At 46.6% G+C, this 144,179-nt stretch overlaps 1 protein-coding gene across 2 annotated transcripts; it reads right to left on the reverse strand.

Moving 5' to 3' along the window:
- Window positions 1-41,385: 41,385 nt before the first annotated feature.
- On the reverse strand, window positions 41,386-119,534 carry LOC142249405 (uncharacterized). Of its 2 annotated transcripts, XM_075321057.1 has the most exons (12): window positions 119,373-119,534; window positions 119,214-119,269; window positions 118,890-118,946; window positions 115,584-115,640; window positions 108,147-108,194; window positions 80,277-80,388; window positions 80,122-80,177; window positions 79,798-79,854; window positions 74,059-74,115; window positions 65,462-65,509; window positions 44,749-44,810; window positions 41,386-41,506 (listed from the first exon to the last, which is right to left on the reverse strand). In XM_075321057.1, exons 1-11 carry the CDS (start codon window positions 119,422-119,424, stop codon window positions 44,784-44,786), a joined length of 627 nt encoding a protein of 208 aa, XP_075177172.1. In that variant the 5' UTR covers window positions 119,425-119,534; the 3' UTR covers window positions 41,386-41,506; window positions 44,749-44,783. The 2 variants fall into 2 exon arrangements, with proteins under 2 accessions (XP_075177172.1, XP_075177173.1); XM_075321058.1 differs by lacking the exon at window positions 79,798-79,854.
- Window positions 119,535-144,179: the final 24,645 nt, after the last annotated feature.

Consider the following 144,179-nt stretch of genomic DNA (forward strand, 5'->3'; position numbering starts at 1 on the left):
CTCAAAGTGAGGGGCTGTGTAGGCCATCATACCAAGTGAGGGGCTGTGGAAGCCATCATACAGAGTAGCTGTGGAGACTATCAAAACAAGTGAGAGGCTGTAAGGGCTATCATGCTGTGTGAGGGTCTCTGAGGGCTATCATATTGAGTAAGGGCTTTGGGAGCATTATTTTGTAGGGAGCACTATACTGTATAGAAGCCATCATACTTTTTTAGGGACTGTTGAGTCATCATACTGTGTGAGGATCATCATGCCATGTGGGGGCCATCATACTGTTTGCTAAATGGTCAGCCCCTGCTTATCTGAATCTTAATGAGCTGTGTGCTCTAACTTCTTGGTTGTAAAGTCCTAAAATTATCGCTGCTTTCCATGTCCTCATCAATTATAGCTAGTCCCTCCTGATTGGCTGCAGTGTTATGTGAGAAGCTTTGATGTCTTGAGCCACTCTGTGTCTAATTTAATCTTTAGCAACATGTGTAATGGCAATGGACATGGGTTTTTTTTCAATCTGGGTGAATTTCATTGCAAATTGTTTGATTTTGCTGGCAGTGGCATACGGTCACTATAAAGCCCCTGAGTCCTGGGGGCCTGCTGCCAGCATCATCACCAGCACCACCCTACCTGGCATTGCACTTTGAACTTTATCAGCATCACGAATACCGATACAGCTTACAGCAATGATGAATGAGGTGCATTCCACTCTCTTCTTCATCATTCTCCCTCGGCCTATGAAATCTGATGTCTCTGCATAGCGGGTGCCATGATGTTACTTCAGTGCATTTGCTGCACCGAGATGTGCAGAACTTCAGATCACAACCCTGCAGAGACCGGAGAAGCGGGGGAAAGAGGAGAGGTGAGTATTTATTTTATATTCAGTGAGTACACTGGTGGCCAATGGCCATAATTCTATATAGATGACTATGGAGTATGCCTTAGGCTGCATGCCCACGATCAAGTGTGCACAGTGTTTTTGGATGCAACTAGAGATGAGCGATGTTCGATTCGAACCGTTCGCCAATTTCAAATTCGAGTGATTGTGGGCGGTGTTCGAGTCGTTCGACGAACTCGAATGATTTGCTTCAAGTTCGGCAGTTCGAGTTACCGTTCGATAACGGTTCGATCACCAAAAGCATGGCTTTTCACAGTAAGGCTATTTGCACATGTGGCGCCCTGGACAAGCCAGGTCGTCACAGGTACTGCAACAACACACCCCACACCCCGGTTAGGCACATCAGCCGCACACACAAATCCTTGTTGCCTCCCTCCAGGGGCTGATGTCCACACCAGGTGGGGTGGAGCCAGGCAGTTGGCCCCACCCACTGAGGAGTTCACAGTCCTGGAGGCGGGAAAAGGAAGGAGTTCAGTTAGGGAGAGTGAAGTGAGAGGAGTGTGAAGTAGCAAAGGAGCAACTGACTGACGGTGTCCGGGTACGTGGCCCGGGCACATACAGCAAGGTTGGCAGACGGTGGTGACCGTCTGAAGGCGAGGCTGATCGTCGCGGAACCGTAGGACCGGGGTCGGGTGGTGGCCCGCCGGTACCGAACCGGGGAGCGAAGAGAAGCCAGCACCATTCGGCAGGGCCTACGGACCCCGACCAGGCTTGGAGTCGCCGTTAAACCGGTCAAATCCGTCAGCGACGGGAACCTCCGGGGTTTCCCAGCAGTAAAGACCTGACTGAAGGCAACAGTCCAAACCGTGAGGGAGATAAAGCTACCGCCAGAGCTAGAGTTCCCAGGGCCAGAGCATGCGGGCAAAGGAAGGGCTCCCTTAGCCCGCTCCCCAGCGGTATGTTGGCTATCAGTGGGAAGCCATTGGGGCCGAGAACAGAACACCGGTGCAGGGAGAGACGGTTACCGCCAACCTACCGGGAGTGACCGCCGCAGCCGTCTGTGGGACTCGTCCATCGAGCCGTTTGTTTTACCGGAGACTCCGTGTGTGTTACTGGCTGAGTGAGTACTACCGTGCCGTCTGGCACTGCGCTGCCCCCGCGACCCTGCACCCGGCCAAGCCCCGCAATCCACCTTCCAACCTCTATCACCGGGCCCCGGGACCACCAAACCCCCCTACCGACGGAGGGGAGAAAACATCTCAGCTGCTCCCTGTCATCGCTCCCGGGATCCCCATACATAGCATCAACCCCTTTCACTCACGGGCGAGGAGCGCCGCTCGAGTCCCCGGGATCCGGCCCACCGCTCGAGCCACCGACCGAGCGAGCAGCAGCAGCCGGACCCGAGCAGTGGGTGAGCGCAGCGCCCTCCCCGCCCGCGACACACACGTTGTGTATTTGCATGTGTTCTGCGTCCCCAGCACAATCCCTCTCTCTTTCCTACTCACCAATCACTGGCGTGGCGCTGCACGGCTGTCACAAAGCTACGTCGGCTTTTCCTCTTTTAAAAATGGCTGCCGCTCATTATTCAATCTGGTATTACCTGATTTCACTGCCCACGGCACCTATGATTGGTTTCAGTCAGACACGCCCCCACGCTGAGTGACAGCTGTCTCACTGCAACCAATCGCAGCCGCCGGCGGGCGGGTCTATATCGTGCAGTAAAATAAATAAATAATTAAAAAAAACCTGCGGTCCCCACCAATTTTGATACCAGCCAAGGTAAAGCCACACGGCTGGAGGCTGGGATGGGGAGCGCCACGTTATAGGGAGCCCACCACCCTAACAATATCAGCCAGCAGCCGCCCAGAATTGCCGCATCCATTAGATGCGACAGTCCCGGGACTCTATCCGGCTCATCCCGAATTGCTCTGGTGCGGTGGCAATCGGGGTAATAAGGTTAGGTTAATCATGACAGGCGTCTCCCCGAGATACCTTCCATGATTAACCTGTAAGTGAAAGTAAATAAACACACACAACGAAAAATCCTTTATTTGGAATAAAGACAAAAACCCCCTCATTTACCTCTTTATTAATCCCCAAACAACAATCCAGGTCCGAAGTAATCCACACGACGCTTTCAGCTCTGCTACATGAAGCTGACAGGAAGCGCCGTAGAACACGAGTGCTCTGTGTGAGCTCCACGTAGCAACTGAAGTCAGCCACGCTGTCACTGGAGACTTCACCCAGGTAGTGCCTGCGTGTCTCTCTCTTTCTGCAATACAGAGGTCAAAATTACCAAATCTTCCTATGCTTTTTGTTAGAGGCAGTGGCTCAATGGGTAGAGTTACTGCTTAAGGAAAATTAGTTCACGAGTTTGAGTCCCGGCCGTCCCGGTAAAGCATTTAATTTATATTTAATTTTAAATTATAATTATTATTTATTTATAATTTAATTTAATTATGCACTGAGGAGAGGAGCCGGACATCAGCTGTGAGCCGCAGAACACACCTCTAAAATCAGAGAAGTTCACGGAATGAAGCTGCATTGCTCTCCTCTCTCTCTCTTCTCTCTCTTCTCTCTCCTCTCTTCTCTCTCTCTCTTCTCTCTCTCTCTCTCTCCTTTCTTTCTCTCTCTCCTCTCTCTCTTTTTCTCTCTTTCTCCCTTTCTCTCCCTCTCTCTTTCTCCCTCTCTCTCTCTCTTTTTCCCTCTCTCTTTTTATCTCTCTCTCTCTTTCTCTCTTTTTCTCTCTCTCTTTTTCTCTCTCTCTTTTTGTCTCTTTTTCCCTCTCTCTCTCCCCTCTTTGTGGCTGCATAATCCACTCCTGGATTCTCTACTGCAATACAGAGGTCAAGAATCAGATTACCAAATCTGAGGAGCCGGACATCAGCTGTGAGCCGCGGGACACACCTCTAACATCGTGCAGTTCACGGAATGAGGCTGCATTGCTATCTCCTCTCTCTCTTCTCTCTCCTCTCTCTTCTCTCTCTTCCCTTTCTCTCTCTCCTTTCTCTCTTCTCTCCTCTTCTCTCTCTCTTCTCTCTCCCTTCTCTCTCCCTTCTCTCTCTTCTCTCTCTCTTTCCCTCTCTTTTTTCTCTCCTCTCTCTTTTCTCTCTCTTCTCTCTCTCTCCCTCTCTCTCCTCTCTTTTCTCTATCTATTTTCTCTCTCTTTTCTCACTCTATTTTCACTCTCTTTTCTCTCTCTCAGACCTGGCGATGATCAGCTAATGCGGTCACCTGACGAAATCAGCTGACACTATAAGTCGAGCGGTGAGGCCGGCTTTTTACCGCACGGCCAGCTAAACAATCAGCTGCTGCTGTCGGACAGGAGTCTGCACAGACGTGTGTAGTTTGTTGATTGTATAAAAGCCGTTTATACAATCAGCTGCTGTGTCATGTGATTCAGGCCCTTGAACATGACACATCATCTGATCGCTTTGCCTTCCAGCAAACCGATCAGATGATATTGGATCCGGATTGGACAGAGCGGGATCCTTGACCTAGGATTACTGCGGAGGGGGGTTCTTTATTTCAATAAAGATGGAGTCACTAATTGTGTTGTGTTTTATTTCTAATAAGAATATTTTTCTGTGTGTTGTGTTTTTTTTATCTGTACTAGAAATTCATGGTGGCCATGTCTAATATTGGCGTGACACTATGAATTTCGGGCTTAAGCCCAGTTGTTAATATACAGCTAGCCCTAACCCCATTATTACCCAGCGAGTCACCCGTCACCAGGGCAGCTGGAAGAGTTGGATAGAGCGCCAGAAGATGGTGCTTCTATGAAAGCGCCATTTTCTGGGGCAGCTGCGGACTGCAATTTGCAGCAGGGGGTGCCCAGAAAGCTTGGGCACCCTGTGCTGCGGATTCCAATCCCCAGCTGCCTAGTTGTACCTGGCTGGACACAAAAATTGGGCGAAGCCCACGTCATTTTTTTTTTTTTTAAATTATTTCATGAAATTCATGAAATAATTAAAAAAAAAAGGGCTTCCCTATGTTTTTGGTTCCCAGCCGGGTACAAATAGGCAGCTGGGGTTTGGGGACAGCCCGTAGCTGCCTGCTGTACCTGGCTAGCATACAAAAACATGGCGAAGCCCATGTAATTTTTTAGGGGGGGCAAAAAACTCCTGCATACAGTCCTGTATGGAGTATGCTGAGCCTTGTAGTTCTGCAGATGTTGTCTGCTGTCTGTCTGTATGGAGGAGAGCAGATAGCAGCTGCAGATCTAAAATGCTCAGCATCCTCCATCCAGGACTGTATGCTGGAGGGAGAGGCAGGGGGAACTACAAGGCTCAGCATGCTCCATTTACTAGTGTATGCAGGAGAGCAGACAGCAGCTGCAGAACTACAAGGCTCAGCATACTCCATCCAGGACTGTATGCAGGAGTTTTTTGCCCATCAAAAAATTGACGTGGGCTTCACCATATTTATGTCTGCTAGCCAGGTACAGCAGGCAGGTATGACTGCCCCAAACTCCCAGCTGCCTATTTGTACCCGGCTGGGAACTACAAATATATGGAAGCCCTTATTTTAATTATTTCATGAATTTCATGAATAATTAAAAAAAAAACGACGTGAGCTTCGCCCCATTTTTGTGTCCAGCCGGGTACAACTAGGCAGCTGGGGATTGGAATCCGCAGCACAGGTTAGCCTGAGCTTTCTGGGCACCCCTGCTGCGAATTGCAGTCCGCAGCCGCCCCAGAAAATGGCGCTTTCATAGAAGTGCCCTTATTTGGCACTGTATCCAACTCTTCAAGCTGCCCTGGTGACAGGTGGCTTGCTGAGTAATAAAAGGGTTAATGCTAGCTTTGTTTTACTAGCTAGTATTAAGCCAGAGATTCTTAATGTCAGGCAAGTTTGACCCGGCCATTAAGAATCTCCAATAAAGGGTTAAAAAAAAGACACCACACAGAGAAAAAATACTTTAGTAGAAATAAATACACAGACACACTTAGAGACTCCATTTTTATTACTCCCTCTCAGCCCACCACGATCCTGGTCTTCTGTCTTCTTTGTCCTTCAACCCATGCAGCTCTGCTACATTAAACAGCACTGCATGGGAGGAAGATTGCTGATGCTCCCGTGCAGTCTAATCACTCTGTGCGTGAGCAGAGGCTGAGGGGTGTAAGCGGTGACGTCACCGCTGCCACCGTTGAAATAGTAATCTGACAGGCGGGTTACTATAGCAACGGTGATCTCCGATCACCTGATTCCCGATGCCACTATTCACCGGCTGTGGCATCCAGTTCTTACATGTGGGCTGACTCTGTAAAGAGCTCCGACATGCAGGAACGGGGAACCGACCATGTGCCAGAGCATCTCGCCGGTACACGGAGATGCTCAAATGAGCACCGCGTACCGGAGAGATGCATTGACAGAACCTAGTATGACGTCTAGCCATGTGACCAGTCTGTAGCCAATGAGATAATAGACACGTAACTGGTCACATGCTATGACTGCATCACGGAAGGTCCTTCCATCAGTGCTGGTTACCGGGAGGGCGCAGCGATGATTGGAAAGGAAAAGCGGCGGGAGACAGAGTGCAGGACGCGTCGCGGGGACCTGTAAGTATAATGGCAATGTTTATTACCTGTATGTGTACATGTATAATGTGTTTGTATGTGTTTGTGTTTACCTGACATTGTTTTCAATGGGGTTCGAAGGTGTTCGTCGAACATTCGCCAAACACACCCGCCGTTCAACAAACCGAACCGAACTCGAACACTAGGGGGGTGGCTCAACACTAGACGCAACATGTCTTTGTTGCGTCTAAAACGCTGTGTTGTATAGTACAAGCACACTGGATGGGATTTCTAAAAATTCCATGCCCATTCTGCTTGTTTTTTTCTGCAGCGAAAACTGACCTGTGGTGCGGCTTCCCGAGCAACAGCATTTTAATTCTTTGCTACGAAGTTGCAAGCGTTCTCCACAGAAAAAACGCAGCGAGAGACCGCAGCTGCCCAAGCCCGGATCATGGGCACGAGCAGCTATGGTCTCCTACAGAGGTCAGCTGCTCCTAATCGTGTGTGTGGCGCCCCAGGACCTGGTCGCCACAACAGCATTGCCCTCCCAAAGGGTTAATGCTGAGCCTGGAGGTAATTGGGAGGTCCATTGGCCAGCAAGTTTAACATCCAACGCAGTTCTCCCTCCGGCCAGCAGGGGGAGCTCTGAACCTGGGATTCCAGGGAGGATCCCCTTAAGTCTGATCTGAGGGAGGAAGTAGTGGTCAGTCTGTAGAGAGCAGTAGAAGTGAACAGACGCAGAGTGAGCTGTCCTGTGAATCTGGGGCCTAGAGCTAGAGTAGCTTGGCCCAGAGAAGCAGGAGTAGCTGAGAGGCAGCGGAGAGACTCGGACATCGGAGTCTGTGGCCACCAGGGCTTAAACATACTCCCTGGTAGCCGAATCCGAAGGGCAGGAGAGCTGCAAGCACATGGCCCAAAAACATCCCAAAAGCATAGCTGCAGCATCAAGGCCCGGTGTGGACTCCAGCAGAGAAGCACCAGAGAGAGGGCCTGCGCAGCCTGCTACAGAGGGAAAGGGACGTACCAACAGTCCCAGCAGCAAGAGGGCCATTGCTGGATTCAGAGAAGCAGGGTCCTATCATAACAAAGAAAAGCACAGGAGTAGGCCTCATACTCAGCTGGCCAGAAAGATTCCCCCAAGTACTTCCAGGCCGACCGGATCCTCATCACCACCTGTAACGGTCTCCCAGGACTGGACTGTTCCCAAAGTAAAAGAGGAAAAGGTAAAGAGACTGTTGTTTGTGCCTGGTTCTTTCATTGCCTGTCGGCCCTGCACCGTGTTAGGCACACAACACCATAGACTTTCACGAGCACTAACAGTGTCCCCGGGGCTCCGCTCAACCTGTGGGGAGCAGTACCACCATTGCTGCCATAACATCACCCCGGAGGCCTCACACAGCAGCGGCGGCTTAATAGCCGCAGACCACAGGTGGCATCACGAACACAAACTTTATTCATCAAGCCACATATTCTACTGACACCCACCAGGGCCACGGAGCCGGGCCCAGCCACCACTGACTACCACCAGACTAGTCCGGCCCGGCACCGGGTGTCCCATAGCCCTGGGGTGGGCGAGTCAACTTTGGCGTCACGAACAGGATTTCGTGCCCGGTTCCACCGGGTACTGTGCGCCTGAAGAATTGCGCTTAAAAGACTGTGTTACTGCGTGTTTCACTGTTTGAAAACTGCCGCCGCCATTAGCCCCGCTGAGCGCAGGAAGAAGGGGGGCGTGCCTGACAAAGAGCGCGAAGGGAGCGCGCCATCAGAGCAGAGCGCTGTTAACCCCGCGCGACCCAGAAGGGAATTTGAAAAGTGAACGGAGCCTGGTAAGGTTCACTAAGGAGGAGGAAGATGTCCGACTCGGAGGGAGGGCAGGTGGCTGCCATAGCCCGAGACGCCGCAGCACCAGCCGAAGCAATCCCAGTCACCGTCGCCCCAGCCCCCGCTGTAGCGCCGGTAATGCCGATCACGATGCCGTACATCCCGGGAGCGGAGTGGCTGCCGCAGTACTCCGGGGAGTCCCATACCTTGAGCGACTTCAGAGAAAGTCTGCACAGCTTGTTCCGGGTATATCCTCTGACTGAGAGCCAGAAGGTGGGCATATTAATGGGGCAGCTAGCCGGCGCGGCCCAGCGTGAAGTGAAGTCCTGGCCTGATACAGATAAAGGGACAGCAACCCAGATACTGGCCAAGCTAAAGAGTACTTTTGACACCCGCACCGCAGCAGAAATAAAGATGAGATTCTTTGGGTGCAAACAACGGGCCACAGACAGCATAAGGGACTATGCCTTAAACTTGCAGGAGGCCCTGAAAGCAGTTAAACAGGTGGACCCAGAGAGAGTACGTGAAGAACACAAACTCCTAACTGAGCAGTTCATAGAGGGGCTCCTGTCAGATGCCCACAGGACCCAGCTGCGTATCATGGTCCTGCAGAACCCTGCTCTGGACTTTGCAAAGTTTAAGGATCAGGCCATCCGGGTACTGAGAGAATCTACACCGAATGACCCAGTATCCCTCCGGCCTCTTGCTATCACGTACCCTGGGGTGGTGCCTGCAACACCAGCTGCTGCAGGGGCCGAGGCGCAGTCCCTGGAAAAGGATCCCACTGCAGAGCTCAGACAGCAGGTCCGGGAGCTGACCAAAACTGTAGCTGCCCTTGCCAAGACCGTGCAGTCTCTACAAGTGACCCCATCACCTGCAAGAATCGAGTTGGCCTCCAGCCCAGATGACGTCCCATGGATGCGACAGAGGAGGATTCCGCCGACCCGAGGCAGAGACACAGACCGGTATGATTCAACGGGACAACCGATCTGCCGCCGCTGCAGCCAGGCGGGCCACATTGCACGACACTGTCCTTTAAATGGGCCGAGCCTGGGGCCAGGAGCCGACCCCCAGGTGTAAGGAAGCCCGGCTCAACCCCCAGCCGCAGCAAGTATGTGGGAGGACGACCGGTCCTTCCTATTGTGCTGGATGGGATCCCTTTGAATGCTCTCCTGGATACGGGGTCCCAGGTAACAACCATCCCCTATAAACTGTACAAAAGATATTGGGCTGATTCAGACATTGACCATGGCCCAGATGATGATTTAACAATTGTGGCCAGTAATGGTCAGCCCTTGCCTCAAATTGGGTACAAAGAAGTAACCATTAAAGTGGGGCGGGTAGAATTGCCATGTCAGGGGATGATAATTGTAGATATTGATCGCAAAGAATCTGACCCACTGCTAACCATTGGTACAAATGTGATAGAAAATTGTATTGCCGAAGTGATAATTTTGTAGCAACAGGCGTCTGAAACTGCCAGCTCCGGGCAGCAGCGTGCCCTACAGAGGGAGATCCGAGCCCTGATGAGGAGGCAGCAGGTAGAGCTGGCCGGAGGAGAAATTGGCAGTGTGAGGGTAAGTGACCCCCTCCCCATTGCAATACCCCCAAGAAGTGAAATGTTGATATGGTGTTGGGCAGCAATAGGCCTCAAGGGTTAGGACTACCATGCCTTGGTAGAACCGGTGTATTCAGACAGTAGGTCTGGAGTCCTGATAGCCAGAGGGGTAGCAGACGTCCGCAAGGGGAGAGTGCCCGTCGGTGTCCTGAATTGTGGGGAGGAGGAAGCCAAATTGCCCCAGTACGCCACTGTAGCAAAACTGTACACTGTCAGAAACAATACCATCAAAGCAGTGGAACCCTTGATCCCGTCCGACCAGGCGGAAGACAATGGCTCCAAGGGGCAGCTGGAAGACTGGTGCCAAAAATTACATGTGGGCACCGACTCCACCCCCTCACACCAAAAGCATGGGGTTTACCGGGTGGTACAAGAGTACGAGCGGGTCTTCAGCAAACACCCCCTAGATTTTGGGCAGGTGAAAGGGGTTAAACATCAAATCCCCACGGGTGATCATCATCCCATTAAAGAGAGATACCGCCCTGTACCCCCCGCACAGTATCAGCGTGCCAAAGAAATGTTACGGGAAATGAAGGAGGCTGGGGTTATCAGAGATAGTTGTAGCCCCTGGGCAGCTCCACTAGTGCTCGTAAAGAAAAAAGATGGTACAATGAGAATGTGTGTAGATTACAGGCAAATTAACCGCATTACACATAAAGATGCTTATCCACTGCCCAGAATAGAGGAGTCACTAACAGCCTTAAAGTCAGCTAACTATTTCTCCACCTTGGATCTCACCAGTGGGTATTGGCAGGTTCCCGTGGCAGAGGCGGACAAGGAGAAGACTGCATTCACGACACCAATGGGCCTCTGTGAGTTCAACTGTATGCCATTCGGGCTCTGCAACGCCCCAGGGACATTCCAAAGGTTGATGGAGTGCTGCTTGGGCCACCACAACTTTGAAACCGTGCTGTTGTACCTGGATGACGTCATAGTCTACTCCAAGACTTATGAAGACCACCTGAGGCACTTAGCAGAAGTGTTTGAGTCCTTGTCGAAATATGGCCTGAAGATAAAGCCGTCCAAATGTCACCTCTTGAAGCCAAAGGTACAGTACCTGGGTCATGTGGTCAGCGCAGAAGGTGTGGCACCTGATCCAGAGAAAGTCACCGTAATCAAGGACTGGCCAAGACCCACCACGGTAAAGGAGGTGCGGCAGTTCCTTGGGCTGTTGGGCTACTACCGAAGGTTCATTGATGGTTTCACCAAGATAGCAGCGCCCCTTCAAGATCTCCTGGTGGGCCAGCCAAAGCAGGCTAAGAAGCAGAGCCCTCCATTTGAATGGAGCAGCCAACTAGAAACATCCTTTGTCCGGCTGAAAGGGGCTCTCACGGGAGAAGAAATTCTGGCCTACCCTGACTACAGCCAGCCGTTTGTACTGTATACAGACGCCAGCAACGTGGGACTGGGAGCAGTTCTGTCCCAGGTGCAGGGAGGCAGAGAGAGGGTGATAGCGTACGCCAGTAGGAAGCTTCGGCCCACAGAAAGGAATCCAGAAAACTACAGTTCCTTCAAGCTGGAGTTCCTCGCTATTGTTTGGGCAGTGACTGAATGCTTCAAGCACTATCTGGCATCGGCCAAGTTCACCATCTTCACGGACAACAATCCGTTGACACACCTGGCAACAGCCAAGTTAGGTGCGTTGGAACAGCGATGGATGGCCCGGCTGTCTAACTTTGACTTTACCATCAAGTATCGGGCTGGCAAGAAGAATAACAATGCTGATGCGCTGTCCAGAATGCCTCACTTACCCGAGTCTGGAGAAGACCTGGATGAACTCGAAGAGATAGAGTTACCGGCTTTCCATCACCAAGGTGTTTCCCAGTGTGAGCATGCTGTAGGAGTGAAGCGCTCGAGCCAGCACGAGGCCTCGGTCAACCCATTACTCCACCATAATTGGGAAGAGACACAGAACGGTGACCCGGCCGTGCGATTGGTCAAAGAAAAGCTAGCACAAGCTGAGACTCATCTTGGCCCAGATGCTCCAGAAGAAGCCCAGCAGTTGTGGAAGGAGAGGGGACGACTGTTCACCTATCAAGGCAAGCTCTGTAAGAGATATGTCAACTGGCGAACGAATGAACTCGTCTGGCAGATAGTGGTTCCGCAGAGGGATGCTCCAATGGTCCTAGCAGCTTATCATGATAATGCAGGACACTTCGGGTGGAAGAAGTTGGAGGCCCTACTCCGTGATCGGTTCTACTGGGGGCACATGAAAAAGACAGTCGAGAAGTGGTGCCGAGACTGTGGTCCGTGTAACCTGAGGCGGAAAGATGATGCCAGCCAGAGGTCTCCCCTACAGCCAATTGTCACGAAGCAGCCCCTGGAGTTGGTGGCCCTGGACCACGTGAAGTTAACACCAAGCCGGTCAGGCTATGTGTACGCCCTCACCATTGTGGACCATTACTCTCGTTTCCTGGTAGTAGTGCCCGTGAAGGACCAGACAGCCAGAACAGCAGCGAGAGCATTTCAGGCCTACTTTTGTCGACCTCACGGTTACCCTGAAAGGGTACTGACTGATCAGGGTCCTGCATTCGAGGCAGAAGTGTTCCAAGAGTTCTGTAACATGTACGGTTGTAAGAAAATCAGAACCACACCGTACCACCCCCAAACCAATGGATTGTGCGAGAAGATGAACCATGTGGTTATTGACATGCTCAAGACTCTACCTTTGGAAGAAAGAAACCAATGGCCAGAAAAGTTACCAGATCTGGTAGACTTGTACAACCATATCCCGGTAAATTCGACCAACTGCAGCCCTGCTTACCTGAAGCGAGCCAGACCTGGCAAGTTACCTGTAGACTTTGAGATGGGGACTGTGTCACCTGAGGCGGTTCAGGAAATAGAGGATTGGGATACAGAGCGGCAGCAGCGGTACCGTAAGGTCCAGGAATGGGTAGAGAGGAGCATGTCTCAAGCAAGAACGAGACAAGAGCAGCATTACAATCAAACAGCCCCAGCAACTCCCTTAGCACCTGGAGAACAAGTCCTCAAGAAGAAGCGGAGGACGCATAAATTGGATGATCAGTGGGAAAACGAGCCCTACACCATTATCCCCTCCAACTTTGACAATAGTAAGGTATGCCTCATAAGCAAGGATGAAGGCAAGACCTATCAAGCAGTTTCTCGGGACCGCCTGAAAGCGTGCCCTGAACGGTGCAGAACCCAAAAAGAAGTAGAAGAAGTACAAGAAAGTCCCCAAAGTCAAGAAAAAGAGGAAGATATGATCCAAACAATCCTTGGAAAATTCCCCAAAACTTGGACCCGAATAAACAATGCCATAGTGGTACCAGTCTTGACGTTCCCGCAGTTGGTCGAGCCAGAAACAGAAGAGGTTCCAGATCCACCTAAAGAACCGGCCGCTCCAACGCGAGGTGACACGCCAGCAGTGGAACAGGAGGTTCAACCCCCTGCCAGTGGTGAACCTGCCGTACCCTTGGCGAATCTGAGATCCCGTAGGCAACCGACATGTATCCCTGTCAGGGTTAGGCCTACCAATCACACGGGGGGGGGCAGACACTCTAAGTAGTCAGGGACAAACCCCAGAGCTACGCCGGTCCCAACGTAGCACTCGGGGACAGCCCCCTCCAAGGTATAGAACATAGAAAGTAAAATACCTAACAGAATGTAAATAGTTATGTGAAATGTCTGTAATGTTGTGTATAAAATGCTTTTTTGTCTTAGGCGATTAAGTAAATGGACAATTGGGCCACTGGACTATGGGTGGCCAACACCCAAATTGTTCATAGTTAGCACCCGTGTGCTCAACACCCCTGAAGAAAAACCCATCCGGCGTGCATAGAGTGGGGTCATCAATGCTCTGACGCACGCCCAGAGCCTACGTTGGGGGTTTGATCGCGGCGGGTCCCCCATGGAGCAGTGTAATGGACACCCAGCAGGGAGCCACACTGGACTCTTATAGTAGTGTTTAAGTTTGTAACGTTTAAGTAATGCGCCTCCCATAATGGGATGAAATGTTGTAACATGTTGTGTTTGTTTCCACAGTCCGGGAGTACTGAATTTAACTAAGGGGGAGTGTGGCGCCCCAGGACCTGGTCACCACAACAGCATTGCCCTCCCAAAGGGTTAATGCTGAGCCTGGAGGTAATTGGGAGGTCCATTGGCCAGCAAGTTTAACATCCAACGCAGTTCTCCCTCCGGCCAGCAGGGGGAGCTCTGAACCTGGGATTCCAGGGAGGATCCCCTTAAGTCTGATCTGAGGGAGGAAGTAGTGGTCAGTCTGTAGAGAGCAGTAGAAGTGAACAGACGCAGAGTGAGCTGTCCTGTGAATCTGGGGCCTAGAGCCAGAGTAGCTTGGCCCAGAGAAGCAGGAGTAGCTGAGAGGCAGCGGAGAGACTCGGACATCGGAGTCTGTGGCCACCAGGGCTTAAACATACTCCCTGGTAGCCGAATCCGAAGGGCAGGAGAGCTGCAAGCACCTGGCCCAAAAACATCCCAAAAGCACAGCTGCAGCATCAAGGCCCGGTGTGGACTCCAGCAGAGAAGCACCAGAGAGAGGGCCTGCGCAGCCTGCTACAGAGGGAAAGGGACGTACCAACAGTCCCAGCAGCAAGAGGGCCATTGCTGGATTCAGAGAAGCAGGGTCCTATCATAACAAAGAAAAGCACAGGAGTAGGCCTCATACTCAGCTGGCCAGAAAGATTCCCCCAAGTACTTCCAGGCCGACCGGATCCTCATCACCACCTGTAACGGTCTCCCAGGACTGGACTGTTCCCAAAGTAAAAGAGGAAAAGGTAAAGAGACTGTTGTTTGTGCCTGGTTCTTTCATTGCCTGTCGGCCCTGCACCGTGTTAGCCACACAACACCATAGACTTTCACGAGCACTAACAGTGTCCCCGGGGCTCCGCTCCACCTGTGGGGAGCAGTACCACCATTGCTGCTATAACATCACCCTGGAGGCCTCACACAGCAGCGGCGGCTTAATAGCCGCAGACCACAGGTGGCGTCACGAACACAAACTTTATTCATCAAGCCACATATTCTACTGACACCCACCAGGGCCACAGAGCCGGGCCCAGCCACCACTGACTACCACCGGACTAGTCCGGCCCGGCATCGGGTGTCCCATAGCCCTGGGGTGGGCGAGTCATGTGCACATACCCTTATACTATTTGAAGGACTATAGGGGTGCATGATAATATATGCAAAATACTTGCAGCTTTTATGTTGTTGGTTATGTTTTCTATCGTAAAATTTTCAGTTATACCCTGAAGTTAACATCTTCAGGGTTTAAAAAAAATTCAACACTTCTTTTTTGTTAGTTTTGCGTTAACAGTTGTTTATTTTGACAACTTTATTGTAACACAGAGATGAACAAAAACAGTCCTTAGTATTAATCACTAGTGATGAGCGAGTATGCTTGTTACTACTCGGTACTCGCACGAGTATCAATGTACTCGGGCTACTCGGCGGGGACCGAGTAATCTCGCAATACTCGTGCTGTACTCGTGGTCTTCATGTTGGCGCTCTTTTTACAGCCATCCCTTATGCAGGGATTGGCTGGCAGACCACTGCAATGCCACAGCCCTGTTGTGGAATTGCAGTGATTGGCCAGCCCGCACAGCGTGACCGTGTCTTTAGCCCGACATTTCCCCGCTCGGCTACGGCCCCTCCCGCACTCCACTCCGCGTGTATATATATATATGCACGCTTACACACACACGCACGTTTTTTTTTTTAATTTACAGTTTTCTGGTTTCTACATGCTGCCGGGGGTGATTTCACAAAAATACTCGGGTCTCCCATAGGATAACATTGGGCTCGGTGCTCGGGCCGAGTACACGAGTATCTTGGGATGCTCGGCCCGAGCCTCGAGCACCCGAGCTTTTTGGTACTCGCTCATCACTATTAATCACCTCACACTGATCATAATCTATTAGGTAACTCTAGATATAGAGCAGAAAATGTCTGTCCTGAAGGATCTCAAATCTCAGTTCTGAAACCTGCCTCCAGTCAGACTGGTCTAGCTCTCCAAAGCAGCCAATCAGAGCTCAGTTTTTCCGATCCCTCAGCAGCTTCAATGCTGAAAACTGCACTCTGGTTGCTATAAGCCACCAGAAGATTTTACAGTGAGGCAATTCTCCGAAATCTACCTCAGTGGATCGATCTTCTCATCTCTAAAAGAGATCCAAGTCCCCTGAGTCCCTTCACTTATTCATATAATAACAGCATACCATTCTGTAACTATTAGTGGGAGGCTCCCTACGTAGTGATTTTTTTTCTTAAAGGTTTTCATGAAAGTAATAATAAATACTACCTAGTGGTGGCAAAGATAATTACCATTTTTATCTGCATTTTTTTCCTCTAAAAAATACCTTCAAGTGGGTGTCATGCTCTGTTTCGGGTTGCTCCTTGGCAGGTCTTGGGTCGGGGCTTAAATATCACTACACTACATTGCCAACAAAAATATTGGTAATCATGATATTTTGCCTAAAATTGCATCATGACAGTTTTCTCCTGTATGTTTTACAACTTTAAATTGAATGAAAAAAGTAAAATGCTCATAGGGCCACTAATTAGTAATACCCTTGACACAGTTTACACTAATCCAATCACAATCTAGTACCATGTAGATCTTAAGACCCTTCAAAGTTACAACAGTAGATCTCAGGATGTCCGAGGCTTGGTGAATACTGCGTCTGTGTGCCTAGCCTTCAGTGTAGGTGTAAGAAGTTTTTCCAGATGCCATAAGTAACCATTCATCAGATCTCAGGCTGAGAGTATGGTTCCACTTGCGTTTTGCATGAACAAGTGCAATCCAATAAAACATCGAATTGCTCTCACTCTAGTGCAAAACTATGGAGTTGTGTCCATCTGTGATTGAGTTCTCATGCCATATCGGCCTGAGAAATGAATCGCAGCATACTGCATTTGTCAGCGACTTTCCGCTCATGCACCCCCATACAAGTCTATGGATGCGTGTGAAATATTGCACTGCACTCACATGTCATCCGACTGCAGTGTGATGTACACAGAGACAGACAGCGGAGGAGATGGGGAGAAAGTGCTCCCTCCCCTCTTCTCCACAGCTGTGTCATAATCGCAAGATCGCATCACAGTCACATGACCCTCGGTTGACGCTCACAGAAGTGGGTCATTAGCATATTTTGATGCTTGCAGCAGAGGGTTATTAGCATATCGCTTCTGATGCACTCACATCGGAGGCTATGTGTGGCGCCCTGGACAAGCCAGGGGCCACAAATAACAACACACACCCCCACCCCCAGCAGTTCACAGCAGACATCCCCAAAGTGACCTGCTTTCTGTCTTGGGCTTAGACAGGCACACCAGGTGGGCGGAGTCAGGAGATGGAGACGCCCACCCAGGAGTTTGGCTGGCCGAGGCAGGAAACAAGCCCAGTCAAGTTCAGGCAGAGGAAGAGAGAGGAGGTCTGCAGAGAGGCAGACATAGCCAGGGGCCCAGGTTGGAGCCTAGGGCCCTCGTACAGAAAGTCAGGCAGACGGTAGTGGCCGTCTGCAGGGAGCCGGGGAGACAGTTGGTGGAACCGTAGGTAGCCGGGGCTGGGCGGTGGCCCACCGGTACTGAACCGGGGAGCCAGCTGGAAACCAGAACGCAGGAGGAGTGTGCACGGAGGTGAAAGAAAGGACTTACACCACCAAACTGGGTCAGGGGAGAAACAACAACTGCAGCCGTCTGTGGGACCCGTCCATCCAGCCGTGTGTTTTACTGAGAGCTGTGTCATCATCATTACCGGCTGAGTGAGTACCACCGTGCCATGCGGCACCGCGCTGCCCCCGCGACCCTGCATCTCACCAGGCCCCGTAACCGCCTGCTACCCATCCACCTACCTCAACGGGCCCCGGGACAACCAACCCCCTATCCACGGAGGGGAGAACTAACATCTAGCTGCTCCATACTATCACTCCCGGGATCCCCGTCCAGAGCAGCGGTGGTGTTCCAATCTCACCACAACCGTGGGTGGCGTCACGGACAATCTCCCTTACCAAATCCCCTTTTACTGTGGACCCTGGGATCACAGACCGGGTCACGCCACCGTGATACCCACAGAAGTGACCCCGTGGCCCGGATCTGAGTATCCCTTATCCACGGGCAACACATATGCACAAGTGAAACCGTACCCTGACAATAATTACGGTTGTTAGAAAACACGCAGATACTTAGATTTCCAAATGATTTATTGATTGAATGAAACATAAGATTTATAGAAAGTTTTCATCAATAATTAAATGATATAATTCTTTTTTTTCTTTTTTATTGCATGCTTTCTTCTATTCTACGGTTTGTGTCAAATTACTCTAAAAAAAAAAAATTGATATGCCCGCATTAATTTAAGAAATACTGACATCATTGTAGTACAAATTATTTAGAAAGACAAGTTATAAAACTAATTAGCTTAGGGTGCTTTCACACATTAGTTTTTGCCGCCAGGCACAATTCGGCGAATTGCGGATAAAACTGATCCGGCGTCGGATTCGTTTTATTTCCCATAGACTTGTATTAGCGCCGGATTGTTCCTGATGACCGTGCGTTACATCGGGCGTCCACCGGATCTGGCGAAATTTCTTCATCTGGCTGCCGGAAAAGACGCAGCAGGCAACATTTTTTGACAACGGCAAAAAAATGGACCATGCCGGATCTGGCCCGGCATGTTGTATAATAAAAACCTATGGGCGCTGTATCCGGGGTCATCCGTCATATGTCGGAAACCAACGACGGATTGCGTTTTTTAATACTGAGCATGCTCAGTAGTACAACGGATCCGTCCAAAAACTGAAGGAAGTGATGGAAAAAACTGATGCAACTGATCCGTTTTTTCGTCTGATCTGTTGCATCAGTTTTTACACCAGATTGTGCCTGATGCCAAAAAACTGATGTGCAAAGTGAAAGCAGCCTAAGGCCCCCTTCAGGCGCACGTGCCTCTGGTACGTGCTAGGTCCATTCCCGCATGTAAAGGAGACAAGGGGACACATATACCCATTAAAATCAATGGTTTATGTGCACGCACGTGTTCAGCCATTGGCCTGTGCCTCTGTGTGGAGCAGACGTGAGCCCATGTGCTCCATACGGAGGCATGTCCATTGTTCTCCGGCACCACGGGTGTCACACCTGTACCACACGGATGTAGTGTGGATGCGGTCCCACGTGACACGCGCCGGAGAAACACATGTGTCATTGTAAAAATCAAAAAAACCACATACTCACCTCCACCAGCCCTGCAGTCTCTGCCGCGGCTGTCACCTGCATCCGACCCCCAGAGAATTTGAACAATGCATCTTCTTCAGTGGGGGCTGGAAGCAGCGTCAGCGGGGCGGGGCCTGTGCCAAACACTGTCATTCAGCACCACAGACAGCTTCGCAAGAATCAGGTAAGGCGGAACTTCTTTATTACGTAATAACACACGGAGAACAAGCATGTGCCACAAACGCGGTACACGGGGAGCAAACAACCCCTTTAATACGTCCGTGAAAAAATGGTTCGTTTTTTTCACGTTCGTGTGAAGGGGGCCTTAGGGGGCTCATAATATGGCAATTGTCTGTTAACCCTGGTCTTTTGTTTATTATGAAGTTGGAGGGGAGCAAGAATAATGAAACCTGAACTAAATTGTGTGGATATAACAGCAATTTCAGCTGCAGAAATACGGATACACGTCTGACATCAATCTTTCATTGCAAATTGTGAAATCTGTTTTCAATATTGGCAACATAAATTCACAGACTTTTGATGAGAAATCCACAGTGTCAATCAATTTACCCTGCAAGTTTTCTCCACAGTATACATGATAAAATAGATAAAATACTGTGATTTGCACCATATTTTCTGTCTGACTTGTGTTGACATTCCTTAAGTAAACTTTTCAAGGAGATGCAGAATCCATAGCAAGTGTTGAAAATTAGAAGAACTGGTGACATGTAGTGATGAGCGAGAGTGTGATCACACTGCTCGTTACTCGATTCAGCATCGGCGTGTACTGAGTATAATGGAAGTCAATGGGAAAATTTTAGTATTTTCAGAATCAGATGCTCGAGTCATGTTTTGTGTCTTGAACTGGTGTTTTTAATAATATCATTTTTGTGTAGATATACTGTTTTGATCGCCTGTTATAGCATTGTAATTAAATATGGTGGCGATCAAAAAACGTAATTTTTGTATTTGGAATTTTTTCTTGTCACACCGTGTACCGATCAGATCGATTTAATATTTTGATAGATCAGGCATTTCTGAACACGGCGATATCAAATATGTGTATTTTCTTTTCTTTTTTTAATTGTTCTTTTTTTCAATCTGGCAAAAGGAGGGGGATTTGAACTTTTAGGGATTTTTTAATTTTTAAAACTATTTTTTTCACTTTTTTTTACTCATTTTACTACTCCTCCTATGGCACTCTATGACTCCACAATCCAAGCGCTTGTGCTGATCAGAGCGATGCTGCAGCACCGCTTTGATCAGCGAAAACACACTGTTTCTGTGAGTGCTGTCACTCTGTTGGCACTCGCAGGAAGTGAGTCATGGTAGCATCAGGGGTCCTCAGCTGACCCCGCGCTACCATGGCAACACCATGGTGCCCCGTGATCGCGTCATAGGGAAGCCAATGGCGGCGGGGACCGGTATGATTCCCGCCACGTCCCTTTAACCTCTTCACGACACATCACGTACTGGGTACATCATGAATCGTGTCAGGTTAATGCCTACCTGGTACCGCCGGCAGCAGGCAGTGATTGCTACACATGTCAGCTGATTTGAACAGCTGACATGTGCAGCTATCAAGCACGAGTGGATTCGCTACCCACTCGTGCCTGTTAACCCCTTACAGTGTGCTGTGAAAATGTCACAGCACGCTGTACATGCCGGCCATGGTAAACATTCACTTACCCGGCGCCATTGGAAGTCACGTGATGTGATCACGTGGATCCGATGGTTGTCATGGTAGCACAGGGTCATGTGATGAACCCTGTAGCTATCATGAGTCACTTCCTCTTACACCCAGCAGACTGCTGTTTGAAATAGGAAAGTTCCTTTTCTGCAGATCTCAGCGGTGTAGCTGTGATCTGGAGAAATGGGACAGCGATCAGACTGCTGTTCATTATAGTCCCCTACGGGACCTAGTAAAATAAAAAAAAAAAAGTTTAGAAAAGTTATAAAAAATAAAAAAAACCCTAAAAGTTCAAATCATTAATCAGATCAGTAAACGGCGTAGTGGCAAAAAAAATTCCAAACGCCAAAATTATGTTTCTTGGTTGTTGCAAATTTTGTACAAAATGCGATAACAGGCGATCAAAACGGCGCTTCTGGGCAAATATCGTACCGTTAAAACCGTCAGTTCAAGATGCAAAAAATAAGCCATCACTGAGCCATAGATCCCGAAAAATTAGAACACTACGGAACACAGAAAATGGCGCAAAAAGTGCGTTTTTTTTGGACAAAATTCTGTTTTTCTTTTTAGCTCCTTGGGTAAAAGTAAACCTATACATGTTTGGTATTTGCAAACTTGTACCACCCTGAGGCATCACACTGAGTCATCAGTTTTACCATATAGTGAACACTGTGAATAAACTATCCAAAAACAATCATGCAATCGCACTTTTTTTGCTATTTTTTTTGCACTTGGAGTTTTTTTGCCATTTTCCAGTACACTTTATGGTAAAAATTATGGTTTCATTTAAAAGTAGAACTCATCCTGCAAAAAATAAGCCCTTATATAGCAAGATTGACAGAAAAATAAAAAAGTTACAGCTCTGGGAAGAAGGGGAGCGAAAAAAAACCTCCCAGGGATGAAGTGGTTAAATCACGCTGTCAGAGCTTGACAGTTTGATCTAAGAGGCATGGGTGGATCTCAGATCCATCTATGCCTGTTAGCCGCACATCTCTGCTGATCAGATCAGGAGACATATGAAGGGAATACCGCAAGCTCTCCACCAAAGCCGCAGTAACTGGAGGGAGGCGACGAAGGACATACCAGTTCATACTTGATCATTAAGGGGTTAATAACCTCATTGATCGCAGCAGATGTAGTAATTGCAAGGATTTCAACAGGCGCTCATATTCAATACTGAATGAATTGAGATGTTATGATTTTCCTTCCATTTTTTCATAGTATATAATTAACATGTATATAAATCCTGTGATTTTTATAATTCCACTACTTTTCCTTCTAGCCGCTGCAGTTTCAATGAAGGGAATGTATACACTACGGTTCAATCAAAAGTTTAGGTTCACTTAGATATTTTCTTATTTTTGAAAGAAAAGCACATTTTTTTTTCAATGAAGCTAACATTAAATTAAACAGAAATGCAGTCTATACATTGTTAATGTGGTAAATGTCTATTCTACCTGCAAACATCTGGTTTTTAATGCAATATCTACATAGGTGCATAGAGGCCCATTTCCAACAACTACTTTAGTGTTCTAATGGGACATTATGTTTGTTAACTGTGTTAGAAGGCGAATGGATGTTTAGAAATCCCTTGAAATCCCTTGTGCAAGTATGTTAGCACAGCTGAAAACAGTTTTGCTGATTAGAGAAGCTATAAAACTAACCTTCCTTTGAGCTAGTTGAGAACCTGGAGCATTACATTTGTTGGTTCAATTAAAAACTCTCAAAATGGCCAAAAAAATAACTTTCATGTGAAACTCGACAGCCTATGCTTGTTCTTAGAAATGAAGGATATTCCAAGAAACTGAAGATTTCCTACAATGGTGTGTACTACTCCCTTCAGAGTAGAGCACAAACAGGCTCTAACCAGAGTAGAAAGAGAAATGGGAGGCCCCGCTGCACAACTGAGCAACAAGACAAGTACAGTCATGGCCAAAAGTTTTGAGAATGACACCAAAATTATTTTTTCACATGATCTGTTGCCCTCTGGTTTTTAATTGTGTTTGTCTGATGTTTACATCACATACAGAAATTTAATTGCAATCATATTATGAGACCAAAAGGTTATATTGACAGTTAGAATGATTTAATGCAGCAAGTCAATATTTGCAGTGTTGACCCTTCTTCTTTAGGACCTCTGCAATTCTCCCTGGCATGCTCTCAATCAACTTCTGGATCAAATTCTGACTGATAGCTGTCCATTCATGCATAAGCAATGCTTGCATTTTGCCAGAATTTGTTGGTTTTTGTTTGTCCACCCGTCTCTTGATGATTGCCCACAAGTTCTCAATGGGATTAAGATCTGGGGAGTTTCCAGGCCATGGACCCAAAATCTCTATGTTTTGTTCCATGAGCCATTTAGTGATCACCTTTCCTTTATGGCAAGGTGCTCCATCATGCTGGAAAAGGTATTGTTGGGCGCCAAACTGCTCTTTGACAGTTGGGAGAAGTTACTCTTGGAGTGCATTCTGGTACCATTCTTTATTCATTGCTGTGTTTTTAGGCAAGACTGTGAGTGAGCCGATTCCCTTGGCTGAGAAGCAACCCCACACATGAATCGTTTCAGGATGCTTAACAGTTGGCATGAGACAAGACTGGTGGTAGCGCTCACCTCTTCTTCTCCTAATAAGCTGTTTTCCAGATGTCCCAAACAATCGAAAAGGGGATTCATCTGAGAAAATGACTTTACCCCAGTCCTCAGCAGTCCACTCCCTGTACCTTTTGCAGAATATCAGTCGGTCCCTGATGTTTTTTCTGGAGAGAAGTGGCTTCTTTGCTGCCCTCCTTGAAACCAGGCCTTGCTCAAGCAGTCTCCGCCTCACAGTGCGTGCAGAAGCACTCACACCAGCCTGCTGCCATTGCTGAGCTAGCTCGGCACTGCTGGTAGTCCGATCCCGCAGCTGAAACAGTTTTAAGATACGGTCCTGGCGTTTGCTGGTCCTTCTTGGGCGCCCTGGAGCCTTTTTGGCAACAATGGAAGCTCTCTCCTTAAAGTTCTTGATGATGTGATAGATTGTTGACTGAGGTGCAATCTTTGTAGCTGCGATACTCTTCCCTGTTAGGCCATTTTTGTGCAGAGCAATGATGGCTGCACGTGTTTCTTTAGAGATAACCATGGTTAACTGAAGAGAAACAATGATACCAAGCACCCGCCTCCTTTTAAAGTGTCCAGTGGTGTCATTCTTACTTAATCATGACTGATTGTTCGCTAGCCCTGTCCTCATCAACACCCACACCTGTGTTAATGGAACAATCACTAAAACAATGTTAGCTGCTCCTTTTAAGGTAGGAATGCAATGATGTTGAAATGTGTTTTGGGGGTTGAAGTTCATTTTCTTAGCCAATATTGACTTTGCAAGTAATTGCTGTTAAGCTGATCACTCTCTATGACATTCTGGAGTATATGCAAATTGCCATTAGAAAAACTTAAGCAGTAGACTTTGTAAAAATTAATATTTGTAGCATTCTCAAAACTTTTGGCCATGACTGTATATACATTCTTGGTGGCTATGGTATTTTTATATGGGCCATGATTTAGACCATACTTTTTGTGGCTGTCGTCAGTGTACCAGTACTTTTGTCCTATTGATCCAAGGAATATACCTTACTTCAGTTAATGTGAATACTTATATGTGCTTTTCTTGGGTCTGGGAACATCCCCTTTTGTATGCCTGGGGTAGCCTGTCTCCCTTCATGGGACCCTTTTTCCTCCTCTTGTCTCATTTAGACTTGGTTTTAATATTGTATGTCTAATTCTAATGGTTTACCACATGTGACTAAAATTTATGTATTTTTGTAATAAAATGTATACACTTTTTCACAATTGTGGTACCAGAGTCTTGTCTCAAACATGTTAATACCCCCTTTCTTCCACAAGTTATTATATTCATACCATGGGGTTCATGTATACTACTAGTAATATGAGGTCCGCTATACTTGGTTTTTGCTTGTTTAACATAATCCCATCGGGGTAGCAAACGCAGCCTTCTCACAGTCTTCTTCAGCAACAGCCACTTGCCAGTATCCGCTAGGGAGATCAAGAGTTGAGAAATAAGTAGCAGATTTTAGGGCAGCCAACGATTCCTCAATGCGGGGTAAAGGGTAGGCATCTTTATGTGCGATCTCATTGATTTGTCTATAATCCACACACATCCTCATAGTGCCATCCTTCTTCTTCACCAGTACCAGAGGGGCTGCCCAGGGACTGCAACTGTCATGTATTACCTCAGCCTCCTTCATGCTTCTGAGCATATCCTTAGCACACTGATAATGGGCAGGTGGTATGGGCCTATGCCTCTCCTTGATAGGTGGGTGAGCGCCTGTGGGTATATGATGTTGTACGCCCTTTATCCGCCCAAAATCCAGTGGGTGATTACTAAAGACCTGCTCATACTCCTGGACAACCCTGTAGACCCCTTGTTTGTGATGTGTAGGTGTAGAGTCGGTGCCCACGTGTAACTCCTGGCACCACTTCTCTAACAGTCCCTGAGGGCTGTCACTGGGGGACTGGTCTGATGGGTTTGGGGAGCTCACTGTCTGGAGGGAATCTGTGTTCACCGTAAACAGCTTAGCATTGGTGGCATATCTGGGCAATGTAACCTCCTCTTCCCCACAATTTAACACTCGCACAGGCACCCTCCCCTTCCGGACATCGACTACCCCCTGGCCGTTAACTATGAGAGGGGCCACATCTATAATCCGTATGCCACCTATTTCACCTCCAGAGAAATTTACCTGTTGCCGCTGCAGGAGAGCTCAGATTTCATGCTGCAGCACTCTCGGCCGCCCTGCTCCTACAATCTCAGATAGCTGTTGAAGCAAGAACAACACTTCCCCCATACAGTTCTCAATAACATTTGTGCCTAAAATTATCTTAGGGTTCCGATCACTAGGGTCATTCTGCACGACTATGAGACCTTGTCTTGGGAATTCTACCTGGCCCACCTTAATGGTCACCTCCTTGAACCCAATTTGAGTCACTGGTAACCCGTTGACAGCGTAGATGGTGATGGTTTCGTCTGGCGGGGCGAGTTCATCATCCAGCCAAAACTTCTTATACAATACATAGGGAATAGTCGTTACCTGGAAGCCGGTATCAAGGAGTGCAGAAGTCGGGATCCCATCGAAGGTGATGAAAAAGATGGGCCGTCCACCTACATACCGGTCTCGCCAGTCTGCTGGGCCTTGGGAGTTTATTCCTGGGGATTGGCCCTTGGCCCCAGGGGTTGCCCGTTTAAAGGACAGCTCCATGCGTAATGGCCGGTCTTATTGCACTTATAACAAACAGGCTGTCCATACCAATCGCCGGTCCGTCCTCTATATGTCGGGGTCCTCTTCCTTATCCAGGGGACGTCCTCCGGGCAGTCGGCCAATTGGATCACTCTCGATGGGGTAGCCTTTGGCTTGAGCTGCATCGCCTCCAGGATCCTCGCGACGTCGCTACTCAGCTGCTGTACCTGTGAAGACAAATCACTTGTTCTGCCCGCGGACACTATCGGAGGAGTTGGCTCCGGCAGTGCCAAGACTGAGGGCTTTACTTGCAACGGAGAGGTGCCGGCTTACCAGGACGAGAGTGGGGAGTCAGGTGCCTCTGGGAGCTGCAGAGCTTTAATCGCCCGCTCCTTCAATATAGCAAAGTCTAAGGTGGGATGTTCCAGGGCCCACAGCCGGAGCTGCTTACGGTCTTCCACTGATCCCAGGAACTGCAGGAACTGCTCCACCAGCATCTTGTTCCTCTCTGGCTCACCGATGTCGTTTATCAGTTTCAAAGTCCGTAATGCCGCTTGCCGTCTCAGGGCATAATCCCTAATGCTGTCTTGGGGGCACTGTTTGCAGCTGTAGAATCTCATCCTTAGCTCAGCTTTGGTGCGGGTCTCTAAGGCAGCTCCCAGCCATTTAAAGATGGCGGGCACCGAGACCTGGTCTTCCTCAGTCCATGTCTCCACTTCCAACTTGGCAGCGCCAGTCAGCTGACTGATTACCACAGACGCCCGTTGCCGACCAGTCAGGGCGTACATGTCAAGGACGTTACAGATCTTCCATTTGAACTGCTGTAGTGCATCGGGTCGGCCATCATATTGTGGGAGCCAGGCGACGCCAGGCACGTAGGGCAAGGTGATCGACATGATAGGTGCGACTGCCTCGGGCCTCGGTGCCGTCGCTCCTGTGGCTGGAGCAGCGTACGCCGCACCTGCGTTACCCTGGTCGGGTGGAGGTAGCGCCGCCACACTTCTATCGTCTGGCACAGAGATTCTCGTGCTCCCCTTGGTTTTCGCCCACCACTCACTTCTCTGCAGTGGCCCTCTGGGAACTTTCGGTTCTGGGCTGACTCTCAGGATGAAGGGCGGGGCTTCGGCTTCGCGCACTTTTGGTCGAGAAGACGGCGTTTTGGCGCCAAAATATGGCAGAAGATGGCAGAAATGGCGGGAAACGGGACTTTTGACTCTCGGTTTGGATTTTCAAGGCGCACGTCACCCAGGTAAGCGGGTCCTGCTCGTACCCTGTTCGTGGCGCCAGGTTTTCGAGGTGTGCTGCCCCCGTGGAAGCAGCCGAGCTGCTTGGATTCGGGTTTGCTGTGGCTCGAGGGTCTCCAGACCCGGGGGGTCATGCGGCCACTCGAGTGAAAAGGGGGGTATTTACAGGGGAGTTATAGTTTGTGATGTGTGGTAATTGGGAGTACCACCGCTGCCATTGGGAGTACCCGGGGATGTGGAAAAAGGTGTTGTATCCCTCCACGGGTAGGGGGTGCCCCGGGACTCGGTGAGGTGGTGCCGTGGGGATGCAGGAGTCACTCTCGTACTCACTCAGTTCAAAGGCAAACACTGTCAACTGGGTAAACCAAGTCTCTGAGTAACGCTGCCGCTGAGGGGAACTCTTCCGTGTCCCGTCCCCAAGTGGTGCTGCCTGGTGATCCGTGACCTGCCTCCTGGCACTTAGTTTGACTTCAACTTGATGGCCCTTTAGCATGGAACTAACCGGGCCCCCTCCCTACTATGGCTAAGTATGGGAGCTTGCTCTCAGGGCTCACGCTTGGTATTTTCTGGACCATTTTGGTTGGAAAGTCCTATCCGCCTCGTTGCGCTAATGCCCCGATTCTGGAGTGGGTGGGAACGGATCGTAAAGGCTCCGTTCTCCTCAGGTAAATTGTCGGGTTGCCTGAAGCTACTGCCCGACCTAGGGTCCATGTACCCCGTCGTGCCTTTGTGACAGGGCTAGGCTGCCAGCTGTCCTCCTCGACAGGTCCGAGCACCTCGCCACAATCCCCTGTGACCGTGGGTCCGACTCCTCTAGGCCCAGACCACCGTCTGCAACCTAGGCAGTTACTTCAGAAGTCACCACTCCCGACTTCTTCTGAGCTCCTCTCAGCTCGAGGGCTACTTCCAACTCCACTCACAGACAGACTCGACTCCTCCCCACCCTGATCCCCCAGGTGGGCGACTCTATTCTACTCAAGCCATCCACTGGTGTGTCGGGTGGGTGTGGTGCAGGGTGTCTCTAGGGTTTGATTTGCTGTTGGAGGCAACACCACTTAAGTAGGGACCCATAACCAAGAGGGAGGCGGAATACTGCATGGGAGGGCAGCTTGTGCAGTACCCTTTGACAACCTGATAGTCCAGGGGCGTCACACATGCATGTAGTATTATTTGAATTTTTGCCTCTACTGATTCGTTGTTTACAACATTGGCAGATGATGAAAGTTGGGTCTTCTTTTGTGGTCTCAATAAAAGGCCCAGGCTAGGCAACCCTTCCTGCGAACTGCAGACCTGTGACCGCTGCTGGCCACAGCCATAGTTGTGGCTGAGTATGCCGTGCTTCTCATGCTTGCATCACTCGGTGTTTGTGAGGGAATCGCTAACGTAACCTTCTTATCTTCCTCCTCCTCCTCAGCTGCTAAGCTACTCAGCTGCGTGCCTTTGGGTTCACACCAAGTGGAATCTATAATTTCATCGTGAGGCTCTATGTTGTCCCACACCTCCTGTTCCTGACCTGACATCAAAGAAAAATACCCGTGCGCCTCAGGTATTTGAGTCTCATCATCATCACTTTGTGAAGGTGCAGAGTATAATGAAGCCTGAGGTCTAGCACCCATAGTCTGGGGGGCCCGTGGCCAGGTTCCCTTGATTGTATTCACTGTTTGTCACCTCCACTAGCAGTGTACATCGCAGGCAGATTTCTGCTTAATGGCCTTCTCTAACACCCAGTGCGAAGACATCATCACATCAGTTGAGTCATTAATCATATACCTATCAGCCAGAAGAGAATCAACACCATGGAAACTTATTTGGAGAGGTGTTTTTTCTTTTTTAAAAACTAAGAGAAGGGCTGTGGGAAGCATCATACCGAGTGAGGGGCTGTGAAGGCCTTTATACTGAGTGAAGGACTGTGGAAGCCATCATGCTGAGTGAGGTGCTATGGGAGCCATCATACTGAGTGAGTAGCTATGGGAGCCATCATACTAAGTGAGGGGCTATGGAGGCCATCATACCAAGTGAGGGGCTGTGGAAGCCATCATACAGAGTAGCTGTGGAGACTATCAAACCAAGTGAGAGGCTGTAAGGGCTATCATGCTGAGAGAGGGTCTGTTAGGGCTATCATATTGAGTAGGGGCTTTGGGAACTTTATTTTGTGGGAAGCATTATATTGTATAGAAGCAATGATACTTTTTTAGGGACTGTCGAGCCATCATACTGTGTGGGGATCATCATACCATGTGGGGGCCATCATACTGTTTGCCCCTGCTTATCTGAATCTTAATGAGCTGTGTGCTCTAACCTTCTAGGTTGTAAAATCCTAAAATTATCGCTGCTTTCCATGTCCTCATTAATTATAGCTAGTCCCTCCTGATTGGCTGCAGTGTTATGTGAGAAGCCTTGATGTCTTGAGCCACTCTGTGGCTGATTTAATCTTCAGCAGCATGTGAAATGGCACTGGGCATGTATTTTTTCATTCTGGGTGAATTTCATTGCAAATTATTTGATTTTTCTGGCAGTGGCATGCGATCAATGGCGGCAGACCACGCGGCCACTATAAAGCCCCTGATTCCTGGGGGCCTGGTGCCAGCATCATCGCCAGGACCACCCCACCTGGCATTGCACCTTCAACTGTATCAGCATCACGAGTGTCGATACAGCTTACAGCAATGATGAAAGAGGGAAGATCCGCTCTCTTCTTCATCGTTCTCCCTCGGCCTATGAAATCTGATGTCTCTGCATAGCGGGTGCCATGATGTTACTTCAGTGCATTCGCTGCACTGAGATGTGCAGAACGTCAGATCACAACCCTGCAGAGACCGGAGCAGCGGGGGAAAGAGGAGAGGTGAGTATTTAATTGATAATCAGTGAGTACACTGGTGGCCAATGGCCATAATTCTATATGGATGACTATAGAGTAGGTCTTAGGCTGCGTGCCCACGATCAAGTGTGCACAGCGTTTTGGACGTAACGTGTCTTTGTTGCGTCTAAAACGCTGTGTTGTATAAATACAAGCACACTGGATGGGATTTCTAGAAATTCCATGCCCATTATGCTTGTTTTTTTCTGCAGCGAAAACTGACCTGTGGTGTGGCTTCCCGAGCAACAGCATGTTAATTCTTTGCTACGGAGTTCCAAGCATTCTCCTCAGGGAAAACGTAGCGAGAGACCGCAGCTGCCCAAGCTCGAATTATGGGCACAAGCAGCTATGGTCTCCTGCAGAGGAGACTCGCAGCCCCGCAGGTCTGGACCCGCCATGTCCAGGATGCAGCTAGTCCTAATCGTGTGCACATACCCTTATACTATTTGAAGGACTATGGGGTGCATTATCATAGATGCAAAATACTCGCAGCTTCTATGTTGTTGGTTATGCTTTCTATGGTAACATTTTCAGTTTTACCCTGAAGTTAACATCTTCAGGGTTTAAAAAATTTTTTCAAACACTTCTTTTTTGTTAGTTTTGTGTTGTTGTTTATTTTGACAACTTTATTGTAACACAGAGGTGAACAAAAAAACAGTCCTTAGTTTTAATCGCCTCACACTGATCATAATCTAATAGGTGACTCTAGATATAGAGCAGAAAATGTCTGTCCTGAAGGATCTCAAATCTCAGTTCTGAAACCTGCCTCCCAGTCAGACTGGTCTAGTTCTCCAGAGCAGCCAATCAGAGCTCAGCTTTCACTTTACCTCAGCAGCTTCAATGCTGAAAACTACACTTTGGTTGCTATAAACCACCAGATGATTTTACAGTGAGGCAAATCTCCTAAATCTACCTCAGTGGATCGATCTGCTCATCTCTAAAAGAGATCCAAGTCCACTGATTTCCTTCACTTATTCATAGAATAACAGCATACCATTCTGTAACTATTAGTGGGAGGCTCCCTACGTAGTGATTTCTTTTAAAGATTTTCATGAATGTAATAATAAATTCATATACCACCTAGTGGTGGCAGAGATAATTACCATTTTTATCTGCATTTTTTTCCTCTAAAAAATACCTTCAAGTGGGTAGTCATGCTCTGTTTCGGGTCGCTCCTTGGCAGGTCTTGGGTCAGGGCTTAAATATTACTACACTACATTGGCAACAAAAATGTTGGTAATCATGGTATTTTGCCTAAAACTACATTATGACAGTTTTCTCCTGTATGTTCTACAACTTTAAATTGAATTAAAAAGTAAAATGCACATAGGGACACTGATTAGCAATACCCTTGATACAGTTTACTAATCCAATCACAATCCAGTACCATGTAGATCTTGAGGGGTACTTTGCACACTACGACATCGCAGGTGCGATGTCGGTGGGGTCAAATCGAAAGTGACGCACATCCGGCGTCGCTGTCTATATCGGAGTGTGTAAATCGTTTTTGATACGATTAACGAGCACAAAAGCGTCGAAATCGTATCATCGGTGTAGCGTCGGTCATTTCCATAATTACGGAAGGACCGATGTAACTGTTACGCCCGGGTGGTGGATCCTCTGGGCCGTGCACCGGACTCCCCCAGTGAAGCAACACAGAGCTAACCCCTATACAGGGACTGTCCGGTCACCTCACCAGAGGGCCTAGGTGCACGGTTGCCGGAGCATTAAGCGGGATAAGGTCAGAGTCCTTTCCGGAAGCTGGAATGAGGAAGTCCCTGGGGACAAAGAGTTCCTGGTGCCAGGTTTGATGACGTTGCCCGGGTACCGGTGGCAGGTAGAGACGTCAGACGTGAGCAGAGTCCAACCGGTAGAGGAGGCTGAGGTCACCAGGTGAAGCCGACCGTAGAAGGCAGGTTCAGACTGGAGAAGATGGTGGCGTCTCAGCTGACAGTCCCCGTAGGACCACTCGGACAGGTTATGGTCAGGACCAGGTTTGCTTGGTAGAACTGGTTCTGTGGAAGACATAAAGTGAGAACGAGACACAGCAAAGGGGACCTGAACTCCTAGCTACAGAACTCGTAGAAAAGGCGACGCCCTAGAGGCAGGAAGCTCCTAATATACCTGACCCTGACTGATGCAATATCCTGTTTAGGAGTGCTGGGTCTGTAAGAGGAGGTCAGTGACCGCGCGCACGCCCTAATGCGCATGCGCGATGCCCGGGTGCCGGAGGCCAGAGCAGGGAGCGGTGCCGAGGATGCAGGGGAGACAGACAGGGTGTCCTGGGTCGCAGAGGAGCGCCGGGAACGGGAGCCCGGGAGCCTGGAGGGTGCCGAGGAGGACGTGTGGCTGGAGGCAGGGGACCTGGGGACCGGAGCGGTGAGTGGGGAACAGCGTCGGGGCCCGGGGAGCGTGACAGTTACGATGTTGTTCCTCGTTCCTGCGGCAGCACACTTCGCTGTGTGTGAAGCCGCAGGAGCGAGGAACATCTCCTACATGCGTCCTGCGGCTCACATCGGCTATGCGGAAGGAAGGAGGTGGGCGGGATGTTTACGTCCCGCTCATCTCCACCCCTCTGCTTCTATTGACCGCCTACCATGTGACATCGCTGTGATGCTGCACGACCCGCCCCCTTAGGAAGGAGGCGGTTTGCCGGCCAGAGCTACGTCGCAGGGCAGATAAGTGCATGTGAAGCTGCCGTAGCAATAATATTCGCTACGGCAGCTATCCCAAGATATCACAGCTGCGACGAGGGTGGGAACTATTGCGCTCGGCATCGCAAGCATCGGCTTGCGATGTCATAGTGTGCAAAGTACCCCAAGACCATTCAAAGTTGCAACAGTAGATCTCAGGATGTCCGAGGCTTGGTGAATACTGCGTCTGTGTGCCTAGCCGTCAGTGTAGGTGTAAGAAGCTTTTCCAGATGCCATAGGTAACCATTCATCAGATCTCAGGCTGAGGGTACGGTTCCACTTGCGTTTTGCAAGAACAAGTGCAATCCGATAAAACATCGGATTGCTCTCACTCTAGTGCAAAACTACAGGGTTGTGTCCATCTGTGATTGAGTTCTCAGGCCATATTGGCCTGAGAAATGAATCGCAGCACGCTGCGTTTTTCAGCGAGTTTCGGCTCATGCACCCCCATACAAGTCTATCGATGCATGTGAAATATTGTGTTGCGCCCCAGGACCTGGTCGCCACAACAGCATTGCCCTTCCAAAGGGTTAATGCTGAGCCTGGAGGTAAATGGGAGGTCCATTGGCCAGTAAGTTTAACATCCAACGCAGTTCTCCCTCCGGGCAGCAGGGGGAGCTCTGAACCTGGAATTCCAGGGAGCATTCATTAAGTCTGACCTGAGGGAGGAAGTAGTGTTCAGTCTGTAGAGAGAAGTGATAGCAAGCAGACGCAGAGTGTGCTGTCCTGTGGATCTGGGGCCTAGAGCTGGAGCAGCTTGGCCCAGGGAAGCAGGAGTAGCAGAGAGGCAGAGAAGAGACTCGGACATCGGAGTCTGTGGCCACCAGGGCTTAAAATACTCCCTGGTAGCCGAATCCGAAGGGCAGGAGAGCTGCAAGCACCTGGCCCATAGACAGCCCGAAGGTACAGCTGCATCATCAGGGCCCGGTGTGGACTCCAGCAGAGAAGCACCAGAGAGGGCCTGCGCAGCCTACCACAGAGGGAAAGGGACGTACCACCGGTCCCAGCAGCAAGAGGGCCATTGCTAGACCCAGAGAGCAGGGTCCTATAATAGTAAAGAAAAGAACAGGAGTAGGCCTCATACTCAGCTGGCCAAAAAGATCACCCCAAGTACTTCCAGGTTCTTTCATTGCCTGTCGGCCCTGCACCGTGTTATCCACACAACACCATAGACTTTCACGAGCACCAACAGTGTCCCCGGGGCACGGCTCCACCTGTGGGGAGCAGTACCACCATTGCTGCCGTATTATCACCCCGGAGGCCTCACACAGCAGCGGCTGCTTAATAGCCGCAAACCACAGGTGGCGTCACGAAACAAATACTTTAATTGCTCCCAAGTCACCAGCCATATTTAAACTGACACCCACCAGGGCCACGGAGTCGGGCCCCGCCACCACTGACTACCCCCGGACTAGTCCGGCCCGGCACCGGGTGTCCCATAGCCCTGGGATGGGCGAGTCATTTTGGCGTCACGAACAGGATTTCGTGCCCGGCGCCCACCGGGTACTGTGCGCCTTTGAAAAGACTGTGTGTTTACTGTTTGAAGACTGCCGCCGCTATTAGCTTCGCTGAGTGCAGGAAGAAGGGGGGCGTGCTCGAAAAAGAGCGCGAAGGGAGCGCGCCATCAGAGCGGAGGGTCGTTAACCCCGCGCTACCCGGAAGAGATTGTAAAAAGAAAGCGGAGCCTGGTAAGGTTCACTAAGGGGGAGGAAGATGTCCGACACCGAGGGAGAGCCGGTGGCTGTAGTAGTTCAAGACGCAGCAGCGCCGGCCGATGTAATCCCAGTCGCCGTCGCCCCAGCCCCCGCGGTAGCGCCGGTAATGCCGATCACAATGCCGTACATCCCGGGAGCAGAATGGCTGCCGCAGTACTCCGGGGAGTCCCATACCCTGAGCGACTTCAGAGAAAGGCTGCACAGCTTGTTCCGGGTGTATCCGCTGACTGAGAGCCAGAAGGTGGGCATATTAATGGGGCAGCTAGCCGGCGTGGCCCAGCGTGAAGTGAAGTCCTGGCCTGATACAGATAAAGGGACAGCAACCCAGATACTGGCCAAGTTAAAGAGCACTTTCGACACCCGCACCGCAGCAGAAATAAAGATGAGATTCTTTGGGTGCAAACAACGGGCCACAGACAGCATAAGGGACTATGCCTTAAACTTGCAGGAGGCCCTGAAAGCAATTAAACAGGTGGACCCAGAGAGTGTACGTGAAGAAGACAAACTCCTAACTGAGCAGTTCATAGAAGGGCTCCTGTCAGATGCCCACAGGACCCAGCTGCGTATCATGGTCCTGCAGAACCCTGCTCTGGACTTTGTAAAGTTTAAGGACCAGGCCATCCGGGTACTGAGGGAATCTACACCGAATGACCCAGTGCCCCTCCGGCCTCTTGCTATCACGTACCCCGGGGTGGTGCCTGCAACACGAGCCGCTGCAGGGGCTGAGGTGCAGTCCCTGGATAAGGATCCCGCTGCAGAGCTCAGACAGCAGATCCAGGAGCTGACCAAGACTGTAGCTGCCCTTGCCAAGACCGTGCAGTCTCTACAAGTGACCCCATCGCCTGCAAGAATCGAGTTGGCCTCCAGCCCAGATGACGTCCAATGGATGCGACAGAGGAGGATTCCGCCGACCCGAGGAAAAGACACAGACCGGTATGATTCAACGGGACAACCGATCTGCCGCCGCTGCAGCCAGGCGGGCCATATTGCAAGACACTGTCCTTTAAATGGGCCGAGCCTGGGGCCAGGAGCCGACCCCCAGGTGTAAGGAAGCCCGGCTCAACCCCCAGTCGCAGCAAGTATGTGGGAGGACGCCCGGTCCTTCCTATTGTGCTGGATGGGATCCCTTTGAATGCCCTCCTGGATACGGGGTCCCAGGTAACAACCATCCCTTATAAACTGTACAAAAGATATTGGGCTGATTCAGACATTGACCATGGCCCAGATGATGATTTAACAATTGTGGCCAGTAATGGTCAGCCCTTACCTCAAATTGGGTATAAAGAAGTAACCATTAAAGTGGGGCGGGTAGAATTGCCATGTCAGGGGATGATAATTGTAGATATTGATCGCAAAGAATCTGACCCACTGCTAACCATTGGTACAAATGTGATAGAAAATTGTATTGCCGAAGTGATAATTTTGTTGCAACAGGCATCTGAAACTGCCAGCTCCGGGCAGCAGCGTGCCCTACAGAGGGAGATCAGAGCCCTGATGAGGAGGCAGCAGGTAGGGCTGGCCGGAGGAGAAATTGGCAGTGTGAGGGTAAGTGACCCCCTCCCCATTGCAATACCCCCAAGAAGTGAAATGTGGATATGGTGTCGGGCAGCAATAGGCCTCAAGGGTCAGGATTACCAGGCCTTGGTAGAACCGGTGTATTCAGACAGTAGGCCTGGAGTCCTGATAGCCAGAGGGGTAGCAGACGTCTGCAAGGAGAGAGTGCCCGTCCGTGTCCTGAATTGTGGGGAGGAGGAAGCCAAATTGCCCCGGTACGCCACTGTAGCAAAACTGTACACTGTCAGTAACAATACCATCAAAGCAGTGGAACCCTTGATCCCGTCCGACCAGGCGGAAGACAATGGCTCCAAGGGGCAGCTGGAAGACTGGTGCCAAAAATTACATGTGGGCACCGACTCCACCCCCTCACACCAAAAGCATGGGGTTTACCGGGTGGTACAGGAGTACGAGCGGGTCTTCAGCAAACAACCCCTAGATTTTGGGCAGGTAAAAGGGGTTAAACATCAAATCCCCATGGGTGATCATCATCCCATTAAAGAGAGATACTGCCCTGTACCCCCAGCACAGTATCAGCGTGCCAAAGAAATGTTACGGGAAATGAAGGAGGCTGGGGTTATCAGAGATAGCTGTAGCCCTTGGGCAGCTCCACTAGTGCTCGTAAAGAAAAAAGATGGTATAATGAGAATGTGCGTAGATTACAGACAAATTAACCGCATTACACATAAAGATGCTTATCCACTATCCAGAATAGAAGAGTCACTAACGGCCTTAAAATCAGCTAATTATTTCTCCACCCTGGATCTCACCAGTGGGTATTGGCAGGTTCCCGTGGCAGAGGCGGACAAAGAGATGACTGCATTCACGACACCAATGGGTCTCTGTGAGTTCAATTGTATGCCGTTCGGGCTCTGCAATGCCCCAGGGACATTTCAGAGATTGATGGAGTGCTGCTTGGGCCATCACAACTTTGAAACCGTGCTATTGTATCTGGATGACGTCATAGTCTACTCCAAGACCTACGAAGATCACCTGAGGCACTTAGCAGAAGTGTTTGAGTTCCTGTCGGAGTATGGCCTGAAGATAAAGCCATCCAAATGTCACCTCTTGAAGCCAAAGGTACAGTACCTGGGTCATGTGGTCAGCGCAGAAGGTGTGGCACCTGATCCGGAGAAAGTCATTGTAATCAAGGACTGGCCAAGACCCACCATGGTAAAGGAGGTGCGGCAGTTCCTTGGGCTGGTGGGCTACTACCGAAGGTTCATTGATGGTTTCACAAAGATAGCAGCGCCTCTTCAAGATCTCCTGGTGGGCCAGCCAAAGCAGGCTAAGAAGCAGAGCCCTCCATTTGAATGGAACAGCCAAATAGAAACATCTTTTGTCCGGCTGAAAGGGGCTCTCACGGGAGAAGAAATTCTGGCCTACCCTGACTACAGCCAGCCGTTTGTACTGTATACAGACGCCAGCAACGTGGGACTGGGAGCAGTTCTGTCCCAGGGCAGGGAGGCAGAGAGAAGGTGATAGCTTACGCCAGTAGGAAGCTTCGGCCCACAGAAAGGAATCCAGAAAACTACAGTTCATTCAAGCTAGAGTTCCTCGCTATTGTTTGGGCAGTGACTGAACGCTTCAAGCACTATCTGGCATCGGCCAAGTTCACCATCTTCACGGACAACAATCCGTTGACACATCTGGCAACAGCCAAGTTAGGTGCGTTGGAACAGCGATGGATGGCCCGGCTGTCTAACTTTGACTTTACCATCAAGTATCGGGCTGGCAAGAAGAATAACAATGCTGATGCGCTGTCCAGAATGCCTCAGTTACCCGAGTCTGGAGAAGACCTGGATGAACTCGAAGAGATAGAGTTACCGGCTTTCCATCACCAAGGTGTTTCCCAGTGTGAGCATGCTGTAGGAGTGAAGCGCTCGAGCCAGCACGAGGTCTCGGTCAACCCATTACTCCACCATAATTGGGAAGAGACACAGAACGGTGACCCGGCCGTGCGATTGGTCAAAGATAAGCTAGCACAAGCTGAGACCCATCTCGATCCAGACGCTCCACAAGAAGCCCAGCAGTTGTGGAAGGAGAGGGGATGACTGTTCACCTACTAAGGCAAGCTCTGCAAGAGATATGTCAACTGGCGAACGAATGAACTCGTCTGGCAGATAGTGGTCCCACAGAGGGATGCTCCAATGGTCCTAGCAGCTTACCATGATAAAGCAGGACACTTCGGGTGGAAGAAGTTGGAGACCCTACTCCGCGATCGGTTCTACTGGGTGCACATGAGAAAGATGATCGAGAAGTGGTGCCGAGACTGTGGTCCGTGTAACCTGAGGCGGAAGGATGATGCCAGCCAGAGGTCTCCCCTACAGCTAATTGTCACGAAGCAGCCCCTGGAGTTGGTGGCCCTGGACCACGTAAAGTTAACACCAAGCCGGTCAGGCTATGTGTACGCTCTCACCATTGTGGACCATTACTCTCGTTTCCTGGTAGTAGTGGACCAGACAGCCAGAACAGCAGCTAGAGCATTCCAGGCATACTTTTGTCGGCCTCACGGTTATCCGGAAAGGGTACTGACTGATCAAGGTCCTGCATTCGAGGCCGAAGTGTTCCAAGAGTTCTGTAACATGTACGGCTGTAAGAAAATCCGAACAACACCGTACCACCCCCAAACCAATGGATTGTGCGAGAAGATGAACCATGTGGTTATTGATATGCTGAAGACTCTACCTCTGGAAGAAAGAAACCAATGGCCAGAGAAGTTACCAGATTTGGTAGACCTGTACAACCATATCCCAGTAAATTCGACCAACTGCAGCCCTGCTTACCTGATGCGAGCAAGACCTGGCAAGTTACCTGTAGACTTTGAGATGGGGACTGTCACCTGAAGCGGTTCAGGAGATAGAAGATTGGGATACAGAGCGACAACAGCAGTACCGCAAGGTCCAGGAATGCGTAGAAAGGAGCCTGTCCCAAGCAAGAACGAGACAAGAGCAGAACTACAATCAAACAGCCCCAGCAACTCCCTTAGCACCTGGAGAACAGGTCCTCAAGAAAAAGCGGAGGGCGCATAAATTAGATGATCAGTGGGAGAATGAACCCTACACCATTATTCCCTCTAACTTTGACAATAGTAAGGTATGCCTCATAAGCAAAGATGAAGGCAAGACCTATCAAGCAGTTTCTCGAGACCGCCTGAAAGCGTGCCCTGAACGGTGCAGAACCCAAAAAGAAGTAGAAGAAGTACAAGACAGTCCCCAAAGTCAAGAAAAAGAGGAAGAGATGATCCAAACAATCCTTGGAAAATTCCCCAAAACTTGGACCCGAATAAACAATGCCATAGTGATACCAGTCTTGACGTTCCCGCAGTTGGTCGAGCCAGAAACAGAAGAGGTTCCAGATCCACCTAAAGAACAGTCCGCTCCAACACAAGATGACACGCCAGCAGTAGAACAGGAGAATCAACCCCCTGCCAGTGGTGACCCTGTCGTACCCTTGGCGAATCTGAGACCCCGTAGGCAACCAACACGCATACCTGTCAGGGTTAGGCCTTCCAGTAACACGGAGGGGGCAGACACTCCAAGTAGTCAGGGACAAACCCCAGAGCTACGCCGGTCCCAACGTAGCACTCGGGGACAGCCCCCTCCAAGGTATAGAACATAGAAAGTAAAATACCTAACAGAATGTATATAGTTAGTTGAAATGTCTTGTATAAAATGTTTTTTGTCTTAGGTGATTAAGTAAATGGACAATTGGGCCACTGGACTGTGGGTGGCCAACACTCCAATTGTACATAGTTAGCACCAGTGTGCTCCACACCCCTGAAGAAAAACCCATCCGGCGTGCATAGAGTGGGGTCATCAATGCTCTGACACACGCCCAGAGCCTACGTTGGGGGTTTGATCGCGGCGGGTCCCCCATGGAGCAGTGTAATGGACACCCGGCAGGGAGCCACACTGGACTCTTATAGTAGTGTTTAAGTTTGTAACGTTTAAGTAATGCGCCTCCCATAATGGGATGCAATGTTCTAACATGTTATGTTTTGTTCTACAGTCCAGGAGTACTGAATTTAACTAAGGGGGAGTGTGGCGCCCCAGGACCTGGTTGCCACAACAGCATTGCCCTTCCAAAGGGTTAATGCTGAGCCTGAAGGTAATTGAGAGGTCCATTGGCCAGTAAGTTTAACATCCAACGCAGTTCTCCCTCCGGCCAGCAGGGGGAGCTCTGAACCTGGAATTCCAGGGAGCATTCATTAAGTCTGACCTCAGGGAGGAAGTAGTGTTCAGTCTGTAGAGAGAAGTGATAGCAAGCAGACGCAGAGTGTGCTGTCCTGTGGATCTGGGGCCTAGAGCTGGAGCAGGTTGGCCCAGGGAAGCAGGAGTAGCAGAGAGGCAGAGAAGAGACTCGGACATCGGAGTCTGTGGCCACCAGGGCTTAAAATACTCCCTGGTAGCCGAATCCGAAGGGCAGGAGAGCTGCAAGCACCTGGCCCATAGACAGCCCGAAGGTACAGCTGCATCATCAGGGCCCGGTGTGGACTCCAGCAGAGAAGCACCAGAGAGGGCCTGCGCAGCCTACCACAGAGGGAAAGGGACGTACCACCGGTCCCAGCAGCAAGAGGGCCATTGCTAGATCCAGAGAGCAGGGTCCTATAATAGTAAAGAAAAGAACAGGAGTAGGCCTCATACTCAGCTGGCCAAAAAGATCACCCCAAGTACTTCCAGGCCGACCGGATCCCCTTCACCACCTGTGACGGTCTCCCAGGACTGGACTGTTCGTAAAGTAAAAGAGGAAAAGGTAAAGAGACTGTTGTTTGTGCCTGGTTCTTTCATTGCCTGTCGGCCCTGCACCGTGTTATCTACACAACACCATAGACTTTCACGAGCACCAACAGTGTCCCCGGGGCACTGCTCCACCTGTGGGGAGCAGTACCACCATTGCTGCCGTATTATCACCCCGGAGGCCTCACACAGCAGCATCGGCTTAATAGCCGCAAACCACAGGTGGCGTCACGAAACAAATACTTTAATTGCTCCCAAGTCACCAGCCATATTTAAACTGACACCCACCAGGGCCACGGAGTCGGGCCCCGCCACCACTGACTACCCCTGGACTAGTCCGGCCCGGCACCGGGTGTCCCATAGCCCTGGGATGGGCGAGTCAATTGCACTGCACTCCATGTCATCCGACTGCAGTGCGATGTACACAGAGACAGGCAGCGGAGGAGATGGGGAGAAAGTGCTCCCTCCTCTCTTCTCCACAGCTGTGACTTAATCGCAATATCGCATCACAGTCGCATGACCCTCGGCTGACGCTCACAGCAGAGGGTCATTAGCATATTTTGATGCTTGCAGCAGAGGGTTATTAGCATATCGCTTCTGATGCACTCACATCGGAGGCTATGCGCAAGTGGAACCATACCCTGACAATAATTACGGTTGTTAGAAAACACACAGATACTTAGATTTCCAAATGATTTATTGATTGAATGAAACATAAGATTTATAGAAAGTTTTCATCAATAATTAAATTATTTCATTCTTTTATTTTCTTTTTTATTGCATGCTTTCTTCTATTCTTCGGTTTGCGTCCAAAGACCCTAAAAAAAAAATTGAAATGCCCGCATTAATTTAAGAAATACTGACATCATTGTAGTACAAATTATTTAGAAAGACAAGTTCTAATACTAATTAGCTTAGGGTGCTGTCACACATCAGTTTTTGCCGACAGGCACAATTTGGCGAATTGCGGATAAAACGGATCCGGCGTCGGATCCGTTTTATTCCCCATAGACTTGTATTAGCGCCGGATTGTGCCTGATGACCTCATGTTACATCGGGCGTCCGCCGGATATGGCGAAATTTCTTCGTCCGGCTGCCGGAAAGGACGCAGCATGTAACTTTTTTGACAATGGCAAAAAAACGGATCACGTCGGATCTGGCCCGACATGTAGTATAATGAAACCCTATGGGAGCTGGATCTGGAGTCATCCGTCATTGCCGGAAACCAACGACGGATTGCGTTTTTTAATACTGAGCATGCTCAGTAGTACAACAGATCCGTCCAAAAACTGAAGGAACTGATGGAAAAAACTGATGCAACTGATTAGTTTTTTCGCCTAATCTGTTTAATCACAAACACAAACTCACCTCCACGAGTCCTGCAGTCTCGGAAAACGCACCTTTGACACGTCCGTGAAACACGTGCGTGATTTTCACGGACGTGTGAAGGGGGCCTTAGGGAGTATACTCATGTAGACTGATACTATGGCAATTGTCTGATAACCCTTCAGCTGGTCTTTAGTTTATTATGAAGTTGGAGGGGAGCAAGAATAATGAAATCTGAACTAAGTTGTGTGAATATAACAGCAATTTCAGCTGCAGAAATACGGATACACGGCTGACATCAATCTTTGCATTGCAAATTGTGAAATCTGTTTTCAATATCCGCAACATAAATTCACAGACTTTTGATGAGAAATCCACAGTGTCGATCAATTTTCTCTGCAATTTTTCTCCACAGTATAGATGACATTTCATAAAATACTGTGATTTGCAGCATATTTTCCGTCTGACCTGTGTAGACATTCCTTAAATAAACTTTTCAAGGAGATGCAGAGTCCATAGCAAGTGTTGAAAATTAGAAGAACTGGTGACATGTAGTGATGAGCGAGTGTGTGATCACACTGCTCGTTACTCGATTCAGTATCGGCGTGCAGGGCCGCCATCAGGGCATTACTACTGTGACTGGTGTATCAGGCCCTGTGAAGAGGGGGGGGCCCGGCCAAGCCTGGGGTAATTACTTAGCTGTATTAAGCCCCAGGCCGAGCAGGCCCCCCTCTTCACCGGGCCCCAGTCACAGCCGCAGTAGAGGGGCCCAGCAGTGTGGCTTCGGCTACTATAGATGGATAATTTGCATGCGACGGGGGGAATCATGCAAATTAGCCATGTGCTAGACTTACTGGAGATTGGGTCATTGGTGGAGGGGGGGCTTGGGGAGGGGAGATGCACGTCAGAAGGCGGACCCGGTGGGCAGAAGCACACGTTGGCAGCCCAGGCTCATCCTCTTTCATTCTCTTACTCACCGGTACCCAGAGCTGTATGTAGAGGAGGCAGGCGGGTGCAGCTGGCAGGGGGGTGCCTGATTCGAGGGTCGCGTGATGCAGGGGTTCACGGTGACTCCCAGCAGCTGCCTGGGAGTCGAACGTTCTCTGAGCCGCTGTGAAGCTGACTGCGGCTCTCAGAATCTGCAGCGCCAGCTCCCAGGGATCACTGTTCTAGCGTCTAATAGACGCCAGTACAAGCCCTGACCCGGTGACGCCAGCATTGTGAGCCGGTCAGCTGATCACGCTGCTGACGTCACTCGGCGCCACAAAGGGCGAACAGAGCTGGTGGAAAGTGCTCCAATGGAGCTGAAGACACGAAGATTGATGGTAATTAGGGGACCTGGGGAGGGGGTGTGTATGTGGAGCAAACAGGGGCCATTTGAGAACCCAGAATGGGAAGCAAGGGGTAAGGCTGGTTTCACATCAGCGATTTTTTGCCTAACGGAAAAAAAAACAAAAAAAAGCATCATGCCAGATCCGTTTTATTTATAGTACACAGCATGCAACCGCAAGTCACCGGACCGTTATTTTACAGGATCCATCTACCGGATCCGGCATAAAACCGGCCCGGTGACTTGCGGTTACATGCGTTTGACTGTTGTTTTTTTTGCGAAATTTTGACAGATCCGTTTTTTTTTTTTGTTTTTTTTTACACTCCCACAAAGGTATATACATTGTTTGACTGTTCTCTGGACCCCATTTGTTGACATGATCACGTGAATCCGGTGGCTTCCATGGTAGCACAGGGTCATGTGATGACACCTGTAGCTAACATAAGTTACTTCCTCTCAATGCCGGAATACAGCCGGCATTGAAAGTAAAGCAGCATATCTGCAGATCTTAGCTCTGTAGCTGTGATCTGGAGATATCGCAGAGCGATCAGATTGCTGATCACTATAGCCCCCTAGAGGGACTAGTAAAATAAAAAAAAAAGTTAAAAAAAGTTTTAAAAATTAAAAAAAAATAAAAAAACCTAAAAGTTCAAATCAAACCATTGAAAGGGTAAAAAAAAAAATACACTTATTTGGTATCGCTGCGTTTAGAAATGCCTGATTTATTAAAATATAAAATTAATTAATCTGATTGGTAAATGGTGTTGCAGCAAATAAATTCCAAATGCCAAAATTAAATTTTTTGGTAGCCGCAAATTTTGCACAAAATGCAATAACAGACGATCAAAACTTAGCATCTGCACAAAAATTGTACTGTTAAAAACGTCAGCTTGAAACGCAAAAAATAAGCCGTCACTGAGCCATAGATCCAGAGAACGCTACAGGTTTTGGAAAATGGCGCAAAACGTGCGCCACTTTTTTTGGACAAACTTGTGATTTTTTTTGTAATTCCTTAGATACAAGTAAACCTATTCATGTTTGGTGTCTACAAACTCACACCAACCTGAGGAATCACACTGATACATCAGTTTTACCATATGGTAAACACGGTGAATAAAATATCCCAAAAACTATTGTAAGAGATCACACTTTTTTTGCAATTTTTCCGCACTTGGAATTTTTTTGATGTTTTCCAGTACACTAAATGGTAAAACTTATGATTTCCTTTAAAACTACAACTCATCCCGCAAAAAAACAATATATATATGGCAAGATTGACGGAAAAATAAAAAAGTTACGGCTCTCGGAAGAAAGAAAGGGGAAAAAGAAACAGAAAAACGCAAAATGCCCGTGGGCTGAAGGGGTTAAAGCATGTAGAAATTTGTACAATTTAAATATACTCACTGTTTTGAAGATTTGTGGTGCCAAACTGGGGGCGATTACTGGCTCCTGGGCTGTTGGCCCAGCTGTGAAGGTATAAAGAAAGTACATTAGAACAAAAAAAAAAAAGCAGGCCATTATAAAAGCACAGTGTGATCAAACTTACATTTGGTCAAAGCTCTGGGGTGTTCAGGCAATTCTGAGACAATGTGAATGCTCCTTGGAATATATACTTAAAGATAACTTTGTTTTCCTACTTTCTGGGCATGCTCTGTACTGAAAACCGTATCCTGGAAATTAGATGCGGTGACTTGCAGTAAAAAACGGATCCGGCGCTCATTGAAAAGCATTCCAGAGTGCGCCGTAATGTACTGGATCCGGTGAGATGCAGTATTTTATCTTCATACAAAAACGCAACATACTGCGTTTTTGTATCAAGATAAAATACCGCAAATTACCGAATCCGGACAGTAACGCACGCAACCGCATGCAAACGCATCTTACCGCAAGTCCATTGAAAATGCATTGAGCACACAACGGATCCGGTAAGATGTGTTTCTAGTTTTTTTTTCCGGTAGGATGGGTGCAGACACAGTATAAAATGTGAGGGGGATGGGTGCAGACACAGTATGAAATGTGAGGGGGATGGGTGCAGACACATTATGAAAAGGCAGGGGGATGGGTGCAGACACAGTATAAAATGTGGGGGGGGCCATACACAGTATAAAGTGTGGGGGGGTGCAGACACAGTATAAAATGTGAGGGGGGTGGGTGCAGACACAGTATGAAATGTGAGGGGGATGGGTGCAGACACAGTATGAAAAGTGTGGGGGATGGGTGCAGACACAGTATAAAATGTGTGGGGGGTACAGACACAGTATAAAATGTGAGAGGGATGGGTGCAGGCACAGTATTAAATGTGGGGGGTGGGTGCAGACACAGTATAAAATGTGAGGGGGATGGGTGAAGACAGTATAAAATGTGAAGGGGATGGGTGAAGACACAGTAGAAAAGTGAGGGGAATGGGTGTGAACACAGTATAAAATGTGGGGGGGATGGGTGTGAACACAGTATAAAATGTGATGGGAGGATGGGTGCGGACACAGTATGAAAAGTGAAGGGGACGGGTGCAGACATAGCATTGGGGGGAGGGGGATGGGTGCAGACAAAGTATGCAGAGAGGGGGATAGGTGCAGACAAAGTATGCAGAGAGGGAGGATGGGTGCAGACAGTATGGGAAGTGAGGGGGATGGGTGCAGACACAGCATGAGAGGGGGGATGAGTGCGAACACAGTATAAGCAGTGAGAGGGCATGGGTGCGGATAGTATGAGGAGAGGGGGGATTCGTGTGGATACAGTATGAGGAGGGGAATGGTGCGGTCATAGTATGGGAAGCAAGAAGGTGATGACTACGGAGATTGTTATATGACCGTATGGGATGAGAAAAATGGCACATAATAAAGACTGGGTAGGGTGGAGAGGAGTGTGAAGAGAGGGCTTAATATGGAAAGGAAAGGGCAGTGTAAAGGGCACTACCATAAGAGGGACTGTGTGCGCCATGTTTTGTGCAGGGAACACAGTGTGGGTTAATTATTTATTCAGGAATGCAGTGTGGGGCAGATATTTTTATTCAGGGACATTATAATCACACTCTTATTTTTCAGGAATTGTGCCGGGATGTGCTGCAGAAAAGTGGAGAAAATGGAAGTCTGCAGAGACGAGCTGTGGCCATGAAAATTCATCATGGCATCTTGACAAGATAAAGAAAAGAAAAAGAACGACTATTCAGAGATAAGGTAATCTATAAGGTATCTGGATGTACAGTGGGTACGGAAAGTATTCAGACCCCTTTAATTTTTTCATTCTTTGTTTCATTGCAGCCATTTGGTAAATTCAAAAAAGTTCATTTTTTTCTCATTAATGTATGTAATGCAAAGGGTCTGAATACTTATAACCATGTGATGCTTCAGTTTTTCTTGTTTAATAAATTCGTAAAAAATTCTACATTTGTTTTTTCTGTCAAGATGGGAGATGGGGTGCAGACTGTACATTAATGAGAAAAAAAAAGAACTTTTTTGAATTTACCAAATGGCTGCAATGAAACTAGAGTGAGAAATGTAAAGGGGTCTGAATACTTCCTGTACCCACTGTAAATGTTTATTTGTGATACTGACTAATTCTCACCAGTACTGTAGTTCCTGTATGGTCTGATAAGGACTGGTAACTACAACTCCCAGTATCTTCTTACCATTGTTAAGGACATACTGGAAGTTCTAGGTTGATGCGATAAATATATATACAGGGCTGACCTGACATTACAATTGATGAACCGTGTACCGATTCTTGTGATGTATTCCTGTACTGATGAGGGTTTTGATGCTGTTTCTGTACTGATAGGGATTATATGGATGTATTTCTGTGTTGCTTGTGGTACTGATGATGAATTTCTTTACTGATAAGAATGTTGATGCTTTGTTTCTGCGCCTATGGTGGTGCTAGTAATGTATTTCTGTACTGATGATCATTTTGATGCTTTGATTCTGTACCTATGGTGGTTCTAGTGATGTATTTCTGTACTGATGGGCATTTTGATGCTTTGTTTCTGTACCTATGGTGGTTCTTGTTATGTACTTCTGTACCTATGGTGGTTCTTTGGATGTATTTCTGTACTGATGGGCATTTTGATTCTTTGTTTCTGTACCTATGGTGGTTTTGGTGATGTATTTCTGCACTGATGAGGGTTTTGATGCTGTGTTTCTGTACTGATGGGGGCTCTAGTGATGTATTTCTGTACTTCTGGTGGCTTTTGGTTGATGTATTCCTGTGCTGTTATAAATCCTGATCCTGTACAAATGTAACAGTTCAGACCTTGTAAGATTACATTATACAGGGCTAAGTTAATAAAGTATTGTGCCATCTGCCAATTTAAGGGTTACTATGTTTTTTTAATGTTAGGAGCATTAACCCTATAGCGACGGCCTAACATCTCAAGACGTCGGAAAAACAGGGTACTTATTCTGTTCCGACGTCTTGAGACGTCAGGCCGGAAAAAGCTTGTAGCGCCCCCCAGTGACTAAAAATCTCGGGGGTTTCAGCTACCGGAGGTAGCTGAGACCCCCAAGATTATGAATCGGGGTGTTTTTTTTTGGACCACGATAATGTGATCGCCAGTATACACCGTATACCGACGTACACATAAAAAAAAAAATGGCAAATACTGATTTCTTTCTCATCTGACATGATCAAACATGTCAGATGATAAAGAAATATAATCCTTTAGTGCCCCCAAAGCCCCCGGTACCGGAGAAATCAACCCCCACCCCCACCGGACATCAAAAATAGCGCCGACACGCGCCGAAAACTGCCGCCGCCGGCTCTGCATTCATTTCCCTCCGATCTGAAATGATCAAACATTTCAGATCGGAGGGAAATGTCCTCTCCCTGACCCCTCCTCCGGTACACCGGAGATCTCTGGTCCCCCGGAGCACCCTCCGGTTCTCCAGAGCACTCCCCCTTCCCTCCTCCGGAGCGTGCAAGATGGCGGCGCGCAGCGCACAGTAGCGCGCAGCCGCATTCATCCTGCTCTTTCTGCCGCATGTGACACGTCACATGCGACAGAAAAGTTGTCCCCAGGTCCCGCCGTCACCCCCCCCCTCAGCCCCCGGTCTTACGTTACCTGGCTGCTGCTGCTCCGTCCCTGTGATCACTCCGCCTCCCTCTGGAAAGCTGGCGGCGCATGTGCAGACACCGCCTGTCAGCTGGATCCTTGCAAGCAGGGACGCTGACCGCGCTGCTTGCACATGCTGCTGTACTGTGGACCGGGGGAGAGTGAGTGCAGTAATCTGCAGCCACACTCCTCACATGGAGAGCCTGCTGTTCTAGAAAATGGGGGGTACGTTCTGTGAGCGTGCCCCTCATATTCTGGAATGAGGTTACTGCAGGTCACTCTGCCCTAGGTTGGACCGGGGCAGTGTGAGTGCAGTATTAGGTCCAGAGTCGTCGAGGGACCTCCAAAATGGATTACAGCGACCGGAATGTGTTTATTTTCAATAAATTGGTGAAAGAGGAATGTTTCGGGGAGTGTTTTTTCAAATAAATTTTTTTTTTGTCTTTATTTTTTTCTATTACTGACTGGGTTAGTGATGTCAGGTATCTGTTTAGATGCCGTGACATCACTAACCCCAGGGCTTGATGCCAGGTGACATTACAGCTGGTATCAACCCCGTATATTACCCCGTTTGCCACCGCACCAGGGCGCAGGATGAGCTGGGGCGAAGCGCCAGGATTGGCGCATCTAATGGATGCGCCACTTCTGGGGCGGCTGCGGCCTGCTATTTTTAGGCTGGGAAGAGTCCAATAACCATGGCTCTTCCCACCCTGAGAATACCACACCCCAGCTGTCCGCTTCACCTTGGCTGGTGATCTAATTTGGGGGGCACCCCACGTTTGTTTGTTTTTGTTTTATTTTAGAAAAACGCCTGAGGAGCCCTCCAAATTGATCACCAGCCAAGGTGAAGCTGTCAGCTGTGGTTTGCAGGCTACAGCTGTCTGCTTTACCCTAGCTGGCTATCAAAAATAGGGGGGACCCCACGTCGTTTATTTTAATTATTAATTTTTCGGGGGGGGGCTAAATACAAGGCTAGGCACCCTTTAGTGCCACATGAAAGGCACTAAAGGGCGCCAGCTTAGAATATGCAGGGGAATGGGACGTTATATTTGTTTGACATCTATCCATTCATCCAATGTAGCATTTTAGGCTGTGCGCCCACAATCGGGATTTGCAGCGTTTTGGGCGCAGACTGTTTTCCCTGCATCCATAGCGCTGCGTTGTGCAGTAGAAGCACAGTGGAAGGATTTTTAGAAATCCCATGCCCACTGTGCTTCTTTTCTCCACAGCATAAACCGACCTGTGGCGCAGCTTCCCGAGCCTCAGCATGTCCGTTTATTCTGTGGAGACAAGAGTGTTCTCTGCAGGTAGCATAGAGCTAAAGTCCACAGCAGCCTGAACCCAAATCGTGGGCATGAGCAGCTGCGGTCTCCCGTGGACAACACTCATATCTCTGCAGGAAGGCTGACACTGGGTACTAGACGCCGTGTCACTGGATCATGGCCACATAGCCTAAAAGTGAGAAATTTGTTGCTACAGCAACATTTTTGTGAAGTACCTGTGGATTCAAAATGCTTACTATACTCCTGATTAAAATCCAGTTTCCAAAAGGGTCTCATTTGTTCAGGGTTTCTGCTGTATAGGTACTCAAGGGGCCCTGCTAATGTGACATGGTGCCCGCAATTTATTTCAACTTTTCCAGAATTCAAATGGTGCTCCTTCCATTCCAAGCCCTCCCATTTATCCAAACAGAGGTTTTTGGCCACATATGGGGTATCCCTGTGCTCATAAGACATTGGATAACAACCTCTTGGGTCCACGGTTTGTTTTTGCCTCTTGAAAAAGTAATAAATTTGATGCTAAAGCAACATTTTTGTGAAAAAAATGAAAATTTTCAATATGGCAACCTAAGCTTATCAAATTCTGTGAAGTACTCTTGGATTCAAACTGCTCACTATACACCTAGATAAAAGCCATGAAGTGTCTTGTTTCCAGAATGGGGTCACTTGTGGGGGACCTCCACTGTTTAGGCACCTTAGGGGCTTTCCAAATGCAACATAGCGTCCGCTAATGATTCCAGCCAATTGTGCAGTCAAATGGCGCTCCTTCCCTTCCGAGCCCTGCTGTGCACCCAAACTGTTGATTTCCACCACACATAAGGTATCAGCATACTCAGGAGAAATTGCACAATAAATCTTATGCTGATTTTTTTCCTTTTACACTTGTAAAAAAAAAAGCTACCTGGTTGAAGTAACAATTTTGTGGTAAAAATGTATTTTTTTATTTTCACAGCTCAACATTATAAACTTCTGTGAAGCACCTGAGGGTTCAGGGTACTCACCAAACATCTAGATAGATTCCTTCAGGGGTCTATTTTCCAAAATAGGGCCACTTGTGGGCGACCTCCACTGTTTAGGCACCTCAGGGGCTCTCCTAATGCAACATGGCGTCCGCTATTGATTCCAGACAATTTTGCAGTCAAATGGCACTCCTTCCCTTCCGAGCCCTGTCATGCGCCCAAACAGTTGATTTCCACCACATATAAGGTATCGCCAAACTCGGGAGAAATTGCACAATAAATTTTATGCTGAATTTTTTCCTTTTACACTTGTAAAAAAAAAAGCTACCTGGTTGAAGTAACAATTTTGTGGTAAAAATGTATTTTTTTTATTTTCACAGCTCAACATTATAAACTTCTGTGAAGCACCTGGGGGTTCAGGGTACTCACCAAACATTTAGATAAATTCCTTGAGGGGCCTGGTTTCCAAAATGGGGTCACTTGTGCGGGGTTTCTGCTGTTTAGGTACCTTAGGGGACCTCCAAATGCGACATGGTGCCCGCAATCTTTTTCAGCCAAATTTCCTTTCCAAAATTCAAATATTGTTCCTTCCGTTCCAAGCCCTCCCATTTGTCCAAACAAAGGTTTCAGACCACATGTGAGGTATCACCGTGCTCATAAAAAAGTGGGTAACAAACCTTGAGGTCAAATTTTTGGAATTACCTCTTGAAAAAGTGAGAAAATTGATGCTAAAGCAACATTTTTGAGAAAATTATTAAAATTTTCAATATGACAACGTAACGTTAACAAAATCTGTGAAGTACCTGTGGATCCAAAATGCTCACTATACCCCTAGATAGAAGCCTTGAGGGGTCTAGTTCCAAAAATGGCGTCACTTGTGAGGGGTTTCTTCTGTTTAGGTACCTTAGCGAACCTGTAAATGCAACATGGTGCCCGCAATCTATTTCAGCCAAATTTGCTTTCCAAAATTCAAATATTGCTCCTTCTGTTCCGAGCCCTCCCATTTGTCCAAACAGAGGTTTCTGACCACATGTGGGGTATCAGTGCGTTCATAACAAAGTGGGGAACAAGTTTTGTGGTCCATTTTGTTCTGTTATTTCTTTTAAAAGTGAATAAATTTGGGTCAGAGCAACATTTTAGGTAAAATTAAATTTTTGCTTTTTTTCATTCCACATTGCTTTTGTTCATGTGAAGCACCTGAAGGGTTAATAAACTTCTTGAATGTGGTTTTGAGTACTTTGGGGGGTGCAGTTTTTAGAATGGTGTCACTTTTGGGTATTTTCTGTCATCTAGGCCTATCGAAGTCACTTCAAATATGATGTGGTCCCTAAAAAAATGGTTTTGTAAATTTTGATGTAAAAATGAGAAATCGCTGATAAACATTGAACTCTTCTAACTTCCTAACAAAAAAAAAATTTGTTTGTTTGTTTTGTTTTGTTTGTTTCTGTGGTCAGAATTGCAAAATTTGGTCTGGTCATTAAGGTGAAAATTAGCTCCGTCACTAAGGGGTTAAAGGGGGTATCCCACGTTTGTGATGTGTCTGCACTTACTCTGTCACTCTGTGACTACAGACTTCTGATAGGAATGAATTATTAAAAGATAAAAGAAATGGAAAATTAGATACTAATAGGAAAATGATCACCTTTTCCACACAGTACAGTGAACAATTTCGATTTATTAAAGATATTTTGAAAAAGCATTTGCCCATTTTGGATCAGGATCCAAAGATTAAGGATATATTAAAATCTAATGAAATCAGATTTGTAGCAAAATGGGCACCCACCCTACAAAACATATTGCCGCCCAGCTTATTCAAAACTCATCATCAAACGGTTAAATCTACGACGTGGTTAGAAATGACAGGTTTTTTTAGATGTGGAGCCAACCGCTGCAAATGCTGTGGCTTCGCATCTAAAACCAAAGTTTTTTCCTCAGCGGTTACAGGTGATACTTACAATATTACATAATTTATTAATTGCAATACAGAATATGTAGTATACATGATAGAATGCATAGATTTCCATATACAGTATACTGGCTGCATAACGGGTTCCTTAAAAAAAAGAATTAGAAAACATCTGTCTGATGTGCCCAATACACATTTGATAGGGATATCTGCAGTATCCAGGCATTTCGCTATGGTACATAGAGGTGATGTCAGAGCATTCAAATTTATGGGGATAGAGAAAATCTACAAACCAGTGAGAGGTAGAAACCATAGAACAAAATTGCTTAATCATGAAAGTAAATGGATTTTTTTATTGGAAACACGAGCACCCACAGGTCTGAGTAAGGGTGTGTGCGTATTACATGCAGTTACGCTGCGTTCTGCACCGCAGCGTAACTGCATGCGTCCTGCGTCCCCTGCACAATCTATGGCGATTGTGCAGGGGCCGTGCGCACGTGGCATGTTAGAACGCAGCGATTCGGCTGCTTGCCGAATCGCTGCGTTCTAAGAAGTGACATGTCACTTCTTTCGTGCATTCTGCATGCTGTCTATAGGGAGAGGCAGCATGCAGAGCGAACGAATCTGCCGGCACCATGCGCTTCACAACGCAGCTTTTCAGCTGCGCTCTGAAGCGCACATTTTCGGTGCGGTGCAGAGCGCACACGTGCGCACATAGCCTCACAGACAAGACCTAATTAGATGCTATTAGACTACTTTTTGCGGTAGCAGGTGTTGTGGATATTTCTCTTTCCCATATGTATATTTGCATTATTTGATACGTTTTTTCATCTCACTATGCGATAGTAAAATCTTGTTTTGCTATGATAAAATGTTATCAGTAATATATGTATTGTTATAATAGGTTGATTCTATATGCAGTATTGGATCAAGTAAGGTCGATATATATAATAATATGATGGACTTTTTTGGTGTTTTTTTTCTGTGTTTTTTCTCTTGTGTTCCTATTTGTGGATCAAAGTTATCAATAATATATGTATTGTTATAATATGTTGGCTCTATATGCAGTATTGGATCAAGTAAGGTCGATATATACAATAATATGATGGACTTTTTTGGTGTTTTTTTCTGTGTTCTTTCTCTTGTGTTCCTATTTGTGGAATTCTCTGAAGTCCTTATTGGATTGACAATATGTACAAAACTATAAATTAATTCAAATGAAAATATATTATATTACTGTTTGTACATATAACATGAAAATTATTGTTCAGATGTGTTTTCGTTACTATGTTTTAGTCTGTGATTGTCTATGGTTTCTCCCACCTCCTATGGTGATACCAATTAGTGCACTGATTGTGGGAGTCACCAAGACAGAGCTTAGTTGCTTTTTAAAAACTCACTTGTAACAATGGCTACTAGAACCGGAGGAAGGCATCGCCGCCGAAACGTGTTGTTTTTTTAACGTCTGAACATGTAATTATTAGAGTTGAGCGCGGTTCGTGGTTCGTGGTTCTCCAGTTCGCGGCTCGAGTGATTTTGGGGGCTGTTCTACATAGAACTAGAACTCGAGCTTTTTGCTAAAGCTCGATAGTTCTAGATACGTTCGAGAACGGTTCTAGCAGCAAAAAGACCAGCTAATTCCTAGCTGGCTTTCCGCTGTAATAGTGTAAGTCACTCTGTGACTCACACTATTATGAAATTTCAGTGTATAGTGTGCAGGAACAGCGCATTCAGATCACTGCTGTATGGATAATGGCGATCGCCATTTTTTTTTTTTTTTCCTTGTCTTCCTTCCCTAAGCGCGCGCGTGTAGTGGGGCGGGCCAGCATGTCAGCCAATCCCAGACACACACACACAGCTAAGTGGACTTTTAGCCAGAGAAGCAACGGCATGTGTGATAGGATGTCCATGTCACATGTCCCTGCATTATAAAAACGGACATTTTCCTCCAGCACGCCATTATCTGCCTTCTGCGTCCTTGGTGTCAGTCACCGCTGGCGCAGCGCCTAGCTCCGATACCGCTGTGTATGCTCTATACACAGCGCTGTACAGCATAGGGATAGCACTTTCTATCAGTCCTTTTAAGGGCTAATACCGCCAGGGTCAGAACAATAGGTGACAGGTCCGTGAAAACAGAGTTTAACAGCTACACAAGATGACAGCATCTGTGTAGCTAAGGTCAGGGATTTCCTCGCTGCATTTCCCCATTTGGAGGGATAGAAAGGCAGGCTTCCTTTCCTCTACCCAGAGACCCATAACCCTGCCACTGTACCCTCCTGCCCTTAGCACACTCAAACTCATTGTTACTAAGCCATTATACTAGCAAACACTGAGTGAACTTAGTGGCATCCTAAACGTGGCTGTTGGACTTCTGTATTGTCCCACAAGTGCAAAGATATTTGCAGCACCTCTGCCTGCATTGCACACTCAAACTCATTGTTACTAAGCCATTATACTAGCAAACACTGAGTGAACTTAGTGGCATCCTAAACGTGGCTGTTGGACTTCTGTATTGTCCCACAAGTGCAAAGATATTTGCAGCACCTCTGCCTGCATTGCACACTCAAACTCATTGTTACTAAGCCATTATACTAGCAAACACTGAGTGAACTTAGTGGCATCCTAAACGTGGCTGTTGGGCTTCTATATTATCCCACAAGTGCAAAGATATTTGCAGCACCTCTGCCTGCATTGCACACTCAAACTCATTGTTACTAAGCCATTATACTAGCAAACACTGAGTGAACTTAGTGGCATCCTAAACGTGGCTGTTTGACTTCTGTATTGTCCCACAAGTGCAAAGATATTTGCAGCACGTCTGCCTGCATTGCACACTCAAACTCATTGTTACTAAGCCATTATACTAGCAAACACTGCTGCCAGTTTAAGGGCCGTAGTTGCATTGTCAGTGATAATTATTGTTGTTTATTCTGCTGTTAATAAAGATAGACCACCGCTAAAATCTACACCACCTCTCAATTTTTACTACCACATTTTAAGTGCACAATCTTGTCGCAATCAAAATGAGTGGCAAAATGACAGATGCTGGTGGAAAGGGTAAGAGGCGTGTTGGAAAAGGAAAAAAAGGGTTTATCCGTGGGGAAGGTGGCAAAGCTCCATTAACATCTGCTGAAGATAGACCATCTTCCAGCAAAAGTAAGATGTCTACTACTTACCGTGGACAATCCGATGTGCTCCCTTTTTTACGGACACGGACAACTGGAACAAAGGTAGATGATGGCCAAAAAAGGAAAATGCTTGAATGGATCTCAAGTGGTCCAACAAGTGCCCTCTCCGCCACCTCAACTACCGCATCCAAAACACCAGTCCTCTGAGTTGTCATCCCAATCACACTTGCTTTCTCCCAGCTCTGAAGTCTCCATCCGCCCTGCACAGTATGGTGGAACTGAGATGGCTGAGTCTGCAGAGCTGTTCAGTCACACTATAGCCTGGGAATCAGAGATCTGCTCCCAAGCTACAGTGAGTACAGACCAGGAAATGGTCTGCAGTGATGCCCAGAACCTTTGTGACTCTGATTCAGGCCGTGAGGACCAAGTTTCTGAGCATAATGTTGACCCTTTTTCACCAACTGTAACACCTGTTGTTATAGACAACGAGGAACATACTGATGACGATGAGACGCAGATACCAGATTGGGATGACAACTTAAATATTCGGTCAGGGCAAGAAGAGGCTCGGTCTGAGGGTGAGGGGAGTGCAAACACAACAATTGATGAGGAAGTTCTAGATCCCACCTACTGTCAACCCACAGTCAGGCACTCGAGGAGGTCAACAGAAGTGGTGGAGGAGGATACAACTGATGATGAAGTTACCTTGCACCTTACTGGACAGAGTCGGAGTACTGGTAGCACGTCTACAACTGCATCCTCAGCCACCACTCTGCCTCTGAGCACTAGTCAGGGTGGATCAACAGGTCGCATGCCCTCTAAGCCTTGCCTAGCCTGGTCCTTTTTTGACATAGCAAAAGATCGCCCAAATTATGTGATCTGTAAAATTTGTCATGATTCTGTTAGTAGAGGTCAAAACCTCAGCAGTTTGACAACTTCTTCCATGAATCGTCACATGAATAAATATCATATGTCCCGGTGGGAAGCTCACCGTGCTGCAATGCGGCCTAGCGGAGCGAACCATCCACCGCCTGCCCCTTCTAGTGCATCCGCGCGCTCTTCATCTTCTAGGACTGTGGGGACAGCTGTCACACCTGGTTTTCCACGCACAACTTCCACCACTGTAACCGCAACAGGCAGTTTGCTTGGTAGGTCATCAGTTGGTTTGGAAGGGGAAACAAGTGCGTGTGTACAGCTCTCTCAGACATCGATAGCACTAACGTTGGATGAAGGCAACATCATGTCTACACCTGCACTTTCCTCAGAAAGCTGCATTTTTCCAGGGACACCCTACTCAACACCGTCTACACACAGCAGCCAGATCTCTGTCCTTCAGATGTGGACAAATAAAAGGCCATTTCCTGCGACCCATGACAAAGCTAAGAGGTTGACTTTATCCCTTTGTAAGCTCTTGGCTACCGAAATGCTGCCTTTCCGCCTGGTGGACACACAGGATTTTAGAGACCTTATGTCTGTCGCTGTGCCCCAGTACCAGATGCCCAGTCGCCACTACTTCTCTAAGAAAGGTGTACCCGCGCTACACCAGCATGTCGCACACAACATCACCGATTCCTTGAGAAACTCTGTGTGTCAACGGGTGCATTTCACCACCGATACTTTGACCAGTAAGCATGGACAGGGACGTTACATGTCACTGACTGGGCACTGGGTAACTATGGTGATAGATGGTGAAGGGTCTGCTGCACAAGTCTTGCCGTCCCCACGACTTGTGTGTCAATCCTCTGTCTGTCCAAGTTCCGCCACTGCTTCTGTTCCTCCTCCACCTCATCTGGGTCCTCCACCTCCTCCCCAAGCCTGCCTGGTCAGGCCACCAGTGTTCTCACTGCGCAGAAGGAATCACGCACCCCTCATTACTATGCTGGCAGCAGAGCGCAACGGCATCAGGCGGTCTTTAGCTTGACATGTCTTGGGAATAAGAGTCACACAGCAGAGGAGTTGTGTTCAGCTGTGCGGTCCGAGTTTAATAAATGGTTGTCTCCACTCAACCTGCAGCCTGGTAAGGCCGTGTGCGACAATGATGCAAACCTGGGTGCGGCCCTTCGCCTTGGCAAGGTGACACACGTGCCTTGTATGGCTCACATGTTGAACCTTGTTGTCCAGCAATTTTTAACACACTATCCCGGCCTAGATGGCCTTCTGACCAGGGCACGAAAACTGTCTGCTCACTTTTGCCGTTCAACCGCCGCAGCTGAGCGACTTGCACCGCTCCAAAAGTCTTTCGTCCTGCCGGTTCATCGCCTGAAATGCGATGTGGCGACACGCTGGAATTCGACTCTCCACATGTTACAGCGACTGTGGCAGCACCGCCGAGCCCTGGTGCAAAACGTCATGACGTATAGCCTGGGCCAACGACATGCAGAGGTGGGGCAGATCACCCTGATGGAGTGGTCTCAGATCAAGGACCTATGCACCCTTCTGCACAGTTTCAACATGGCGACGAATATGTTTAGCGCTGACAATGTCATTATCAGCATGACAATTCCAGTCATTTACATGCTGGAGCACACGCTAAACACTATTTGGAGTCAGGGGGTGGGACAACAGGAAGGGGAGGAACTACAGGAGGATTCATATGCGCAAGGGACAACAACATCACCAAGGCCCAGACGTTCATCATCACCAACGCGGCAGGCATGGGACCATGGGGGACAGGGATCAACAAGGGCGCATGGTAGCAGGCGAAATGTTGAGGAAGGTGCAGGAGAACATGAAGAAATGGATGACGAACTGTCCATGGACATGGAAGACTCAGCGGATGAGGGAGACCTTTCTATTGAAAGAGGTTGGGGGGAGATATCAGAGGAAGAAAGAACGGTTAGTACCTCTATGCCATAAACACAGCGTGGACTTGGTCTGCATGGCTGCGCAAGACACATGAGCGCCTTCTTGCTGCACTACCTGCATCATGACCCTCGTATTGTCAAAATTAGAAGTGATGATGACTACTGGCTTGCCACACTATTAGATCCCCGGTACAAGTCCAAATTTTGTGACATAATTCCAGCCATAGAAAGGGACGCTTGTATGCAGGAGTATCAGCAGAAGCTGTTACTCGATCTTAGCTCGGCTTTTCCACCAAACAACCGTGCAGGTGCAGGGAGTGAATCTCCCAGTTGTAACTTGACAAACATGGGACGGTCTTGTCATCTTCAACAGTCTACCCGTACCAGTAGCACTGTATCTGGTGCTGGTAACAGCAATTTTATGGAATCTTTTCATAATTTTTTTAGACCGTCCTTTGCAAGGCCACCAGAGACAACAAGTCTGACACATAGTCAATGGCTGGAGAGGATGATACAGGAGTATCTCCAAATGAACATTGATGCCATGACTTTGCAAATGGAGCCTTGCTCATTTTGGGCTTCAAATCTTGAAAAATGGCCAGAGCTCTCCAGTTACGCCTTGGAGATTTTGTCGTGTCCAGCTGCCAGCGTTGTCTCTGAACGTGTCTTCAGTGCTGCTGGGTGTGTGCTGACAGATAAGCGCACGCGTCTGTCCGGTGACAATGTGGACAGACTAACGTTCATCAAATGAACAAGTCATGGATCCACAAGGAATTTACTACCCCTGTGTCATCCTGGGGAGAGTAAATGCTTGTGGATTTGGAATGTGCTTGATGCAAATCAAAACATCCTGTTTGCAACTAGGGCACAAGTGCTGCCACTGATGGGGTGTCTGTGTGGCCCAATTTTTTGAAAAAAGGGAGACTCCACTTGGAGTAACCCTTGCTTACATTGTTTTTAAAAGGAGCCAAGATGAACAAGTCATGGTTCAGCAAAGACTTTGCTACCTACCACGGTGTCTTCCTGGGGACGGTTAAGAATGGCGTATTTTTGAATGTGCTTGATGCCAATCTAGCTGTGAAGTGTACAACTAGGGCACAAGTGCCGCCACTGAATGGGTGGGTGTGTGTGGGGCACAATTTTTGGAAAAAAAGGGAGACTCCGCTTGGAGTAACCCTTGCTTGCTGTGTTTTTTAAAAATGATCCAAGATGAACAGAGCTGGGATCAGGAAAGACTTTGCTACCTACCCCGGTGTCATCCTGGGGACAGTTAATTATGGCGTATTTTTTAATGTGCTTGATGCAAATCTAGCTGTGAAGTGTACAACTGGGGCACAACTGCTGCCACTGAAGGGGTGGGTGTGTGTGGGGCCCAATTTTTGGAAAAAAGGGAGAACTCCGCTTGGAGTCACCTTGTGGTGTTTTACATGATTATAGAAGGGCGTGCTATGCCTATATCTGTGTCTCCTCCTCTTTTTCCTTGTACAGCTCTTTTGTTTTCGCATGAGTATATGTCCTTGTCACTTTCCCATGTGTTTGTGTTGTGTTGTGAGTTGTTTGTCACCTTTTGGACACCTTTGAGGGTGTTTTCTAGGTGTTTTTATGTGTTTGTGAATGCCTGCCATTGTTTCCTATGCGGTTCGAGTTCGGTTCAGGATCCGTTTTATTTCCCATAGACTTGTATTAGCGCCGTGCGTTACATCGGGCATCCACCGGATCTGGCGAAATTTCTTCATCTTGCTGCCGGAAAAGACGCAGCATGCAACATTTTTTGACAACGGCAAAAAAATGGACCATGCCGGATTTGGCCCGGCATGTTGTATAATGAAAACCTATGGGCGCTGTATCCGGGGTCATCCGTCATATGTCGGAAACCAACGACGGATTGCGTTTTTTAATACTGAGCATGCTCAGTAGTACAACGGATCCGTCCAAAAACTGAAGGAAGTGATGGAAAAAACTGATGCAACTGATCCGTTTTTTCGTCTGATCTGTTGCATCAGTTTTTACACCGGATTGTGCCTGATGCCAAAAAACTGATGTGCAAAGTGAAAGCAGCCTAAGGCCCCCTTCAGGCGCACGTGCCTCTGGTACGTGCTAGGTCCATTCCCGCATGTAAAGGAGACAAGGGGACACGTATGCCCATTAAAATCAATGGTTTATGTGCACGCACGTGTTCAGCCATTGGCCTGTGCCTCTGTGTGGAGCAGACGTGAGCCCATGTGCTCCATACGGAGGCATGTCCATTGTTCTCCGGCACCACGGGTGTCACGCCGCCCACACCTGTACCACATGGATGTAGTGTGGATGCGGTCCCACGTGACACGCGCCGGAGAAACACACGTGTCATTGTAAAAATCAAAAAAACCACATACTCACCTCCACCAGCCCTGCAATCTCTGCCACGGCTGTCACCTGCATCCAACCCCCAGAGAATTTGAACAACGCATGTTCTTCACTGGGGGCTAGAAGCAGCGTCAGCGGGGCGGGGCCTGTGCCAAACACTGCCAAACACTGCCAAACACCACAGACAGCTCCGCAAGAATCAGGTAAGGTGGAACTTCTTTATTACGTAATAACACATGGAGAACAAGCATGTGCCACAAACACAGCACACGGGGAGCAAACAACCCCTTTAATACGTCCGTGAAAAAATGGTTAGTTTTTTTCACGTTCGTGTGAAGGGGGCCTTAGGGGGCTCATAATATGGCAATTGTCTGTTAACCCTGGTCTTTAGTTTATTATGAAGTTGGAGGGGAGTAAGAATAATGAAACCTGAACTAAATTGTGTGAATATAACAGCAATTTCAGCTGCAGAAATACGGATACACGGCTGACATCAATCTTTGCATTGCAAATTGGGAAATCTGTTTTCAATATCGGCAACATAAATTCACAGACTTTTGATGAGAAATCCACAGTGTCGATCAATTTACCCTGCAAGTTTCCTCCACAGTATAGATGACATTTCATAAAATACTGTGATTTGCACCATATTTTCTGTCTGACCTGTGTTGACATTCCTTAAGTAAACTTTTCAAGGAGATGCAGAATCCATAGCAAGTGTTGAAAATTAGAAGAACTGGTGACATGTAGTGATGAGCGAGTGTGTGATCACACTGCTCGTTACTCGATTTAGCATCGGCGTGTACTGAGTATAATGGAAGTCAATGGGAAAATTTGAGCATTTTCAGAATCAGATGCTCGAGTCATGTTTTGTGTCTTGAACTGGTGTTTTTAATAATATCATTTTTGTGTAGATATACTGTTTTGATCGCCTGTTATAGCATTGTAATTAAATATGGTGGCGATCAAAAAACGTAATTTTTGTATTTGGAATTTTTTCTTGTCACACCGTGTACCGATCAGATTGATTTAATATTTTGATAGATCAGGCATTTCTGAACACGGCAAATGTGTATTTTTTTTTTCTTTTTTTAATTGTTTTTTTTTCAATGTGGCAAAAGGGGGGGATTTGAACTTTTAGGGATTTTTTAATTTTTAAAACTTTTTATTTCACTTTTTTTACTCATTTTACTACTCCTCCTATGGCACTCTATGACTCCACAATCCAAGCGCTTGTGCTGATCAGAGCGATGCTGCAGCACCGCTTTGATCAGCGAAAACACACTGTTTCTGTGAGTGCTGTCACTCTGTTGGCGCTCACAGGAAGTGAGTCATGGTAGCATCAGGGGTCCTCAGCTGACCCCGCGCTACCATGGCAACACCATGTTGCCCCGTGATCGCGTCACAGGGAAGCCGATGGCGGCGGGGACCGGTATGATTCCCGCCATGTCCCTTTAACCTCCTCACGACACATCACGTACTGGGTACATCATGAATCGTGTCAGGTTAATGCCTGCCTGCTACCACCGGCAGCAGGCAGTGATCGCTACACATGTCAGCTCATTTGAACAGCTGACATGTGCAGCTATCAAGCATGAGTGGATTCGCTACCCACTCGTGCCTGTTAACCCCTTACAGTGTGCTGTGAAAATGTCACAGCACGCTGTACATGCCGGCCATGGTAAACATTCACTTATCCGGCGTCATTGGAAGTCACATGATGTGATCACGTGGATCCGATGGTTGTCATGGTAGCACTGGGTCATGTGATGAACCCTGTAGCTATCATGAGTCACTTCCTCTTACACCCAGCAGACTGCTGTTTGAAATAGGAAAGTTCCTTTTCTGCAGATCTCAGCTGTGTAGCTGTGATCTGGAGAAATGGAACAGCGATCAGACTGCTGATCATTATAGTCCCCTAGGGGACATAGTAAAAAAAAAAAAAAGTTTAAAAAAGTTCTAAAAAAATAAAAAAAATAAAAAAACCTAAAAGTTCAAATCACCCCCCATTCACCCCATTGAAAATTAAAGGGTTAAAAAAAGAAAAAATATACACACATTTGGTATCCCCGCGTTCAGAAACACCCAATCTATAAAAATATAAAATCAATTAATCAGATCGGTAAACGGCGTAGTGACAAAAAAATTCCAAACGCCAAAATTATGTTTCTTGGTTGTTGCAAATTTTGTACAAAATGCGATAACAGGCGATCAAAACGGCGCTTCTGGGCAAATATGGTACCGTTAAAACCGTTAGTTCAAGATGCAAAAAATAAGCCATCACTGAGCCATAGATCCCGAAAAAATTATAACAATACGGAACACAGAAAATGGCGCAAAAAGTGCGCTTTTTTTGGACAAAATTCTGATTTTCTTTTTAGCTCCTTGGGTAAAAGTAAACCTATACATGTTTGGTATTTGTAAACTTGAACCAACCTGAGGCATCACCCTGAGTCATCAGTTTTACCATATAATGAACACTGTGAATAAACTATCCCAAAAACAATCATGCAATCGCACTTTTTTTGCTATTTTTTTGCACTTCGAATTTTTTTCCAGTACACTTTATGGTAAAAATTATGGTTTCATTTAAAAGTAGAACTCATCCTGCAAAAAATAAGCCTTTATATAGCAAGATTGACAGAAAAATAAAAAAAGTTACGGCTCTCGGAAGAAAGGGAGCGGAAAAAAAACCTCCCGGGGATGAAGCAGTTAAATTACGCTGTCAGAGCTTGACAGTTCGATCTAAGGGGTTAAGAGGCATGGGTGGATCTCCACCCATGCCTGTTAGCCACACATCTCTGCTGATCAGATCAGGAGACATATGAAGGGAATACCGCAAGCTCTCCGCCAAAGCCGCAGTAACTGGAGGGAGGCGACCAAGGACATACCAGTACATCCTTGATCATTAAGGGGTTAATAACCTCATTGATAGCAGCCGATGTAGTAATTGCAAGGATTTCAACAGGCGCTCATATTCAATACTGAATGAATTGAGATGTTATGATTTTCCTTCCATTTTTTCATAGTATATAATTAACATGTCTATAAATCCTGTGATTTTTATAATTCCACTACTTTTCCTTCTAGCTGCTGCAGTTTCAATGAAGGGAATGTATACACTACAGTTCAATCAAAAGTTTAGGTTCACTTAGGTATTTTCTTATTTTTGAAAGAAAAGCACATTTTTTTTTCAATGAAGCTAACATTAAATTAAACCGAAATGCAGTCTATACATTGTTAATGTGGTAAATGACTATTCTACCTGAAAACATCTGGTTTTTAATGCAATATCTACATAGGTGTATAGAGGCCCATTTCCAACAACTACTTTAGTGTTCTAATGGGACATTATGTTTGTTAACTGTGTTAGAAGGCGAATGGATGTTTAGAAATCCCTTGAAATCCCTTGTGCAAGTATGTTAGCACAGCTGAAAACAGTTTTGCTGTTTAGAGAAGCTATAAAACTGACCTTCCTTTGAGCTAGTTGAGAACCTGGAGCATTACATTTGTTGGTTCCATTAAAAACTCTCAAAATGGCCAGAAAAAGAGAACTTTCATGAGAACCTCGACAGTCTATGCTTGTTCTTAGAAATGAAGGATATTCCAAGAAACTGAAGGTTTCCTACAATGGTGTGTACTACTCCCTTCAGAGTAGAGCACAAACAGGCTCTAACCAGAGTAGAAAGAGAAATGGGAGGCCCCGCTGCACAACTGAGCAACAAGACAAGTACATTAGACTCTCTAGTTTAAGAAATCGACTCCTCACAGGCCCTCAACTGACAGCTTCATTAAATAGTACCCGCAAAACGCTAGTGTCAACATCTACAAGGAAGAGGCGACTCCGGGATGCTGGCCTTCAGGGCAGTGTGGCAAAGAAAAAGCCATATCTGAGACTGGCTAAAAAAAGGGAAAGATTAATATGGGCAAAAGAACACAGACATTGGACAGAGGAAGATTGGAAAAAAATGTTATGGACCGATGAATCGAAGTTTGAGGTGTTTGGATCACACAGAAGAACATTTGTGAGACACAGAACAACTGAAAAGATGCTGGAAGAGTGCCTGACGCCATCTGTCAAGCATGGTGGAGGTAATGTGATGTTCTGGGGTTGCTTAGGTTCACTTCCTTGCATCTGATTGGTGGGCAGTAGCCATTGGTATATTGCGGACAGCTCCTCTGCGCAGCACCGCAAATGAATCAACTGTAGTAAAACACGTGCCGGCACTGACCCCTGGCACAGGGCCGCGATAGTCACGGGCTCTGCGGGCTGCAACAAGCAGCCTCAGGGGCCGCATATGGCCCAGGGGCCGCGTGTTTGAGACCCATGCATTACACCATTGGGAATGCAGCTGTGGTTACACATGTGCAACGTACTCGGCTATCTCTGCCAGTTCATACAGAATACGTAAATCAGAGGCCACCCCCCAAGTCCCACTAATCACTCCCGAGCCACATTTTGATGTGGAGTATCCTTTAAAAATTGTATATTTTATATTTATATTCTATTATTATAATGAACAGGAAAAAGTACATCATTTCAATATATTACATTCTACATTACCACTTTCTTCTTTCTGTATAGTAAAAAAAAATACTTAAAGATTCCAGAAAAATACTCTGTGAATGTATAATGGTGTCCTTACCCACTTCGCACAACAGCTTTGCCACTGTGGAAGATAAGCCTAGTCTGTCCTGCAATAATAAAGAAGACGAGTTAGTTGAAGATTGTTTTTTTATATATAGAAACTCTGATAGAGTGCAAGTACCTAAGCTCGGCATTAGTATACAGATTTCCTAAAATTGGATAATATATTCTAATTTGAACAGATTTTCATTGTTTTGTTATTATATCAATGCTGTTTATTAATGTGCCTTACATTTCAAGATCAACATAATCTTGTGAGTAATTGATTACCGTAAATGTGTGGTCAATCTAAAGGACTGGCACATGACAATACTAAGGGCCAGTGGGCACTCACTGTGGGTGGAAGAAAGGTGATTCCGGAAGCTAAATAGGAAAGGGTTCTTTACCATTAGAGCAGTCAGACTGTGGAATGCCCTACCACAATAAGTAATGGCAGACACTATAACAGATTTTAAAAAAAGGGCTGGATGATTTCCTCAGCACACAACATTGTCGGTTATAAATGACATACTGACAAAATATATAGTTGGTGGAGGAAGGTGGAACTAGATGGATCTAGGTCTTTTTTCAACCTATGTAACCAAATATTAACCTCTAATCAGATAATCACCTACATGTGCAGCGCTCCCTCCGCACACGGTAGATGCCGACTATGTTACACAACCAGCATCTGTATCTAAGGCTATGCCCGCACGTTGCTTTTTACCTGCTTTTTACCTGCTTTTTTGCTGCTTTTTCAACTGCAGCGTTTAATGCCAAAATGGTTGTGTTCTGCTTTTCAAGCAAAGTCTATGGGAATTTGGGTTACTTGTCAATTGTTTTTGCCATTTGGGTTTTGCACTGCAAAGCTGAGTTTTTGACCAAAGTTCTGCAACAAAAAGGCTGCAGTTTGAACTGCATAGTGCGGACAAGAAACCCAAATTCCCATAGACTTTGCTTGAAAAGCAGAACACAACCATTTTGGCATTAAACGCTGCAGTTGAAAAAGCAGCAAAAAAGCAAGTAAAAAGCAACGTGCGGACATAGCCTAACAGCGCAAATCTTGGAAAATGGTGACACAAAATGAAAATATTTTTTTTTACAATCACTTAAATAAAGTAAATTCTACACACCTGGAAAATCATGTTTCCAAGTCTTTTTTCATTTTTCCACACAATGAATGCCATAAAAACAGAACTCAAAACACAATGGCAGAATTGCCTTTTTTCACCATTTCTTCCAACTTAGGAATTTATTCCATATTTACAATACGGTATATGGTAAAATGAAAGATTTAGTTCAAAAACACAACTCGTTCCACAAAATGAAGCCCTCGTATGGGTATTTAATTAGAAAATTTAAAAATGCCATACCTCTTGGAATAAACAATAATAATTAAAGCTATAATTATAATTATAGCTTTAATTAATTGATCTTGTTTCATACAGATAATTTTGTTTCGGTCAACTGTATTGCACAGGCATAACTGTTTCATTGGTGTAGCTGAATGAGGCCTTCTTTTTCTGGGTTGGGGTGGACATAAAAATACTTTTTTTTTGTAGAGAAAAATGTAAAAAAAGAATCTTTAGGCTATGTGCCCATGCTGCGGAAAATGCGCGGATTTTGCAGCGGATTTCTCGCGGAAAAGCCGCGGATTTTCCAGAAATCTGCAGCACAGCTACTCCCCAGCCATTTCTATGGCATTTGGGAAATGCTGTGCCCACGCTGCGGATTTTTCCGCAGCGGAAATCGTGCGGATTTCCATGCGGAAAAATCTGCAGCATGTCAATTATTGTTGCGGATTTCTCCGCAGGGTCCCATATACTTACCTGCCTCACCGGAGTCACTTTCTCCGTCTGGTGTACAGGAGTGCGGTGAATCCAGGTACAGGAAGGAAGAGGTGGGCGGAGCCTGCACGAGCTCCGGTCATGTGACAGCCGGAGCTAGTTCAGGCCCGCCCACCTTCTTCTGCAGACGCTGAGAGAGTGACCCAGCTGCCGGAAAGCGAGGTGCTGCATGATGGAGGTAAGTATGAACTCCCCCGATCACTGCAGCACTTGTTCTGCATTGAGGAAGCAGTGCCGAAGCCATGGTACTGTATCCTCAAAGCAGAATGCCCGCACCATATCCGCACGACATTCCGCAGCATGGAAACGGACAAAAGTTGTGGTGCCGTTTCCTGGGAGCACCTGCGGAATGTCCTGCGGATATATCCGCAGGACACTGTCCCCGTGGGCACATAGCCTTACATCATTTTCCTTCTTTGTGCTGCTCAAAACATTAAAATCACAAATAAAAGCAATATTAAATGAAACATTGAGGCTGTACTTTTATTTGTTCAAATATATATATATGAACATTTCTGGGACTTTTGTATACATTGAAATATCTTTTTAATAATATTGTAGATTGCAGGAATAACAAGATAACTGTAATATTCTGTTAGTGTGGTGGGAAGGTATTAAATTAAAAGCAAAAAGAAAAAAGGGGCGTGTAAACCTGTTCTGGTCTAATTTCAATATGTGGCAAGCTAATGCATATATAACCAAAAATGGCAAATAGTAAAATTTATACAGCCAAGAGCCTCAAAATCAAGTGCAAAATAGCTTTAATCACTGTACAAAAAAAACAATAAAAAACATTTCATACAGAAACACTGGCCCCTGATAAAGCCATAATCATGGCGTAACGCGTAGGGTGTGGACTGCGGTATTTTCTCTCCTCTTTATTCCCAGTCTTTTGGGTGCTCTATTTGGTCTATTCATTATACACATGTGCATGTATAGCTTTCTAGGGACGCGCATTGCTGTTTAGCATTTTGTGTCTTAAGGCCACGCCTCACTAAGCGACATCGCTAGCGACATCGCTGCTGAGTCACGGTTTTTGTGACGCAACAGTGATCTTGCTAGCGATGTCGCTGTGTGTGACATCCAGCAACGACCTGGCCCCTGTTGTGAGGTCGCTGGTTGTTGCTGAATGTCCTGGACCATTTTTTGGTCGTTGCTCTCCTGCTGTGAAGTACACATCGCTGTGTTTGACAGCGAGAGTGCAACGATCTGAATGTGCAGGGAGCAGGGAGCCGGCTTCTGCGGACGCTGGTAACCAAGGTACACATCGGGTAACCAAGCAAAGTTTTTGCTTGGTTACCCGATATTTACCTTGGATACCAGTGTCCGCAGCTTCTAGAAGCCGGCTCCCTGCTCACTGCACACGTAGCCAAGGTACACATCGGGTAGCTATAAGCAAAGCGCTTTGCTTAGTAACCCGATGTGTACTATGGTTATCAAGCACAGCGTCGTTACACAGGTCGCTGGTGGCTGATCTCTGATCGCTGTGAAGATCTGCCTGTTTGACAGCTCACCAGCAACCATGTAGCGATGCTCCAGCGATCTCTGCCAGGTCAGATCGCTGGTGGATCGCTGCAGCGTCACTAAGTGTGACGGTGCCTTTATACCCTCAAGTTGCCTGTGTATGTTTACACTGGCTGTATATTGAGTTGATTATAAAAGGGTTTTTTTCAGCATGTACACTGTGTGCAGACTTATTAGGCAAGTTGTATTTTAGAGGATTTTTTTTATTATTGATCAACAACTATGTTCTCAATCAACCCAAAAGACTCATAAATATCAAAGCTTAATATTTTTGGAAGTTGGAGTGTTTTTTTTATATTTGGCTATCTTAGGAGGCTGTTTGTGCAGGTAACTATTACTGTGCAGAATTATTAGGCAACTTAATAAAAACCAAATATATTCCCATCTCACTTGTTTATTTTCACCAAGTAAACCAATATAACTGCACAACATTTAGAAATAAACATTTCTGACATGCAAAAACAAACCCCAAAAAATTAGTGACCAATATAGCCACCTTTCTTCGTGATGACACTCAACAGCCTACCATCCAGAGATTCTGTCAGTTGCATGATCTGTTTACGCTCAACATTGCGTGCAGCAGCCACCACAGCCTCCAGACACTGTTCCGAGAGGTGTACTGTTTTCCCTCCCTGTAGATCTTACATTTTATGAAGCACCACAGGTTCTCTATGGGGTTCAGATCAAGTGAACAAGGGAGCCATGTCATTATTTTTTCATCTTTTAGACCTTTACTGGCCAGCCATGCTGTGGAATAGTTGGATGCATGTGATGGATTTTTCTTGAACGATACCGACTTTTCCTGTACCATTGCTTGAAGAAGTTGTCTTCCAGAAACAAATGGTAGGTCTGGGAGTTGTGCTTCACTTTATCCTCAACCTAAAGAGGCCCTACAAGTTCGTCTTTGATGATACCAGGCCACACCAGTACCCCACCTCCACCTTGCTGGCGTCTGAGTCAGAGTGGAGCTCTCTGCCCTTTACTGATCCAGCCTCTGGCCCATCTATCTGGCCCATGAAGACTCACTATTATTTGATCAGTCTATAATACCTTTGAAAAATTAGTCTTAAGATATTTCTTGGCCCAGTCTTGATGTTTTATCTTATGTTTCTTGTTCAAAGGTGGTCGTTTTTCCGCCTTCCTTACCTTGGCCATGTCCCTGAGTATGGCACACCTTGTGCTTTTTGATACTGCAGTAACGTTGCAGCTTTGAAATATGGCCAAACTGGTGACATATGGCATTTTGGCAGCTTCACGCTTGATTTTCCTCAATTCATGGGCAGTTATTTTGCCCAACACGCTTTTTGCGACCCTGTTGGCTATTTGCCATGAAACGCTTGATTGTTCGGTGAGCACGCTTCAAAAGTTTGTCAATTTCAAGGCTGCTGCATCCCTCTGGAAGACATCTCACAATTTTTGACTTTTCAGAGCCCATCAAATCTCTCTTCTGACCCATTTTGCCAAAGGAAAGGAAGTTGCCTAATAATTAAGCACACATTATATAGGGTGTTGATGTCACTACACCACATCCCTCCTCATTACAGAGATGCACATCATCTGATTTACTTAATTGGTAGTTGTCTCTCAAGCTTATACAGCTTGGAGTAGGACAACATGTATAAAAAGTATCATGTGATCAAAATACTCATTTGCCTAATATTTCTACACACAGTGTATTTTCTGTGCATTTTTGATGTGAGGAGTCAAGGTTATTTCTATTATTCATATATACTGCGGTACTATCTGTAATTGCATCATATGTCTTTTTCTGTATGAAATGTCTTTAATTATTTTTATGGTTTTTTTTGCACAATGATTAAAGCTATTTTGCACTTGATTTTGAGGCTCTTGGCTGTATAAATTTTAAAATGCGCCATTTTTGGTTATATATGCATTAGCTTGCCACATATTGATATTAGACCAGTTTATACACCCCTTTTTTCTTTATGTTTTCAGTGTTGCTATTGAGGCGTTTGCACAGTTTTTCAGGTGGTGCCAATTCAAATTCTTTTTTGGTCTTAAGGTATTAAATTAGTCTTGGTTCTCCCATTTAGGATGTTTATGGTTTATCATCAGAATATGTTACAAATACTTTCTAGAAGTGGTTACTGATTTAGAAGATGCACTGTATTATAAGACACATCCCAAATTTAGAGGGAAAAAAAAAGATAAAAAAAGGGGTCCATCTTACAATCTGTGGTCTCTTACCATGGGGGATGGCAGCGGTGGTGGAGCGGGGTCACAGGAGGTAGGAGCTGTGGTGGAGCAGGTCAATGCTGTGGGGCGGTGCGGCCGGCGGGTGTCTCAGATGCTGAGAGATAGGCAATTTCCAGAAACTGTCGGTGGTGCGAGCTTCAAAGAAATGGCGCTCAGAGTTGGCGAGTGCGCAAATTGAGCTATCTGCTCAATGAGAAGCTGAGATCTCATCTATGCACGCGCCACCTCGGGGAGCCATTTTCCTTAAATCCGCTGCTGGGAGATCATTGGGCCAGAGATGGCACTTGTGCTGATGAGACCTTGAGCTGAGAGCTCCATCTGTACATGTGCCGCCTCCGGGCGCTATTATTTGAAACCAGCACCGCCAACATTTTCAGGATGCCCCTGCCTCACAGCCCGCCGCCGCACAGCCTGCCGCTGGATAAATTAGGTTACTAAAGTGTAAAAACTATAGACATGTATGTAAAACATTATTACCATACATTAAAGAACAGCCATAGGCTAAAGTGGGGACTCCATAGAGAGACTCCAATATGGTAATTACTCCAGGTTAATGCAATGCTAATGTCCTAAGCCTATGAGCCAAGCCATGACAATCATTCACTCACCCATTGTGGCTAGTGGTGCGAAGGAAAACGTGCCCCGACGCGCATGTTTCGCTCACTTCTTCGGGGGCCCTGGAGTAATCACTATATGGGAGTCTCTCTATGGAGTCCGCACTTTATCCAATTGCTGCTCTTTATTGTATGGTAATAATGTTTTACAGACATGTCTATAATTTTTACACTTTAGTAACCTAATTTATCCATAATGGGTCTATTCATATAACTGTTCAATACTATCCATTCATACATACTTTTGTCTTGGAGTAATTACTACTTTTTTTTACACTTTAGTAATATAATTTATCCATACTGGGTTCATCTATATAATTATTTAATACTGTCCATTTATACATACTCTCGCCACATCTGGGGTGTTGGCCCTACGTGATTTGTCATCAGTGACACTCCTTAAAAGTCTGATAAATTGCTATTTGACTCTTTGACTCTTGTTTTTGTATGTCACTTCTTGTAATTGAATCATGTAATAAATACTTTTTATATTTTTGCAAGAAGTTGTTTTGACTTGTTCTTGACTACTTGGTCACGCACATGACCATGACTACGTTACCCCTTAGTTCTCGTGTTATGCAAATAAATTTTCTAGTGCAACGTACAGCAATAAAATACTATTAGTGTGATCATCTGCAATTAAGGCTTATTTGTGAAGTAGTGCTTATACAGTGAGCACTGAATGTATTCAGGCCCCTTTAAATTTTTCATTCTTTGTTTCATTTCAGCCATTTGATAAATTCAGAAAAGTTCATTTTTTCTCATTAATGTACACACTGCACCCCATCTTGACAGAAATAAACCAGAAATGTAGAAATATTTGCACATTTTTTAAACAATAAAAAAATGAAATATCACATGGTCATAAGTATTCAGACCCTTTGCTTAGTACTGAGTAGAAGCACCCTCCCTTTTGAGCTAATACAGCCATGAGTCTTATTGGGAATGATGCAAAATTTTTTCACACCTGGATTTTGGGATCCTCTGCCTTTCTTCCTTGTAGATCCTCTCCAGCTCAATCAGGTTGGATGGTGGACAGCCATTTTCAGGTCTCTCCAGAGATGCTCAATTGGGTTTAGGTCAGGATTCTGACAGGGCCAGTCAAAAATGGTGACAGAGTTGTTCTGAAGCCACTCCTTTGTTATTTTAGCTGTGTTCTTAGGGTTATTGTCTTGTTGGAAGGTGAATCTTCGGCCAAGTCGGAGGTCAAGAGCACTCTGGAAGAGGTAAGAGGTTTTCTTCCAGGATATCACTGTACTTGGCCGTATTCATCTTTTCTTCAATTGCAAACAGTCGTCCTGTCCCTGCAGCTGAAAAACACCCCCATACCATGATGCTGCCACCACTATGTTTCACTGTTGGCATTGTATTGAGCAGGTGATGAGCAGTGCCTTGTTTTCTCCACACATACCGCTTAGAATTATCACCAAAAAGTTCTATCTTTGTCTCATCAGTCCAGAGAATCTTATTTCTCATAGACTGGGAGTCATTCATGTGGTTTTTTTTTTGCAATCTCTAGGTGGGCTTTCATATGTCTTGCACTGAGGAGAGGCTTCCGTCCGGCCACTCTGCCATAAAGGCCTGACTGGTAGAGGGCTACAGTGATAGTTGACTTTGTGAAACCTTCTCTCATCTCCCTACGGCATCTCTGGATCTCAGCCACAGTGATCTTGCGGTTCTTCTTTACATCACTCACCAAGGTTCTTCTCCCACGATTGCTCAGTTCTATGAAGAGTTCTGGTGGTCCCAAACTTCTTTCACTTAAGGATTATGGAGGCCACTGTCCTTTTATGAACCTTGAGTACTGCAGAAAGTCTTTTGTAACCTTGGTCATGATTCTCATTTGGGCTGGCATGCACTGTGAGCTGTGAGGTCTTACATAGACAGGTGTGTGCCTTTCCAAATAAAGTCTTATCAGTTTAATTACACACAGATGGACTGCAATGAAGAAGTAGAACCATGTCAAGGAGGTTCACAGGGAAATGGCAGCATGTGACTTACATATGAGTGTCTGAACAGAGGGTCTGAATACTGATGACCATGTGATAGTTCAGTTTTTCTTGTTTAAAAAATTTGCAAAAATTTCTACATTTCTGTTTTTGTCTGCCAAGATGGGGTGCAGAGTGTACATTAATGACAAAAAATAAACTTTTTTGAATTTACCAAATTGCTGAAATAAAAGAAAGAGTGAAAAATTTAGAGGGGTCTGAATACTTTTCGTACCCACTGTATTTTAAGCATATTCCAAAAATGCAGAAAAATCCTGCTAGGGCTTATTTTCAGGAAACATGGAATTATCTATATTCCCTGCATTGGCATTTGTTTATATGTACATGTTCTTCAAGCATTACATTATCATTAATGTGGGAAAACTATATCTTAACATTCAACAACAGACCCTTGTATATTTCTTACCGATGTCGATCTTAATACATTGACGCCATTTTCAAAGTTAGCTGCATTGTCATCAAACTGTAAAATGACAATTAACAACATGGATATAAGTAAATCTATGTAAATTTAAATTATCAACTGATAAATATAAAGAGGTATTCCCAATATACATCATTCCCACTGTAAGGAAACCATAAGCTGTGCCTATGCAGGTGCGGACATACCATTAATGCATGCAGTGCAAGTCTTTTTTACCATATGCATTATTCTGTGCTTCAGAGAACAAGCTGCTTATATCTTGTTTCTCCTCACACTGAGGTATCGACTTTTATGAAATCAGAAGATGATTGATCAAAGTTTCAGTAAATGTTTACACTCAATGTTAGTAGAGAAAACCTTTTGAAAATGTCGATGATAAAATATAAGATAGATTATTATAACGTGCGTTTATATGTACACCTTCACTCCTTTAAACTGTTTTTCTAATTACAATCACATACCGTATTTTTCGTTTAAGATGCACTGGATTAGAAGAAGCACCCCAAAATTAGAGAAACAAAAATGGTAAAAAAAAGGGGGTCCCTCTTACAATACGGTGGTGTTTAATCGGGGGAGTACTAACAGCGGTGGTGGAGCAGGGTCACAGGAGGCAGGCGCAATGGTGGAGCAGGTCGATGCTGCAGGCGATGCAGCCGGCGGTTGTCCAAGATGTTGTGAGGTAGGCAACTTCCAGAAACTGTCAGCGGCGTGGGCTTCAAAGAAATCAATGACAAGCCGAGCACTCATCTGCGCACACGCCACCTCCGGACGCCATTTTCCTTAAGTCTGCTGCTGGGAGATCAATGGGCTGGAGGCGGCGTGTGCGTAGATCAGATCTTGAACTGAGAGCTCCATTTGCTTATGCACCGACTTTGGGCGCTATTATTTGAGGCCCATACCGCCGATGTCTTCAGGATGCTCCTGCCTCACCGCTCACAGCACAGCAACCCACAGCACAGTGCCCCACAGGCCCCAGCACAGTATCCCGCAGCCCGCAGCATTGCCCCTACCTACTGCTATCCTTCTCCACCACCTCCTGGTAAGGTGCATTTGGATTAAAAGACGCACCCCTCATTTTCCGCCCACATTTTTGAGAGGAAAGTGTGTTTTATAATATGAAAAATACGGTATACTAATGGTAAGGTCAAACACATTATGGCTTGGTAGAAATGGTCAGAAGTTGAAAAAGTCACCGTCGTTTATTTCTCCTCATAAATCAATTCTGCACGTGAAAATCAGAAACTTTGTAATGTGTCTCATTAGAGAAATTTGCTTCTTTCTCCTCCTGGACTGATCATTCATTTTCAAAATTCTAAATTCACAAGAAAATTCTGTTTTCAGTAAATATAGAGTCATTACTGAGATAGGAGATGGTAGTTGGTGAACTTGAAGCAGATTGTGTTGGTCTCTCGCTCCTGCTCTCTCCAGAGAACGTTATGAGCACCAACTGCCATATCCTATTTCAGTAATATGAATATCTGTATTCACTTAATATAGAATTTACCAATTAGTTGAGAATTTTCAGAATGAATGATTAGTCCTGGAGGAAAAAAAAAGCAGATTTCTCTGATGAAGATATACTACAAAGTTTCTTATTTTCACATGTTCCATTGATTTATGCAATAAAGATAAGAATAACGATTACTCTTTTTAAGTTTTATTTTCTCATTTAGGTTGTACAAAATGCACTGATAAGTTGTAATTCTTGTTTTACCATGATTTATTATTCTATAGAAGGTTAATTTTTTTTTTCTTAAACTTCAACAACAGAGTACATGTTATATTGTGATTAACCGCTGCAATTATTACAGCCATGTAACAGTGTATATTAGCTCCACAAGTGATGCCAAGTGCCAGATATAAAATCTCCTCCTTCAGTGCCAAGTGCATTAGCGTTATTATAGCAGTATATCTGATGCCAGAATAAAAAAAAAACAAATAAGATGTTGAGAGCTCATGGAGTCCCAAAACTTGTGTGACAGAGACATTTCAGAAGTTATTAACGGTGGGAACCCCATTGATGGATACAATGGAGGGCCATGATCACTCAGCCAAGCCCTTCTTTCCCTTGAGATGAAAGTTTGGATAGAAAGTCTTAGGGGTACTTTACACGTTGCGACATCGTTACCGATATATCGTCGGGGTCACGTTGTTAGTGACGCACATCCGACACCGTTACCGACATCGCAGTGTGTAAACCCTAGGAGCGACGATCACCGATCGCAAAAACGTGAAAAATCGTTGATCGGTGACACGTCGCTCCATTACATAATGTCGTTGCTGCTGCCGGTACGAAGGTGTTTGTCATTCCTGCAGCACCACACATCGCTATGTGTGACACCGCAGGAACGACAATCTCCTACCTGCGTCCTGCTGGCAATGCGGGAGGAAGGAGGTGGGCGGGATGTTATGTTCCTCTCATCGCTGCCCCTCCGCTTCTATTGGCCAGCCGCTTAGTGACGTCGCGGTGACGTCGCGGTGATGCTGAACGCACCTCCGCCTTGAAAGAGGGATTGTTCGGCAGTCACCGCGATGTCGACCAGGTATGTGCATGTGAAGCTGCCGTAGCGATAATGTTCGCTACGGTAGCTATCTCCGCATATCGCATGTGTGACGGGGGCGGGTACTATCGCGCTCGACATCGCTAGCAATTGCTAGCGATGTTGCAGCGTGTAAAGTACCCCTAAGGCCTCTTCTCCACTAGAGTTTTTTTTCTCCAAATTTCATCGCATTGAGAAACGGATTGCAATCTTGCAAATGGTTTCTAATGATGCAGTCTCCATTTCCCCGTTTTTTACAGACGATACACGGGCGCTCCTTGAAATCGCAGCATGCTGCGATTTGATGCGATTCTCAGCTCTCTCACCCCCATGCAATCCTATGGGGGTGAGAAAAAAGTCAGGATCCGGGTGACATGCGTGTTACGGGGGGACCGGCAGATTAGGACCAGGGGGTATATATCCTAATCGCCAGTCGAGGCCCACCGTGCTCCAGATGACAAAGGAGCTGCTGACACCTGAGGGTTAGGCGGAGACTATAGAGCTGGATGGCTCTGAGATAACCCAGGAACTCTGGGAACCGGTCACGTGTGTTGGGACACGTCAGACCGGACGACAACCCGATTAGCGTTTTGGTGCACCTAGCGCTACACCAACCACGTGTGCAGGAAACACGTCAGGCCGGGTGGTAACCAGGTAGCGTTGACCGGAAGACCGCCACGAAAGCGCCCTGTCGGCCACGTGTGTAGGACACGTCAGGCCGAGCGGTCCTCCGATTAGCGTTTCTGGCTACCTCTCGCCTGGCCACGTGTGTGTAGGACACGTCAGGCCAGATGGGTACACCAGTAGCGTTGACTGGGAAGCCGAGGAGGATAAGGAACACCCTGTTAACTCCACAGGGGTCCTGGGGTACGCTGTCCGTGCGCGTAGGGGGCACAACCGGACAGGTGGCGCAGCAGGTGCGTTGTCCGTGTGTGTAGGGGACACAATCGGACAGGTGGCGCAGCAGGTGCGTTGTCCGTGTGCGTAGGAGGCACAATCGGACAGGTGGCGCAGCAGGTGCGTTGTCCGTGTGCGTAGGGGGCAAAATCGGACAGGAAGCACAGCAGCTGCAGCCCAGTTAACGCCACTGGGCTGCTATAGCAAGACTGGAACGGCAGGAGGGAAGCACGGCGCCTGACCCTGATGTGCCGAGCCACGAATCTTGGCGTGACAGGCACCGTTCGCCTAACCCTACCTACCGCTTCCCAACATAGGCTTATGCCGCAATGAGGCTCTAACATGGAGGTGTGCTCTGACTGAGCAAAAGTGAAGACTGCGCCCCTCCATGTTGTCTCCAGACCCTTTTATAACCTGGGTCCGCCTCAAACCCAGGGTGGAACCACCAAGGTCCAATAGCAGAGTGCCATGTCATCAGTGACGTCACATGCGACCTATCCGGAACCGCCACATCATTGATGACCTCATGGCAGCCACGCCCCAAACACTTCACCAGTCATCGTCTGACGACCAATACTGAGGTGCCAGATCATAGGGGCGGGCCTCTGCGAGCCAGTCCGGAGTTGCCACGTCATCAGGACACCTGACACCCTCTGCCCTATCAGGACCTGCCACCTCACGGACATGCTCAGTGAGGTCCTTACCGGACCTAGCCTCTGATGCTCTAAGTGCCTGAGCATGCTCAGTAGCCTGAGTCACAGGCTTAGAAAGCAGACTATCAGTTTGAGCATGCTCAGTAGCCTGAACTGAGGACTTAGTCTCAGACATAACACAAACAGGCTGAGCATGCTCACTAGGCAAAACACCGGGCTTAAACTCTGGCTGGGGTAAATCGGCGCACGCATGCGCACTAGCCGCCTCTCCACACTTAGACGTGGTGGAAGGAACAGCCAACTGGACGACCCGAGGCACGGCCAAGAATGGCAGCCGGCGCCTGGGCGCAACAGGAACCGCAGCAGGCTGCTTGCGGCTATGGCGGCGCCGGTTCGTAACAGTGCGCATGTCACACGGATCCTGACACTTGCATACCGCGTCAGACTGGCTACCGGAGGAATCTCCAGTAAAACCAGTCCTGGCCACGGTTACATGCACTGAACCCCGGAGCTGTCACCTGAGCTCCAGACTGCAGCCTGAACAGCGAGCGCCGAGTGATTGATTCCCCGGCGATTGCTGTTCAGGTCAGCACAGCTGCAAACAGATCAGGCAGATCTCTGGAGCTCAGGTTACAGCTCTGGAGATCAGTGCAGGTAACCGCGGCCAGGACTGGTTTTACAGGAGATTTCTCCCGTAGCCAGTCCTACGCTGCGTGCCTAAAAACTCACATAGCACCCGCATGACGCTCACATGTCATACGGACGCTATGTGAGGAAAAAAAAACACACACAGTATGCAGATCACACGCAGATCACACGCAGGATAATCGACTCACATTTTGAGCCGAGTATCGCTGTGATTTATAAAACGCTACTGGAAAAGAGGCCTAAAGGGTACTTTACATGCTGCGACATCGCTAGCGATCTCGTTAGCGATGTGAAATTCTAGATCGCAAGTGCGTAAAATGCGTAAAATTACCTATGTGCGATCTCGAAAGATCACACTTGCGATCTAGAATTTCACATCTCTAACGAGATCGCTAGCGATGTCGCAGCATGTAAAGTACCCTTAAGTGTGAGTCTTCAAATAAGGAAAGACATCCTTGGGCTGAGCAATTATGCATATTTGTTTCACTATTGAAGGAAATTTCAGCATACGGACCAAAGCTTACGACATCTGTCTATGATATGTCCATAATTTTCTGAAAAGTTACAAAAGGCAATTTCCATTTTTGGGGAAATACCAGATTAAATGAATGTGTAACAAAATAATATGGAACATCAATATCTGCATCGTTTTTCCTTCATACTTTCTCTTCTAACTCGTCTACAGAATAGGAGATAGAATGTAAACTATCATGTGTGTATTAGAAGAAAAGTGTAGAACGGCATCTTGACTTTTCTGTATAACCATATCTGCAATGCTGAATCTGTTTTCTAACTAATAACACATTTTGGGGGTTCAGATATTCTTGATTCTGGAGAGTGTAATGTTCTTGTGATTTAAAAAAGCTTTGTAAGGTCAGAATATTAGAACAGAGTTTGTTACTAATTGATTCTCACATTTTCAAAGTACAAGTTATATCGGTATGTTTTTATCTTATTAAAGACTGACAATAACATATACTTACTTCGCTTTCATAGTTACAAGTAATTATTCCTAATTTCCGCATGAAATCTGGAGATTTCTAATTGAGAATAGACAATTAATTTGAGCAATGTAGGAATGATAATGTTGATAAAATAAGACCATATGTAAAAATATGTGAAATAATAGGAGCACTCAACCACTGGGATAAAATAATAGTCACCACTAATAATATTGTACACAGTATAGCTTCTATTTTACAGAAATTAATTATGCCTGAATGAAAACAACTTAATATTAATGATTGTAGATATGGTTTAGAATTTCAGTGTGAGATTAGTGAAATTTTTCCCTTCAAGAATCTTACCTTTAGTTCATTTGACATGTACTTCAACCTCGTATCAGGATTTGTATCAGTAATTCCTTTACAAATAGAGCAAAAAAAAAAAAAAAAGCTCAACAAGTTATCTCACAATGAATAGGAATAATTTATGATTTAACAGAATGTCACAATCTACATACCGGGAGCAGCGAGGCTGAGACCAGCCAGGACTAGGAATACGATGATCTTCATTCTGCAGATAGTGGAGCTCAAGGCATGGATAGCACCAGTCAATGTCCTTCTTTTATAGCCCTAAAATTGATGGCATCCCTAAACACTCTATATGGCATTGCGCACATTGGAAACTGTCCTAGACAAAGGCAACCTTGATGTTAGAACTAGATCAATCAAGTTTATAAAACTAGTTATGACAGCATTTAACATTTGCCAACATTTTACATCCTGCATTAAATGTAAACATTAATATAACCTGATGTTGTTTTTAGCCTTTAGCTTTGTATATGTGCCAGATTTTGCTATTACCAATTTTAATAAATAATACTAATAATTAATGCATTCTACAGTAGGAAGCCCCCATATCTGTCTAAAGGCCGCTTTACATGCTGCGACATCGCTCAAGCGATCTCGTTGGGGTCACGGAATTCGTGACGCCCATCCGGCCGCTTTAGTGCTGTCGTTGCGTGTGACACCTACGTGCGATCGAAAATGGTCGCAAAATCGTGCAAAATCATTAATCGTTGACATAATCCCCTATTCTCAAAAAACGTTGCTGCTGCAGGTACGATGTTGTTCGTCATTCCTGCGGCAGCACACTTCGATATGTGTGACACCACAGGAACGAGGAACCTCACCTTACCTGCGTCCGCCGGCAATGAGGAAGGAAGGAGGTGGGCGGGATGTTCGTCCCGCTCATCTCCACCCCTCCGCTTCGATTGGCTGGCCGCTTAGTGACGTTGCTGTGACGCCGAACGAACCGCCCACTTAGAAAGGAGGCGGTTCGCCGGTCATAGCAACGTCGCTAGGCAGGTAATTAGTGTGACGGGTCCGAGTGATTTTGTGCGCCATGGGCAGTGATTTGCCTGTGACGCACAAACAATGGGGGCAGGTATGCACGCTAGCGATCTCGCTAGCGAGATCGCAGCATGTAAAGCAGCCTTAAGTCTTAACATAACACCCACACTCACTTAAGAAAATAAATACAGGAAAATGGTCTATCCAGGGTCTCGAGGATGTGTGGAGAACACGTCACCCCATGGATTGTTACTATTCTTCTTATTCCTCCTACAGGTGCATTGACCTGTTCCTACTCAGTCGACATGTTCTGACCTGGCAGATACAGCCTTCATAGGGAATATCTCTTGGTCGGATCATGCTTCCATGTGTTTTACCATCCAGGATGGGTTTGTGAAGCCCTGGACATGGCAACTCAATGACAATCTTTTGAGGGACCAGATGTGTACCATGGAAATACGGAGTACTATATCTGGGTTCTTGGGTATACACTTTACTGACCTCATGGCTCTCCCAACACAGTGGGAGGAGCTCAAATGTGTGTTGAGGTGGATTTTGATCAAACATGGGTCCAGGTTCAATAGAAAGCGAGAACAAAGGATTTTTTCTTTAGTGAAAAAGATCAGACCTCGAGTGTGCCCATAAGAACTCGCTTTCAGCTCCTATCCTTGGGGACCTCATGAAAACGAGAGAACTTAAATCCCTTGTCAATCAGCAATATGTACACCAAAAGACTTGGTTTAATAGATTTCTCTGTGAATTTGCAGATAAATGTGGGAGACCGCTGGCTAGAGTTCTTCACCCTAGGTGGGCCCCTGCTACATTCCCGTAATTGATAAATACACTGGAGAACTGGAATTAAATGGGCAAAACTAGTACAATCTTTATTGGATAAGATAAAAAAGCAGTGAGCAAGAAATAAAACCACTATTAATAACATGCATGTAAGGGGCCAGTAACGGATACATACACCAAAGTCTTTGCTGAAAGGACTGCTGCTGTGAGATGTACAAAAAAAAATTGCACCGATATTTATGGTGAAAACAGCAGGCATTGTATCACCCAATTCTTCTAGCTTCATCAGGATCTTCACACTGATATGTTGCTACCTTATTATGTTCCAGTAGTCTAGAAAAAGAAGGCAGCAGCTCACAGGGTAAGTGGCCAAAAAACTTTATTCTTCTATCGCAGACAAGCTCAGGAACAGTGGGGGGAGGACGGAGTGCAGGGACGGGGAGCAGACGACAGCCTGTTTCGCGCTATGAGTAGCGCTTTGACAAGGAGGACTTGTCAAAGCGCTACTCACAGCGCGAAACAGGCTGTCGTCCGCTCCCCGTCCCTGCACTCTGTCCTCCCCCCACTGTTCCTGAGCTTGTCTGCGATAGCTGAATAAAGTTTTTTGGCCACTTACCCTGTGAGCTGCCGCCTTCTTTTTCTGGATTACTGGAACATTGCTATGCTGCTCGCTGAGCACCACTCGGTCAGGCACCATCAGCCCAGGAACATATGACATCCAAAAAACAGCTGATTGCTCCAGAACTGTGAGTACTGGCAACTTAGGCTGCAGTGCCCGACTTTTCTCTTTGATAATTCTACCTTATTATGTATTCATGAGTTTAAGAAATGATGTATCCTGGTTGAAATACTCACAGTTAAAATCTTTCCTCTCTGCTTGGGGTAGAGAGAAGGACCTCATTGCCCTCTTACTCAATTTGAAAGTGTGTTTTTACTCAACTCATCGCCGACGCACTCTATGTCTTTTTTATATCAATATCTGAACCAGAGGGATAGTGCAGAAAGTCTTAAATTCACTATGAGGCGGAGGGAGGAGATCGGGGTTGACATCTCGGAGGACAAGTGGAAACGGTCATTTTTGTGGTCAGAAACTGTCAATGGCTTTTGCAGCACAGGAGAAAAATGACAAAATACTCACCTGATGGTATCACTGTCCAGCCACTTTATATGCTGTTTTCCTCTCGTCTCGGACAGGTGTTGTCGCTGTGCTACTGAAGAGGGTCTATTCTACATATATGGTGGAGTTGCACTAAAATACAGCCCTTTTGGGATTCTATATTTTCAGTGTACCAATAAATGAGTGGGAACCTAAATGAGTGGGAACCAGGTGGACAAATCTCCTCAATTGGCCCTCCTCTCCATTCTCCTGGGACCTATTAAGTCACAGAAGAGTGACTTGTTGCGATTCTGTTTAACTGCTGCTCGAATGATCATTCCAAGATTGTGGAAGTTAATAGAATGTCTCTTCCTGGCTGACTGCCTGAGGGAGACCGCCAGTCTACAAAGAGTGGAAGACCTCACTAGGGAAGGTGATTGTTCTACTGACAAGTTTGTTCGAGCGTGGGTATATTGGATCATGTTCCTGGACTCCCCAGAGTTTCAGGAGGTTCTTGGAAATACTTGAGAGGGAGAGGCACCCCATTTCCCTTTCCCTCATGCTCCTTTTCTTTTTTTCCTTTCCCCCTTCTTTACTTTTCCTTTTATAGGGGCCCCTTGGGTTTTGCCTCCTCTTTTCTTATCTCTTCATTTTTTAAATGTGGTTAATTAATTGCTTTATCTACTTAAAGCCGTGTTTCCCTTTATGGGACCTGAATGTCTGTTTTGTTGTGGGTCTATGGGAAGTTGACTAGAGAAGAGCGAACCTTTGAAAGTTCCTTTCACCGAGCCTTACTGAACAAACGCTATGGTCGCTGAACCGAACCTTTTCAAACCCCATTGGATTCAATGGGAGGCCAAACCTAAACCAGAGAAAACGGGGAGGGGGCGGGGGGGGGGGTTCAAAAAGCTTCCAAAACAGCAAAGATACGTTTTATAGTGCAGCCCCACCATTTTGGCATAGCCATAAGCTTCTTAGACTATTGACATAAGAAATATTAAGGTGGAAGAGAGACCACTGGTGCTCTCACACCACTGCCAGTATAAACAAGACACAACTTGGAGACCAGTACACAGCTTGGAGACCCATCTTGGAGTCTTGATAGTTAAAAACATTCCAGACAGATAGCAGGACCATGGCATCAATTTCCCCCCCCCCCCCCATTTCCACATAATGTCTTTGCACAGCAAGGAGGTATGGTCCCTGCAACACACAGGATGTGGCCTGGCATTACATAAATAACATGATCAGACCTCTTGCTCCCACAGCCCTGCCAGTACACACAAGACACAACTTAGAGACCCATCTTGGAGTCTTGATATTTAATAACATTTCAGGCAGACAGCAGGACATTGGCATCAATTGCCCCCCTTCCTATTTCCCCATAGTGTCTTTGCACAGAAGGGAGGTATGGTCAATACAAACACACAGAATGTATCCCAGCATTAACATTTTTGAAAGTGAGAACACAGCAACCGTGCCTTCCACAAAAGTGCATCCAGGCTGGCCTAGAAATTTCTGTACAACCAGGTTGAGGACGTGAGCTATGTTAGGCACATGTGTGATGTTTGACCAAGCGTAGTGCCGCTACCAGATTTGCCCCATGATTGTACATGGCCTTCCCTGGCACCAGGTTTAGAGGAGACAGCCATTGATTAAACTCAGCCTGGATAGTAGGCCACAACTATAAAGCTGTGTAACTGCATTCTTCAATGCATATTAATTTCAGCATTGATTTATTTCATTGACTTACACACAGGATGTGGTCTGGCATTGCAATTTTAAAAATAAAAAGGGATGAGTGACAGGATTTAGCCTCTTGCTCCCACACCTCTGCTAGAACACACAAGAGACAGCATGGAGACCCATCTTGAAGTTTTGATATTTAAAAAAATGTTAGGCAGACAGCAGGACAGTGGCATCAATTGCCCCCCCCCATTTCCCCACAATGTCTTTGTACATCAGGGAGGTATGGTCCATGCAACACACAGGATGTGGCCTGGCATTGCATTTTTAAAAATAAAAAGGGATGAGTGACAGGATTTAGCCTCTCGCTCCCACACCTCTGCCAGTATAGGCAAGACTCAACTTGGAGACCCATCTTGGAGTCTTGAGATTTAAAAACATTTCAGGAAGATAGCAGGACAGTGGCATCAATTGCCCCTCCCAATTGCCCCAAAGTGTCTTTCCACAGCAGTGAGGTATGGTCCATGCAACACACAGGATTTGGCCTGGCATTTCAATTTTAAAAATAAAAAGTGGGATGAGTGACAGGATTTAGCCTCTTGCTCCCACAACCATGCCAGTACACACAAGACACAGCTTGGAGTTTTAAAATTTAAAAGCATTTAAGGCAGACAGCAGGACCATGGCATCAATTGCCTCCCCCTCCATTTCCCCATAATCTCATAATGTCTTTGTACAGCAGTGAAGTATGGTCCATGCAACACACAGGATGTTGCTTGGCATTTCAATTTGAAAAATCAAGAGGTGCATGAGTGACAGGATTAAGCCTCTTGCTCCCACACACCTGCCAGTACAGGCAAGGCACAACTTGGAGACTCGTCTTAGAGTCTTGATATTTAGAAACATTTCAGGAAGGCAGCAGAACAGTTTTCATCAACTGCCCCTCCATTTCCAGGGGGGCAGTAAAATTCCCACAGTAATGCATGTTGGTTGCGCATGTGCTGGTTCATGCATGTAGTATTATTTACATTTTTGCCTCTACTGATTCATTGTTTACAACATTGGCAGATGACGAAAGTTGGGTCTTCTTTTATGGTCTCATTAAAAGGCCAGGCTAGGCAACCCTTCCTGCGAACTGCAGACCCGTGACCGCTGCTGGCCACAGCCATAGTTGTGGCTGAGTATGCTGTGGTTCTCATGCTTGCATCACTCGGTGTTTGTGCAGGAATCGCCAACGTAACCTTCTTATCTTCCTCCTCCTCCTCAGCTGCTGACAGTGCTGAGCTACTCAGCTGCGTGCCTTTGGGTTCACACCAAGAGGAATCTACAATTTCATCGTCAGGCTCTATGTTGTCACACACCTCCTGTACCTGACCTGACATCAAAGAAAAATACCTGTGCACCTCAGGTATTTGAGTCTCATAATCATCACTTTGTAAAGGTGCAGAGTATAATGAAGCCTGAGGTCTAGCACCCAAAGTCTGAGGAGCCCGTGGCCAGGTTCCCTTGATTGTATTCAATCTTTTTCACCTCCACTAGCAGTGAACATTGCATGCAGATTTCTGCTTAATGGCCTTCTCTAACACCCACTGCGAAGACATCATCACATCAGTTGAGTCATTAAGCATGTACCTGTCAGCCAGAGAAACAACACCATGAAAAATTTGGAGAGGTGTTTTTTTCTTTTTTTAAAAACTAAGAGAAGGGCTGTGGGAATTATCATGCCGAGTGAGGGGCTGTGAAGGCCTTTATACTGAGCGAAGGACTGTGGAAGCAATCATGCTGAGTGAGTAGCTATGGGAGCCATCATACTAAGTGAGGAGCTGTGGAGGCCATCACACTAAGTGAGGGGCTGTGGAGGCCATCATACTAAGTGAGGGGCTGTGGAGGCCATCATACTGAGGGGCTGTGGAGGCCATCATACTAAGTGAGGGGCTGTGGAGGCCATCATACCAAGTGAGGGGCTGTAGAGGCCATCATACAGAGTAGCTGTGGAGACTATAAAACCAAGTGAGAGGCTGTAAGGGCTATCATGCTGAGTGAGGGTCTGTTAGGGCTATCATATTGAGTAGGGGCTTTGGGAGCATTATTTTGTGGGAAGCATTATATTGTATAGAAGCCATGATACTTTTTTAGGGACTGTCGAGCCATCACACTGTGTGGGGATCATCATACCATGTGGGGGCCATCATACTGTTTGCCAAATGGTCAGCCCCTGCTTAGGCTAGTTTCACATTTGCGTTGAACGGCATCCGTTGCATTGCGTTGTGTGATGGATGGAACGGACGTGTTGCATATAGTGGCACAACGGATGCAACGGATCGGACAAAACAACGGAATTAGCTTTTTTTAAAAAATTTTTTTACAGTTTTACCGGCGGCAGACTATTGTGAACGATCAGCTGATCGCTCACAGCAGCCGGTTGCTGGGTGATCAGCTGATCGCTCACAGCAGCAGGTCGCCGGGTGATCAGCTGATCATTCGGCCGCCGAGAATGTGTGCGGGGGCGGAGTGCGGGGTGCCGAGCGGAGCCATGGCACTGAGGACAGGTGAGTGTGTGTGCGCGCGTGTACACACGCGCGTGTGTGTGTGTGTGTACGCCTGCGTGTGTGTACGCGTGTGTACATGCGGAGTGGAGTGCGGGAGGGGGCGGAGTCAAGCGGGGAAGTGTCGGGCTCCCTGCACACGTAGCCAGGGTAAATATCGGGTAACTAAGCAAAGCACTTTGCTTGGTTACCCGATATTTACCTTGGTTACCAGCGTACACCGCTTAGCACTGGCTCCTTGCACACGTAGCCAGGGTAAATATCGGGTAACTAGGCAAAGCACTTTGCTTGGTTACCCGATGTGTACCCTGGTTACGGGTGCAGGGAGCCAGAGAGAGCATGCGCAGTGAAATCCTAAGGATTCCGCTGCTCAAAAAAAGTTACATGCTGCGTTCCTTCAGCCTGGCGGAAGCAACGCAGCGTCGGCCAGCAGAAGCAACGCAGGTACTTTTGGGACAATCCGTCATCCATACAAGTCTATGGGAAACAGCGGAATCTGTTAACGGACTCCGCTGTTTTCCAAAAGGGCGGATTGTGACGGAAGAAAAAAAAAACGCAAGTGTGAAAGTACCCTTATATGAATCTTAATGAGCTGTGTGCTCTAACCTTCTAGGTTGTAAAATCCTAAAATTATCGCTGCTTTCCATGTCCTCATCAATTATAGCTAGTCCCTCCTGATTGGCTGCACTGTTATGTGAGAAGCCTTGATGTCTTGAGCCACTCTGTGGCTAATTTAATCTTCAGCAACATGTGAAATGGCACTGGGCATGTTTTTTTTCAATCTGGGTGAATTTCATTGCAAATTATTTGATTTTGCTGGCAGTGGTACACGGTCAAATGGGGCAGACCATGCGGCCACTATAAAGCCCCTGAATCCTGGGGGCCTGGTGCCAGCATCATTGCCAGGACCACCCCACCTGGCATTGCACTTTCAACTGTATCAGTATCACAAATGCCGATACAGCTTACAGCAATGATGAAAGAGGGACGATCCGCTCTCTTCTTCATCATTCTCCCTCGGCCTATGAAATCTGATGTCTCTGCATAGCGGGTGCCATGATGTTACTTCAGTGCATTCGCTGCACCGAGATGTGCAGAACGTCAGATCACAACCCTGCAGTGACCGGACCAGCGGGGGAAAGAGGAGAGGTGAGTATTTATTTTATAATCAGTGAATACACTGGTGGACAATAGCCATAATTCCATATGGATGACTATGGAGTATGCCTTAGGCTGCGTGCCCACGATCAAGTGTGCACAGCGTTTTGGATACAACGTGTCTTTGTTGCGTCTAAAACGTTGCGTTGTATAGTACAAAGAAAAAAAGGAAACCAGCACGATCTGAAATTGGCATGCTTCATATAAAAAGTGAAAATTCACAAATTTATTCCAACTGTACTATAATAAAAAAATGAGATTTTTAGCAAATAATTGATCAATTTTTTGAGCCACCCCTGCCAACGTCACGGCAAATCTCAATAGGGGGGTCCTACTCTACATTCTGTATTTCATATGCCATGCGGCCTCCTAGATAAAGTTAAAAGCAGAACCATAATGGAGCACACATACCTGCAACCTGTATATAGCCGCTTCCATGTTGCAAAAAAGGCACTTGTGGATAGAGACCAGCCCAGGTCCCAGCATGTGGAGCAAGCCCTACACATACCAGGACTATATCAGAACTGATCCTCCCAGTGTCAAACAGCAACCATTGATAAAGGCGGACCAGATCCAAGAATGGTGCTTAATTAGCATTGCCTGTGGAAAGGGGTGAGGTAACTGAGTCTGAACAGCTACCAACAGGAGGAATATAGTGCAAACCAAAATCAGGCGTGCATGGTATGGTGTTGGTCAGACACCAGATTTGTAGCATAACTACGGTCAAAACAGAGAAAAAAAGGAAACCAGCACGATCTGAAATTGGCATGCATCATATAAAAAGTGAAAATTCACAAATTTATTCCAACTGTACTATAATAAAAAAATGAGATTTTTAGCAAATAATTGATCAATTTTTTGAGCCACCTCTGCCAACGTCACGGCAAATCTCAATAGGGGGGTCCTACTCTACATTCTGTATTTCATGTGCCATGCGGCCTCCTAGATAAAGTTAAAAGCAGAACCATAATGGAGCACACATACCTGCAACCTGTATATAGCCGCTTCCATGTTGCAAAAAAGGCACTTGTGGATAGAGACCAGCCCAGGTCCCAGCATGTGGAGCAAGCCCTACACATACCAGGACTATATCAGAACTGATCCTCCCAGTGTCAAACAGCAACCATTGATAAAGGCGGACCAGATCCAAGAATGGTGCTTAATTAGCATTGCCTGTGGAAAGGGGTGAGGTAACTGAGTCTGAACAGCTACCAACAGGAGGAATATAGTGCAAACCAAAATCAGGCGTGCATGGTATGGTGTTGGTCAGACACCAGATTTGTAGCATAACTACGGTCAAAACAGAGAAAAAAAGGAAACCAGCACGATCTGAAATTGGCATGCATCATATAAAAAGTGAAAATTCACAAATTTATTCCAACTGTACTATAATAAAAAAATGAGATTTTTAGCAAATAATTGATCAATTTTTTGAGCCACCCCTGCCAACGTCACGGCAAATCTCAATAGGGGGGTCCTACTCTACATTCTGTATTTCATGTGCCATGCGGCCTCCTAGATAAAGTTAAAAGCAGAACCATAATGGAGCACACATACCTGCAACCTGTATATAGCCGCTTCCATGTTGCAAAAAAGGCACTTGTAGATAGAGACCAGCCCAGGTCCCAGCATGTGGAGCAAGCCCTACACATACCAGGACTATATCAGAACTGATCCTCCCAGTGTCAAACAGCAACCATTGATAAAGGCGGACCAGATCCAAGAATGGTGCTTAATTAGCATTGCCTGTGGAAAGGGGTGAGGTAACTGAGTCTGAACAGCTACCAACAGGAGGAATATAGTGCAAACCAAAATCAGGCGTGCATGGTATGGTGTTGGTCAGACACCAGATTTGTAGCATAACTACGGTCAAAACAGAGAAAAAAAGGAAACCAGCACGATCTGAAATTGGCATGCATCATATAAAAAGTGAAAATTCACAAATTTATTCCAACTGTACTATAATAAAAAAATGAGATTTTTAGCAAATAATTGATCAATTTTTTGAGCCACCCCTGCCAACGTCACGGCAAATCTCAATAGGGGGGTCCTACTCTACATTCTGTATTTCATGTGCCATGCGGCCTCCTAGATAAAGTTAAAAGCAGAACCATAATGGAGCACACATACCTGCAACCTGTATATAGCCGCTTCCATGTTGCAAAAAAGGCACTTGTGGATAGAGACCAGCCCAGGTCCCAGCATGTGGAGCAAGCCCTACACATACCAGGACTATATCAGAACTGATCCTCCCAGTGTCAAACAGCAAACTCTGTTTGGTCGTAGTTATGCTACAAATTCTGGTGGCCGGTCACCACCATGCCATGCACGCCTGATTTTGGTTTGCTATGTATTCCTCCTGTTGGTAGCTGTTCAGATTCAGTTACCTCACCCCTTTCCACAGGCAATGCTAATTAAGCACCATCTTGGATCTGGTCCGCCTTTATCAATGGTTGCTGTTTGGCACTGGGAGGGTCAGTTCTGATATAGTCCTGGTGTGTGTAGAGCTTGCTCCACATGCTGGGACCTGGGCTGGTCTCTATCCACAAGTGCCTTTTTTGCAACATAGAAGCGGTTATATACAGGTTACAGGTATGTGTGCTCTATTATGGTTCTGCTTTTAACTTTATCTAGGAGGCCGCATGGCACATGAAATACAGAATGTAGAGTAGGACCCCCCTATTGAGATTTGCCGTGACGTTGGCAGGGGTGGCTCAAAAAATTGATCAATTATTTGCTAAAAATCTCATTTTTTTTTTTTTTATTGTAGTACAGTTGGAATAAATCTGTGAATTTTCACTTTTTATATTATGCATGCCAATTTCAGATCGTGCTGGCTCCCCTCTCTCTCTGTTTGGTCGTAGTTATGCTACAAATTCTGGTGGCCGGTCACCACCATGCCATGCACGCCTGATTTTGGTTTGCTATGTATTCCTCCTGTTGGTAGCTGTTCAGATTCAGTTACCTCACCCCTTTCCACAGGCAATGCTAATTAAGCACCATCTTGGATCTGGTCCGCCTTTATCAATGGTTGCTGTTTGGCACTGGGAGGGTCAGTTCTGATATAGTCCTGGTGTGTGTAGAGCTTGCTCCACATGCTGGGACCTGGGCTGGTCTCTATCCACAAGTGCCTTTTTTGCAACATAGAAGCGGTTATATACAGGTTACAGGTATGTGTGCTCTATTATGGTTCTGCTTTTAACTTTATCTAGGAGGCCGCATGGCACATGAAATACAGAATGTAGAGTAGGACCCCCCTATTGAGATTTGCCGTGACGTTGGCAGGGGTGGCTCAAAAAATTGATCAATTATTTGCTAAAAATCTCATTTTTTTTTTTATTGTAGTACAGTTGGAATAAATCTGTGAATTTTCACTTTTTATATTATGCATGCCAATTTCAGATCGTGCTGGCTCCCCTCTCTCTCTGTTTGGTCGTAGTTATGCTACAAATTCTGGTGGCCGGTCACCACCATGCCATGCACGCCTGATTTTGGTTTGCTATGTATTCCTCCTGTTGGTAGCTGTTCAGATTCAGTTACCTCACCCCTTTCCACAGGCAATGCTAATTAAGCACCATCTTGGATCTGGTCCGCCTTTATCAATGGTTGCTGTTTGGCACTGGGAGGGTCAGTTCTGATATAGTCCTGGTGTGTGTAGAGCTTGCTCCACATGCTGGGACCTGGGCTGGTCTCTATCCACAAGTGCCTTTTTTGCAACATAGAAGCGGTTATATACAGGTTACAGGTATGTGTGCTCTATTATGGTTCTGCTTTTAACTTTATCTAGGAGGCCGCATGGCACATGAAATACAGAATGTAGAGTAGGACCCCCCTATTGAGATTTGCCGTGACGTTGGCAGGGGTGGCTCAAAAAATTGATCAATTATTTGCTAAAAATCTCATTTTTTTTTTTTTTATTGTAGTACAGTTGGAATAAATCTGTGAATTTTCACTTTTTATATTATGCATGCCAATTTCAGATCGTGCTGGCTCCCCTCTCTCTCTGTTTGGTCGTAGTTATGCTACAAATTCTGGTGGCCGGTCACCACCATGCCATGCACGCCTGATTTTGGTTTGCTATGTATTCCTCCTGTTGGTAGCTGTTCAGATTCAGTTACCTCATCCCTTTCCACAGGCAATGCTAATTAAGCACCATCTTGGATCTGGTCCGCCTTTATCAATGGTTGCTGTTTGGCACTGGGAGGGTCAGTTCTGATATAGTCCTGGTGTGTGTAGAGCTTGCTCCACATGCTGGGACCTGGGCTGGTCTCTATCCACAAGTGCCTTTTTTGCAACATAGAAGCGGTTATATACAGGTTACAGGTATGTGTGCTCTATTATGGTTCTGCTTTTAACTTTATCTAGGAGGCCGCATGGCACATGAAATACAGAATGTAGAGTAGGACCCCCCTATTGAGATTTGCCGTGACGTTGGCAGGGGTGGCTCAAAAAATTGATCAATTATTTGCTAAAAATCTCATTTTTTTTTTTTTTTTTATTGTAGTACAGTTGGAATAAATCTGTGAATTTTCACTTTTTATATTATGCATGCCAATTTCAGATCGTGCTGGCTCCCCTCTCTCTCGTTGTATAGTACAAGCACACTGGATGGGATTTCTAGAAATTCCATGCCCATTATGCTTGTTTTTTCTGCAGCGAAAACTGACTTGTGGTGCGGCTTCCCGAGCATCAGCATGTTAATTCTTTGCTACGGAGTTGCAAGCGTTCTCCTCAGGGTAAACGCAGCGAGAGACCGCAACTGCCCAAGCCCGAATCGTGGGCACGAGCAGCTATGGTCTCCTGCAGAGGAGACTCGCGGCCCCGCAGGTCTGGACCCGCCATGTCCAGGATGCAGCTAGTCCTAATCGTGTGCACATACCCTTATACTATCTGAAGGACTATAGGGGTGCATAATAATATATGCAAAATACTCGCAGCTTCTATGTTGTTGGTTATGCTTTCTATGGTAATGTGAAGCCCCGCCGGTGTTGTGTCGGTGTCGGTGCGTTACCTTCAGGGACTCCACGTTGCTGGATCTCCGTCACTGGTAGGAAATCTTCTGTTTTGATCGTGACGCCACTCTCAGTATTGCGGCCAGTAGGGACCGCCACTGCAGATTGAGGGTCACCTGGGGCTGATGGTGTGTGCAGTTAGATGTAGTAGCCTCCTGAGAGTGAGGCAAGCCCCAGGGCCCTGTGTAGGTGCGTAGTACCACAAGTCGCAGAATGACCACACAGGCAGGATGTCTTTTAGGGTTTTTACTCACATTTGATGGCAGGGTGAGTAACCCGGGCGTAGCTGAGATGAACCAGATGGGAACCAGGTATCCTTCAGGCTGACTTTATGAGGGTGACTACTGACTCGCCTTCCTTAGCCCTTGGTGGTTTGGGGTGACCCCGACTTTGAGTCCCTATGGGGGTCACCCAGGGAAGATGCTGCAGCCTCTCTCCCCTTGTTGTTTGCCGTGTGCTTGTTCCCCGGACCAGGCCACTCCAGCCTCTTGCCTCCTATGACCTATGGGCCCTCACTGCGGTTACGTGGCTGCGGCTTTTGTAGTGTTGTGGTGTGGGCTTTAAGAGCCCCACACCGGCAGGTTTAGCAGGGAAAGGTGAATCTATCCTCGCTTCGGGATCTGCCGCCCGGTTGGGCCTGGTGCTCTCTAGCAGTCTCCTTACTTCCCACTCCGTGCACTCTCTAGCTGAAGCTGGCTTTCAGGCAGCACTCCTAGTTGACCGTTCTCCCCCGTCTGTAGCCACTGCGCGGACGCTGTCAGATTGCACAGCTCCAGGGATCTGCTCCTCACTTGAGCTCCCTGGACTCTACACTGAACTGGCTCACTGCTCCTCCTCTCCTGTTCTTGCCTACGCCACCTAGCAACCAGATTCTCTTACCACACCCCTTGAGAGGAGATGGAGGCTCTACCCCCTCCACTATTCCAGTGAAGGTGAAGGCTTGCCCCCTCCTGGGATCCCCAGGGGTCCTCTCATGGGTACATGTGTGAGACCTGATCACTATGCGCCTGTGTTCCACACCCCTGTCAGCCTTCTGGATTACCTGTATTGTACTGTCCCCAGCATGGGTGCAGTACTCAGTGGTGCCTGACCAGGTCAGGGGCGCCACATTCCCCCTTAGTTATCACCAGCACGTCCTCGGGCTGCAAGACAACATTTTAAAATGCATAAAACATTAAAACATGGTAAAACATTTTAAGATCACCAGTCATCGTACATCACCACCCTCCACCCACAAGTCCGTTAACCCACCCAAAACCCTCTCAGGAGGCAGGTCACCGGTTTCTTTTTTGGTAACCAGGTCTGGGCCATCCGTTTCCCCAGACCTTTCCTCCAATCTTCCTCTCCCGTTGGCCGCGACTTCAGCCACTTCTGGCAGGATGTAGAGGCGGCTTTCATGGGCTGGTGGTTTCAGGGTATACCTGGCCTGGTGGATCCGCGCCGTCAGCCTCTTCTGGCAGGATTCAGAGGCGGCCTCCACAGTTGGTGCTGACCAGGTACCCTCTTTGTGGTGGTGAGCCAAGGCCCCATAAACAGGTGTGCTCTCTGGTCGCAGGTGAGCCAAGGCCCTTTTCTACGGACGGGCCCCCCCTGGTTGCAGACGAGCCAAGCCCCTAAACAGGCTGGCCCTGGTGGGGGTGCCACTGGTGTAACTATTTACACTGCGAGAGTTTGTGGCTATAGCAAGTTCATAGCCTTAAGTTTGTTTCTCACAATAGTTTTTGTGGGCGCATTTCTTAAACGTGAACGTTGCAAACAAAACTTTCAAAACTTTAACTTCTGTACTTCTTTTCTGTACTTTACTTTACTCCTCTTTTTCACTAGGGCGAGGGCACGTTGGGCACTGGCACCTGTGACTTTCTTGCTCTTTGTCTCTTTCTTCATCTGTGGTTGCCTCATCTGTAGGTTCTGTGTCTTTCCTTTCTTGGTCTGCATCTGATTCCTTTTCTGTATCTGTTTCTTTATCTCTGTCTTGTCTTTCTTGTCTTTCTTGTCTTTCTTGTCTTTCTTGTCTTTCTTGTCTTTCTTGTCTTTCTTGTCTTTCTTGTGGCATGGGATGGCTGTAGGGTTTGCTGGTACGTAAGGCTACATCAAGTGCGTACAATCCCCTTTCACCTTGGTGCATGGTAAACTGTACCGAATCTCCCATTTTCAGATTTCTGCCAGGGTGTCCTCTAGGCAGGTGTGCGCTGACATCTCTCCTGTTAACAAATATTCCCTTTTTGATGCCAGGTGCTACAATAAATCCATAGCCGCTTCTCAGATTAAAGTCTTCCACTACGCCATAACACAGGGGTCCTCTAGCCTGGCTTTTGGCCCTTCTCAGGGACCGTTTCTCCTGTAGGTCTCTGGCGGTGACTTCCTTCTGCTCTGGAGACTGTGGGGCTGGAGCATACTGTGTTCTGTGGCGCCGTGTCTTGCGGGCTGGGTTCTGTAGAGGGCAGCTCACAAACTCCCAGGTGAGGTCTTGGGGCTGATCTTCGTCAACAGACGGTGTCGGGTCTTCCTCATCCCAGCGGGAGTATGGCAGCATTTCTGGCTCCGAATACACATCTTCCGCGGGTGGCACTGGAGTCGGAGTCAACCCTTCTGCTCCCTGGCCTCCTCTCCCCCTTAGTTCTTCCTGGCACTCCAGCTGTGGCAGTGCCGGGGATGGATGCTCTTCAGCCGGCCCAGGTGAGGGACTCCTTGGTGTAGCTGCTGCAGGAGTTAGCAGGAGACTCTTTGGGGTATGCGGAGGGGGTATGTATTGGCTCACCAACCATTGTGGAAATTTGGCCTCCAGGTCAGCCTTCATCTGCCAATATGCAGGGTCTTCACCCACCGTGGGCTGCCTATCAGGGACCTCTGTGGACCGGGGAGCGGTGTCTGCTCTGGCCTTGCAGGCCGGGGAAAATGATAAGGTAGTCTTCTCTTCTTGGCGGGCCGCGCCCTGTATGGCGGCGGCCTGGTCTTGGCGGGCCGCGCCCGGCATGGCGGCGGCCTGGTCTTGGCGGGCCGCGCCTGGCATGGCGGCGGCCTGGTCTTGGCGGGCCGCGCCTGGCATGGCGGCGGCCTGGTCTTGGCGGGCCGCGCCCGGCATGGCGGCGGCCTGGTCTTGGCGGGCCGCGCCTGGCATGGCGGCGGCCTGGTCTTGGCGGGCCGCGCCTGGCATGGCGGCGGCCTGGTCTTGGCGGGCCGCGCCCGGCATGGCGGCGGCCTGGTCTTGGCGGGCCGCGCCTGGCATGGCGGCGGCCTGGATCAGTGTCGCTGTTGCAGGGGGCTCTGTGCAGGCTGGGCTGGACGTCGCTGCATCGATCGGAGCTTGGCGGGCCGCACCCGGCGGGGCTGCGGCCTGGTTCAGCATATCACTTGCGGCGCGGACTAGCGTCGCTGCTGCGTTGGGGTCTTGGCGGACCGGGTTCAGCAGGGTGGCAGCCTGGGTCAGCGTCACACCTGCAGCACGGATGAGCACTGCCGTGGTGGTCGGAGCCCTGCGGGACAGGCGGGGCATGGCTGCAGCAGCCTGGATTTGGCGGGCCGCTTCAAGCGTGGCTGCGGCCTGGTCCAGCGTCGCCGGGCGCCTCTTCTGGGACCGCGGGCGTGGCAGCAGGGGTCGGGGCACTTGCGCTGGCCGGGGCATCTCTGGACTCACCCACCGGTAGCAGCATCGGGGTCTGCGTCGTCGCCGCTCGGTCTGGCAGGCGTCGCGCGGCTCCCCCCTCGTAGGTCCGTACCGCCGCAGCCATCTCCAGGAGCTCCGTGCGTTCTTCCCTGATCTGCTCCATGACCCGGGTCTCCAGTCGGTCACAGAACTGGGCCAGCTCCCGATACCACCAGGCAGCGGAGCCTGGTTCTGGGTTCCTGCGGTCAGACGCCATTTCTTCTGCGCCGTCTTCTGCACGATCTCCCAGCAGTGGACTCTTCGCTGCCTCCTGTAACAAGCTGTCCAGTTTCTGCTCTGCCTCTTTCAGCAGCTCCTCTCCCAGCAGCAGGCTTGTGGCTCCCTTTCTGTTCCGCCGTTTCTCGACGCTTCCACTCTCATAGCTGGCAAGGTCAGAACTCTGCAGGGGATCTCTGGGTAGCCACACCTCTTCGTGGGCGGTAACTTCTTCCAGCGCGGGCTGCTGTTGTTTTTCAGCGCGCTTTTCATGGTGGCAATATGGCGGCGCTTCCAATTTTTCAAGCGGACCGCCCAGGCACATGGTCACCTGTCTGAACAGGTCTAGTCCTTATCCTGTTCGTGACGCCAGATGTGAAGCCCCGCCGGTGTTGTGTCGGTGTCGGTGCGTTACCTTCAGGGACTCCACGTTGCTGGATCTCCGTCACTGGTAGGAAATCTTCTGTTTTGATCGTGACGCCACTCTCAGTATTGCGGCCAGTAGGGACCGCCACTGCAGATTGAGGGTCGCCTGGGGCTGATGGTGTGTGCAGTTAGATGTAGTAGCCTCCTGAGAGTGAGGCAAGCCCCAGGGCCCTGTGTAGGTGCGTAGTACCACAAGTCGCAGAATGACCACACAGGCAGGATGTCTTTTAGGGTTTTTACTCACATTTGATGGCAGGGTGAGTAACCCGGGCGTAGCTGAGATGAACCAGATGGGAACCAGGTATCCTTCAGGCTGACTTTATGAGGGTGACTACTGACTCGCCTTCCTTAGCCCTTGGTGGTTTGGGGTGACCCCGACTTTGAGTCCCTATGGGGGTCACCCAGGGAAGATGCTGCAGCCTCTCTCCCCTTGTTGTTTGCCGTGTGCTTGTTCCCCGGACCAGGCCACTCCAGCCTCTTGCCTCCTATGACCTATGGGCCCTCACTGCGGTTACGTGGCTGCGGCTTTTGTAGTGTTGTGGTGTGGGCTTTAAGAGCCCCACACCGGCAGGTTTAGCAGGGAAAGGTGAATCTATCCTCGCTTCGGGATCTGCCGCCCGGTTGGGCCTGGTGCTCTCTAGCAGTCTCCTTACTTCCCACTCCGTGCACTCTCTAGCTGAAGCTGGCTTTCAGGCAGCACTCCTAGTTGACCGTTCTCCCCCGTCTGTAGCCACTGCACGGACGCTGTCAGATTGCACAGCTCCAGGGATCTGCTCCTCACTTGAGCTCCCTGGACTCTACACTGAACTGGCTCACTGCTCCTCCTCTCCTGTTCTTGCCTACGCCACCTAGCAACCAGATTCTCTTACCACACCCCTTGAGAGGAGATGGAGGCTCTACCCCCTCCACTATTCCAGTGAAGGTGAAGGCTTGCCCCCTCCTGGGATCCCCAGGGGTCCTCTCATGGGTACATGTGTGAGACCTGATCACTATGCGCCTGTGTTCCACACCCCTGTCAGCCTTCTGGATTACCTGTATTGTACTGTCCCCAGCATGGGTGCAGTACTCAGTGGTGCCTGACCAGGTCAGGGGCGCCACAGTAACATTTTCAGTTTTACCCTGAAGTTAACATCTTCAGGGTTTAAAAAAAAATGTCAACACTTCTTTTTTGTTAGTTTTGTGTTAACAGTTGTTTATTTTGACAACTTTATTGTAACATAGAGGTGAACAAAAAACAGTCCTTAGTATTAATCACTTCACACTGATCATAATCTAATAGGTGACTCTAGATATAAAGCAGAAAATGTCTGTCCTGAAGGATCTCAAATCTCAGTTCTGAAACCTGCCTCCCAGTCAGACTGGTCTAGTTCTCCAGAGCAGCCAATCAGAGCTCAGCTTTCACTTTACCTCAGCAGCTTCAATGCTGAAAACTGCACTCTGGTTGCTATAGGCCACCAGAAGATTTTACAGTGAGGCAAATCTCCTAAATCTATTTCAGTGGATGGATCTGCTCATCTCTAAAAGATCCAAGTCCCCTGATTCCCTTCACTTATTCATAGAATAACAGCATACCATTCTGTAACTATTAGTGGGAAGCTCCCTACGTAGTGATTTTTTTTTAAAGGTTTTCATGAATGTAATAATAAATTCATATACCACCTAGTGGTGGCAAAGATAATTACCATTTTTATCTGCATTTTTTTCCTCTAAAAAATACCTTCAAGTGAGTAGTCATGCTCTGTTTCAGGTCGCTCCTTGGCAGGTCTGGGGTCAGGGCTTAAATATGACTACACTACATTGGCAACAAAATTGTTGGTAATCATGGTATTTTGCCTAAAATTGCATCATGATAGTTTTCTCCTGTATGTTCTACAACTTTAAATTGAATTAAAAAAATAAAATGCACATAGGGACACTGATTAGCAACACCCTTGATACAGTTTACTAATCCAATCACAATGCAGTACCCTGTAGATCTTAAGACCCTTCAAAGTTAGGGTACCTTCACACTTTAGCGACGCAGCAGCGATCCTACCAGCGATCTGACCTGGTCAGGATCGCTGCTGCGTCGCTACATGGATAGCTGGTGAGCCGTCAAAAAGGCAGATCTCACCAGCGATCCATTGACCAGCCCCCCAGCCTCCAGCCAGCAGCGACGTGGAAGTGATGCTGCGCTTGCACGGAGCCGGCGTCTGGAAGCTGCGGACACTGGTAACCAACGTAAACATCGGGTAACCAAGCGCTTGTTACCCGATATTTACGTTGGTTACCAGTGTCTGCAGCTTCCAGACGCCGGCTCCGTGCATCGTAGCCAGAGTACACATCGGGTTAATTTTACCCGATGTGTAGTCTGGCTGCGTGCATGGAGCAGGAGCCGGCGCTGGCAGTGAGAGCGGCGTAGGCTGGTAACTAAAGTAAATATCGGGTAACCAAGGAAGGGGATTCCCTGGTTACCCGATATTTACCCTGGTTACAGCTTACCGCAGGCTTTCAGACGCCGGCTCCTGCTCCCTGCTCGCTTCAAATCTTTGCTCTCTCGCTGTCACACACAGCTTAATGAAGTCCATTTATACTGCTCTGGTTGTTCCACACACAGCTCTGTGTGCTTAACAGCGGGAGAGCAAAGATTAAAAAAACGAACCAGCAGTGTGTGCAACGAGCAGCGATCTCACAGCAGGGGCCAGATCGCTGCTCATTGTCACACACAGCGAGATCGCTAATGAGGTCACTGCTGCGTCACGAAAACCGTGACTCAGCAGCGATCTCGCTAGCGATCTCGCTATGTGAGAAGTACCCCTTACAACAGTAGATCTCAGGATGTCCGAAGCTTGGTGAATACTGCGTCTGTGTGCCTAGCCTTCAGTGTAGGTGTAAGAAGTTTTTCCAGATACCATAAGTAACCATTCACCAGATCTCAGGCTGAGGGTATGGTTCCACTTGTGTTTTGCATGAACAAGTGCACTCTAGTGCAAAAGTATGGGGCAGTGGCCATCTGTGATTGAGTTCTCATGCCATATCGGCCTGAGAAATTAATCGCAGCATGCTGTGTCGCGGGCGGGGAGGAGGGTGTCAGCGCTGCGCTCACCCCTTCTGCTCGGGTCCGGCTGCTGCTAAGTGGTGGCTCGAGCGATGGGCCGGATCCCGGGGGCTGTCTCGAGCGGCACTCCTCGCCCGTGAGTGAAAGGGGATGTTGTTGGGGTGATGGGGATTGTTACAGTTCGTGACGCCACCCACGGTTGTGGTGATTTCACCACCGCTGCTCAATGCGGGGGTCCCGGGGATGGTGATGCGGAGCAGCCAGGTGTTGTGTTGCCCCTCCGTGGGTAGGGGTTGGTGATCCCGGGGCCCGGTGATGGTTTGGGGGGTGTAGGGGTGTAGGGCCCGGTGGGCGCAGGGACGCGGGGGCAGCGCGGTGCCTTGCGGCACTGTGGTACTCACTCAGCCTGAGACACGGACACAGTTTGTACGGTAAACCAAACGGCTGGTAGGACGGTCCCACAGACGGCTGCACCTGCACTCCGTTAGGTGACGGTGATGTCACTCTTCCCTGCACCTTTGTTGACTGGTGGTAGCGATGGATTCCCTCCGGTTACCCGCTCCCCGACTTCAATCTGGGCCGGAGGAGCTCTACACTTTGCCCGCAGGCGCTGGCCCTGGGGAAACTGGTGCCCTGGCGGTGGCGGTGTCTCCCCTGTAATGGTTGAGCTGTTGCCTTCAATCGGGACTTCGTTGTTGGGGGATCTACGTCCCCTTCACTGACGGATTCGGCAAATTGGGCGACTCCTAGCCTTGTCGGGGTCCGAGAGGCCCCTGCCCTGGTGCTGACTGTCCTTCGGAACACTGCTCCAGACCACCGGGCACACAGCCAACGGGGTCCTGCCAGGAACTTCCGAACGGTCCCACTCCAGACGGTCACCGCCGTCGCTGACCTTGCTGATCTGGCCCTACACAAAGCTGGACCCTTCAGGCTTAGCACACTCCTTCTTGTTCTGTCACTTTTTGCTTGCCTCCTTTACTCCTTTACTTCCTTCCACTTTCACTTAACTCCTCACTCTTGCCCTGCATGGGCTGACTGCCTGGTTTCCTCCCTCCCCCAGAGCTGTGACCTCCTCGGTGGGCGGAGCCAACCACCTGGCCCACCCCCTGGTGTGGATCATCAGCCTCTGGAAGAAGGCAACAAGGATTTGTAGTTTAGCTGATGTGCCTACCTGAAGTGTGGGGTGTGGTGGTGTTGTGACCTGTGACCCCTGGCTTGCCCAGGGCGTCACAGCTGCGTTTGTCAGCGAGTTTCGGCTCATGCACCCGCATACAAGTCTATGGATGCGTGTGAAATATCGCACTGCACTGACATGTCATCCGACTGCAGTACGATGTACACAGAGACAGGCAGCGGAGGAGATGGGGAGAAAGTACTCCCTCCCCTCTTCTCCACAGCTGTGACATAATCGCAAGATCGCATCACAGTCGCATGACCCTCAACTGACGCTCACAGCAGAGGGTCATTAGGATATTTTGATGCTCGCAGCAGAGGGTTATTAGCATATCGCTTCTGATGCACTCACATCGGAGGCTATGCGCAAGTGGAACCGTACCCTGACAATTACGGTTGTTAGAAAACACACAGATACTTAGATTTCAAAATGATTTATTGATTGAATGAAACATTAAATTTTTTGGAAAGTTTTCATCAATAATTAAATTATTTCATTCTTTTTTTTATTTTTTACTGCATGCTTTCTTCTATTCTACAGTTTGTGTTCCATGACCTTAAAAAAAAAAAAAAAAAAAAATGATATGCCCGCATTAATTTAAGAAATACTGACATCATTGTAGTACAAATTATTTAGAAAGACAAGTTATAATACTAATTAGCTTAGGGTGCTTTCACACATTAGTTTTTGCCGTCAGGCACAATTCGGCGAATGGCAGATAAAACGGATCCGGCATCGGATCCGTTTTATTCTCCATAAACTTGTATTAGCGCCGGATTGTGCCTGATGACCACTCATTACATCGGCCATCCGCTGGATCTGGCGAAATTTCTTCGTCTGGCTGCCGGAAAGGACGCAGCATGCAACATTTTTTGACAATGGCAAAAAAATGGACCATGCCGGATCTAGCCCGGCATGTTGTATAATGAAAGCCTATAGGCGCTGGATCCGGAGTCATCCGTCAAATGCCGGAAACCAACGATGGATTGCATTTTTTAATACTGAGCATGCTCAGTAGTACAACAATCCGTCCAAAAACTGAAGGAACTGATGGAAAAAAACTGATGCAACTGATCCGTTTTTTCGTCTGATCTGTTGCATCAGTTTTTACACCGGATTGTGCCTGATGCCAAAAAACTGATGTGCGAAGTGAAAGCAGCCTAAGGCCCCCTTCACACGCACGTGCCTCCGGTATGTGCTAGGTCCGTTCCCGCATGTACCGGAGACACGGGCACACATATACCCATTAAAATCAATGGGTTTATGTGCACGCATGTGTTCAGCCATTGGCCCGTGCCTCCGTGTGGAGCAGACGTGAGCCCGTGTGCTCCATACAGAGGCATGTCAGTTTTTCTCCGGCAGCACGGGTGTCACACGGCCCGCACCTGTACCACACGGATGTAGTGAGGATGCGGTCGCACGTGACACGCGCCGTAGAAATACACGTCATTGTAAAAATAAAAAAGACACATACTCGCCTCCACCAGCCCTGCAGTCTCTGCCGCGGCTGTCACCTGCATTCGACCCCCAGTGAATTTGAACAACGCGTCTTCTTCACTGGGGGCCGGAAGCAGCGTCAGCGGGGCGGGCCTGTGCCGGACACTGTCATCAGCACCACAGACAGCTCCGGAACAATCAGGTAAGGTGGGACTTTCCGTTCTCCGTGTGTTATTACGTAATAACACACGGAGAACAAGCATGTGCCAGAAACACGGCACACGGGGAGCAAACCACCCCTTTAATACGTCCGTGAAAAAATGGTTAGTTTTTTCACGTGCGTGAGAAGGGGGCCTTAGGGAGTATACTCATGTAGGCAATTGTCTGTTAACCCTGGTCTTTTGTTTATTATGAAGTTGGAGGGGAGCAAGAATAATAACAGCAATTTCAGCTGCAGAAATACGGATACACGGCTGACATCAATCTTTCATTGCAAATTGTGAAATCTGTTTTCAATATCGGCAACATAAATTCACAGACTTTTGATGAGAAATCCACAGTGTCGATCAATTTACCCTGCAAGTTTTCTCCACAGTATAGATGACATTTCATAAAATACTGTGATTTGCACCATATTTTCCATCTGATCTGTGTAGACATTCCTTAAATAAACTTTTCAAGGATATGCAGAATCCATAGCAAGTGTTGAAAATTAGAAGAACTGGTGACATGTAGTGATCACACTGCTCGTTACTCGATTCAGCATCGGCGTGAACTGAGTATAATGGAAGTCAATGGGAAAATTTGAGCATTTTCAGAATCAGATGCTCGAGTCATGTTTTGTGTCTTGAACTGGTGTTTTTAATTATATCATTTTTGTGTAGATGTACTGTTTTGATCGCCTGTTATATCATTGTAATCAAATATGGTGGTGATCAAAAAACGTAATGTTTGTATTTGGAATTTTTTTACTTGTCACACCGTGTACTGATCAGATTAATTGATTTAATATTTTGATAGAGCGGGCAATTCTTAACACGGCGATATCAAATATGTGTATTTTTTTTCTTTTTTTAATTTTTTTTTTCAATGGGGCAAAAAGGGGGGGGGGATTTGAACTTTTAGGGATTTTTTAATTTTTAAAACTTTTTTTTTTACTGATTTTACTATTCCTGCTATGGGCACTCAATGACTCCACAATCCAAGCGCTTGTGCTGATCAGAACGATGCTGCAGCACTGCTTTGATCAGCGAAAACGCACTGTTTTTGTGAGTGCTGTCACTCTGTTGGCGCTCACAGGAAGTGAGTCATGGTAGCATCAGGGGTCCTCAGCTGACCCCGCACTACCATGGCAACACCATGGTGCCCTGTGATCGCGACACAGGGAAGCCGATGGCGGCGAGGACCGGTATGATTCCCGCCACGTCCCTTTAACCCAGGGGTCCCCAACTCCAGTCCTCAAGGGCCGCCAGCAGTGCATGTTTTCAGGTTTTCCTTAGCATTGCACATGTGATAATTTAATCATCTGCACAGGTGATGATTCCAATACCCATGCAATGCTAAGGAAATCCTGAAAACATGCACTGTTGGCGGCCCTCGAGGACTGGAGTTGGAGAACCCTGCTTTAACCTCTTCATGACACATGACGTACTGGGTACGTCATGAATCGTGTCAGGTTAATGCCTGCCTGCTGCCACCGGCAGTGGGTAGTGATCGCTACAGATGTCAGCTGATTTGAACAGCTGACATGTACAGCTATCAAGCACGAGTGGATTCGCTACCCACTCGTGGCTGTTAACCCCTTACAGTGTGCTGTGAAAATGTCACAGCACGCTGTACATGCCGGCCGTGGTAAACATTCACTTACCCGGCGCCATTGGAAGTCACGTGATGTGATCACGTGGATCCGATGGTTGTCATAGTAGCACAGGGTCATGTGATGACCCCTGAAACTATCATGAGTCACTTCTTACACCCAGCAGACTGCTGTTTGTAATAGGAAAGTTCCTTTTCTTCAGATCTCAGCTGTGTAGCTGTGATCTGGAGAAATGGAACAGCGATCAAACTGCTGATCATTATAGTACCCTAGGGGAACTAGTAAAATAAAAAAAAAGTTTAAAAAAGTTATAAAAAAATAAAAAAACCTAAAAGTTCAAGTCACCCCCCAATCACCCCATTGAAAATTAAAGGGTTAAAAAAAGAAAAAATATACACACATTTGGTATCGCCGCGTTCAGAAACACCCACTCTATCAAAATATAAAATCAATTAATCAGATCGGTAAATGGTAAATGGCGTAGTGGGAAAAAAAATTCCAAATGCCAAAATTATGTTTCTTGGTTGTTGCGAATTTTGTACAAAATGCGATAACATGCGATCAAAACGGTGCTTCTGTGCAAATATAGTACCGTTAAAACCGTCAGTTCAAGATGCAAAAAATAAGCCATCACTGAGCCACAGATCCCGAAAAATGAGAACACTACGGATCATGGAAAATGGCGCAAAAAGTGAGCTTTTTTTGGACAAAATTCTGATTTTTGTTTTAACTCCTTGGGTAAAAGTAAACCTATACATGTTTGGTATTTACAAACTTGTACCAACCTGAGGCATCACACTGAGTCATCAGTTTTACCATATAGGGAACACTGTGAATAAACTATCCCAATAACAATCATGCAATCGCACTTTTTTTGCAATTTTTTTGCACTTGGAATTTTTTTGCCATTTTCCAGTACACTATATGGTTGGTAAAAATGATGGTTTCATTTAAAAGTAGAACTCATCCTGCAAAAAATAAGCCCTTATATGGCAAGATTGACAGAAAAATAAAAAAGTTACAGCTCTCGGAAGAGGGGGAGCGAAATAAAAACCTCCCGGGGATGAAGTGGTTAAATCACGCTGTTCAATCTAAGGGGTTAAGAGGCATGGGTGGATCTCAGATCCACCTATGCCTGTTAGCCGCACATCTCTGCTGATCAGATCAGGAGACATATGAAGGGAATACCGCAAGCTCTCCAGCCAAGCCGCAGTAACTAGAGGGAAGCGACCAAGGACATACCAGTACATACTTGATCATTAAGGGGTAATAACCTCATTGATAGCAGCAGATGTAGTAATTGCAAGGATTTCAACAGGCGCTCATATTCATTACTGAATGAATTGAGATGTTATGATTTTGCTTCCATTTTTTCATAGTATATACTTAACATGCCTATAAATCCTGTGATTTTTGTAATCCCACTACTTTTCCTTCTAGCTGCTGCAGTTTCAATGAAGGGAATGTATACACTGCAGTTCAATCAAAAGTTTAGGGTCACTTAGATATTTCCTTATTTTTGAAGGAAGAGCACATTTTTTTTCAATGAAGCTAACATTAAATTAAACAGAAATGTACTCCATACATTGTTAATGTGGTAAATGACTATTCTACCTGCAAACATCTGTTTTTTAATGCAATATCTAAATAGGTGTATAGAGGCCCATTTCCAACAACTACTTTAGTGTTCTGATGGGACATTATGTTTGTTAACTGTGTTGGAAGGCGAATGGATGTTTAGAAATCCCTTGAAAACCCTTGTGCAAGTATGTTAGCACAGCTGAAAACAGTTTTGCTGATTAGAGAAGCTATAAAACTGACCTTCCTTTGAGCTAGTTTAGAACCTGGAGCATTACATTTGTTTGTTCCATTAAAAACTCTCAAAATGGCCAGAAAAAGAGAACTTTCATGTAAGACTTGACAGTCTATGCTTGTTCTTAGAAATGAAGGATATTCCAAGAAACTGAAGATTTCCTACAACGGTGTGTACTACTCCCTTCAGAGGAGACCACAAACAGGCTCTAACCAGAGTATAAAGAGAAGTGGGAGGCCCCGCTGCACAACTGAGCAACAAGACAAGTACATTAGAGTCTCTAGTTTGAGAAATCAACTCCTCATAGGTCCTCAACTGACAGCTTCATTAAATAGTACCTGCAAAACGCTAGTGTCAACGTCTACAGGGAAGAGGTGACTCCGGGATGCTGGCCTTCAGGGAAGAGTGGCAAAGAAAAAGCCATATCTGAGACTGGCTAAAAAAAGGGAAAGATTAATATGGGCAAAAGAACACAGACATTGGACAGAGGAAGATTGGAAAAAAGTGTTATGGACAGACGAATCGAAGTTTGAGGTGTTTGGATCACACAGAAGAACATTTGTGAGACACAGAACAACTGACAAGATGCTGGAAGAGTGCCTGATGCCATCTGTCAAGCATGGTGGAGGTAATGTGATGTTCTGGGGTTGCTTTGGTTCACTTCCTTGCATCTGATTGGTGGGCAGGAGCCATTGGTATATTGCGGACAGCTCCTCTGCGCAGCACCGCAAATGAATCAACTTTAGTAAAACACATGCCGGCGCCGACCCCTGGCACAGGGCCACGATAGTCACGGGCTCTGCGGGCTGCAACAAGCAGCCTCAGGGGCCGCATATGGCCCACAGGCCGCGTGTTTGAGACCCCTGCATTACACCATTTGGAATGCAGCTGTGGTTACACATGTGCAACGTACTCTGCTATCTCTGCCAGTTCATACAGAATACGTAGATCAGAGGCCACCCCCCAAGTCCCACTAATCACTCCCAAGCCACATTTTGATGCGGAGTATCCTTTTATAATTGTGTATTTTCTATTTATATTCTATTATTACAATGAACAGGAAAAAGTACATCATTTCAATATATTATATTCTACATTACTACTTTCTTCTTTCTGTATAGTAAAAAAAAAAACCTTAAAGATACCAGAAAAATACTCTGTCAATGTATAATGGTGTCCTTACCAGTTCGCAGAGCAATTTTCCCAATGTGTAAGAAAAGCCTCGTCCATTCTGCAATAATAAAGAAGACGAGTTAGTTGAGGATTGTGTTTTTATATATAGAAACTCTGATATAGTGCAAGTACCTAAGCTCAGCATTAGTATACAGATTTCCTAAAATTGGATAATATATTCTAATTTGAACAGATTTTCATTGTTTTGTTATTATATCAATGCTGTTTGTTAATGTGCCTTATATTTCAAGATCATCATAATCTTGTGAGTAATTGATTAAATGTGTGGTCAATCTAAAGGACTGGCACATGACACTACTAAGGGCCAGTGGGTACTCACTGTGGGTGGAAGAAAGGTGATTCCGGAAGCTAAATAGGAAAGGGTTCTTTACCATTAGAGCAGTCAGACTGTGGAATGCCCTACCACAATAAGTAATGGCAGATACTCTAACAGATTTAAAAAAAGGGCTGGATGATTTCCTCAGTACACAACATTGTAGATTATAAATGAGGAAGGTTGAACTAGATGGATTTAGGTCTTTTTTTCAAGCTATGTAACCAAATATTAACCTCTAATCAGATCATCACCTACATGTGCTGCGCTCCCTCCGCCTACGGAAGATGCCGACTATGTTACACAACCAGCATCTGTATCTAACAGCACAAATCTCGGAAAATGGTGACACAAAATGAAAATATTTTTTTTTTACAATCACTTAAATAAAGTAAATTCTACAAACCTGGAAAATCATGTTTCCAAGTCTTTTTTCATTTTTCCACACATTGAATGCCATAAAAACAGAACTCAAAACATAATGGCAGCATTGTCTTTTTTCACCATTTCTTCCCACTTAGGAATTTATTCCATATTTACAATACGATATATGTTAAGATGAAAGATATCGTTCAAAAACAACTCGTTCCACAAAAAGAAGCCCTCGTATGGGTATTTAATTAAAAGATTAAAAAATGTCATACCTCTCGGTAAAAACAATAATTAATTAAAGCTAAAACTATTGATCTTGTTTCATACAGATATTTTTGTTTCTGTCAACTGTATTGCACAGGCATAACTGTTTCATTGTTTCATTGGTGTAGCAGCTGAATGAGGGCTTCTTTTTCTGGATTGGGGTGTACATAAAAATACCTTTTTTTTGGAGTAAAATGTAAAAAAGAATCTTTTACATTATTTTCCTTCTTTGTGTTGCTCAAAACATTAAAATCTCAAATATAAGTGATATTAACTGAAACATTGAGGCTGTACTTTTATTTGTTCAAATATATATATGAAAATTTCTGTTTCCTCCCACGCAGGGACTTTTGTATACATTGGAATATGTTTGTAATAATACAGAAGTTTGCAGGAATAAGAAGATAACTGCAATATTCTGTTAGTGTGGTGGGAAGGTATTAAATTAAAAACAAAAAGAAAAAAGGGGCATGTAAACCTGCACTGGTCTAATTTCAATATGTGGCAAGCTAATGCATATATAACCAAAAATGGCGCATAGTAAAATTTATACAGCCAAGAGCCTCAAAATCAAAGTGCAAAATAGCTTTTAATTATTGTGCAAAAAAAACATAAAAACAATTAAAAACATTTCATACAGAAACACTGGCTCCTGATGAAGCCATAATCATGGCGTGACACGTAGGGTGTGGACCGCGGTATTTGCTCTCCTCTTTATTCCCAATCTTTTGGGTGCTCTATTTGGTCTATTCATTATCCACATGTGCATGTATAGCTTACTGAGGACGCGCATTGCTGTTTAGTATTTTGTGTCTAAAGGCCACGTCTCACTAAGCGACATAGCTAGTGACATCGCTGCTGAGTCACGGTTTTTGTGACGCAACAGTGATCTTGCTAGCGATGTCGCTGTGTGTGACATCCAGCAATGACCTGGCCCCTGCTGTGAGGTCACCGGTCATTGCTGAATGTCCTGGACCACTTTTTGGTCGTTGCTCTCCCCCTGTGAAGCACACATCGCTGTGTTTGACAGCGAGAGAGCAACGATCTGAATGTGCAGGGAGCAGGGAGCCGGCTTCTGCGGACGCTGGTAACCAAGGTACATATCGTGTAACCAAGCAAAGGCTTTGCTTGGTTACCCGATATTTACCTTGGTTACCAGAGTCCGCAGTTTCTAGAAACCGGCTCCCTGCTCCCTGCACACGTAGCCAAGGTACACATCGGGTAGCTATAAGCAAAGTGCTTTGCTTAGTAACCCAATGTGTATTATGGTTACCAAGCACAGAGTCGTTACACGGGTCGCTGGTTGCTGGTGGCTGATATCTTATCGCTGTGGAGATCTGCCTGTTTGACAGCTCACCAGCGACCATGTAGCGAAACTCTAGCGATCCCTGCCAGGTCAGATCGCTGGTGGGATCTTTGGAGCGTCGCTAAGTGTGTCGGTGCCTTTATACACTCAACTTGCCTATGTATGTTTACACTAGCCGTATATTGAGTTGATATAAAGGTTTTTTTCAGCATGTACACTGTGTGCAGACTTATTAGGCAAGTTGTATTTTAGAGGATTCATTTTAATTATTGATCAACAACTATCAATCAACTCTAAAGACTCATAAATATCAAAGCTTAATATTTTTGGAAGTTGGAGTGGGTTTTTTTTAGATTTGGCTATCTTAGGAGGATATCTGTTTGTGCAGGTAACTATTACTGTGCAGAATTATTAGGCAACTTAATAAAAAACAAATATATTCCCATCTCACTAATTTTTGGGGGTTTTGTTTTTGCATGTCAGGAATGTTTATTTCTAAATTTTGTGCAGTTATATTGGTTTACCTGGTGAAAATAACGATCAGCATTGCGTGCAGCAGCCACCACAGCCTCCCAGACTCTGTTCCGAGAGGTGTACTGTTTTCCCTCCCTGTAGATCTTACATTTTATGAGGCACCACAGGTTCTCTATGGGGTTCAGATCAAGTGAACAAGGGAGCCATGTCATTATTTTTTAATCTTTTAGACCTTTACTGGCCAGCCATGTTGTGGAGTAGTTGGATGCATGTGATGGAGCATTGTCCTGCATGAAAATCATGTTTTTCTTGAACGATACCGACTTTTCCTGTACCATTGCTTGAAGAAGTTTTCTTCCAGAAACAGGTGGTAGGTCTGGGAGTTGTGCTTCACTCCATCCTCAACCCGAAAAGGTCCCACAAGTTCATCTTTGATGATACCAGCCCATACCAGTACCCCACCTCCACCTTGCTGGCGTCGGAGTGGAGCTCTCTGCCCTTTAGTGATCCAGCCTCTGGCCCATCCATCTGGCCCATCAAGAGTCACTCTTATTTTATCAGTCTATAACACCTTTGAAAAATCAGTCTTAAGATATTTCTTGGCCCAGTCTTGACGTTTTATCTTGTTTCTTGTTCAAAAGGTGGTAATTTTCCGCCTTCCTTACCTTGGCCATGTCCCTGAGTATGGCACACCTTGTGCTTTTTGATACTCCAGTAACGTTGCAGCTTTGAAATATGGCCAAACTGGTGGCAAATGGCATCTTGGCAGCTTCACGCTTGATTTTCCTCAATTCATGGGCAGTTATTTTGCCCAACACGCTTCTTGCAACCCTGTTGGCTATTTGCCATGAAACGCTTGATTGTTCGGTGATCACGCTTCAAAAGTTTGTCAATTTCAAGACTGCTGCATCCCTCTGCAAGACATCTCACAATTTTGGACTTTTCAGAGCCCGTCAAATCTCTCTTCTGACCCATTTTGCCAAAGGAAAGGAAGTTCCCTAATAATTAAGCACACATTATATAGGGTGTTGATGTCACTACACCACACCCCTCCTCATTACAGAGATGCACATCATCTGATTTACTTAATTGGTAGTTGGCTCTCAAGCCTATACAACTTGGAGAAGGACAACATGTATAAAAAATATTGTGATCAAAATACTCATTTGCCTAATAATTCTGCACACAGTGTATATTCTGTGCATTTTTGATGTGAGGAGTCAAGGTTATTTGTAGTATTCATATATACTGCAGTACTATCTGTAATTGCATCATATGTGTCTTTTTCTGTATGAAATGTCTTTAATTATTTTTATGGGTTTTTTTGCACAATGATTAAAGCTATTTTGCACTTGATTTTGAGGCTCTTGGCTGTATAAATTTTACAATGCGCCATTTTTGGTTATATATGCATTAGCTTGCCACATATTGATATTAGACCAGTTTACACGCCCCTTTTTTCTTTATGTTTTCAGTGTTGCTATTGAGGCGTTTGCACGTTTTTTCAGGTGGTGCCAATCCAAATTATTTTTTGGTCTTAAGGTATTAAATTAGGCTTGGTTCTCCCATTTAGGATGTTTATGGTTTATCATCAGAATATGTTACAAATACTTTATAGAAGTAGCTACCGATTTAGAAGATGCACTGTATTAGAAGACACATCCCAAATTTAGAGGGAAAAAAAAATCAAAAAAAGGGGTCCATCTTACAATCTGTGGTCTCTTACCAGGGGGGGATGGCAGCGGTGGTGGAGCGGGGTCACAGGAGGTAGGAGCTGTGGTGGAGCAGGTCAATGCTGTGGGTGGTGCGGCCGGCGGGTGTCTCAGATGCTGTGAGATAGGTAATTTCCAGAAACTGTCGGCTGTGCGGGCTTCAAAGAAATGGCGCTCAGAGTTGGCAAGTGCGCAGATTGAGCTATCTGCTCAATGACAAGCTGAGATCTCATCTATGCACGCGCAACCTCCGGGCGCCATTTTCCTTAAGTCCGCTGCTGGGAGATCATTGGGCTGGAGATGGCACTTGTGCAGATGAGATCTTGAGCTGAGAGCTCCATCTGTGCACGTGCCGCCTCCGGGCGCTATTATTTGAAACCAGCACAGCCAACATTTTCAGGATGCCCCTGCCTCACAGCCCGCCGCCGCACAGCCTGCCACTGGATAAATTAGGTTACTAAAGTGTAAAAACTATAGACATGTCTGTAAAACATTATTACCATACATTAAAGAACAGCCATAAGCTAAAGTGGGGACTCCATAGAGAGACTCCCATAAAGTAATTACTCCAGGTTAGCGCAATGCTAATATCCTAAGCCTATGAGCCAGGCCATAACAATCATTCACTCACCCATTGTGGCTAGTGGTGCCAAGGAAAACGTGCCCCGACGCACATGTTTCGATCACTTCTTCGGGGGGGCCCTAGAGTAATTACTATATGGGAGTCTGTCTATGGAGTCCCCACTTTATCCTATGGCTGTTCTTTAATGTATGGTAATATTTTACAGACATGTCTATAGTTTTTACACTTTAGTAACCTAATTTATCCATACTGGGTCTATTCATATAACTGTTCAATACTATCCATTCATACATACTCTTGTCTTGGAGTAATTACTACTTTTTTTACACTTTAGTAATATATTTTATCCATACTGAGTTCATCCATATAATTATTTATTACTGTCCATTTATACATACTCTCGCCACATGTGGGATGTTGGCCCTATGTGATTTGTCATCAGTGACACTCCTTAAAAGCCTGATAAATTGCTATTTGACTCTTTGACTCTTGTTTTTCTATGTCACTGCTTGTAATTGAATCATGTAAAAAACAATTTTTAAATTTTTGCAAGAAGTTGTTTTGATTTGTTCTTGACTACTTGGTCACGCACAGGACCATGACTACGTTACCCCTTAGTTCTCTTGTTATGCAAATAAATTTTCCAGTGCAACATACAGCAATAAAATACTAATAGTGTGATGATCCGCAATTAAGGCTTATTTGTGAAGTAGTGCTTCTACAGTGGGCACTGAATGTATTCAGACCCCTTTAAATTTTTTACTCTTTGTTTCATTTCAACCATTTGATAAATTCAAAAAAGTTCATTTTTTTCTCATTAATGTACACACTGCACCCCATCTTGACAGAAATAAACCAGAAATGTTGAAATATTTGCAAATTTTTTAAACAATAAAAAATGAAATATCACATGGTCATAAGTATTCAGACCCTTTGCTTAGTATTGAGTAGAAGCACCCTCCCTTTTGAGCTAATACAGCCATGAGTCTTCTTGGGAATGATGCAAAAGTTTTTCACACCTGGATTTTGGGATCCTCTGCCCTTCTTCCTTGTAGATCCTCTCCAGCTCCATCAGGTTGGATGGTGGATAGCCATTTTCAGGTCTCTCCAGAGATGCTCAATTGGGTTTAGGTCAGGACTCTGACAGGGCCAGTCAAAAATAGTGACAGAGTTGTTCTGAACCCACTCCTTTGTTATTTTAGCTGTGTTCTTAGGGTCATTGTCTTGTTGGAAGGTGAAGTCGGAGGTCAAGAGCACTCTGGAAGAGGTAAGAGGTTTTCCTCTAGGATATCACTGTACTTGGCTGTATTCACCCCCATACCATGATGCTGCCACCACTGTTTCACTGTTGGGATTGTATTGGGCAGGTGATGAGCAGTGCCTGGTTTTCTCCACACATACCGCTTAGAATTATCACCAAAAAGTTCTCTTTGTCTCATCAGGCCAGAGAATCTTATTTCTCATAGACTGGGAGTCATTAATGTGGGGTTTTTTTGCAATCTCTAGGTGGGCTTTCATATGTCTTGCACTGAGGAGAGGCTTCCGTCCGGCCACTCTGCCATAAAGGCCTGACTGGTAGAGGGCTGCAGTGATAGTTGACTTTGTGCAACTTTCTCTCATCTCCCTACGGCATCTCTGGATCTCAGCCACAGTGATCTTGCGGTTCTTCTTTACATCACTCACCAAGGTTCTTCTCCCATGATTGCTCAGTTCTAGGAAGAGTTCTGGTGGTCCCAAACTTCTTTCACTTTAGGATTATGGAGGCCACTGTCCTTTTCTGAACCTTGAGTACTGCAGAAATTCTTTTGTAACCTTGGTCATGATTATCATTTGGGCTGGCATGCACTGTGAGCTGTGAGGTCTTACATAGACAGGTGTGTGCCTTTCCAAATCAAGTCTTATCAGTTTAATTACACACAGATGGACTCCAATGAAGGAGTAGAACCATGTCAAGGAGGTTCACAGGGAAATGGCAGCATGTGACTTAAATATGAGTGTCTGAGCAGAGGGTCTGAATACTGATGACCATGTGATAGTTCAGTTTTACTTGTTTAAAAAATTTGCAAACATTTGTACATTTCTGTTTTTGTCTGCCAAGATGGGGTGCAGAGTGTACATTAATGACAAAAAAATTTTTTTTTTAATTTACCAAATTGCTGAAATTAAACAAAGAGTGAAAAATTTAGAGGGGTCTGAATACTTTCCGTACCCACTGTATTTTAAGCATATTCCAAAAATGCCAAAAAATCCTGCTAGGGCTTATTTTCAGGGAAACATGGAATTATCTATATTCCCTTCATTGGCATTTGTTTATATGTACATGTTCTTCAAGCATTACATTATCATTAGTGTGGGAAAACTATATCTTAACATTCAACAACAGACCCTTGTATATTTCTTACCGATGTCGATCTTAATGCATTGACGACATTTTCAAAGTTAGCTGCATTGTCATCAAACTGTAAAATGACAATTAACAACATGGATATAAGTAAATCTATGTAAATTTATCAACTGATTAATATAAAGAGGTATTCCCAATATACAGCATTCCCACCATAAGGAAACCATAAGCTTAGCCTATGCAGGGGCGGACATACCATTGATGCATGCAGTGCACGTCTTTTTTACCATATGCATTACTCTGTGCTTCAGAGAACAAGCTATATCTTATTTCTGCTCATACTGAGATATCGACTTTTGTGAAATCAGAAAATGATTGATCAAAGTTTCAGTAAATGTTTACACTCAATGTTAGTAAAGAAAACCTTTTGAAAATGTTGTTGATAAAATATAAGATAGATTATTATAACGTGCATTTATATGTCCACCTTCACTCCTTTAAACTGTTTTTCTAATTACAATCACATACCGTATTTTTCGTTTTTTAAGATGCACTGGATTATAAGAAGCACCCCAAATTTAGAGAAACAAAAATGGTAAAAAAAAGGGGGTCCGTATTACAATCCGGTGGTGTTTAATCAGGGGAGTAATAATAGCGGTGGTGGAGCAGGGTCACAGGAGGCAGGCGCGGTGGTGGAGCAGGTCGATGCTGCAGGCGATGCAGCTGGCGGTTGTCCAAGATGTTGTGAGGTAGGCAACTTCCAGAAACTGTCAGCGGTGTGGGCTTCAAAGGAATGGTGACCAGAGTTGGCCTGTGCGCAGATTGAGCTATCGGCTCAATGACAAGCCGAGCTCTCATCTGCGCACACGCCACCTCCGGACGCCATTTTCCTTAAGTCTGCTGCTTGGAGATCAATGGGCTGGAGGCGGCGTGTGCGTAGATCAGATCTTGAACTGAGAGCTCCATCTGCTTACGCACCGACTTTGGGCGCCATTATTTGAGGCCCACTCGCCGACGTCTTCAGGATGCTCCTGCCTCACCGCTCGCAGCACAGCAGCCCACAGCACAGTGCCCCACAGGCCCCAGCACAGTATCCCACAGCCCGCAGCATTGCCCCTACCTCCTGCTATCCTTTTCCACCACATCCTGGTAAGGTGCATTCGGATTAAAAGACGCACCCCTCATTTTCCGCCCACATTTTTGAGAGGAAAGTGTGTTTTATAATATGAAAAATACGGTATACTAATGGTAAGGTCAAACACATTATGGCTTGGTAGAAATGGTCAGAAGTTGTAAAAGTCACCGTTGTTTATTTCTCCCCATAAATCAATAGTGCACGTGAAAATCAGAAACTTGAGTAATGAGTAATGTATCTCATTAGAGAAATTTGCTTCTTTCTCCTCCTGGACTGATCATTGATATTCAAAATTCTCAATTCACAAGCAAATTCTGTTTTCAGTAAATATAGAGTCATTACTGAGATAGGAGATGGTAGTTGGTGAACTTGCAGCAGATTGTGTCGGTCTCTCGCTCCTGCTCTCTCCAGAGAACTTTATGAGCACCAACTGCCATATCCTATTTCAGTAATATGAATATCTGTATTCACTTAATATAGAATTTACCAATTAATTGAGAATTTTCAGAATGAATTATTAGTCCTGGAGGAAAAAATAGCAGATTTCTCTGATGAAGATATTCTACAAAGTTTCTTATTTTCATATGTTCCATTGATTTATGCAATAAAGATAAGAATGATTACTCTTTTTAAGTTTTATTTTCTCATTTAGGTTGTACAAAATGCACTGATAAGTTGTAATTCTTGTTCTACCATAACTTATTATTGTATAGAAGGTTAATTTTTTTTTTCTTAAACTTCAACAACAGAGTACATGTTATATTGTGATTAATCTCTGCAATTATTACAGCCATGTAACAGTGTATATTAGCTCCACAATTGATGCCAAGTGCCAGATATAAAATCTCCTCCTTCAGTGCCAAGTGCATTAGCGTTATTATAGCAGTATATCTGATGCCAGAATAAAAAAAAAAACAAATAAGATGTTGAGAGCTCATGGAGTCCCAAAACTTGTGTGACAGAGACATTTCAGAAGTTATTAACGGTGGGAACCCCATTGATGGATACAATGGAGGGACATGATCACTCAGCCAAGCCCTTTTTTCCCTTGAGATGAAAGGTTAGATAGAAAGTCTTAGGGGTACTTTACACGTTGCGACATCGTTACCGATATATCGTCGGGGTCACGTTGTTAGTGACGCACATCCGGCACCGTTACTGACATCGCAGTGTGTAAACCCTAGGAGCGACGATCACCGATCGCAAAAACGTGAAAAATCGTTGATCGGTGACACGTCACTCCATTACATAATGCCGTTGCTGCTGCCGATACAAAGGTGTTTGTCGTTCCTGCAGCAGCACACATCACTATGTGTGACACCGCAGGAACGACAATCTCCTACCTGCGTCCTGCTGGCAATGCGGGAGGAAGGAGGTGGGCGGGATGTTATGTTCCTCTCATCTCTGCCCCTCCGCTTCTATTGGCCAGCCGCTTAGTGACGTCGTGGTGACGTCGGGGTGACGCCGAACGCACCTCCGCCTTGAAGGAGGGATTGTTCGGCAGTCACCGCGATGTCGCCGACCAGGTATGTGCATGTGAAGCTGCCGTAGCGATAATGTTCGCTACGGTAGCTATCTCCGCATATCGCATGTGCGACGGGGGCGGGTACTATTGCGCTCGACATCGCTAGCAATTGCTAGCAATGTCGCAGCGTGTAAAGTACCCCTAAGAGTGAGTCTTCAAATAAGGAAAGACATCCTTGGGCTGAGCAATTATGCCTATTTGTTTCACTATTGAAGGAAATTTCAGCATACGGACCAAAGCTTACGACATCTGTCTATGATATGTCCATAATTTTGTGAAAAGTTACAAAAGGCAATTTCCATTTTTGGGGAAATACCAGATTAAATGAATGTGTAACAAAATAATATGGAACATCAATATCTGCATCATTTTTCCTTCATACTTTCTCTTCTAACTCGTCTACAGAATAGGAGATAGAATGTAAACTATCATGTGTGTATTAGAAGAAAAGTGTAGAACTGCATCTTGACTTTTCTGTATAACCATATCAGCAATGCAGAATCTTTTTTCTAACTAATATCAACACATTTTGGGGGTTCAGATATTCTTGATTCTGGAGAGTGTAATGTTCTTGTGATTTAAAAAAGCATTTTAAGGTCAGAATGTTAGAACAGTTTGTTGCTAATTGATTCTCACATTTTCAAATTACAAGTCATATCTGTATGTTTTTATCTTATTAAAGACTGACAATAACATATACTTACTTCGCTTTTATAGTTACAAGTAATTATTCTTAATTTCCGCATGAGATCTGGAGATTTCTAATTGAGAATAGACAATTAATTTGAGCAATGTAGGAATGATAATGTTGATAAAATAAGACCATATGTAAAAAAATGTGAAATAATAGGAGCACTGAACCACTGGGATAAAATAATAGTCACCACTAATAATATTGTACACAGTATAGCTTCTATTTTACAGAAATTAATTATGCCTGAATGAAAACAACTTAATATTAATGGTTGTAGATATGGTTTAGAATTTCAGTGTGAGATTAGTGCCATTTTTCCCTTCAAGAATCTTACCTTTAGTTCATTTGACACGTCCTTCAACCTCGTATCAGGATTTGTATCAGTAATTCCTTTACAAATAGAGCAAAAAAAAAAAAAAAAAAAAGCTGAACAAGTTATCTCACAATGCATAGGAATAATTTAGGATTTCACAGAATGTCACAATCTACATACCGGGAGCAGCGAGGCTGAGACCAGCCAGGACCAGGAATACGATGATCTTCATTCTGCAGATGGTGGAGCTCAAGGCATGGATAGCACCAGTCAATGTCCTTCTTTTATAGCCCTAAAATTGATGGCATCCCTAAGCACTCTATATGACACTGCACACATTGGAAACTGTCCTAGACAAAGGCAACCTTGATGTTAGAACTAGATCAATCAAGTTTATAAAACTAGTTATGACAGCATTTAACATTTGCCAACATTTTACATCCTGCATTAAATGTAAACATTAATATAACCTGATGTTGTTTTTAGCCTTTAGCTTTTTATATGTGCCAGATTTTGCTATTACCAATTTTAATAAATAATACTAATAATTAATGCATTCTACAGTAGGAAGCCCCCATATCTGTCTAAAGGCCCCTTTACACGCTGCGACATCGCTCAAGCGATCTCGTTGGGGCCACGGAATTTGTGACGCACATCCAGTCGCTTTAGCGATACCGTTGCGTGTGACACCTTTGAGCGATTTTGCATCGTCGCAAAAACGTGCAAAATCGCTCATCGGTGACATGGGGTTCCATTCTCGAATATCGTTGCTGCAGCAGTAACGATGTTGTTCCTCATTCATGCGGCTGCACTCATCGGTACGTGTGACACCGTAGGAACGAGGAACCTCTCCTTACCTGCCTCCCGCCCGCAATGCGGAAGGAAGCAGGTGGGCGGGATGTTCGTCCCGCTCATCTCCGCCCCTCCACTTCTATTGGGCGGCGGTTCAGTGACGCTGCTGTGACGTTGCTGTAACGCTGAACGAACCGCCCCCTTAGAAAGGAAGCGGTTTGCCGGTCATAGCAACGTCGCAGGGCAGGTGAGTAGTGTGACGGGTCTTGGCGATGTTGTGCACCACGGGCAGTGATTTGCCAGTGTCGCACAACCGATGGGGGCGGGTACCCACGCTAGCGATATCGGACACGATATCGCAGTGTGTAAAACGGCCTTAAGTCTTAATATAACACCCCCGCTTACTTAAATAAAAAATATAATAAAATAAAAATAAATACAGGAAAATGGTCTATCCAGGGTCTGGAGGAAGTGTGGAGAACACTTCACCCCACGGATTGTGACTATTCTTATTATTCCTCCTACAGGTGCATTGACATGTTCCTACTCAGTCGACATGTTCTGACCTGGCAGATACAGACCTTCATAGGGCATATCTCTTCCATATCTCTTCTATCGCTTCCATATTCCTGTGTCTTACCGTCCAGGATGGGATTTTGAAGCCCTGGACATGGAAACTCAATGACAATCTATTGAGGGGCAAATACTCCGAAACAGCTGTCTGTGGATGGATACCATGTTTGGCATAGGTGATCTCCTTGACTGGAGTCTGCCATTCCCGTGGTTGTTCCTTCCCCGTGAAAGACCTGGCTAGTTTCCTGCCAGCATTGAGAAACATGTGATGGTATCTCCGCAGCATTCTTGTTTTGTATTAAACTAGTTATGACAGCATTTAACATTTGCCAACATTTTACATCATGCATTAAATATACACATTAATATAACCTGATGTTGTTTTAGCCTTTAGCTTTTCATATGTGCCAGATTTTGCTATTACCAATTTTAATAAATAATACTAATAATTAATGTATTCTACAGTAGGAAGCCCCCATATCTGTCTAAAGCCCGCTTTACACGCTGCAATGTATCTTACAATGTGTCGACGGGGGCACGTTGTAAGTGACGCACATCCGGCATTGTAAGGTACATTGCAGTGTGTGACAGCTACGTGCAATTGTGATTGAACGGTAAAACGTTCATCGCATGCACATCGTTCATTTCTCTAGAATTGAATGTCAGATTGTTCATCGTACCCGGGATAGCACACATCGCAGTGTGTGACACCCCGGGAACGATGAACAGATCTCACCTACGTCCTGCGGCTCCCGGCCACCTATGCGGAAGGAAGGAGGTGGGCGGGATGTTTACGCCCCGCTCATCTCTGCCCCTCCGCTTCTATTGGCCGGCTGCCGCGTGACGTCGATATGACGCCGAACATCCCTCCCACTCCAGGAAGTGGACGATCGCCGCCCACAGTGAGGTTGTATGGACGGGTAAGTACGTGTGACGGGGGTTAATCGTTTGTGCGGCACGTTCAACAAATTGAACGTGCCACACATACGATGGGGGCATTGCAAATCGCATACGATATCGTATGCAAAATTGCAACGTGTAAAACAGGCTTAAGTCTTAACATAAAATCCTCACTCACTTAGGAAAATAAATACAGGAAAATGGTCTATCCAGGGATTGTGACTATTCTTATTATTCCTCCTACAGGTGCATTGACCTGTTCCTACTCAGTCGACCTGTTCTGACCTGGCAGATACAGACCTCCGTAGGGAATATCTCTTGGTCCGATCACGTTTCAATATTCCTGTGTCTTACCATCCAGGATAGGTTTTTGAAGCCCTGGACATGGAAACTCAATGACAATCTACTATTGAGGGACCAAATGCGTACCACGGAAATATGGAGTACTATATCTGGGTTCTTGGGTATACACTATGCAGACCCCATGGCTCTCCCAACACAGTGGAAGGCGCTCAAATGTGTGTTGAGGTGAATTTTGATCAAACATGGGTCCAGGCTCAAAAAAGAGTGAGCACAAATGATTTTTTCTTTAGTGAAAAAGATCACAGATCTCGAGTGCGCCCATAAGAACTTGCTTTCGCCTCCTATCCTTGGGGACCTCGTCAAAACGAGAGAACTTAAATCCCTTGTCAATCAGCAATACGCATGCCAAAATACTTGGTTTAATAGACTTCTCTATGAATTTGCAGATAAATGTGGGAAACCGCTGGCTAGAGTTCTTCACCCTAGAGGGGACCCCTGCTACATTCCCGTAATTAATAAATACACTGGAGAACTGGAGTTACATGTGCAAAACTAGTACAAACTTTATTGGACAAGATAAAAAAGCATTGACCAAGAAATAAAACCACTATTAATAACATGCATGTAAGGGGGCAGTAATGCAAGGGCAGCAATAGTGTTGGCCCCCTTAAAAATAGTCTTGGTGAAATGGTGGAAGGGGATGAGGGTAAAGCCAACCTGCTGAATGACTTTTTTTCTACGGTTTTTATACAAGAAAATGCCATGGCAGATGACATGACCAGTGATGCCATAAATTCACCCTTGAATATTACCTGCTTAACCCAGCAGGAAGTACGCCGCCGCCTCGAAATCACTAAGGTTGACAAATCTCCGGGCCCGGATGGCATACACCCCAGAGTACTACAGGAATTGAGTTCTGTGATAGATAGACCATTATTTTTAATCTTCTCAGATTCCTTAATAACAGGGTCGGTACCGCAGGACTGGCGCATAGCAAATGTGGTGCCAATATTCAAAAAGGGGACAAAAACTGAGCCGGGAAATTATAGGCCGGTAAGTTTAACCTCTACGGTTGGTAAAATCCTTGAGGGTTTCTTGAGAGATGCTATACTGGAGTATCTCAAGAAAAATAACCTTATGACAGAGTATCAACATGGGTTTATGAGGGATCGATCCTGTCAAACTAATTTGATCAGCTTCTATGAAGAGGTAAGTTCAAGCCTGGACCAGGGAAATGCAGTGGATGTTGTGTATATGGACTTTTCAAAAGCTTTTGATACGGTGCCACACAAAAGGTTGGTACATAAAATGAGAATAATGGGGATAGGGGAAAATATGTGTAACTGGGTTAAAAACTGGCTCAGTGATAGGAAACAAAGGGTGGTTATTAATGGTACGTACTCGGACTGGGTCTCAGTTCATAGTGGGGTACCACAGGGGTCAGTATTGGGCCCGCTTCTTTTCAACATATTTATAAATGACCTTGTTGGGGGCATGCGGAGTAGAATTTCAATATTTGCAGATGATACTAAACTCTGCAGGGTAATCAATACAGAGGAGGATAATTTTATATTACAGGGAGATTTATGTAAATTGGAGGATTGGGCTGAGAAGTGGCAATTGAAGTTTAATGTAGATAAATGTAAGGTCATGCACTTGGGTAGAGGAAATAACATTTATGATTATGTACTTAATTGTAGAACACTGGGTAAAACAGACACAGAAAAAGACTTGGGTGTATGGGTGGATGGTAAACTTCACTTTAGTGGACAGTGTCAGGCAGCTGCTGCCAGGGCTAATAAAATAATGGGATGTATTAAAAGAGGTATAAGTGTTCATGAAAAAAATATAGTTCTACCTCTGTACAAGTCACTAGTGCGACCGCACGTAGAATACTGTGTACAATTCTGGTCACCGATATATAAGAAGGACATAGCTGAACTGGAGAGGGTGCAAAGAAGAGCGACCAAGATTATTAGAGGAATGGGTGGGCTGCAATACCAAGACAGGTTATTAAACTTGGGGTTATTTAGTCTGGAAAAACGAAGGCTTAGGGGAGATCTAATCACAATGTATAAATATATGAGGGGACAGTACAGAGACCTTTCCAAAGATCTTTTTACACCTAGGCCTGCGACTGGAACACGGGGGCATCTGCTACGTCTTGAGGAAAGAAGGTTTAATCATAATCACAGACGAGGATTCTTTACTGTACGAGCAGTGAGACTATGGAATTCTCTGCCGCATGATGTTGTAATGAGTGATTCACTACTAACATTTAAGCAGAGCCTGGATGCCTTTCTTGAAAAATTTAATATAACCAGTTATGTATATTAGATTTTATGACAGGGTATTGATCCAGGGAACTAGTCTGATTGCCGGATGTGGAGTCAGGAAGGAAATTTTTTCCCCATTGGAACTTGTTTGCCACATTGGGGTTTTTTGCCTTCCTCTGGATCAACATGTTAGGCTACGGGTTGAACTAGATGGACTTAGAGTCTCCCTTCAACCTTAAAACTATGATACTATGATACTATGAATGGATACATACACCAAAGTCTTTGCTCAAAGGACTGCTGCTGTGAGATGTACAAAGAAAATCGCACTGACATGTATGGTGAACAAAATCAGGCATTGTATCTCCCAAATGAACATAGTCCTGCTGAGTTATAGAATAGAATCACTAATCAATATAGTTAATTACATACATAGCACAGGGCCTATAAAGTGATATGTGCAAGAAAACATTCCATCAGAGCCTTGACTAGTCGTATGAGCCCCCCAGTACCAGACCTCTGGTCTCCAACGTATGTTTCGCCATGGATTTATTCCAGCTTGATCAGGATCTTCACCCTGATATGTTGCTACTTTATTATGTATTCATGAGTTTAAGAAATGATGTATCCTGGTTGGAATACTCACAGTTAAAATCTTTCCTCTCCACTTGGGGTAGAGAGAAGGACTTCATTGCCCTCTTACTCAATTTGAAAGGGTGTTTTTACTCCAGTCGTCGCCAACGCACTCTATGTATTTTGTTATCTCAATTTCTGAACCAGAGGGATAGTGCAGAAAGTCCTAAATTCACTATGAGGTGGAGGGAGGAGATTGGGGTTTACATCTCAGAGGACAAGTGATCAGAAACTGTCAATGGCTTTTGCAGCACAATTGAAAAAAAACAAAATACTCACCTGATGGTATCACTGTCCGGCCACTTTATATGTTGTTTTCCCCTTGGTCTCGGACAGGTTTTGTCGCTGTGGTACTGAAAGAGGGTCTATGCTACATATATGGTGGAGTTGCACTAAAATACAGCCCTTTTGGGATTCTATATTTTCAGTGCACCAATAAATGAGTGGGAACCTAACTGAGTAGGAACCGGGTGGACAAATCTCCTCAATTGGCCCTCTTCTCCATTCTCCCGGGATCTATTAAGTCACAGAAGAGTGACTTGTTGCGATTCTGTTTAACTGCTGCTCGAATGATCATGCCAATATTGTGGAAGTCAACACAATTTCTCTTGATGGCTGACTGGCTGGGGGAGATTGCCAGTCTACAGAGAATGAAGGACCTCACTAGGGAGGGTGATGGCTCTACTGACAAGTTTGTTCGAGTGTGGGGACATTGGATCATGTTTTTGGATGCTCCAGAGTTTCAGGAGGTTCTTGGAAATACTTGAGAGGGAGAGGCAGCTCGTTTCCCTTTACCTCATGCTCCTATTCTTTTTTTTCATTTCCCCTTCTTTACTTTTCCTTTTATGGGGGCCTCTTGGGTTTTGCCTCTCTTGTCTTATCACTTCCCTTTTTCAATGTGGTTAATTAGTTGCTTTACCCACTTAAAGCCGTGTTTCCCTTTATGGGACCTGAATGTCTGTTTTGTTGTAGGTCTATGAGGAGTTGACTAGAGAAGCACAAACCTTTAAAAGTTAGCTTCACCAAGCCTTACTGAATAATAGAGATGAGCGATGTTCGAGGTTTGAGGTTTGCCATTTTCTTGTTCGAGTGATTTTGGGGGCTGCTCGAGATCGAACTCGAATGCAAGGTTTTTGCTAAAAGCTCGATAGCTCGAGTTACGTTCGAGAACGGTTCGATCAGCAAAAAGCCTAGCTATTTACTAGCTGGCTTTTCACTGTAATAGTGTGAGTCACTGTGATTCACACTATTATCAAATTTCAGCGTATAGTATGCGGGGGGGACGCAGTTTAGATCTGTGTTGCTGAGAGAATGCCGATCGGCATTTTTTTTTTTTTTTCCTGAGCGCGCGTGCAGTGGGGCGGGCCAGGATGTCAGCCAATCACAGACACACACAGCTAAGTGGACTTTTTGCCAGACATGCAAGGGCATGTGTCATAGGCTGTGAATGTCACATGTCCTTCCCTTATAAATACAGCCATTTTCCCTCACGCCGCCATTATCTGCCTTCTGCGTGTGGGTGACAGTCACCGCTCACGCTGCTGCTGCCACCACTCCTGCTCTGTGCGCTATAGACACAGCGCTGTATAGATTAGGGCTGCTGTTTATTTCAGCCCTTTTCAGGGCTGATTTCCAGGCGCTCAGAGCCATAGCTGCTAGGCAGGTCCGTTCAAACGCTGTATACAGCTTTAGATAACAGCGTCTGTGTACCTCAGCTCAGGGAATTCCTTGCTGCATTTCATCATTAGGAGGGATAGAAAGTGAGGCTTCCTTTCCTGTCCTGGTACCCACAGAACCCGGCCACTGTACCCACCTGCCCACTTTTGCCACGCTATTTTTATAGCAAACAGTGCTGAAACTTAGTGGCATCCAAAAAGTGTCTGCTATACTAAATTAGTATCCCACTGGTGCCAAGCAAGTTCCCCCACCTCTGCATTCTACCCTCCTGCACATGTTTGCTATGCTATTTTTCTAGCAAACAGTGCTGAAACTTAGTGGAATCCAAAAAGTGTCTGCTATACTAAACTAGTGTCCCACTGGTGCCAAGCAAGTTCCACCACCTCTGCCTTCTACCCTCCTGCACATTTTTGCTACGCTATTTTTAGAGCAAACAGTGTTGTAAATTAGTGGCATCCAAAAAGTGTCTGCTATACTAAATTGGTGTCCCACTGGTGCCAAGCAAGTTCCACCACCTCTGCGTTCTACCCTCCTGCACATTTTTGCCATGCTATTTTTATAGCAATGTAAACAAAAGAGGACAAGAAGGAAAATGGCACAGTAATTTGGATGCAAAAAAAGTTGAATTTTATTAACATTTGGTATTAAAGATATATAAAGTTCAAAAAAGTCACAGATTTTGCACAATCAAGTAAGGCAAGGCGATGGAGTCACAGAGTCGCAGATGGATGAAATAGAGTTGATGAGGAACACAATAGAAAATAAAACAATCCAGTCCGCCACGGGGGGGAGGGGGGAAGGGGGGAAGAGGCCAAGGAGATATTGAAAGACGGTAGTATAACTGGTGTATATCAAAAATGGGCCCAAAGACAACCCCCAGCAGGTAAATACCAACATAAGGTCCCTCCACGAATAAATTATGGGTAAACAGGGCTCAGTTGACTGATCAGTGATGGAGAGAATAAACCCCAGAGGGGGGAGAGCTAGATAAAGGAAGGAAAAAGGGTTGGGTCAGGTGCACCGGTGGCATTCCTTAAATAATGAGAGGGTAAGGATTGAATAAGGTCCAGATGCATAAACCTGTATAAAACAGGGAATGCCAAAGGAGAAATAGTAAAAAAAGGTTAAATGGGTCAGGATAGTGAAGGATGCCACTGGTGCACCCGGTGTACCAAGGAAGGAAAGGGGAAAAGGAGGGAGAATAAGAAAAGTAATGAAGTAGTCGTGAGCAAAGAGGTGCAGATAGTTTGGAAAATTGCAGAGACTAGTCGTGGAGCCGAGAAGAAAAATATCTATGGCTTCTAATGGGTTAAAAAGTAGTCATGGAGCCGAGGGGTATTAAAATCAATATTGTTGGTTTGGCCACAAAAGGACTAGTCGTGGAACAAAGAGGTGCAAGTGAGAAAAAGGACAAAGTGTAAAATTGCGTCTGAAGTGACGGTAGTCATGGAAAAAAAAGAAGTAAGGCAAGAGTAGCAGGGCTGAGCACAGCTCCTGATCAGCACTAGAGAGTCTAGACTGAGCAATAAAGTAAGGAGGGGAGGGGTACTAGATGTGTCAGCGAGAGGAATACAGCATAGAATGGTGCGTCGCTGACACCGCTAGAAAGTAAATCGGGGTATACCTGGTAAGGTGATGGAGCATGGCGGCGGATGAGTGGTCCGAACGTCCGTTTCGCCTGAGCGCTTTTTCGAGGGAGATCAAGCAAGCAAGTTCCACCACCTCTGCCTTCTACCCTCCTGCACATTTTTGCTACGCTATTTTTATAGCAAACAGTACTGAAACTTAGTGGCATCTAAAAAGTGTCTGGAATACTAAACTAGTGTCCTACTGGTGCCAAGCAAGTTCCACCACCTCTGCCTTCTACCTTCCTGCACATTTTTGCCACGCTATTTTATTTGCACAAAGAGCTGACACTTTTTCTGCCCTCCTAAAAGTGTCTGGAATACTAAGTTAGTGTTCCTTTGCTGCCAAGCAAGGTACAACACATGTACATTCTACGCTCCTCCATTTCTGCTACGCAATTATTAACTGCAAGTAGTCCAGCCAATCTGTGACGAAGGTGCAGGCATGGATATAATGTTGCATTCATCCAATGGTGATTCTCTCGATGTTTGACAGAGATCAACAATACCATCTGTTTCCACTTCCAAAACAAGTGACGACCTGCCAATCACACTCCCTGTTGCGGGTAAAGGGGTGGAAGTTCAGCGTGAAAAAGCATGCGTGACTGCTGTCCCCACAGTCACAGAGGATGAAGAGCACGCAGATGCACTTGATGGGGCAGGCGGTGGTTGCACAGCCCCAATAGGCCGCATTGTAGCACAGTGAAATTCCTATTGTGACATGCTTCATTTAAAGTCACATACAGGGTGGGCTCCCCAGTATGCAGCAAAACCACGCAACAGGAAAAGGACTCTAGGCAGTTGGGTTGATAAATGATTGTTTAACTTTCCCAAAACAAACAATAAGAACCATGCATAAAACTGAAAGAATAGAACAATCTATTCAGTTGCCTACTACCTGGTAATCCCTCTGCGTAGCAGGAGTAATTGTGTGTGTGCGTGTGTGTGCGTGTGTGTGCGTGTGTGCATGCATGTGCGAACACGACTTACCAGTGGCGCATCACAAGAGCTTACAACTTATTTATCTAAACATAGACAAAACCCATTACCTTCCCTGAATACCCTTGTTAGCTGAAGCCTCACAGATAAGGCAGATGATAACAGTGTGAATGCAAACCACACAGCTCAGCAACACAGTCCTGGAAATCTTGTAAAGCAACAGTCAATGCAAACATGTGTCGATGTCCCTCTATGATTTAAACTGTAAAGGTCCAGTCACACTAAGCAACTTACCAGCGATCCCAACAACGATAGGGATCGCTGGTAAGTTGCTAGGAGGTTGCTGGTGAGATGTCACACTAGCGACGCTCCAGCGATCCCACCAGCAACCTGACCTGGCAGGGATCGCTGGAGCGTCGCTACACGAGTTGCTGGTGAGCTCACCAGCAACCAGTGACCAGCCGCCAGCGCCGCGTGGAAGATGCTGCGCTTGGTAACTAAGGTAAATATCGGGTAACCAACCCGATATTTACCTTGGTTACCAGCGCACGCAGCTACACGTGCAGAGAGCAGGGAGCAGCGCACACTGAGCGCTGGCTCCCTGCTCTCCTAGTTACAGCACACATCGGGTTAATTACCCGATGTGTGCTGCAGCTAAATGTGCACAGAGCAGGGAGCAGCGCACAATGCTTAGCGCTGGCTCCCTGCTCTCCTAGCTACAGCACACATCATCGGGTTAATTAACCCGATGTGTCCTGCAGCTACATGTGTACAGAGCAGGAGCCGGCGCTGGCAGTGAGAGCGGCGGAGGCTGGTAACAAAGGTAAATATCGGGTAACCAAGGACAGGGCTTCTTGGTTACCCGATGTTTACATTGGTTACTAGCCTCCGCAGAAGCCGGCTCCTGCTGCCTGCACATTTAGTTGTTGCTGTCTCGCTGTCACACACAGCGATCTGTGCTTCACAGCGGGACAGCAACAACTAAAAAAATGGCCCAGGACATCCAGCAACAACCAACGACCTCACAGCAGGGGCCAGGTTGTTGCTGGATGTCACACACAGCAACATCGCCAGCAACGTCACAAAAGTTGTTCGTTAGCAGCGATGTTGCTAGCGATGTTGCTTAGTGTGACGGGGCCTTTAGTGACAATTTGACAGTGCAGAGGCAGCAAGTCTTATTGTCTATATAGTTGGCCTACCCAGAACAGATATGTGTTTTGCTAATAAAACAAAGTGTTGCGTGCACGCATTACTGTCTGGGCCCAGCCTACCGTACCCGGGTACTGTGGTGTCCAGTTGCCATAAATACAGACTTTACGCTCCTCTCACGGTAAACAGTATAGACAGCACCGGAAGAATGTCGGTCTGTGGCACAGGATGCTGCTCACAGGCGTTACAGTCCTCCTCACCAAACGAAAACATGACTCCCCTCACAATTGACCGAAGTGTTTCCGCGGTGGCTCCTTGCTGTAACACACATCTTTAGCTTTTCCTTCTGTTCATAGACAGTATCTCCAAGTCCACAGCCGAAGACCGTTTTGCTATTGCTATAGTGACCAAACAGACAAAGGCAGATGTAAAAAAACAGCAGCCCCTTATGTGTAGTCTGCAACAATGCATGCAATAAATGGCAAATAAGCATGTTGCATTGACAGTGGATAAAGCTGAGCAATACACCCTCACGCTATCAATTCATATCCATGTGACACTTCATGGACGAAGTACTCATAGTTGTGACTTTTTTCATTCAACTTAGAGATTGTTGACAAATCTTACAGATTACATGAATTGGGTGATCCTTTGCGATGTCAAAAAAGCCCCAGGCTAGGCAAGGCTTAGAGCCCATGCGACCTGCATAGCCAACACGACTTCTGCTCTGAGGCAGAGTTGTGGACGAGGATTCAGTCGTTGACGTGCTTCCAGTACTTTGTCTCTGTCCAGGAAGACGCAACGTAACCTCGTCGTCAGTAGCATCCTCCTCCACCTCCTCTGCTGACATTATCAACTGGGTGACTTTGGTTTGACAGTAAAGGCCCCGTCACACTAAGCAACATCGCTAGCAACATCGCTGGTAACGAACAACTTTTGTGACGTTGCTAGCGATGTTGCTGTGTGTGACATCCAGCAACAACCTGGCCCCTGCTGTGAGGTCGTTGGTTGTTGCTGAATGTCCTGGGCCATTTTTTAGTTGTTGCTGTCCTGCTGTGAAGCACAGATCGCTGTGTGTGACAGCGAGACAGCAACAACTAATGTGCAGTGAGCAGGGAGCCAGCTTCTGCTGAGGCTGGTAACCAATGTAAACATCGGGTAACCAAGAAGCCCTGTCCTTGGTTACCCGATATTTACCTTTGATACCAGCCTCCTCCGCTCTCACTGTCAGTGCCGGCTCCTGCTCTGTGCACATGTAGCTGCAGCACACATCAGGTAATTAACCCGATGTGTGCTGTAACTAGGAGAGCAAGGAGCCAGCACTAAGCAGTGTGCGCTGCTCCCTGCTCTGTGCACATTTAGCTGCAGCACACATCAGGTAATTAACCCGATGTGTGCTGTAACTAGGAGAGCAAGGAGCCAGCGCTAAGCATTGTGCGCTGCTCCCTGCTCTGTGCACATTTAGCTGCAGCACACATCGGGTTAATTAACCTGATGTGTGCTGTAACTAGGAGACTGGGGGCTCGTCACTGGTTGCTGGTGAGCTCACCAGGAACTCGTGTAGCCACGCTCCAGCGATCCCTGCCAGGTCAGGTTGCTGGTGGGATCGCTGGAGCGTCGCAGTGTGACAGCTCACCAGCAACCTCCTAGCAACTTACCAGCGATCCCTATCGTTGTTGGGATCGCTGGTAAGTTGCTTAGTGTGACTGGACCTTAAGTGGGGTCTCCAACCTCATCATCACCCTGTGTGTTTTCATTCCCCTCGTCCTGAGTCCTACGAGACAACCTCTTCCTGCCCTGACCGAATAGTAAAATTGTCGTTCCAATCAGGTATCTGAATTTCCTTAGCATGTTCCCCATTGTCTCCACCAGAAGGATTTACAGTTTGTGAATGAAGGTGTACATTATGCTCAGAACCTCCTTCATGGGGGCCTGGATCCGACTCACAAAGCTCCAGGGCATCTGTGCAGATCATTTCCCCTGTCTCCTGGGACTCGCTGCCTCAACACGTCAGATTATCTGCTACACCCGCAAGCTTCAAACGGAACCTGAAAACTCATCTATTCAGAAATGACTATAACCTTCAATGACACCACTACCGTGCGTAGCTGCCGCCCAAACTACACCCCACCTACTGTCTCCTCCCCAAAATCCTTTAGAATGTAATCCCGCAAGGGCAGGACCCTCTTCCCTTTGTACCAGTCTCTCTATTGTTACTTGGATATGTATTCTATATGTAACCCCCTTCGCATGTACAGCACCATGGAATCAATGGGGCTCTATAAAAAAATAATAATAACAATAATAATAATAACTTCCTTGTCTGTACTCACCGCAGCTTTGGAGCAGATCTCTGATTCCCAGGCTATAGTGTGACTGAATAGCTCTGCAGACTCAACCATCTCTGTTACTCCATACTCAGCAAGGCTGGTGGAAACTTGAGAGCTGTTAAGAAGCAAGTGCGATTGGGTTGACACCTCAGAGGCATGTAGTATTTGGGATATTGAACTTGAGGTGGTGGAGAGGCCATTTTATGGAGCACTTGTGATCCATTGAAGCAGCTGCTGTTTTAGTGCCTCATCTACATTTGTTAGCGATGGTCGTATCCGTGAAAAAAGTGATCATCAGATTATCCACGGGAAGAAGTACACCTGTTATTTTGTCTGCTATTTGTTGTTACGAATCGGTGCCGCCGTAAACGCAAGCAGCCTGCTGCGGTTCCATTTGCGCCCAGGCGTCAGCTGCCATTTTGGGCTGTGCCTCGGGTTGTACAGCTGGCTGGTTTATCCTCCACGTCTAAGTGTGGAGAGGCGGCTAGTGCGCATGCGTGTGCCGATTTACCCCAGCCACAGCCTAAGTCCAGTGTTTTGCCTAGTGAGTATGCTCAGCCTGACTGTGTCATTCCTGAGGCTAAGTCCTCAGTTCGGGCTACAGCGGATGCTCCCACACTTATTACGAAGAGCCTCTTTGCACAGGTACTTGGACTCCGTGCCGTGTCTAAGTCCTGTGTTGTGCCTAGACAGCGTGCTGAAGCGGATATTCTTTTTTCTGAGACTGTTGTTCATGCTACTGAGCATGCTCAGGCACTTACTGCATCAGAGGCTAGGTCCGGTAATTAACTCTTTGGCCCTGTCCCTGACGTGGCAGGCCCATATAGACCACAAGGTATCAGGTGTCCTGACGATGTGGCCAGGCCACTCCAGACTGGCTTGCATAGGCCCTATGACTTGTCACCTCATTATTGTTGGTCAGACGATGACTGGTGAGGTGTTTGGGTCGTGACTGCCATGAGGTCATCATTGAAGTGGCGGTTCCGAATAGGCCGCTGGTTATGCCACTCATGACGTGTCACTCTGCTTTTGTCTCCAGGAGGTGCATTGTGGTCCACCCTCTGTTATGGCAGACCCAGGTTATAAAAGGGGCTGGAGCCAACTAGGAGGTGCACAGTCTTCTATTATGCTCTGAAAGAGCACACCTCCATGTGTTTAACCCATTGCGGCTTTAGGCCAGAGGTAGGCAGGGATAGGGCATCGGTGAAGGCCGCCACCACAGTTGGTAACGCAGAACGGTTAAGACCAGCTCCTGTCCTACCAGTCCTGCTAGTGCAGCCCAGTGGCATTAACTGGGCTGCTGCTGCTGATGCTCCTGCTGTCCACAGGTGTGGCCCCTACGCGCACAGACAGCGCACCCAATGGCCCCTGTGTTGTTAACAGGGAGTTCCTGGGCTGGGTGTGTGTGTGGACCCTGTGACACTAACAGGGATCCCAGTCTCCAGATCCGAGTGTCGTCTAACTCGGTTCGGGCTACTATTAGTTTCAGAGCCACCTAGCTCTGTATCCTCCGCCTAACCTTCGAGTTGCCAACATCTCCTTTTCCATCTGGGAGCACGGTGGACACCGACTGGTGATTGGGATATATACCTTTCTCTTTCTTTTCTTCTTTATTTTTTTATATAGCGCTAACATAGTATATACCACCTTATCCAAATCTGCCAGTCCCCCCGTAACAGATGTTGTTTCTTCAGCAAATGTTACTGTTGCTTAACCACCAAACCCACGGACACAAACTTTTTTCCCCTTTCCAACACACCTGTTCCCCTTTCCACAAGCATCTGTCCTTTTTCAACTCATTTTGTATATGACCAAATTTGCAACTCTGCAGGGACACCCTACTCAAAGCCATCTCAGCACAGCAGCCAGCCCTCGGTCCCTCAGATGTGGACAAGTAAAAGACCATTTCCTCCTAGCCATGACAAAGCGTTGAGATTCACTCTGTACAGCACTGGTGTTTAGTGGAAAAGCAGATCTAAGATTGCGTACCACCTTCTGCTGATACTCCTGCATATGTGCGTCCCTTTCTATGGCAGGACTTATTTCGCCAAATTTTGTCTTGTACCAGGGATCTAACAGTGTGGCAACCCACTAGTCAGCATTATTTCGAATTCGGTCAATCCGAGGGTCATGTTGTAGGTAGTGCAGCAAGAAGGCGCTCATGTGTCTTGCGCATCCAGGAGGCCCAAGTCCTTGCTGTGTTGGTGGCGGAGAGGTGAGAATCATGCCTCCTTCCTCTGCCCTCTCCCCCCAACCTCGCACAATCGAAATGTGAGCAAGCTCTCCCTCATCTGCTGAGTCTTTCATGCCCATCGCCAGTTCGTCCTCCATTTCTTACTGGGCTCCTGCACCTTCCTCAACAGTTTTGCTGATACTATGCGCCCTTGTTAATCCCTCTCCCCCACCGTCCCATGCCTGCCACCTTGGTGCCACTTACCGTCTGGACCTTGTAGATCTTGTTATCCCTTACGCATATGACTCCTCCTGTACTTTCTCTTGTCCCCATCACCTGACTCCGAATAATGTTTACAGTGTGCTCCAGCATGTAGATGACCGTAATTGTCATGCTGATAATGGCATCGCCAGTGCTAAACATCTTCATCGACATTTGTAAACTGTGAAGAAGGGTGCATAGGTCCTTGATCTGACACCACTCCAGCATCGTGATCTGCTGCACCACCTCTGGATCTAGTTAGCCCAGCCTATACGTCATAACGTATTGCAGCAGGGGTCGGCGGTGCTGCCACAGACGCTGCAACATGTGCAGATTCAAATTCCTGCGTGTCGGCACATCGCATTTCAGGCGGTGAACTGGCAGACCGAAAGACTTCTGGAGCGATGCAAGTTGTTGAGCTGCTGGGTGTGAACGGTGGAAGTGAGCATATAGCGAGCGTGCCCGCTGCAGAAAGCCATGTAGGCCGGGATGGTGGTTTAAAAATTGCTGGAGAACCAGGTTCAACACGTGACCCATACAAGGCACGTGTGTCACATTTCCCTGACGAAGGGCCGCACCCAGGTTTGCATCATTGCCGCACACGTCTGTTAAGTCACCACCGGAGTCCGCTCCATCAATTTGTACTCCGGTCGCCAGGTGACACCGTGTTCCTTTCGTGCATAGTGCTGATGATGGGAGAGGAATCGATGCCAGCGGCGCCGGTGGACGCAGGTTATGCTCACCCACTTGGCTGTGTTACCTAGAGATATGCAGAACCACTGGCTGAATGTAGGTGGTGGGTGTCTCACAGATGAAGTACCATCATTCAGCTACAACCAATGGGAAGACACCACACCCTTTTTTAGGCACATCCGGTCTGCTGACCACTGCTAGACATAGCTCTGAACCTCTGGTTCCTCTTCCGCCCAGTTCTGTTTTGTGATTTTGTGTGCTTGTTTCCCGACTATGTCTCCTGCCTGCTGTTTATGTACCTCGTTGCCCGATCCGCATTTGACCTCTGCTTGTTTTCTGATTAAGTCCTGTCCGTCTCATTCTGTTCCTGTTCCTCAATTCATGGTTTGACCCTGCCTGACTATTACTCTCTCGGACTGCAGCCTTCCACAGGTATTGATCACCTTGGGCCCTGTGTAATTCCAAATCTGTGTATAGGGGTTAAAAAGTTTCAGGGTTCTGTGGGTCCAGGTTGGTGAGTGGCTTCCCTGTAGCCTATCGTTTACAGCCCGTCTCAGTGTGTGGATCCAGGCAGGTGTTACACCGTGCCCTCTGCAGAAGGCCATGTAGGCCGGGATAGTGGTTTAAAAATTGCTGGACAACCAGGTTCAACACGTGAGCCACACAAGGCACGTGTGTCTTATTGTCACGACGAAGGGCCGCACCCAGGTTTGCATTATTGTCGCATCCGGCCTTCCCTGGCTGCTGGTTGAGTGGAGACAACCATTGATGAAACTCGGTCTCACTCTCCAGAGCTTACCGTCCACAACTCTTCAGCGGTGTGACTCACATTTCCCAGACATTTCAAAGAGAAGAGTCGACCGCCTGATGCCGTTGAGCTCTGCTGCCAGCTTAGTAAGGAGGTGTGTGGGATTCCTTGTGTGCAGTTACAATGCGGGTGGCCTGACCACACAGGGTTTGGGCGGAGGTGTAGGACCCAGACAAGGTTGAGGAGGCAGAAGCAGTGTAGGAACTTCTACATACAGAGGAAGGATTGACACAACTCGTGGGGATGGCAAGACTTGTACAGCAGACCCTTCTCCATCTCTCCCCATAGTAACCCAGTGCCCAGTCAGCGACATGTAACGCCCCTGACCATGGTGACTGGGCCAAGTATCTGTGGTGAAATGCACCCTCTCACACACAGAGTTTTTCAAAGAAGCGGTGATGTTGTGTGCGACATGCTGGTGTAGCGCGGGCACGCCTTTGTTGGAGAAGGAGTGGCGACTGGGCATCGGCTCTTGAGGCACTGCAATGGGCATAAGGTCTCGAAAATCCTCTGTAAAAAAGGTTGGAAAGGCAGCATTTCTGTACCCAACCGTTTGCAGATGCTGAAAGTCAACCTCTTAGGCATGTCATGCCCTTCGAAAATCATGTAAAACACAGCGAGGGGACTCCAACCACAGTCACCCTCATTTCCAAAAATTGGGCCCCACACACACCACTTGACTGGCATCAGTTGTCCCCCAGTTGCAATCTTACAAAGATGCTTTGCATGAAGCACTCTCAAAAATACACCTGCCTTTCGCCTCCCCAGGATGACACAGGGGTAGAAAAGTCCTCTGTGATCCATGACTTGTTCATCTTGGTTCCTTTTTTCAAAAGCGAGGGGACTCCAATCACAGTCTCCCTCGTTTTCAAAAATTGGGCCCCACACACACCTGTTATGATCCGGAACCATGGAAGACCACCATAAATCATTGGTAAAAGGTGACAAGAGCATTGGCAACTAATCTGGCCGCCATTCCGTTACTAACCATCAACACTAGAAGTAGCCGAGGGGTGAACTAACATCCTGTGCACCGCGAACCCAGCCGGAGAACTAGCTATCCTAAAGGAAGGAAAGATGAATAACTCTCTGCCTCAGAAAAACGATAAAGAATAGCAAGCCCCCCCACATTCAAAGACTGCGGTGATATAGGAAAACACAATACACAGATAGATGATAGGATTAGCAAAAGGTGAGGCCCTACTGACTAAATAGAACAGGACAGGAAAGGGACTGATGGTGGCCAGAGAAAAATCCTGCAAAAATCCAAATACCTGATAGTACAAAAAGGCCCTCAGATCACTAGATCTGAACTCCGTCCTATACCAGGCGCTCTTGTCATACCAATGAATAGAAAGCAGGAATCATTACAAATTCAAGAAGAAACAAACACATGGACTTATAGGAGCAATACTCCAAACATAGCTGCAGGGAGCTTCACAGCTAAGCAACTGAGAGGGAAGATCCCTGCATGCAAATAAACTGACAACAACCACAGCAAATGACAAACTCAGATAAGAGCCAAAAGAACCAAACAACAAATAAAGAGCAAAGCACTTATCTGAGGTAGATGTGGTCTGGAGCAGGATGAAGCAGGCTGTTGAACAAAGAACAACTGACATCCGGAAACACCCATTGCTCAACACACCTGGCCTCTGACCAAACCATTCCTGGCCACAAGAGGGAACCTCACAGCAGCACAAGCATAACTGACATTCACAACACACACCACTTGACTGGCATCAGTTGTCTCCCAGTTGCAATCTTACAAAGATGCTTTGCATGAAGCACTCTCAAAAATACACCTGCCTTTCGCCTCCCCAGGATGACACATGGGTAAAAAAGTCCTTGTGGATCCATGACTTGTTCATCTTGATGAACGTTAGTCTGTCCACATTGTCACTGGACAGACGCGTGCGCTTATCTGTCAGCACACACACAGCAGCATTGAATACATGTTCCGAGAAAACGCTGGCTGCGGGACACGACAAGATCCCGAAGGCGTAAGTGGCGAGCTCAGGCAATTTATCCACATTGGAAGCCTAGACTGAGCAAGGCTCAAGTTGCACAGTAATGGCATCGATGTTCACTTGCATATACTCATATATCTGTGTCTGCTCCTCTTTTTCCTTGTCCAGCTGTTTAGTTTTCGCATGAGAATTTGTCCTTGTCACTTTACCATGTGTTTGTGTTGTCTTGGGAGCTGTTTGTCACCTTTTGGACACCTTTGAGGGTGTTTTCTAGGTGTTTTTGTGGCGCCCTGGACTAGCCAGGTCGTCACAGGTAACACACACACACCCCCACCCCCAGGCAGATACATTAGCCAAACACAAAATCCTTGTTGCCTCCCTCCAGGGTCTGATTCCACACCAGCTGGGGCGGAGCCAGGGCGGTTGGCTCCACCCACTGTGGAGTTCACAGGCCTGGAGGCGGGAAAACCAGTCAGTGTGAGTAGAGAGAGTAGTTCAGGAGGTGAAAGAGAGAGGAGTGAACACTGGCGTGTCTGGGTTTGTGGCCCAGGCACTGACAGCAAGGTTGGTAGACGGTGGTGGCTGTCTGCAGGAGTGGTGGATTAACGCAGAACCGTAGGACCGGGGTCGGGCGTTGGCCCGCCGGTACCGACCGGGGAGTGAAGTGAAGCCAGCACGAACAGTCAGGGCCACCGGACCCCGACTAGGCTTGGAGCCGCCGACAACAGTCAAATCTGTGTGTGACCGGAACCCCAGGGGTTTCCCAGCAGCCAAAGTCCCGATTGAAGGCAACCGTCCGCACTGTGAGGGTATACAGCCACCGCCCCCGGCTAGAGACCCAAGGACCAGCACCTGCGGGCAAAACAGGCTCCTCCGTCACCCATACACCGGGGAGCGGACTACCATTGGGGACCCATCGTAGTCAAGAGAGTACAAAAAGGTGCAGGGAGAGACAGTCACCATCACCTGTCTGGGGAGAGACACATCAGCCGGCTGCGGGACCCGTCCATCCAGCCGTTTGGTTTACCGGAGACTTGTGCATTCCTTTGCTGAGTGAGTACACCCGTGCCATCCAGCACTGCACTGCGCTGTCCCTGCGACCCTGCACCTCACCGGACCTGCCTTCCTCTCACACCACCAGGCCCCGGGACCACCAACCCCTACCCACGGAGGGGGAAAACAACATCTCAGCTGCTCCCTACCAGCGCTCCCGGGATCCCCGTCAACAGCAGCGGTGGTGCCCATCTTCACCACAACCCGTGGGTGGCGTCACGGACCAAATCCCCAAACCAAATCGCCCCTTTTCACTCACGGGCGAGGAGTGCCACTCGAGTCCCCGGATTCGGCCCACCGCTTGAGCCACCGAGCAGCAGCAGCAGTGCCGGACCCGAGCGTTAGCGAGCGCGGCGCCTCGCCGCCCGCGACATTTTTATGTGTTTGTGATTGCTTCCCATTGTTTTCAATGGGGTTCGAGAGGTTCGTCAAACGGCTCACCGAACCGAACTCGAACGCGGCCTCTGTTCGACGAACCGAGTCGAACTCGAGCCTCTAGAGGTACGCTCATCTCTGAATACTGAATAAACGCTATGTTCACTGAACCAAACCTTTTCGAACCCCATTGGATTCAATGGGAGGCCAAACCTAAGCCAGAGAAAACATCTTTAGGGGATTTGAAAAGCTTTCAAAACAGCAAAAATATGTTTTCTAGTGCAGGTCCACTATTTTGGCAAAGCCATAAGCCTCTTAGACTAGTGACATAAAAAATATTGAGGTGGAAGAGAGACTGCTGGTGTTCTCACACCACTGCCAGTACAAACAATACACGACTTGGAGACCAATACACAGCCTGGAGACGCATCTTGGAGTCTTGATAGTTAAAAACAAAACATTCCAGACAGACAACAGCACCATGGCATCAATTGCCCCCCCCCCACCCATTTCCACAGTGTTTTTGCACAGCAGGGAGATATGGTCCATGCAACACACAGGTTGTGGCTAGAGATGAGCAAGCCTCTAGAGGCTCGAGTTTGGTTCAGTTCATCGAACGGAGGCCGCATTCAAGTTTGGTTCAGCGAGCCATTCGACGAACCTCTCGAACCCCATTGAAACCAATGGCAGGCAAACACAAACACATAAAAACACATTATAAATGTACACATACAGTTAATAAACATTACCATAACACTTACAGGTCCCAGCGATGTGTCCTGCACTCTCTCTCCCGCCGCTTTTCCTTCCGATAATCGCTGTGTCCTCCCGGTAACCAGCACTGATGATAGGACCTATTGTGACGTCAAAATAGCATGTGACCAGTCACGTGTCTATTATCTCATTGGCTACAGACTGGTCACGTGGCTAGACGTCATGCTAGGTCCTGTCAATGCATCTCTCCGGTACGCGGTGATCGTTTGTGTATCTCCGTGTACCGGCGAGATGCTCTGGCACACGGTCGGCTTCCCCGTTCTGCTTCCCCGTTCCGTTATTTATCGGCTGCCACAGCCGATCAATAACGGAGATCACCGTTGCTATAGCAACGCGCCTGTCAGCGGTGACGCCACCGCTTGCAGCCTGCAGCCTCTGATCACTCTCACTGAGTGATGTAGACTGCACGGGGAGCAGCAGCGTCTTCTTCCTATGCAGCGCTGTCTGATATATCAGAGCTGCATGGGTTAAAGGAGAAAGAAGACAGAAGACCATGGATCGTGGAGGGATAAGAGGGAGTAATAAACATGGAGTCTCTAATGTGTCTGTGTATTAATTTCTATTAAAGTATTTTTTTCTCTGTGTGGTGTGGTGTCTTTTTTTTTAACCCTTTATTGGAGATTCTAAATGGCCGGGTCAAACTTGCCTGACATTAAGAATCTCTGGCTCAATACTAGCTAGTAAAACAAAGCTAGTATTAACTCATTATTACCCAGCAAGCCACCCGGCTTCAGGGCAGCTGAAAGAGTTGGATACAGCGCCAGATGATGGAGCTTCTATGAAAGTGCCATTTTCTGGGGCGGCTGCGGACTGCAATTCGCAGCAGAGGGGCCCAGAAAACTCGGGCCAACCTGTGCTGCGGATTCCAAACCCAGCTGCCTAGTTGTACCTGGCTGGACACAAAAATATGGCGAAGCCCACGTCATTTGTTTTTTAATTATTACATGAAATTCGTGAAATAATTAAAGAAAACGGGGTTCCCTATATTTTTGGTTCCCAGCCAGGTACAAATAGGCAGCTGGGGGTTGGGGGCAGCCCGTAGGTGCCTGCTGTACCTGGCTAACATACAAAAATATGGCGAAACCAACGTCATTTTTTTGGTGCGTAAAAAACTCCTGCATACAGTCCTGGATGGAGTATGCTGAGCCTTGTCGTTCTGCAGCTGCTGTCTGCTCTCCTGCATACACTAGTGAGTGGAGCATGCTGAGCCTTGTCGTTCTGCAGCTGCTGTCTCCTCTCCTCCATACAGACAGACAATCCTGGGTCAAGGGTCCCGCGCCGTCCAATCCGGATCCAATATCATCTGATCGGGTTGCTGGAGGGCAAAGCGATCAGATGATGTGTCAGGTTCAAGAGCCTGAATCACATGACACAGCAGCTGATTGTATAAACGGCTTTTATACAATCAGCTGATGCATCAGTGCAAAAAAAAAACACTACACACTTCAGTGCAGACTCCTGTCCGAAAGCATCAGCTGATAGTTTAGCCGGCCGGGCGGTAAAAAGCCGGCCACACCGCTCGATTTATAGTGTCAGCTGATTCCGTCAGGTGACCGCATCAGCTGATCATCACCAGGTCTGAGAAAGAGAGAGAGAGAGAAAGAAGAGAGAGAGAGAAAGAAAGAAGAGAGAGAAAGAAGAGAGCGAGAGAAAAAAGAGAGAGAGAAAAAAGAGAGAGAAAGAGAGAGAAAGAAAGAGAGAGAGAACTGCTCCGATTTTAGAGGTGTGTCCCGTGGCTCACAGCTGATGTCAAACTTCTCCCCTCAGTTCATAATTAAATTATAATTTTAAATATATTATAAATATATTATAAATATAATTTAAAATTAAAAATAAAAAAAAAAAATTACCGGGACTAGAACTCGTGACCTAATGCTTCTTAGGCGAGTGCTCTATCCACTCAGCTACTGCCTCTAATGATGAAGATAGGCAGATTTGGTAATCTGCATTGCTGAAGTTTCTACGGACCGCGCGATTCACTTCATTGCTACGTGGAGCTGATACCGAGCACTCGTATTCTGTAGCAGAGCTGACAGTGTTGTGTGGATTACGTCGGACCTGGAGGGGTATTTGGGGATTTTAATAAAATGGTGAAACAGGGGTTATTTTGTCTTGTATTCCAAAAAAAGCATTTTTCGCGGTGTTTTTCTTTACTTTCACTTTCAGTTTAATCATGGAAGGTGTCTCGGGGAGACGCCTGGCATGATTAACTCTTTATTACCTTGATTGCCACCGCACCAGGGCAATTCGCGATGAGCTGGGTAGAGTCCCCCGGGACTGTCGCATCTAATGGATGTGGCAATTCTGGGCGGCTGTTGGGTGATATCGTTAGGGTGGTGGGCTCCCGATAACGTGGTGCTCCCCATCCTGACAATACCAGCCTCCAGCCGTGTGGCTTTATCCTGGCTGGTATCAAATATGGGGAACCACATTTTTTTTTTTTTAATTTATTTATTTATTTTACTGTACAATATAATTAAAAATAAAAAAATTAAGAAAAAAATAAATTAAATGCTTTACCGGGACGACCAAGACTAGAACTCACGACCTAATGCTTCATAGAAAAGCGCTCTATCCATTGAGCTATTGCCTCTATTGATAAAGGTAGGCAGATTTTGTAATCTTGCAGTCTGCAGTGCTGACTGAAGTCTCTGCTGACAGCGCGATTCACTTCATTGCTACGTGGAGCTGATACAGCGCGATGGTGTTCTACGGTGCTGCTGCATCTTCAGGGCGCAGAGCTGACAGTGTCGTGTGGATTACGTCAGACCTGGAGGGGTATTTGGGGGTTATTAAAGGGATAACACAGGGTGGTTTTTTGTCTTTTATTCCAAATAAAGGATTTTTCGCTGTGTGTGTTTATTTACTTTCACTTTCAGTTTAATCATGCAAGATGTCTCGGGGAGACGCCTGGCATGATTAACTCATTATTACCCCGATTGCCATCGCACCAGGGCAATTCGGGATGAGCTGGGTAGAGTCCTCCGGGACTGTCGCATCTAATGGATGCGGCTATTCTGGCCGGCTGCTGGGTGATATTGTTAGGGTGGTGGGCTCCCGATAATGTGGCGCTCCCCATCCTGACAATACCAGCCTCCAGCCGTGTGGCTTTATCCTGACTGGTATCAAATATGGAGGGAACCGCATTTTTTTTTTTTTATTATTATTTATTTATTTATTTTACGGCACGATATAGACCCGCCCGCGGGTGGCTGTGATTGGTTGCAGTGAGATAGCTGTCACTCAGCTTGGGGACGTGTCTGACTGCAACCAATCATGGGCACCGGTGGGTGGGGAAAGCACGGAATAACTAATTGACTAATGAAGCGGCAGCCATTTTCTAAAGAGGAAAAGACGCCGCAGATTTGTGACATACGTGGAGCGAGGCGCCCGTGAGTAGGAAAGGGAGAGGGATTGTGCTGGGGACACAGGACGCATGCAGATAGCAACATGTGCACATAGCCTTACTGTCAAAAGCCACGTTTATGGTGATCGAACCGTTCTCGAACCTAACTTGAACTGTCAAGCTTTTAGCAAACTGTTCGAGTTCGATCTTGAGCACCCCCCAAAATCACTCAAACATGAAATTGGCGAACCTCGAACATCGCTCAACTCTAGTTGCGACCTGGCATTTCAATTTTAAAAATGAAAGGTGCATAAATGATAGGATTAGCCCTTTTTCT

This window comes from Anomaloglossus baeobatrachus, chromosome 8 (assembly GCF_048569485.1).
Source record: "Anomaloglossus baeobatrachus isolate aAnoBae1 chromosome 8, aAnoBae1.hap1, whole genome shotgun sequence".
NCBI classification, from domain to species: Eukaryota; Metazoa; Chordata; class Amphibia; order Anura; family Aromobatidae; genus Anomaloglossus; species Anomaloglossus baeobatrachus.

What these genes read in the sequence shown, in the direction of transcription:
- LOC142249405 (XM_075321057.1), bottom strand. Translation starts at nt 119,424, where the DNA reads ATGAAGATCATCGTATTCCTGGTCCTGGCTGGTCTCAGCCTCGCTGCT. An exon ending in ATGCATTAAGATCGACATCG is followed by an intron (nt 108,195 to 115,583) that starts GTAAGAAATATA and finishes TTATTATTGCAG; the next exon opens with AATGGACGAGGCTTTTCTTA. An exon ending in CAAAGCTGTTGTGCGAAGTG is followed by an intron (nt 44,811 to 65,461) that starts GGTAAGGACACC and finishes ATACCTTCACAG; the next exon opens with CTGGGCCAACAGCCCAGGAG.